At 42.5% G+C, this 122,724-nt stretch overlaps 1 protein-coding gene across 1 annotated transcript; it reads left to right on the top strand.

The window, feature by feature from the left end:
- The first annotated feature begins 32,901 nt into the window (after window positions 1-32,901).
- lgi2a (leucine-rich repeat LGI family, member 2a) lies at window positions 32,902-120,867 on the top strand. The gene is made up of 8 exons (XM_041182672.1): window positions 32,902-33,083; window positions 34,078-34,149; window positions 50,770-50,841; window positions 50,925-50,996; window positions 51,158-51,229; window positions 93,286-93,455; window positions 114,096-114,260; window positions 120,050-120,867. The coding sequence occupies exons 1-8, from the start codon at window positions 32,902-32,904 to the stop codon at window positions 120,865-120,867; spliced, it is 1,623 nt and encodes a 540-aa protein (XP_041038606.1).
- Window positions 120,868-122,724: the final 1,857 nt, after the last annotated feature.

The raw sequence follows: 122,724 nt of genomic DNA, 5'->3' as shown, positions 1-122,724 counted from the left end.
GGATGACGTTGGGAGGAACCCCCGACGTCATCCCGGTCCATTTAAATCTTCAGGAAGGCGGGCGGACAGCGAAATCAGCTGTCTGCCTGCCGACCTGTCAATGGCCAATTAAGGCCATTGACAGCCTAATTAACCTTGTTAAAGACCCTGCCCGTCCAAGCTTAAGGCTGGCGGGCAGGCCAGGAGCCCCAATGGGCTCCAGATTATTCATGAAGCTTCATCTACTGGCGGGATGAAATTTCATGTCCGTTTTTTAAAAATTTAATAATCTTTGTGTTTCTTAAAAACGTCCCATCTCGTGTGACATTGTCACATGAGGGGCTCATGTTAATAATTTTAATATTTCTTTATTTTTTGACTTTTCTTACCTGTCAGTAAACTCCCTGAGACAGCACTTTGCCTTGGTGCAGTGCGCTCTTTCGCACGCATGCACAAAAGAGCGCACTTTGACAGTTGGGGATTCCATCACCTCCCCGCACAGGAAGCGCGGAGCACTTCCTGTCAGGCAGACGCTGGGCGGGCCTTAATTGGCCCGCCCACTCAAAATGGCGGCAGGCCCCTTTTCGGCGGCGGGGATCGGCTGCCCGCCCGTCACCGAGCTGGTGGGGCCCACTCATCCACCAAGGGCAAAATTCTGCCCTTGGTGTTTTTTGTCAGTACATTGTACCTTATTTCAGCCATATCTTGGTGATGTTGGTCTGAGAGTTTTTTCTTAAGGTTTCAGGACAGGACGTGGTGTTTTGTAAGTTTTAACCGAGTCGTGGTGACTTTGTGTCGGGTACTGGAAATAGGTTGTTTTAAATTTCGGGTTTTGTACTGTGGGGTTGTAGGTGATTCAATAAAGCAATTGTGAATTATCAGAAGAAACTTGTCTTGCTGGTCACTCTGTTCAAGCCATACACTTGTGAATTTGGTGTCACAAACCTGAGTGTGGGGAGGGTCTCTGAGGGAAAAGGGGAACCCTTGCAGCAGGGAGCAAAGAATGCAGCGAAACAGCCCCATCACCATCTGACATTGGTTTCGTCATACACCCTGAAAAATTCATCCTTGACCCAGTACACAAAATTATCTTTCTAGGAGTTATACTGGAATCCTCTGCAAAGCAAGTCAATCTCATTGAAGCAAAATCAGAGAAATATGTTGTCTCTGCAAATGTTTGTTGGCCTCACATTCACTATCAATCCGATTTGTTTCTTCCATGATTGGCAAATTAGTGGTTGCTTTTCCATGTGTACAATATGAGCCATGGCATTAGAGAGAGCATGAAATGAAAAAAACCTGGGTTTTGAAAGAAAACCAAGGGCATTTTGACCGAAAAATTATTCCTTCTCCTGAAGCTGGCAACAAACTCATTGATGGGCTGACAATGTGTCAATCGCAGTTAATAACATTGATAAGGGGTCACCAATTCGTGTCAGCAAACAATGCCTCAGGATTAGGAATGCATCCAGTGGTACCACACACATAGGAAGAAGATGGACTGCTGAAGAAACGGTAAGAGTAAAAATAAATGAATTTAATTATGTCGAATTGAAGGCTTGCAGGCTTTTTGTACGCATAACCGCCATGTACATATTGCTATGCAACTGGACATCACAACTGCAGTGGTATACATAAACAATAAAAATCAGAGGCACGTAATGAACTTGCCAAGATTTTCTGGAAATGGTGCATATCTAGAGACAATTGGGTCATTACTAAACATTTGCTTGGTGTCTAATCAAATAGCTGATGAAAATCGAGCAAATTCAATGACCAGCTTGAATGGAAGCTAGATGGGACTGTTTTCCTACAGCTTTGTAAGTTGTATGGGAAACCAGATGTTGATCTTTTAGCATCACGTTTAAATGCACAGCTAGAGAATTATGTTTCTTAACCACCAGACTCAGGTGCTGTGATAACAGATGCCTTTTCATTCACCAGGCAAAGCTATTTTTTCTATGCTTTTCCCCCATTTCACCATATTTTATGTTTCGTTCAAATCAACTACTCAAGGCTGTCATCGGCTAGCAGAGAAATAACATCCTGTTGATTTGATAGATCTAAAATCATGTGATATCTGCCATCTTTTTACAGTTGAGCAAAAATATTTGAAACAAAGTCCCCATGCTCGGGCATAGTCTTTTCAATCAAGCTTTATTGCTGAAGTCTAAAAATGGCCTCATCAGCAGTTTTAATTTCTTCACTGTTCAGCTTGTATAGTTGAGGCATAAAAACTTGCTTGGCTTGAAAGTAAACTCAAGTTCCAATTCATATCCAGAAACAATGTTCATAATGGTTTGATCTGATGTTAGAGCTTCTCAAGTATCTTAATGTGGCTGCTCAATTGACCTCCAATGTACTCAATTTCAATTGAGACATGAAAATAAGCCTGTACACTTTCACTAACTTGAGATGCATTAGTAAATGCTGTTGAGGTTGAAAGCTTTTCTAATTCTGGCTCAGCTAGCGTCTATCTGACAGCTGATGGGTGGCGGGCAGTTTTCCATGCTTGTGCCTTGGGAGTTTTTTCCCTGTTCTGCAGATACTGTGGGTGGTTGAATTGGCTTAACACCTAAAAAAAAGACTGAGGTACTTTCCCTTTGGATGGCAACCATCAACGTCCTGGTATTTCTGACTAGGAAAAGGCCTACTTGCTCTGCCTTTCATAGGACTGCGATATGGGTTGTAGCGTGCTCTAAACTGAGTGCAGTTTCTCATCACACCTGCTGCTTTTTGATCCTCATCCATTTCTTCCACAGTCTTATGGAGATCATCTCCGAATAGCCACTGTGTTGTCTTTACACTCAGTTTGCACAGATGTGTGAATGTCAAGTTGAGATCAGGCTTTATTAGGTCTTTCTTGATCTTATTCAGCTCGAAGCTGGCATCAGCTAGCAGAGAAATAACATCCTGTTGAGTTTCACTAAGGGTATCATCATTTGTAGATTTTGAGAAAGCTGTGATTCCCTTCACAAAGGGTATTTGGCACTTCCACAGTTTCATGTCTAAACTGCGGACCGCAATTCAAGTTTTCCGAAACCAAGGGATTCACCTCTGGGACTATCAAATTGCACTTACCTGGCTTCTGGCATGTTTCTGACATGTACTTCTCCTAAGGGAACTTACACTCACCACACATTCATCACTCAGCAAGTCTCCCTCTTCAGAGGGGATGCAAATCTGGATGCAAAACCAATGGATTGTTTTTCATGCTTTTTTGTACTTTTGTCACAAGTAGCCCATTGGTTTCTCAAGGGTGGTCCATCTTTAACCAAAGGACCTCTATATCCAGAAAATCAGTACCAGGTAGTTCATCAGAACCTGGATCTGGAACTACTGCTCCAGCAACTGTTCCACTTGCGAGTATGATATAATCAAACTCCTAATCAATGCCCCCATGTACCTGTTCAGCATAGGAGATTGAAACAGAGTATTGCTCATAATCAGTCAAGTCTTCATGTAGACCTGCTTGAGGATGGTGACTTATTTTCATCTGATGTAACTGATTAGCACCACTTACACCCCCACTGGTACTGCCACAGTTGCCACTACTGGCACCGTTATTCACACACACAGCCTCAACCATGGTTTTCAGTTTCCTGCTTTTGTCTCTTGACTTCAGGAACATTGCTTTCAAACATTCTGAGAGTCAATAGTCCCTTTCTTGGGTCTGGTAGCTTTGACTTTAGTTTTCCCTTCTGACTCAGTGGAGCTGGCTGCTGCTGTCTTGTCCTTCGGGAGCTTGCGCTTTGCGCTACCCACTGAGTTATCACCTAGCCCCAAGCAGTCGACCTCAATCTAACTCTGAGTCGTACAAACATCGCTAGAACCCTTGGGCTCTGCTTTTCATGTTTCTTCCATTATACTACCCCAAAGAGGAACATCTCGATAAATTTAGCAAAATAGCAATGTTTCCCTTAAATATTTGGATAAAAATCCCTCACATCCTTGTGCTGAACATGATAAGGTTTTGTGACATGGAGGATGAGCTGGCTATGCATGCACAGACAGGATCTCATATTATTTTGAACACACGCCGTTACGAAATAAAATGTTGTTACTCAGCATTGCTGCTAATCAGTGTCACAATCCACGTTATAATACATCTGGTGTTTTTCTGCCCATGTCATTCGTGGCAGTGTTGGATTACCAAATTGCTATGGAAGAATCTGGGTATGCAGACTGCCAGTAAAAGAAAATGGAAACCATCAGTGATGTTTTTTGTTCTGCTTTATTGATCCCATTCCCTTGCATGTGGCATAAATAATTCACTAATTTTCCTTGCCTTTTACTTAATGATAGTGGCAAAAAAATCTACCCACGGTGGTTGCATTGAGATTGGGACTTTATTCAAGTTCAACTATTCCAATGCTGTTCTGGCCAGCATCCCATCTTCCAACTTCTGTACACTTGAGGTCATCCAAAACTCTGCTGCCCATATCCTAACTCTCACCATACACTATTCTCCCATCACCACTGTGCTTGGTGACCTACATTGCACCTGCTCGTTGTCATGTTCAAATACTTGCTCAGCTTCGCTTCCCAGCTCTATAACACCATCCAGTCCTATAACTCTTTGAGAACTTTGCATTCTTCTATCTCTGGCCTCTTGTGCATCCCCTACTTCCTTCACCCCATTGTTGGTGGCTGTGCTTTCAGTTGTCTAGGCCTTAAGTTCTCAATTACCTCTCCCAAATCTCTTAGCCTCTCCACTTCTCTCTCCCCCTTCTGCAAGGCACTTGTTAAAACCTGTCTCTTCAACCAAGCAATTGGTCATTTGTCATAATATGTCCTTCTTCGGCTTGGTGTCAATCCTTGTCTGACTATACTATGGTAAAGTACCTTAGAGCATTTTACTATTTGATATATGTATAAGTTGTCATCGCCAAAGCAATAGCAAGAGAATGATATTTCTGTTAACGTTGTTGCAGCCTGTTGGAAGAATAAGTCTGGAAAAGAATGACATGTAAAGAGTTGGTGACAGCAGGGATAATCCTGGGTTTTAGACTACAGAAGAAGGAACTATATCTTGGACATTAATTTTTCCCTCATCATTGCCTTGGAAATGTAAATAAAGATTAATGCTGCCAATGCAGTTATTTATTGGTGTGGCTCTGTACTGGCATTCAGTCAGATGAAAGAATTAAAATGTTCTGATCCCTGATAACTTTGTTACTTATTTTGCTTGTTCTATCCTCCCCCTTGCATCAAAGCACAGTAAAATGTGCATTTAAGTGAAGCCTTAGGTGTTGCACTTAGTTGATGATCCTCAACATTGCAATAATAATATGAGGACAATAATGTGAAGAGTATTTGTATAAAGCTATATTTTAATATCTACATGATTTTGGTATAAAAACATTCCACAGTTAACCCAATTTATTCCATTGAACAGAATTAACTTTGAAATTACACTATGGGTATAGCGTATGAATGTTTGATATATTCTTTTAAAACATCATTCTGCTACATTAAATATTGAGGGTATTTTACAGAAAATTTCTGCCTGGGGCTTGCTCGGATTACCTTTTCAGGGTATATTTCACAACATCAATAGCAACACTAAAACAAATGCTATGTTTGAAAGTCATTACTCCAACTTTCATTCTGGCCATGGACTGTCCCTGATGGCTGTGGAAAGTTTCTTGCAGGTCACAGAGCCACCATAGTGAAAAGATATATTACTGACCTGTTTAGTTAGGCTGAATATTCATCTTCGGCCTTATAAATGACCAGACCAAGCTGCTAGCTGCAGCGATTTAAGCATCTGTTCCAGCCCTGCACGTGAAGTGGTTGTCCATTAATCTGGATGGAGTAAAATCAGTTAATTTAGCCTAAAACTAATATGTCTCAAATTTGGAATTCCTACTAATGATAGTGCTCCAGCATAAATGCAACACCATTTTACTCAATATTAGACCAACAGGGAATGGAGGCCAGATTTTCACCACCAAGGCGGGTAGCTAGAGTCACAAACTTACCCAACTCAGCAGACCCATCTCAGTTTAAAGCACGGGTCACCCATAGTTTTTGCTTCAGGCTGGAGGAGGGTGGAGGAGGAGGGGATGCTGGATAGATTTGGACCCCCTTGAAGCAGATTCTAGGCGACCATGGGTGCGGGCGAGTGCCAAGGTGGGCTAGCTAGAAAATCCACCTTGGTTCTCTAGGATTTTGTCCCAGTTCTAATAAAAGCAGTTCCTCTAGCCCTCAGCCCTCATTGCCCACCGTGTCTCCCTGCCATCCACACCCCAGGCCCTCTCCAAAGCCTACATGCCAACTGAATGCCAATTTATATCCCCTACTCACCTGCACCCCACCTCCCCACCCCCAAGGCCCCTCAAACCCTTGATGCAAACTCAACCAGTATCCACCAAGGACAGACATCAGGAGCCATGTGGATATGAAATAAGATACAATTATAAAAAATCTAAGAAAGCTTATCCACACACTTGATAGTGAAAAAACTCCCATTTATTGGCCAGGATTTTCCAGCCCCGATGTGGTGGGATCCACCACGGGAGATTTGGTGGCCCAGCCAAAAGTCTGGACTTTCCCAGCAGTGGGCAGTGCCAGAAAGTCTAGCCTATGAAGCCTATTCAAACTTTTAAAATCTCAAGTAGTTAATTTCTTATAAAAACAAACAAACTTATATTCATATCCCACATCAAAAGCAGCTAACCATTTAATACTCTTTAAGCTGCAAATCAAAGTGTAAACTCAGAGGCCCCTGCTGAGATAATTGTAGGTTTTGAAACTCAGCCAAACTTGCATAATGACATAATAACAGTGTTTAGGGAAATGTCAGCAAATACGGCATAAAAAGATGCTCCGCCAGCTGAACTGTCAATCAAACCAATCCAGCAGGTTTTTTTTTAACAATCACTGACAGCTGCAGCCAGCTTTTTCTTTAGTTTAAAGCTGGGAAATTTAAAAAAAACTTAAGATCTTGGCAGTTAAATTGACCTTATTCACCCTTTAAGTCCATTTATGTCTACTCCATGAATTTGTGACTCCCACACTACAGCCAAGGTCCTTGCAACAGCCAAATGAAGTCTGTTTGAACTCAGCACTGCAAATGGGAACAGAACTTCAGCATGCTTCACTGTTTTTAATGGTCTGCAAAGTGTTCCCGACTCTGCGGAATTCTAACTTTGGGAGGTCATTTTATAAGCAAACACTTAGTAAAAGCTCCACAACTTATAAATTGATGTTCTGTTTTTGCATTGCAAATTGCTGTATATGTCAATAGGTGGTCAATGGGGCATCTGAGTAAACAACAGCACCAACAATCTATTTCCTTAACCAATAAGATGTAAGGATAGAGAAACAGAGGAATGATGGAGAAGGGATTAGAGTGGAATAGAGTCAAAAATAGAGAAAAAGAAAAAAAGACAGAAAGGAAAAGTAAGATTATTTTTTTAAAAAACTTCTTTTAAAGTTAGATTTTGTTATTTAAAGACCTCTAGGAAAAATTTACTACTGGAAAAATGAGACTCCATGGGTTCAGTTGTTCACTTTAGAGCTGGAACGGCTGAGCAATATTTCAGGAACCTAAATCTTGTGATCAAAAGGGTCCTTAATCTGATAAGTACCAGCACTAACTTTCTGCAGTGCATTCAATTGACAATTATCATGCAAATGCAGCAATTGGCAGCCAGATCCTGTTTCCACAAGGCTAATGGCAAATTGTTGAGCAATTTGTGGCGAATTGCAATTCATGGCATATCCTTCCCTACCACAAATTGCTGGGATGTTTATACATTAATAATGGCATGTGCCTTTAACTCATTTTATTATCCCAGAAAATCCTGGGCCTAAATTATTTCCTTAAAATACCATTAAAATTGTTTTGTTTTTAAAATGAAAAACAGTTCATTCAGTTACAGAGGCAAAGAATTAAAAATATAGGGGCAGTATAACTTTGATGATGCATAGGTGATTAGTGAAGCACCCAAGCAGGAGATGGAATATTTGACACTGTGTAAAATTTTCATTGATGGATGACCGGTATTTACGATTATGTTGTAAAGTGTTGGTTTAGGGGATTTCAATCTTCATGGTAACCATGGTGATGTGACTTAATTACCTTTGTCAGAAATTTCATCATATAAAAGGCTAAAAGAATTAAGGCAGTTTGAGTAGAAAGAACTGTAAGATGGAATGGATCATCAAATGGTTGGAATGGAGTTAGGAACCTGACTGGTATATCATGTTGTTATTCTGTCTTTTCATCTCTTGGAAATTGATTCAAATCCAGACCAAACTGATGGGAGGAGGGTCTCTTTCATTAGAAACCTACATGAAATCAGTTTAGAGTCTCAACCTGATTCTTCGTTGGCTTGGGGCAATGGCACAAAATTAATCCAATTGATTAGTATTGCATTGACAATTCCACTCTGAAAGGCTGTAACTAATAGTTTATATAAATGTTAAAATGATGCAAAGAGGTTTTTTTACTGAGTATTGTGTTACTTGGCAACTGCTTTACCTAATTTTAGGCTGCTTGATGGTGACACAGGTTCCTAAATTGGAGATGTGTTTGATTTTGCAATGATGCAACTTCTCCTGTTCAATGAGTGCACCACCCACATGGAAATCATATTTAAGAAAGCAAAAAGAAATTGCTCTGAAACTTTGGCACACAGAATGATTTGCATCTGCAATCATTTGATTATGTCACGTTTAAAGTTTGCTGTTTATCTGATTGAATTCGAGCTGGCCTCTTTTTTATCAAACAGATAATTAAAGTCAAATAGAGACAATGATGCATTCCTTTAACTGATATGGACCCAAACTATACTGTTTCACTCATCATATCTTAATGCAGGCGTGCAGCAGTATTATTATCTTTCTTAGCTTGCGGGCATAAACCACATTATATAGTGTGAGTTGGTTCAAACATGGACTAAAGAGCTGAACTCCAGAGGTGAGGTGACAGTGACTGCCCTTGACATCAAGGCAGTACTTGACTGCGTGTGGCATCAAGGTGCCTTAGCAAAACTGGAGTCAATCGGATAACTCTCCACTGTTTGGAGTCATAACTAGTACAAAGGGAGATTTTTTTATTCAATCATGCAATGTGGGCATTACTGGCTGGGCCAGCATTCATTGCCCATCCTTAATTGTCCTTGTTCAGAGGACATTTAAGAGTCAACCATATTGATGTGGGTCTGGAGTCACATGTAGGCCAGACCAGGTAAGGACCAGATGTGAACCAGACACATCATTGTCTCTATTTGATGTTAATTATCCATTTGATAAAAAAGAGACCAGCTCGATTTCAATCAGATAAGCAGCAAACATTAAACTTGACATAATCAAACTATTTCAGATGCAAATCATTCTGTGTGCCAAAGTTTCCCAGCAATTTCTTTTTGCTTTCTTAAATATGATTTACACGTGGGCAGTGCACTTAATGAACAGGAGAAGTCGCATCATTGCAAAATCAAACACATTTCCAATTTAGGAACCTGTATCACCATCGAGCAGCCTAAAATTGGGTATAGCAGTAAAATAGTAGTAAAATTGCTAAGTAACATAATACTCTGTAAAAATATCTTTGCGTCATTTTCATGACAATCAGCAATGGTATCATGATCATCATCAGACATCTAATAGAATCAAAAATCAATATCTGCCATGATGGGATTTGAACCGAGGTCCCCAGAGCATTGTCCTGGGTCTCTGGAATACTAGTCAGTGACAATACCACAATGTCACCACCTCCCCCTTAGATGGTTGTAGTTGTTGGAGGTCAGTCATCTCAGTTTCAGGATTTCACTGCGGGACTTACTCCGGGTAGTGTCCTAGGCCCAACCATCTTCAGCTGCTTCATTAATGACCTTCCTTCCATCATAAGGTCAGAAGTGGGGATATTCGCTGATGATTGCACAATGTTCAGCACCATTCACGACTCCTCAGATGCTGAAGCAGTCCATGTCTAAATGCAGCAAGACCTGGACAATAACCAGGCTTGGGCTGACAAATGGCAATTAACATTTGCACCACAATAAGTGCCAGGCAATGACCATTTCCAACAAGAGAGAATCCAACCATTGCTACTTGATATTCAATGATATTACAATCGCTGAATCTCTACTATCAACAACCTGGGGGTCACAATGACCAGAAACTGAACTGGACTAGCCATGTAAATACTGTGGCTACAAGAGCAGGTCAGAGGCTAGGATCCTGCGGTGAGTAACTCACCTCCTCACTCCCCAAAGCCTGTCCACCATCTACAAGGCACAAGTCAGGAGTGTGATGGAATTCTCCCCACTTGCCTGGATGAATGCAGCTTCAACAACACTCAAGAAGCTTGACACTATCCAGGAGAAAGTTTGATTTGCTCCACATCCACATCACTCCCTCCACCAACAACGCACAGTAGCAGCAGTGTGTACCATGTACAAGATGCACTGCAGGAATTCACCAAGGCTCCTTAGACAGCACCTTCCAAACTCATGACCGCTACCTCCTAGAAGGACAAGGGCACCAGGCACATGGGAACACCATCACCTGGAAGTTCCTCTCCAAGCCACTTGTATTCCTGACTTGGAAATATATTGCCGGTCCTTCACTATTCCAGGGCCAAAACCCTGGAACTTCCTCTCTAACAGCATTGTGGTCTACCAGCATCACATGGATTGCAGCAGTTTAAGAAGGCAGCTCACCACCACCTTCTCAAGGGTAATTAGGGATGGGCAATAAATGCTGGCCTAGTCAGTGACACCCACATCCTGTGTATGAATAAAAATATAGTTAAATCACTTAATGTGCAGGTACTGTGACAATTATTCACATGACAAGAAATCCTTAAATGATCAATGCTGGTGGATTTTTTGAGAGGCCTTGTTTTCTTCCTTGCTGTGCACGTTCTGTGGCCCATCATCATATGTGACCTTTTTGCAAGGCCAACGAAAGCGGTTTTGTGCCCTCCTCCATGGTGAGTTTGCTGGCTGGGGGGCATTTAACTGGGCTGTAGGGTGGTGGCTGTGGACCCAACATGTTCCTGCCTCTGTCCCAATTAAGTCTGTGGCGGAAAGCACTTTTTCTTTCCGATGAGCATTATGAAACCCAACTTAACTTAATGTTGATTGTGGAGGTCAGGTACTCCAAGTGCTGACAAACCACAGACTTCTCATGCATACGCAGACTGGGAGCAGGCTGCAAATGTGCAATTCAGCAGATCTTTAAGTTCTTCAGGCCCAGAGCGCCTGTGCATAAAGAGAGGGAAAACAAAAACGCGCTAACCGGGGTCAGGTGACTAGCTGCGGAGCACCATAGCCAGCAAGTGTCCCAGGCAGGGGACAGGGATAGGGGGCAGGGAGAGGTCCCAGAAAGGGAAGAAGGGACAAGGAGGTGTCCCAAAAGGAAATTCCAGGTAAGGGACAGAGACAGGGAACAGAGACAGGCCCCAGTTAAGTTAAGGAAAAAGAGGGGAGAAGAGGAACAGACTCCAAACAATAAAAGGGCTACAGAGAGCAGACTTTAAGTGAAGAAGGCAGTCAAAGGCTGATGACTGGGTGCTGCAGGCCACTGGGGCAAACACACCCCTTTGGAGAAGTAACATTCTGCTCAGTGAGGTCGAAGATCTGAAGTTTCACCTGTAATTTGGTGCTTGGGTGTATACTTGGGAACCCAGGGGAACGGAATCTCAGGTGACAACATTGAAACACTGTGACATGGGCCATTGTTGATGCCATCTGAGTCTAATAATTGAATTAAGCTTAAGGAAAAAGCATACAACTCCGCAAAGATGAGTGGCAGGGCAGATGACTGGACAGAATATAAAGAACAGCAGAGAATGACTAAGAGGTTAATCAGGAGAAAGGAATTAGAGATGAGAGGATGCTAGCTAGAAATGTAAAAACGGATAGCAAGAGTTTCTACAGGAATTTAAAAAGGAAAAGAGTAAGTAAAATGAATGTTGGTCCTCTAGAGAGTGACAAAGTATTACTTAAATGGAGAACGGCTGCATAATTCTGAGGTGCAGAGGGATCTAGATGTTCTAGTACATGAGTCACAAACGTATGCACATATAGCAAGTAATTAAGAAGGCTAATGGAATGCTTTCCTTTATTACTAGAGGGATTGAACATAAAAGAAAGGATGTTATGCTTCAGTTATACAGGACATTGGTGAGACCACACCTTGAATACTGTGTGCAGTTTTGGTCTCTTTATTTAAGGATGTAAATGTATTGGAGGCGGTTCAAAGGAGGCTTAATAAATTGATACATGGAATGAGTGGGTTGTCTTATGAGGAAAGATTGGACAGACTGTGCTTGTTTCCACTGGAGATTAGAAGATTGAGGGGTGATTTGATTGAAGTACACAAGATCCTGAATTACCTTGACAAGATGGACGTCAAAAGGATGTTTCCTCTTGTGGATGAGTCCATAACTAGGGGGCACTATTGTAAAATTAGAGGTCGCCATTTTAGGACAGAAATGAGGACAACTTTTTTCTCTCAGAGGGTTGTGCGACTTTGGAATTCTCAGCCTCAGAAGGTGGTGGAACCGGGGTCATTGGATATTATTAAGGCAGAGGTAGATAGATTCTTGTTAGGAAAGGGAATCAAAAGTTATCGGGGCTAGATGGGAATGTGGAAATTGAAACATAAAAAGATCAGCTGTGAGCTTATTGAATGGTAGAGCAGGCTCGAAAGGCCTGGTCTACTCCTGTTCCAATTTCTTATGTTCTTATGAAGAGGGCTGAAGAGATCCAAGATCCAAGAAGGCAGCTGAAGGTTGGTGACTCTGTGCTGTTGGTTGCTGGTGGAAAGGTACCTCTTTGGAACAGTAGTATTCCTCTTGGTGCAGCGGTAGAGCTGAAACTGTGCATGTGAGTTGGCATTTGAGTGTAGATCCGGGAAGGTGGTGGTGTAGTGGTATTGTCACTGGACTAGTATTCTAGAGACCCAGGGTAATGCTCTGGTGATCTGGGTTTGAATCCCACCAGGGCAGATGGTGAAATTTGAATTCAATAAAAATCTGGAATTAAAAAGTCTGATGATGACCATGAAACCGTTGCCGGTTGTCAGGAAAAACCCATCTGGTTCACGAATGTCCTTTAGGGAAGGAAAACTGCTGTCCTTACCTGGCCTGGCCTACATGTGACTCCAGACACACAGCAATGTGGTTGACTCTTAAGTGCCCTCTGAACAAGGGCATTTAGGGATGAGTAATAAATGCTGGCCTAGCCAGTGACACCCACATTCCATGAATGAATAAAAAAAACTCCAGGGGAACAGAATCTTGGGAGGCGAGATTGAAACCCTGCAGTGTGGGCCATTGTTGATGCCGACCGAATTGGAGTGACGTTTGGAGAGAATTCCAAGGGGAGATCTCCGAAGGTGAAGACTGGACAAAGTTTCAGTGCGATTGGTTGACTCACAGTGTTACTGATATCTGGGTGGGTTTTTGAGATTTTATTTTAATTTTATTACTGGTGCCAACTAATTTTTTCTGAGATTTGAAAATTTTGAACTCGTTTTTCCTTCAGAGAGATTTGAAAGTGGCTTGCTTGTTTTTTGTCGATGAGAAGCTAGACTATCTTTGTGGTTTGCAAATTGTGTCATTTATTTTCCGCAGGACAGGGGAAACAATTCTCTCCCTTCCTATACCTTGATTGTGCTAATACCAGTGGATGATCATAGCCTCCTTTGGCATAGTTCCATAGTTCTATCTTGTCTAGATTCTCATTCACCTCTTTCTGCTACAAGATCCTCCTGCAGCCCAAGACTGAACCAGGAATTATATTTTGAAGAAAGAAGGAAATGGAAGTTATCACATTCAATTGAATGTGAAACGATTTATTACAAAGTTACAGCTGGACACATTAGAGGTAAGATCATCTATGCCAGCTGATACAGCAGTGTTATTGTCTGACATATGGTGGTGTCAACTTTTAATGAATCAGCTGTAAAACTACTGTGTTAATAAATTGTTAAGCATGCAGTTTTACAATGCAGCAAATTATACAGTGATTATTAAAACTGGATTCTCAGCTTAACGATCAGTTTGACATTTGCAGAAGTATTTTTATTTTAGTATGCATCTTTATGAGCTCCATCCACACGTGACTGAAGTAGGAGATTTTTTTTTGTTTATTCCTTTGCGAATTGGCATAATTTCCAAACAGCATCAGGGTTAACACAAACATAAAGGTGTGACTGCTAATGGTGATATTTTGAGGACAATGGGGTTATTGACTTCCTGACTCTTCAAAATGGACATATTTCCATATCTAAAGTGGTGGCATAATATCATAGTTCTGGTGGACATAATTATAACATACAATTGCAGAATTTTACAGCAAAGCAGGAGGCCATTCAGGCAATTTCCATGATATTTAAGCTAATGGTTGCTGTTAGAATGAAAAGACTTAGAGAAATTAGTTTAATATACTCTAGCTATTTATTTGAGGACTCGTAAAGGGAGAAACTTACCACATTCCATTACTACTAAACACCTCTGTTCACTATGTGAAATTATGGCAACCCAACAGATTTGTTCAGCCTGGATTTCTATTCTCTTCAATGGAGCATCTCATTGCAATGCATATTTTAAAAAGAAAGTTGGTCTTCTACTACTCCACAAGCCAGACATGTACCTTTGTGACTTAAATAAGCAGTCTAACTTCCAATGAGAATCAAAGAAATGTGTAGTATTTGAAACACTGGAACATGAAACATCTATCAGATGGGTGAAGTGACAGGTGGGTGAGATGGTAATAGGATCTGGAGGGTAGTTGGGAAGTTGGCGGAGGAGTAGTTGGGTGGTTTGGGGTGTAGTTGGGGGTCAGTGGTGTATTTGGGGCCTCAATGTGAGTGATTGGGTGTGTCAGTTCTGCAATTACCCAGAAATTAGACTAGGTTTTATCCATCTAACATTTCCTGGGTAACTACTCAGGTATGGAAATTGGAACTGTCTGAAGTCTCTGGCTCGAGCCCAGAGTCGGAGACATTAGACAGTTCCTTAATGCATCAATATCTTACTGGAAGTGAGGTGCCTAAAAATGCACACATTGTTACACAGTGTAACGTTAGAGTAGATTGCTTCAGATTTAATCAAATGGCATTGAGATACAGTTTAGTAATTCATTAGTTTTGTCAATCGCAGCTTTACACTAACCGGAAATTGAAATTGTCAATTATGGCCCAAAACCTCCGGTCTCCAGAGACTGGACATATGACCGGAGATGCACGTCACGACCCTGCAGAAGTCCTAATGTACTGACCTATGTGAGAATTGCCTTGGAAGTTTCAACTTCCAGTGGACAACTCCCCTGCTCCCCAGGACTCTCCAATAATGTTGCATTTTGTCTATTATGTAATTCAAGCTATTGCTTGTCTACTGTCATGCCTTTTAGTGTAGTTTCCCAATTTACCATAGTTAACCCGCTCCTCATATCAATGTGGATTGCTTTGTTTAAATTTAAAACCCTAGTTTCAGACTTAAATAAATCACTTTCAAACTCATCTATAAAATTCCATCATACTATAGTCGGTCTTCCCTGGAGGTACCTCGACTATAAGGTTATCAATTAATGCTTTTTTATCATACTAGATTCAAAATAGGCTATCCCCTGATATGCTGATCTAGAAAATTACCTAATTTGTGGATAAGTTCATGATTAATGCATTACCCTTAAGGGTATTTATTTTAATTTATTCTTTCATGGGATGTGGGTGTCGCTGGCTGGACCAACATTTATTGCCCATTCCTAATTGCCTTAGAGAAAGCAAAATAACAAGTATAATTGTGGGGAATAGTCCTCTAAGTTTGTTATATCCAGAAAGCCAGTTGGTGAAGGCTAGAACTGGAGGCCATTGTTACATACTTTTGTGAGCATTTATTTACAGATATGTACATTACAAGCATGTACCTCCTAACAGGAGAAGAACAGTTTCAGTCTGTGTCTATCTATCCCTTCTTTTCAAGAACCCATAAACACTGTACCTGTTTATTAAGGCACAAGTGAATTCTCAGTTAATGCCCACCACCTGCATATAATTAAATGCAATTAGCATATAGTCAACAAGTTAGGAGAAAGAGCCTCAGAAGCTGAACTTGTTTTCAGCTGAGAAAAAGAAAGTGAAGGGAACTTGATTCAAGTCTGTCAAATGCTGAGAGGTGTTGATAATGTTGATCCAACAACAACTTGTTTTTTTTTCCATTTATTCTTTTAAGGGATGTGGACGTAGCTGGCAATGCCAGCATTTATTGCCCATCCCTAATTGCCCCTTGAACTAAGTGGCTTGCTAGGCCATTTTAGAGGGCAGTTAAGAGTCAACCACATTGCTGTGGGTCTGGAGTCACATGTAGGACAGGCCAGGTAAATTTGGCAGATTTCCTTCCCTGAAGGACATTAGTGAACCAGATGGGTTTTTATGATGATCATGATAGTTTCATGGTCACCATTCCAGAGACAAGCTTTATATTCCAGATTTTATTAATTGATTTTAAATTCCACCAACTGCTGTGGTGGGATTTGAACTTGTGCCCCCAGAGGATTGGCCTGGGCCTTTGGATTACTTGTCCAGTGACATTACCCCTCTCCCTTCTGTAAAGTTCAACCCAGTAAGAACAAACTTACATTTTGATGGTTGCTATCACATTCCCAGGATTTCCCAAAATGTTTCACAAGGAACTAATTACTTTTAAAGTTCTGAACCTTGTTATTTCATCAAAGGCTGCAGCCAATTTACGCATAACAAGGTCCTACAACCAACATACAAGACAAATGACCAGATAACCTGATTAGTCGCGGATTATATGTTGGCCAGCACACTGGGAAAGCATGCAGTTATTCTCAAATAGTACTGTGGGATTCTTTAGCTTCGCCTCAATAGACAGTAGGGGTCTCAGGTTAATGGATGGAATTTTATGGTTCCCTGCTGGCATGTTTGAAGACACAAATGACTTGGTGAAATGCAGATTCGCAATGCGTAGCCCACCCACCCCAACCTGTCTCCCATTTTAAGGGGATGGGGGTGGAGATGTCAAGAAATCTGCCTATCCTTGGGTCTATTGAGGCCCTTGTAGCCAACTAATGGCCTCATCTCGCCACCGTTTTATTGCGGGGTAGGCCCACGCCATGTGAGAAGACCAGCAGTTTTAGCTGCGTGGGCTGAAGTCAGACAAGTGGGAGAGGGAGATCGTTTGGGGCCTCCCTGTGCTAATCAGAGCCACACCCCCCAAGGTGATATGCTCTTTTAACCCTTACCCACACAGCCTCTCAAATCCGCTCCCAAACCTCCTCACTCTACTCGCTGGGCCTACCTTCCATTAGTTCCTTTTCTTCAGGGACGGACTGTAGTCCCAGCAGTGGCCAGTGCTTGATCCTGGTGCTACTGGACTAGGGAGCTGTCGGTCATCTGATTGGCCAACAGGTCTCTAATGTGGGATTTCCACCCCAGATGGGGGTGGAAATCTTCCCCTTAGCCAATTTACACCCTATTGAAGGTTAAATAGCTGCTGGGTGGCAGAGAGGGAAACCCCACCACCTGAAAATCTTGTCCAATATTTCAGAAAATGAACTGGCTGTACATCCCAGCATAAGTACCAGGATGCATTGCTGGTGTCATTTAGGAGATTATCTCAGAAAAACACCATTGGTCGATATCCATAATATTATGGGTGCATCTCAACTGCACAACAATTAAGTCACATCAGGAATCTAAGTGTAGCGTTCCCACTCAGATATACCACTCCCCAGGAAGGTGGTGTATATATTCCCGGGGACCAAGGCTTTGCTGAAGTTTGTAAAATCTTCACAGTCCAGATCATGATTCAAGGTTGGTTTGATTTCCACCAGCTGGCAGGCTTGCCTTCGCTTGGTGTAATAAATAGGATCAGGAGTAGGCCATTTGGCCCTTTGAGCCTGCTCCATGGCTGATCTTATAACTCTACTCCACCCTCCCCAAATTATTAATATGGGGATATCCCTTAATTCTCTTAGTATCCAAAAATCTGCCAGCCTTTGTCTTGAATATGCTTAATGACTGAGCATCCATAGATCTCAAGGATAGAGAATTCCATAGATTCACAATCCTTTGAGCGAAGAAATTTCTCTTCATCAGAATCCTAAATGGCCAACCCCTTATTCTGAGATTGGGATCCTGGTAGGATTTAATGCAGGCAGTGGAGGTCTTGCCTGCCAACAGGAGAGCTGATGAGAACCCCAGCTGCCTTGGGGGAAGACTCAACAATTTAAAGGCCAGACTGACACTTAAGTGGCCAGTGGTCGGCCTTCTCGGGTATTAAGGACACCAGGCTGTGGGGGGAGTGGGGGGTTGGCGAGGGTATCCTGGGCCTCTGAGAGCTGCTGGCCAATCAGCTGGGTAGTAGCTGATGGGAGTGCGCCCACCAGATGTCCAGAATTAGTGATGGACCCAGGCCACAGGCGAGTGAGTGCAGAATGGAGGGGTTTGGGGGCAAGGGCAAGGTGTTGGTTCTCAATGAGCCACTCCCTTCCCAATGCTGGGTCCTCAATCAGGCTGAGTTCCTTTTAATGAGGGAATCCCCTGGAAGCCCACAAGCAACTCGCTACAGGTTTACTTTTTGGCATTGCATGTCTCCCACCCACGTCTGGATGAATACCCATTTAAGGGCCTCAATTCATGGCGGGGCAGGAAGCTGCCCATGGGCCTTTCTGCCCTGGACTTAATCAGGCAGAGGCAGGAAGATGGCACAGTCCCCACCTGGCACCCTGCCACCCAATTAAATGTCCCCTGCCTCCAAGCTTACTTTGGGGGAGGGCATGATTTCACCTCCTGTGTTTCAGATTCCCCAGTGAGAGGAAACATTTTCTCAGCATTTTCTCTGTCAAGCCCCTTAAGAATTTTATGTTGCAATTTGATCACCTCTCATTCTTCTAAACTCCAGGGTATTTGGGCTCCATCAAATCAATCTCTTCTTCATGGGACAATCCCTTCATCCCAGGAACAAACCTACTAAACTTTAATTGCAGTGTCTCCCAGGCAAGTATGTCCTTCCTTAGGTAAGGAGACCAAAAATGAACACAATGCTCCAATTGTGGCCTCGCCAATTCCTTATATAATTACATGATGACTCCTTTACTCTTTTACTCCAAAACCTTTGTAATGAAAGCTGATGTACTGTTTGCTTTCCTAATTGTTTGCTATACCTGCATGTTGACGTTCTATGATGCCTGTACAAGACATCCAGGCCCCTCTGAAAGCAAACATTTCCCAGTCTCTCACCATTCAAAAAATATTCTGCTTTTTAAATTTTCCTGCTCCAGTGGATAACTTCATAATTTGCTGCATTGTATTCCAACCGCCATGTTCTTGCCCACTCATCCAACCTGTCTCTCTCTTCCTGCAGCCTCTTTGCATCCACCTTACCACTTAATTTTCCACCTAATTTTGTATCATCAGCAAATGTGGATACCTTACATTCAGTCCACTCATCTCAGTCATTAATTAAAGATTGTACATAGCTGATCCTTGCAGTATCCAGCCATGAGGCCACCTCCAAGGCCTGGCCAGACTCCTGCCACAGAATGGGGTCAGCATGCTTCCTGTAAGATTGCCTTGCTGTGCACAATTAAGGTCTAATTTTCATTTGCAAAAATATACTTGATTCATAAAATATTTAAAAGAATATTACAAAATATTTCAAATTGTCATAACAGGAAAGTGCAATGGTATGCACATTTTCTACATAGGTCATATTGCACTCTGAGGTGTCTCAACACAGTTGCATATACTATATTCAATCAAGAATATGCTTACACTCCAAGAGTTTCTACACAGTTACCAGCCCCTTGGTGTACTATGGCTGGAAGGCCTTACTTGCTGGCCTTTCCCCGTTGCACCTTTGTGGCCCCTATCCCAAGCTTTAGTGCATCCTTCAACACGTAGTACTGGACCTTGGAATGTGTCAGTCTGCAACACTTGATTGTGGACAACTCTTTGCACTGGAAGATCAACAAGTTTCGGGCAGACCAAATAGCATCTTTCACCAAGTTGATGACCATCCAGCAGCAGTGATGTTTGTCCCAGCGTGCATTCCTGGGAATAGCCTGTAGAGCACAGAATCCTGCGTTACAGAGCTGCTCGGGATGAATCCCAACAAAAATCACTCCATCTCTCTCCAGACCTTCTTTGCATAGGCACATTCAACAAGGAGGTGTGCAACTGTCTCTTCTCCCCCATACAGCTGCTTCAAGGGCAGTGTACGGTGGTGCATCGTACAGTACTAGATTTTGGGTGTGCATGAAGGATCTGACAGGCAGTGTCCTTCTCATCACTAGCCAAGCAAGGTCTTGGTGCTGGTTTGAAAGCTCTGACAATGAGACTTTCTGCCAAGTGACTTTGACAGTCTGCTTAGGGAACCATTTGACAGGATCCACCATCTTCTTTTCCCTCAGGGCTTCGAGGATGTTACATGCAGACCACTACGTGATGGACTTGTCATCAAAGGTGTTTTTCTGTACAAATTTGATCTTTTGCATACTTTAATTGGCTACCTGTCATGGACAGTTAGGCAGCTGCTGCTGCAGGAAGCCCACCTGCAGGGAAATTCCCGTTTCCGTGTAGCTCCCTGCCTCCAAAGTTGCCTCCACATGTTTGGGAATTTCCATCCAAAAGTATTTGTTTAATGTCTCTGCCATTTCCTTATTCCCCATTATAATTTCATGTGTTTCTGTCTCTATTTGGCTTGTATTTATTTTCACTAATCTCTCCCTATTTACATTCCTATAGAAACATTTACAATCAGTTTTATGTCTCTAGCCAGTTTACTCTCAGTTCCTCTTTCCTTATCAATTTCTTGGTCCTCCTTTGAATTCTAAAATCAACCAAATCTTCTGGTTAACTCCTCATTTTGGAAACACTATAAACCTCTTCCTTTCAACAAATATTATCTTTGACACCTATTATTAGCCACAGTTGGTCACTCTATTTCTATGGAGTTTATGTTCCTCAAGGAATGTATATTTGTTGCATATTGTCTATTATGTAATTCTTTAAATGCTTGTCTACTGTCACGTCTTTTAGTGTAGTTTCCCAATTTACCACAGTTAACACGTTCCTCATACCAATGTGGATTCAACATAAAATCAACATAAAATTCTATCATATCATAGTCAGTCATCCCTGGAGGTCCCTCGACTACAAGGTTACGAATTAATGCTTTCTCATCGTACAAAACTAGATTCAAAATAGGCTATTCCTTGATATGCTGACCTAGAAAATTACCTAATTTGTAGACAGGTTCATGATTACTGCATTACCCTTAAGGGGTATTTATTTTTAATTTATTCTTTCACGGGATGTGGGTGTCATTGGCTAGATCAACATTTATTGCCCATCCCTAATTGCCTTTGAGAAAAGGTGATAGCCGGCTTCTTGAACTATTGCAGTCCATGTGGTGTAGGTACACCCACGGTGTTCTTAGGGAGGCAGTTCCAGGATTTTGACCCAGCAACAAGAAAGGACAGTGATATAGTTCCAAGTCAGATTGGTGTGTGGCTTGGAGGACAGCTTGCAGGTGGTGGTCTTCCCATTGTCCTTCTAGGTGATAGGTATCATTGCTGCTGAAGTAACCTTGGTGAGTTCCTGCAGTGTATCACTACTGTACTGATGGTACACACTTCTGCCACTGTTCGTTGGTGGTGGATGGGGTGCCAAGCAAGTGGGTTGCCTAGTCCTGGATAATGTCGAGCATCTTGAGTGTTGTTGGAGCTGCACTCATCCAGGCATGTGGAGATTATTCCATCACACTCCTGACTAGTACCTTGCAGATGGTGGACAAGCATTGGGGAGTCAGGAGGTGAATTACTCTCTACAGAATTCCAGCCTCCAACCTGCTTTTGTAGCCACAGTATTGATATGGCTGATTCAGTTCAGTTTTTGAATAATGGCAATACCTAGGATGTTGACAGTAGGGGATTCAGCAATGGTAATGCCATTGAATGTCAAGGGAAGATGGTTAGATTCTATCCTGTTGCACCACTTATTTTCTGATTTAAAATCTGCCCTACATTATAATTACTGTTAAGGCATCTATAAGCAACCCAACAATGTTTTTGGCCTCTTTCTGCTTCTTAGCTCCAAACAAACTTCTTGATTTTCTGAGCTACAATTTACTTAGCTACTGTCTTCATCCCATCCTTTATTATCAGGGCTACCCCTCTCCTTTTCCACTTTATCTACCTCTTCTAAAAGTTAACCATCCTGGAGTATTTTGTTCCCAATCTTAATCATTTTGCAACTAGGTTTCCATAATGGCTATTAGGTCAAATTTATTAATTTCTATTTATGCTAGTAATTCATTTAATTTATTGTGAGTGCTTCACAAAGGCAGATATAGTCTTAATTTTTCTCTAATTTTCCCTGATGTCACCTTAGTTAAAGGCCCTGTTACCTTGGTTGCTCTCACTTTTTGTTACTGACCCACTCTGCTTATCTTCACGCAAAATGCTGCTCTGCTCTAGAGCTTGACATTTCCCTTACTGCTTTTGAATTTACCCTTTCCTGAATCCTCCCACCTCCCCATTTATCAGTTTGAAGATTTGTTTATTGAGTTATTCAGTTCACCAAGACACTGATTCCAAGTGGATCCTGTCTCAATAGAACAGCTCCCCATTTCCCTATTACTCGTGCCTTTGGCTCATGAAGCAAAGTCCCTGCCTCTCACACTTCTCTTTCAGCCATATATTTAACTTTCTAATCTGTTTTTCCATATGACAGTTGGCGTGTGGTAACAATCCAGAGCACATGAAATGGTATATCAATTTTAGTGCCAGTGTGATGCCACGTACCCAGCCAGCTCATATTTCCAAAATTCAAAACATAGTGGCTAACATTAGATGTGATCTGCAATTGGACAACACTTGCTAACAACCCCGATTGCGCTAACAAGTATACTGATAGCCAATTTAAGATTATCAGTCAGGCTCACAGGTGCTAGAAGCTACATGTATTCACAGGGCCCTGTCCTTTGCAGACAGATGGAACTCATCCACGCACTGCACCTTTTACAACTAAACAAAAGCTTGGGAAATACGATTCCCTGGTTCATTCCCACCCACACCACCACCCCCGCCCCCCTGCCCCCCCCACCCCCAACCCCCACCATGACAATGCCTTGACCAATCAGAGTCGACCTGCCTGGTATGAATTTAAACAAAAGCTTGACATTTAACTGCTCTCTGATGTATTCCCCATGGCAATACCTCTACCAATCAGAGTTCCATTGCCAACCAATCAGCAGTCCCTTCTCATGCAGTATAAATTGTTGTTCCCTTTATAACAAGCATTCTTGTGAATTCTGTCCTGATGAGTGCAAGACGAAAAGCTTTGACAGCACATCTCTTTTTCAGCGATACTCAAGTTCTGTGTTGTCAAACAACAATCCAATGATTATAACTTTTGAGGCTCTACTTTTTAATTTAGACCATAACTCCTCAAACCCCCTAAGCAGAACATCAGGGTTAGTTTTACCTATGTAGTTGACCTTTGGAACTCTTGGTTGTGGCTGTAGAGAACAGTATCTATTCCCCTCACTATACTGTCTCTTACCACTACCTCATTCCCTTTCACTCCCCCCAACTGAATGGCCTCCTAAGAACATAAGAACAAAGAAATAGGAACATGGATAGACCATACAGGCCATCAAGCCTGCTCCGCAATTCAATGCTACCAAAGCTGACCTTCAGCTTCAAAGCCACTTTCCTGCTCACAGCCTATATCCCTTGATTCCTTGAGAGATCAAAAACATGTCCATCTCAGCCTTAAAAATATTCAATGATGGAGCATCCACAACCTTCTGGGGCAAAGAATTCCAAAAACTCACAACCCTTTGAGTGAAGAAATTCCTCCTCATTTAAGTCTTAAATATTCAGCCCTTTATCCTGAGGCTGTGCCTCCACATTCTAGATGCCCTGCCAGGGGAAACCAACACTCAGGGTATACCGGATCAAGCACCTTTGGAATCTTGTATGTTTCAGTTAGATCATCTCTCATTCTTCTAAACTCCAGAAAATATATACACTAAACCATGGTGCTATAGACAGTTTCCCCATCCACCCTGCCATCCTTGTTCTTTTCTATACAGGTAGCAAGTATCTTGTACCTGTTGGTCAAAGTCAAGGGCTGAGTCTCCTCCATCACTACATCTTGGATCCCCCTACCTGTATGGCTCACAGTCACATTGACCTATCCCTGACCATTAACCGATGCTAAAGTTCTGCTTAACCTAAGAGGTGTAACTACCCTGGTACAAAGTGTCCAGGTAACTCTGCCCCTCCCTCATGCCCCGCAACATCTGCAGCTCGGAGTGCATCTCAATAACTCTGAGCTGAAGTATGGTTGTCTGGGATTGAAATGCTCTGCAAAAACTTCCACATACTGTAGTTATGGCACAGCTACCCAGCCATATCTATGTAACCATATTTATTTATTTAATTACTTAATCGGTTACTAATTTGAGAGCAAAGTAATAGCAAGTTAATTTCCTAGTTTAGAGACAAAAGAAAAACACTCACCAGCTACTGAAAATAAAACAATAAAGAAGGAGCCTCCTTCCCTCTCTGCACTGAAGTCTCAAATTTAATACCCTGTTAATGAAAGCATGAAGTTCTGCAACCATTCTGTGCTCCACAGTCCAGTCTAAGTTGCAGCACTCACTGCACTGGAGCATAATGAAAGGGACATTGATTTTCTTCATTATCATCTCCAGAAATGCAGCTCTCCCTTGGTACTGCATTGCAGTGCCAGCCCAGAATTTTGTGCTCAAATCCAGATTGAACCTGTGCCCTTTTATCTGAGAGGTAATAGTGCTATCACTGAACTGAGTTGAAAATTCTGGTTAATCGTACATGGGTTAGTCAACAGCACCAAAAAAGGCTATTTGGCCTATCATGTCTGTGCCGGCTCTTTGCTAGAACAACAGAAAATGAACCTACAGCTGTTCTTTCTCCCCCTGGCTCTCTATCTTCCATTGCTTCATTGTTTAACCAGTCTTCCCTTAAACCATGTAATGGTATCTGCTCCAGCCTCACCCTGTGACAAAGCATTCTGTGCTCCAAGAACCCCCTGTGAAGGAGATTCCTGCTAAGCCTTCTCTTCATTCAGCATAAAAAAGGAAGGAACAACTAAACAACCTTTTCTCATTTCATACTTCTGATTTAAAAACATCCATTAATTTGTATTATTTGTAGAGTACGTTTTAAAAATACTTGATTTTCTTAGTGCAGTCCTCAAAGGGTTCATGTATTTCACAGGGACAGGCTGCTGAATGGTGGATCTACATGATTTTATGTCATCCAAGGACTTGGCAGCCTCAGGGCCAATTGAAGGAAATTAAAAAATTATGAGGATATGAGTGTGGTTTAATGGAGGCCGGGCATGAAATTAGTAAATATGCTTTCTCTTGTTCCTTGACCACCAACTCCATTCCTCCCCCAGTCACAGTTTGAAGTGAAAGGAGACCATTGGCAACCTCAATGTCATATTTGACCCAGAAATGAGCTTCCAAGCACATATCTGCAACATCATTAAGACCACCTATTTCCATCTCTGTTAACATCGCCCAACACTGTTCCTGTCTCAGCTTCTCTGCTGCTGAAACCCTCATTCAGGCCTTTGTTACCTCTAGACTTCACTATTCCAATGAATGCTTGACTGAACTCCCACATTCCACCCTCTATAAGCTTGAAGCTGTCGAAAACTCTGCCGTATATGTCCTAACTTGCACCAAGCCCTGTTCACCATTACCCCTGTCCTCAATGCCTTACATCAGCTCCTGGGATAGCAAAAACACAATTTTAAAACTCTCAACCTTATTTTCAAATTCCTCCAGTCTCTCCATTGCCTCACCCCTCCATATCTCTTTAAACTCCCCCAACCCTACAAGATATCTGTGCTCCTCCAATTCTGGCCTCTTAAGCAATTTTAATCTCACAACTAATGCCAGCCATTCCTTCAGCCTTCAAGGCCCTAAATTCTGGAATTTCTTCTATAACCCTATCCACCTCACTTTTTCTCATCTCTTTTGAGATACTACTTAAAACCTCCTCTTTGAACAAGCCTTTGGTCATCTACCCTAATATCTCTTTATGTGGCTAGGTGTCTAGTTTTGTTTGATACTGTTCCTGTGAAGCACTTGGGCCATTTTACTATGTTAAACATGCTATATAAATGCAGGTTGTTGCTGTTGTGAGAAACTATTATCTTATAACACCTTAGTGTTAGTCCATTGATTACCTGCTCAAATTTGAATGCTAAAATGATTTTTAAACCCTCCATAGGCACTGCCATGAGAGCTCAATGCATAGACTCACTGTGTGCTTGTGATTTGAGTCATACAGATCAGTAAAGAGCCAGTTCTGAAGCCTTAAAATAAGCTGCCTGAACTCAAGATGGGTGACAGTAGAAATGCTCTTTAATATCTATGTATAGCAATGTTATCTCCAACCCCCATTGTCATATTTGTTAAACTATCCCCGTGAAGTAATGGAGAATATATTTCATTTGTCAGTATCTAGCTGGTATCCTATTGTGGGCAGTGTTCAGGCTTAGCATGTTTGAATATTAATACTAATGCCCACTCTGAAATCCAAGTCTCAGCTGCACTATTATGGGGAAACTATAAGCAGAGTCCATATGCTTCTGCACAGAGAAGTATGGACAATTGATGGAAGAGTTGTCCCTATGCAGAATTATTCATCTTGACCAGCAGAGTAACATACATGAAATAGATTTTTTATCCAATTCCTGAGTCTGGATGGCAAGATGAGGTCCAAAAAGGAGCAGGTGTGAACATACAAAATTGGCAGCCAGGAAAAGAGCAGCTGGTCCTTCAAGCCTGCCCCACACAATGAAGGCTAGAGCATCATGACTGAATATTTCCTATGTAACCAGCCACCACCTCCCCGCCTCCCACACCTCAGTAACTGTATAATCTCCTAATGTGTTCTATTATTGATGGTGCATGCAAGTGGCTTCTTAAATAAGTGAGCTTTTCTAGTATAGTGAAGGTTAAATGGATTACTGTTCCTATTCCCGGATAGGAATCATTATTATATTTTAAATACTGACTATCAGTTATTCATTTAGAACATAAAATATACTGCTAACAAACATAATGTTTTTTTTCATGAGTCTGATCTTATGAAATAAAATACCACAGTGCTAGCAAATCTCCTCTATTGCTTAATGGATAATTGGATTTAATTATCAATCATTGGGGCCATTAGTTTATAAATGAAATGCTATGGCATTTTGAAATGTCAAGATGTTATTATTCATCTGATTTAATCTACCAAGTAGCTTAAGTTCTTTGAGGAAATATTTCTTGTTTAAATAATTAAGATCTGTAGTATTAATTATATTAAGATTCCTTCAATAAGTCTACATCATGTTTATCCCTTATTGGTCCTTCACATTTCCCCAGCACAAAATGATTTCTACAACAGTTTCGTTCCAAATGTTAACCAATTTGACAAGAAATCTGCCACAAAGGTAATTTTAATTTAAAGTACTTCATATTGTGAAAATTTGGGTCACTGAATGGTGGAAAACTATTATTCACTGAATAGATAATAGATATAAATAATTTATATTTTCTTCGCCCCCTTACCATGTCTTCATGTACTTCACAGGCAATAAATTGTTGTTGCCATTTAGTCAAAAAGAGCAACAATTTGCACACAGCAAAATCCCATAGACACTAAAGGAGTTGCATTGCAGACAGTTTATTTTTCTTGGTGTTCGTTGAGGCAGAAATGTTGGCCTAAACACTGGGAGAACATCCTGGTCTGTTTGGAATAGTACCATTTGGCATCATTTGTTTAAGACTGGAGACAATACATTGATGTATGCTGTTGCTTTAGTAAATTTTCCTCCAATGTGAAGCATTGCACTAAAGAGCATGTGTCTTAACTTGAAACTTTACTGTTATATTGTGCTGTTTTGACCCTATAATACAAAACTTAGCCCATAATCATATTGATCACTTTTGAACATGTCATGATATAATTGATATAAGTAGTTAATTCCTTTGAACAGGAGGTGGATGAAAAAGCTTGAAGTTTGGAAGGATACATATAGATTAAGAAGATTCAATACTTTAGAGAACACAACATGTCCAATTTTGTTGGAGCCAAGGAAAACTCATTTCAAGAACAATCAGAACTGATTGATGTCTTGCATTTTCACTCAAGTGCCTTGAGCTTGTTCACCTCCCTTAAGTGGTTCACAAGTTAAATAAGTTGGACACAAACCACAATTCTGCAAATTGTTCATGGCCTGCTGAAAGCAACAGACCTAATGACTGAATGATGCAACTCACCCTCCAAATGAAATGGTGATTTCCTTGTGTTTTTTTTCAATTTAGTATACTGTATTTACTGGTCATGATACAGTCTCCTGTACACTGTAGAGAGCAAATTAAGATAGGGTGACCACTTTGCAGAATGCCTCTTTCAGCCTATAAGCTTGACATCGAGCTTGTCATTTTGACTTTCTGCTTCACTTCCACTTTGACCTCCCTGTCCTCGACTTCCTTAATTGTCCCAATGAATCTCAACATAAGATCGACAAACAATGCCTCATCTGTCGGTTAGGCAGTTTACAGACTTCCGGACTCAATATTGGGTTCAACAATTTCAGATCGTAGCCTCTGCCCTCATTTTTGGCGGGATGGTAGCTGTTGATGATGATTCTGCTTTTCACATTTATATCTCCTCCAGACATTTGTTCATTTTCTTTACTTGTCCCATTCCCATCTATTTTTGTCTTGCACCATCACCCCTTTTGTTATTTAGTCTGCCCTGCCTTTCACGCCATCAGAAACCATCCCGTTTTTTCTTTCCTTCCCTCCTTAAAAATTGTTACATCTTTAAGCACACCCAGGTTTGACAATGGGTTACCAACCTTAACTCTGTTTTTCTCTCTATTGATGCTGCCAGACATGCTGAGTATTTCCAGCTATTTCTGTTTTTATTTCAGATTTCCAAGTTTGTTGCTCTTTTATAGGTAATTTCAGTGATAGACATCCCAAGAATCAAAATGAGAACATTGGTGGGACCTGAATACTAAACTGTATGAGCTGTTGGGCTGCCTACAATTAGCTCATACTCAGCATTTTTGAGTTCACTTTATAATCTTGTTTAAGATGTGACAAAGTCTATTGCAGTCACAAACCATAAACTGAATAAACTGGAAGCATTTTACAATTAATGTGACCTTTTTAAGAACTGTTTATTTAGTTAATTAGTGTTCTTGTTCATTCTCAGCCATTACATTTGGAGTCAAAGCATTGATGCATGTTGCAATATCAGCACTGGCAATAAATACATCACAATACATTTTATTCAATCAATAATCAGAGTATAGTACACATATCCTATTATCAATTAGCTTTTTTCAGCAATGTTTCTTTCATTGTGAATCATTAAATTGAAGCTCAAGCCTCTTAAGCTGAACCTTATTATCTTTCTGTGATACCTTCCTATTCCAGAGGATGTCATAATATGATTATGGACAAAAATGGTTTGAAAAGACTACCAGTTGCAATATGAATTTCTACCTAACACAGAGATTTTGAAATAAAGTTATATTGCCCTCAATCACATCAATATACCAGAAGATGATATTGTATGTAAGGTATTTTGTCATTAAAATAACTCATGTGCATTTTCTTCCATTAGAAACATATGGACATTAGCAAAACTATCCATAGTGGTAAATTAATGTTCTGATTTGCTAAAGAAGAACAAACAAAAATCAAAATCAGATCTTGAAAGCAAAGTCATTTTGACAAATAAACTACAATCAATTAGTGTCTTGATGATCTAACCTGCATTGGTGCCTTTCCACCAAGAGAATCCAGTAACAGAAGCAGAAACAGTGTTATAGTAATTGTGAAAGCAAATCAATTGAAGTGGGTTGCTTTATCAATTATCCAGCACTCACAGGCATCAAGGTCCTAAAGACAACAGCCATTATTCCTTTTGAAAAGACAAGCTTATAGGCTTATAAAACTCAAGTAGCCTTTAATCAGGAGCCTTAAAATAAATTGGAATCACCAAAGGCAATGTTTCTGATCAAGCTAATCAAAATGGCAACTAGAAAAAAAAACAAAATTAGATTTGTATCTTCAATGATTACTTTTGTCAGTTAAACCCTGATAATCCCAATCATGGGTCCTATATAATTTCAGAAACCACGAATCATAAAATTGAAGGAATCAGGAGGAGACTGCAGATGTTGAATTAAGATCTGAATACCTGGGTCATTGATAAAGGACGTGGGCTTCCAGTCTATCACAGTATCTTTACAATGCAGAAGGAGGCCATTCAGCCCATCGAGTCTGCACTCGATCTCTGAAAGAGCATTCCACCTAGTCTCACTCCCCTGCCTTATCCCCGGAACCTTGCATATTCTCCCTTCTCAGATAGCAACCCAGTTCCCTTTTGAATACCGCGATCGAACCTGCTTTCACTATCCTTTCAGGTAGTTTGTTCAGACTCCAACCACTCTGAGTGAAAAAAAATTTCCTCACATCACATTTACTCCTTTTGCCAATAATTTTGAATCTGTGCCCTCTCTCTGCCTGGACTTGAACCCATGAAAGGAAAGTGACCCATAATATCAACCAGCTGTTCTTTCCTCCATCAAGCTTTGTCCTTCAGTTATTGTCTGTTACTGTTTTTTCGTGGAACAACTTATAATATGAAAGAAGAGGAGACTAATCCAATTACAGGAAACTGAATGTGACATCCTCAGCCTAATAGTGCAATTCATTATCGATGCCTCTAACATTTTGGCCATGCTGTTTGAAAGAAGTTTACGATACATCAAGTATAAATAGCAACATTGTAGGTTTGGGAACATAATTCTCAAGTGCATAATAGTCCACTTTGCCAGTGAAAAACATCATTTTGTCCCTTCATACATTGCTATTAAATTTTCCATTTCAGTTCATCAGTTAATTAAACAAGTGTATGATTTTTAAAAAGATTAAATTGATTATCCAGTCCTTGAGTGATTAGTTTCCCATGGCTTAATTTCACGCTAGCATTTAGGCCGTTAATACTTAAAATCGTCCTCCACCACTCTCTCCCAAAAATCAGAATAAACAGAAATAATGTAATTGTGACTATTAATTTCTACAGGTTGCTCAACACTGTTTTCTGCTGTGACACTCAAATCACAGGTAACAGAGATCTGCCTGTGAATCAGTCAACTGAAGATGCAGCTTCTATAGCCATGGCCATTCATTGTGTTATCTGATTAGTTACAGATAATGTCAATGCCAGAACCAAATGTAGGATTGATTTGTTCTTCCTCTAGCTGAAATAGTATTGGTCAATAAATGGAACCTGGAGCCTCATGCATAGAAAATAATTATCATCAATTTGTACGAATGTATAACCATCAGTTGGAGAGAATCCTATCAGTTTTGAATATAGCCACATTCCCACCCCCTCAGACCTGTTCATATTGCTCTGAGTCCATCACTATAGAGAAGTTCTTACATCCAAGAAAATGTTCACCAGCTAATGTAATAAATGGGCAGAAAACAAAAATCTCAGCTTTTTTCCCACTGTGCCCCATTTAATGACCCTCTTTGAATCTAAACAATTTGTTTATTAAGTTACATTAGTTTGCTTGTACTTCTAATTAAAATAATTATTCACTTTCTTCCAAATCATGGTTCATCTTGGTCACAATCATGTGTAAAACTCAGCTGCAACTTGATAGTGTTATCTCGATCATTGATTTTTTTTCATGTACTGCTATTGTATTAAATGATTAAGTCATGGTTGTAATGGGATTTTGCCATGATATTTCTTGCCAGTGTACTATTATTTTTCCATACCTCTCAGTGTCCATTTCAAAAGCCTGTGTAGGCTTGCAATGCTTGTCAAGCCCTCCAGGGCTACCGAGGTGACATGCAAGCTATTTTTAGAACAGATACAAATCCTGAAAGTGTCAGTAGCCGCCCAGGATGAACACTACTGATTATTATCTCATGATTCTCTGTCCCTGGACTGCTGTCGTTTTGCGTGTTTTTTGTGTGACTACAGGCCTCCTTCCAAAGGTGCTGACTGTTGTTGTGCCCTTGTCCAAGTTGCCGATTGCAGATCGGTGCTTTTTCACAATGTGACAGCCAGCACCTAATTCGGCCTAAGCAGTCCTTGCAGACAATACAACATCCACCTTTCGAGTTCAGCACGGGGATGAGAAGTTCATCAGTCCCTCTTTCAATGGAGCGAACATATAAATCAATGATTAAAGATTTGCAACCCACTTCGGTGCTACTAATAATTATTGTCATTTCTCAAAAGGAATACTAAAGAGCAGGAAGAGCGGGCGGGGGAAGTCGTGCTAACAGAAATATATATATATATATATACTACCATGCGAGGAAAAACAGAAATTCAAAATGATGATATAAGTAAGCACCTTTTTAGGAAGGAAATACTCTGCTCATCAGTTCGAAAATTGTGGGGATATTTGCAAGTCCCTCAGGTGAAGGGGACAAGAAGTATTTCACGTTATTTAAAAGCGATCTCATAGGGAGACCATTCATGTTCCCCTTTCTAAGTTACATGAATCAATTAAGTTTTATTTTAAATGCTTCTCTAATTTGATGGTTCAGCACTCGAGTTCCACACTGCTCGGCCTCTCACATGGGGAGAAAGGTAAAACAGCGGGCAAGGGCACGTCTGACCGTGTTGTGCTACAGCGGATATTTTTAAACTCCCTGGAGCCGGAACATTCAATAAATAATTCATTGGACCCAGGGTTGCGGTTACTCGCTGATGTCAGCTCTTTGTGTAAACGGCGGACGGTGCAGAAAGTGGTAGCCGCAGGACTGTGTAGGGGGTGTTTTTTTTTAAATGGCCCTGTGCAGGAGTATGTCAAAGACCAAAAATGTGTCGTTTGAATAAGATTTTTGCGTTTCTTTCTGTTGCAATTGGGATCAGCTTGTTATCCGGTGCTGAGATTAGAAAATCAGCGAAATGTCCCGGTCGGTGCAGTTGTGCAAGGGATGCTATCATGTGTGTTGGAACTTCATCTGTCCCAAGGATACCCCCCAATGATATAACTTCCCTGTAAGTAACCAGAACCGACTACAATATATGTTTTGTTTTTCATCTGCTTCTGACTGTGAACGAAGTGACATTTCTTATTACTTCAACTGACAGTCAGCACCGCTTTAAAATAAAACCAAATGCAAGCAGGGAAATGAAGTTTAAATTGAAAGACAAGTGAGAGAGATTGTTGGTGGTATTGTGTAACTCTATCTCACTGCACTGTGCAACATAAGAATAATACTAATGTATTCAAGAAATGAAAGCTAAGTAGTAGACCCATTCTGAATGTAGCAAGCTGTCAGCTCCACACAGGACTTTGCAGCGCGCGCGTTGGCAATGCAGAATATTTAACATTCTGCCAATTTGCGATTTAACAGTAGTTTTGTAATGCGGTGACAGGATACTATTTAGGAGAATCTTTTTTCCCTCCAACTTTACTTTTGCTTTATTTATTACTCATCCAGCAAAGTAATAGAACAGGGGGTCTTCCAGCAGATGCACTGGCTCCCGAGAGAGCTGCTGTCACACGGCGCTGTGCTCCGGCCTTCCTACTGTTTCATTTCAATCCAATCTTCAGCAGACACTTTATTTCCACACACACGTTTTTTTTAATAGGTTTGACTTTGTGTAAGAGAATAGAATATTGCATTCGCTTCGAACAGGTTTTTTTTTCATTCTATGTCGCCATGCTACACGTTTACAGAATAATTTATGTTGCAATTTATGTTGTTACGTTCAATGAGAAAGTGCAAAGGAAAAAATTTAGAAAGACAGACTGTTGAACAAAACTGGATAAAATACGCCATGGCAAATAAATCCAGCTTTCTTTGAGCAAGGAAGCCACATTAATAATTACAGAAATCAGAAGAAATTAAGAGTTCCGTAATGGAGTAAATGTATGAAGAAAAGTCACAGTGTTAGATCTTCCAACCACTCAGTCACATCAAAGTCAGTCTATCTTCCTTACAACCAATTACATCTTCTTAATGTTTTGCTTGCATTCTGTTCCCAGGAGTTTGGTAAACGGAAGTTACCGCGAAATAACAGAAGGGTCGTTTTTAAATTTGCCATTTTTGCAACTTCTGTGAGTATTGCACTGCTTTTATTGGGACGGATGGAGTGTAACCATCCTCTCTCTTCTCTCTCCCTCTCTCTGGATAGCTCAGTTAGATTCTGGTCCAAAACTGTAAGGTAACAAAAGTAAAAAGATTTGCCAAGTTATCAAACCTGCTGAGTTCATAGATGTTGTGAATGTGAAGTATCCATTTTTCAATATGTAAAGTTCAAATTTAGGATCTAACCATTGACTTTATCTATGAAATCATTTCTACATAGGGGTGAATAGGTGTGAAGTCAATTTCCATTGGCTGTGGATATTTTCACGACTACCCACCCTTTGAAGTGTGGCACAAGGTGGTTTGTGGCCAATGTAGCTTCATAAAGGATAAGGAGAACCTAAATATGTGTGTTTCAAATGAAAAACAACTGAGCATCCTCTTTTCCTCAAATGTGTCAATGGCTAGTGCTAGTTTACACCGAAAAATTCCAAGGTGTCCAAGTTAAATGAACCAATCTCAACTGAATGGGCAGTTTCCATAGCTAGTGCTGAGAGGGCCATTGCTATTGATGATTTGCAGTATCCCTGTTATGTTTGTCCACAGATACCTGCATCAAACGGCTGCCCATGCTCACAAATGGAGAATGAACAACTGAATAAAGTCCACTTCCCACAAAAGCCAAATCCCCGCATGAGTTACTATCATTCAGAAGATAAGTGAAGATATAATGGGAAATAGGTAATCACTACAGGAAGCTTATGAATTGTACAGTATTGTAAATAAATCTAAGAATCTTAAAATAAATAATTAACTAAACAAAAATAAATTCTTAGTATAAAACTTTGAAGAATAAAATAGCACTTCTGTGTCAAAAAAAAGACAATCTTTATTGAATCTGGGTGAGGCTCCCCTTATCTGTCATCAAAGACTATAAATAGGGTGATACTTATTTTAAATACAATCTGAATATACAGTAAGGTTGTAGTCACGGCCTTGTGATGGCGGTAGACAGGTGGAACCAACAACCTTCAGTGGACAAAGGGTGGCAACCAACTGTAGAGAAAAAAATTGACTGACAGAGTATGGTGTACAACAGGAAATCTTATAGACTACGAGTTTAACCGGTGAGTTTACTTAAGGTCAGAACCTTTTCAGAAAAGACAATAAAGTGAAAAGGATACCAAGAAAGCCAACCAGAACACACTGAATGTAACCATATTTTTTACCTAAGTAAATTGTAGAGAAAAACATAATATTTAAGAGGAAAAATCTAGAACCATAGGCTATTAATTGAAACAAGATGGAAAAGCTAGAAAACAGAGAGAAAAGACAGGTAAGGAAAATAACCTTCTAAGTGAAGAATATACTCAATTAACAGGTTAAAACCATATGCAAGACTTAAGTACTTTAGGAAATAATCCCATGCTTTTAAAATATTTAGTAGAAGTTCAGGCAATTTTGTTTAGTTGTTCTAGGCATGTGAACATCTCTGGCAAGGCCAGCATTTATTGCCCACCCCTAATTGTTCTTGAGCAGGTGGTGGTGAGCAGTCTCCTTGGCAATATTTACAAATAGGAAGATATCATTTGTCCACAATGGTATATCTTTGTAAGATGAACTATTTAAAAATTGAGAACGCAAAATTTTGAAACCTCCTCCAGAATTAATAAAGCAATTCTAAAAGAAAGGGCAAGTAGGGAATGCAAAGGCAACGCAGGATGAATAAAGGATCAACTTACCCAAAGTGTGAATTGTTTTCATGAGAGAGTGACAAACCGTGGAAACCACTGGGAAGGATAAAGACAACCTTGGAGTTCTAAACCATTGCAGGAAACAGTTTTGCAATTTAGAATGTAGCAAGATATGATTAGCCAATAATGGCTACCTTGCTGATAGCAAATACGTTGTGGTAAGTGGAAAGCAAGAACTTAGCTGAGTAGCCCCTTCAGATGGAAATGATCTAGCATCTCTCATCCACAAGAACAAGACAGAGACCAGTGAGAGGAAATATCAAAGGAGATGTAATAGGCAGTCCAATATTGCTTTTCTTAAGTGTTCCTACAACCCCATCCTTAGTCTACACCACAGACAATTTAGGTGAACCACTAATTAGGAACATAGGAACAGAAATAGGTCATGCCAACCCATTAAGCCTGCCCTGCCATTAAATAAGATAATGACTGATCCATGCCTCAACTCTATTTAACTGCTTTTACTCCATATCCCTTAATACCTAACAAAAGTCTTGAAAATTCAAATCAATATACAATGCATAACACTCTAGGGCAGAGAGTTCCATATTTTCTGCAACGCTGTGTGTGAGAAATTACTTCCTAATTTCACCCCTAAATAGCCGATTTCCAATTGTAAGATTGTGCCCTCTTGTTCTGGATATCCCCACCAAAAGAAATTGTTTCTCTGTATCTACTCTTTTGAATCCCTTTATGATTTTAAAGAACTCAATTAGATCATTCCTCTATTTTCTAAACTCAAAGGAATGTAAACAAAGTTGATACAATCTGTCCTCATAATTTGACTCTTTAATTCCTGGTAACCTTCTTGGGAATCTATACTGCATCCCTCCTCCCACCACCACAAGATTCCGCCTCACTCCTCAGGATCTTTTTGAGGTATAGTGCCCAAAACTGTATGCAGTGGTCCAGATAGGATCTGACTAAGATCCTGTACAGCAGAAGTATACTTCTTTCCTCTTTCAGTGGGTGGTATATTACAGTTCACCTAGACTGTTCAAGTCACTGTGGAAAGATGCACTTTTTACATACCTGTTCTAGTCTGGAGTTTTGGATAATGATGGTTGAAAGTCCAATGTTCTTTCCATCACATGGCTGACCAGGAATACCCTCCCACTCTTACTGCTTGCCATTGGTGTGTGTTAAAAGGATTTGCAGGTTGATAAACAACCTGTTTGGCACATTATGAATGTTCCTTCCTTGTTCATCAAGACCAGGGATGGGGCTCAATCCTGGAGCATCTGGCTCAGAGGCAGGGACGTTATCCACTGCGCCATAAGATCTCCACTCTTGTAGTACAATATTTTAAGATGAATGTCAAGACTGCATTAACTTTTTTGATTACTTTTTGTACTTGTGCACTAGCTTTTAGTGATTTGTATACATGGAAACCTAAATTCCACGGTTCCTCTGCAACTCCTAGCCCCTCACCATTAAGAAATTACTCTGATTTCTCTTTCTTGGGTCCAACATTGATGATGTCACACTTCCCCACATTGCATTCCATCAGTTATAGTTTTGCTCACTCACTTAGACTGTCAATGTACTTTGTAATTTCCAGCTCCTTCTACAGAATATACTATACCTCCTAACTTATTGTCTTCCGTTAACCTGACTTTACTTATCATTGTTACCCCATACAACCTATTCATACGGTTCCACTGCAGACCCTTGGGCAACATTACTGTCACAGCTCATCAATAAAAGAATGTTCCCTTTATCCCTACTCTTTGTCCCATACTTCCCAACCACATGGTTACATACAATTCTGTGTGCTTGCATTTTTGCTAACAATATCTTGTGCTCAGCCTTATTAGATGCCTACTGGAAGTGCAGATAGGTAACATCCATAGGCACTGTTAGTGATCTCAAAAAATTCAACTACATAACTGATGCATGATGTACCTTTCACAAACCCACGCTAACCGTGAGCTGAGAATTCAACAAGAATATTAAGTCCTTGGATGCAGCACTCAGTTTACGAGCAAATTTGTGGGGCATGGCAAGTAGGGCATTGAAAATTAAGCAATCTACATTCTTGCATTTAGATTAGCAATTGAATAAACAAAAAAGAAATGATAAATTAATTTCCCCTCCTCATGAATAAATTATCTATTTGGTTAATTCCATTCAATAGAATATTCTGTAATATTGAATGAGAATTTTACGTGAAAACATTGTTAGAGATGATATGTAACTAAAAATATGCTTATTTCAAAGTAATTTCACTATTCAAAGAATTCATTATGACTGCCACCTTTTTATTTAAAATAAGTGCCAACTAAAGTAACGAACATTAGTACTGAAACTCTCCCATCTCAAGAGCCTAGTGTATGAATCTATCACTCCCAGATCAGATGGCCTGCTGCAGAATAAAACTTCCTGTACTTTGTGATAGCAACTTCAGCCTCAGGAGAGGACACCCCAACCCCTACACCAGAATGACATTTTTGACATCTTCCACATAATTTATCCTGTGATATCTTTGAGTGAAATTGCTAACTTAGGGACAGTTTTGTGCCATAGGTCTATGCCCATTAGGGGCTGAAGTCAGATGGTCTGAACTTACTTCATGTAGAATCCTTGCAGCCAGAGTCAACTTTCATTCCATCCGTCAGGTTGGATTTAAAACTAGGTCCCAGTAATGAAATGATTGTGCCTCTGTTCCACCCAGAGTGTTACTTGATAAAGGTTGTAAGAGATTTTAATTTTTATGTTTTTTCTATTCATTCATGGGGTGTGGACATCGCTGGCTGGGACAGCATTTATTGCCCATTCTTAATTGCCTTTGAGAAGGTGGTGGTGAGCTGCCTTCTTGAACTGCTGCAGTCCATGTGGTTTAGGTACACCCACAGTGCTGTTAGGAAGGGAGTTCCAAGATTTTGACCCAGCGATAGTGAAGGAATGGTGATATATTTCCAAGTCAGGATGGGGTGTGGCTTGGAGGGGAACTTGCAGGTGGTGGTGTTTCCATGTGTCTGCTGCCCTTATTGTTCGAGGTGGTAGAAGTTGCTGATTTGGAAGGTGCTGTCAAAGGAGCCTTGATGAGTTGCTGCAGTGCGTCTTGTAGATGGTACACACTGTTGCCATTGCGTCGATGGTGGAGGGAGTGAATGTTTCAGGTGCCAGTCAAGTGGGCTGCTTTGTCCTGGATGGCGTTAAGCTTCTTGAGTGTTGTTGGAACTGTACTCATCCAGGCAAGTTTGGCTCATAGAAATTTTATAGCTTCATCTTTCAGAAGCATACGTAACAAGATAATCCAAGTGGACATCATTTGACAATGAGACATCCCTAGATCTCAAATTGTTCCTGTTCAATTCATTATTTTTTCAAGATTGCTTTATAGTTCTTCATTGTTAAATATTCCACATCAAAACCAACACTTCAATCATAAGATTCATTATTTTGTGACAAGATCCTATTTTCTGCTCAGTTCTTATTTTATTACTATGACTGATACTTTTTTGGGAAAAAAGTGATACTCATTATTTTAAATCGATTATATTTATCTGCAGGGAGCTAAATCTTAGATGTCTAAATGACGTTGTCCTTATACCAAGTACTAAACAGGAAGAACTGTTCTATGGGAAAACTAGTTTTTATCATCACTTATTGATGGGTATTGTAGGAACAATGATTTTACTGAACAATGGACAATGAATTATATACCCACTCAAATCGGGAACACAAGCTATAGTTTAAAAATGAACAAATTTTGTTCATAGATGTAATAAACTAAATGTTTATTGCCACCTCAACAAATGGTATATCATTGCTTTGCAGTTTATACAAGTAATTTTGGGCATCAAAACTCACACTGGAGCAAGTTTATGACTACAGCTCTTCAATGCAATCAATACTAGGAAAAGCTTAGAGACGGGTCGCCAGTAGAAGCTTTGATGTATACATACCAGTGACTCAATCTTTCTCGAGGATAATTGACTGAAAAGCTCTGCATTCTCTGACTAATTGTAATGCACTGCTGGCATAGTCTAAGAAGTTGATGATCTGCATTGAACACAGATTGAAGCATTTGGTGCTGTGCATTTTTAATTCAAACTTTTTTTCTCTTTTGAAAGCAGTATATCAAATTGGGCAAAATGAACATGTCACTTATTAATAATATACAAATCATTAAAATGAAGAAATAAACAAAATAAGCAACTCTTATAAAAACTGAATTTATAAATGCTTGCGAATTGTAAAATATTTGCCATGGGGACAATGCAAGAGTCCAGAAAATGTTTAAATTATTCCAAATCTGGCCACATTACCTACTCATGACAATTATTTTTAGGTTTGTTTTGTATACCAAAGTTCCAAATCCATATGACAAAATAAGAGGGATGCATAGAGAACCTTTGGTAAATTATTAATATTTAGTTAATGAATAAAGTAATGTTTATATAATAAATGCGCATACCCACTCCTGCAAAAGATCTGCAGTACTAGACACGAGAGCCTTAAAATAATATTGTACAATATTAACATAAGAGTACTTGAAACATTCATATGAATTTCCTGCTAATTTAATAGCTACATTAATCTTATTTAAGATTAATGGATTAAAACCTCTGATAAAATAGCAGATATAATAATTTCATATGAATATCTTAGACATTCATACACTAATAATGTACGGCATAATTTCATGGCCCAGAAAGATAGTTATCTCGCCTAGTATCTGATTTAACACTGAGCAATTCCATACAAAAGTTGTGTTTTCCCTTACCTCTTTGATATTAATTAATTAAACATTCATTGTAGTAAATGTGCTGTACTTATTATGGTTATGCCTATACATGCTCATACCCAAGGGAAAAAAACAAAACCTAAGAAAATGAAACATAATAAATCCTTTGGTAAAAACAAAAAACTGCGGATGCTGGAAATCCAAAACAAGAACAGAATTACCTGGAAAAACTCAGCAAGTATGGCAGCATCGGCGGAGAAGAAAAGAGTTGACCTTTCGAGTCCTCATGACCCTTCAACAGTTCTGTTGAAGGGTCATGAGGACTCGAAAGGTCAACTCTTTTCTTCTCCGCTGATGCTGCCAGACCTGCTGAGTTTTTCCAGATAAATCCTTTGGTATCTGTCTATTCAATTTTCTTTCATCTTCTTCTTCTTTACTGAAGATGTTAAGAAATCTACTTCAGTATCATGGCCAAACACATTTTTATGGCTCAGCCACTTGGTTGTTAGCTGCTTTAACTAATGGATAGTGCTTTGGCAAGCTGCCTTCATCAGTGGGTGCAATTCCCAGCATAACTGTATTTATAGATGACTCTGCAACTATATCCAGAGAACGCACAAACACTGCTATTTTTGTACAATGAAAGAAGCTTACACTGTGATGTCTAGTTTGGATATTCATCAATGGCCACCTGAGATGCCAAGTGGAGAAATAAGGTGCCTCCAACAACAGACCTTAGCGGGCAGGTTGATGTGATATGTTCCTTTGTCTGACACCCCCTGAGAAACATACGAACAAACATACAAACATACGAAATAAGAACAGGAGTAGACCATTCAACCCCTCGAGCTTGCTCCACCATTCAATAAGATCATGGCTGATCTGTTTATGTTTCGATTTCCACATTCTCATCTACCCCTGAAAGGCTTTGATTCCCTTGCCTACCAAGAATCTATCTACCTCTGCCTTAAAAATATTCAATGACCCCACCTCTACCGCTTTTGGACACACACAAAGCCACACACCCTCTGAGAGAAAAACTTTCTCTTCATCTCTGTCCTAAAAGGGCAACCCCTAATTTTAAAGTGTCCCTAGTTTGGGACACACTCAGCAGAGGAAACATCCTTTCCACATTCACCTTGTCAATACCGTTTAGGATCTTACATACTTCAATCAAATCACCCCTCACTCTTCTAAATTCCAGTGGAAACAAGCCCAGTCTGTCTAACCTTTCCTTATAAGACACCCCACGAATTCCAGGTATCAATCTAGTAAACCTCTCCTGAACTGCCTCCAGAATCATTTACATCCTTCCTTAAATAAGGAGACCAGAACTGCACACAATATTTGAGATGTGGTCTCACCAATGCACTGTATAACTGAAGCATAACATCCTTACTTTTAAGTTCAATCCCTCTCAGAATATAGGATAACATTTCATTAGCCTTCTTAATTACTTGCTATACCTGCAGACTAACTTTCTGTGACTGATGCACTGAAACACCTAGATCCCTCTGCACCTTGGAATTCTTGAAGTCGCCAAAAGATTTCAATGCTATCCCATGTGGGACCTTTCAACACTTTTCATGTTGCTACAGCGATCACAGTTTATGGTTTTCTTCTCTGTGTTAACATTATAAATTATTATACCTGAAGATTCACAGCATATTACAACCTCTGTATCGTCCAACAGCATATTCACACAACTACTTGCAGTTGAAATATTTTAGCTCCTCCTCAAAGAACGGAATTTAATGCCCTCACCTGTGGCGAGTTTGGTGGTGGGGAAGTATTTAATTGAGTGGGAGAGTGATGGCTGGGGACCCCGCTGCATTCCTGCCTCTGCTCCAATTAAGTCCAGGGTGGGAAGGCAACCATGGACAGTCAATTGAGGCCCTTAAGCATTAAGTTTAAGGAGATGCAATTAATGTCCACTTAACGATCTCACCTTGGGAGACTCATGATGTGGGAAGCCTGAAATCCTGTTGGGGTTGCTTGTGGGCTTCTTGAGTTCGGGGGGTGGGGGCCCTCATTTAAAGGCGCTCAGTGCCTGATTGAGGGAGCCGACATTGGAAAAGGTGGGGTGGGGTGCCCACTGAGAGCCACCCTTCTGCCCTTGTTGCTGACCCCCCTCTGATCGCCCAGCAACTCTTGGCAGATGGACTTGTGCCGCCGGGGTCCTTGATCATGCGGAAGGCCCACTGTTGTCTGGTTAAGTGCCTAATTAGCACTTAATTCTGCAGGCCCTCCTGAAAAGAGGTAACACAGGGCTCTGGCCAATTCTCTTGCCAGTGGCAAGAGCCCCCTCTCCTCCATTAAATACCTCCCTTGATTTATGTCCATTTTGAACTCTAACCATGCTGTCCTCAGCTATCATTTCCAACCATAATTCAAAATTTCACTTCTTTCTTTCCAATTCCTCTTTAATTTACAACTCCAGCATTCCATTCAAAGAAGATGAGCATGAATATGAATAGAAAAATCTATATAAATTATTGGAAAAAACAAAAGGAAGGGGGAAGAAACAGAAAGGGGGTGGGGATGGAGGAGGGAGGTCAAGATCTAAAGTTGTTGAATTCAACATTCAGTCCGGAAGGCTGTAAAGTGCCTAGTCGGAAGATGAGGTGCTGTTCCGCCAGTTTGCGTTGGGCTTCACTGGAACAATGCAGCAAGCCAAGGACAGACATGTGGGCAAGAGAGCAGGGTGGAGTGTTAAAATGGCAAGCGACAGGGAGGTTTGGGTCATTCTTGCGGACAGACCGCAGGTATTCTGCAAAGCGGTCGCCCAGTTTACTTTTGGTCTCTCCAATGTAGAGGAGACTGCATTGGGAGCAACGAATGCAGTAGACTAAGTTGGGGGAAATGCAAGTGAAATACTGCTTCACTTGAAAGGAGTGTTTGGGTCCTTGGACGGTGAGGAGAGAGGAAGTGAAGGGGCAGGTGTTGCATCTTTTCCGTGGGTGTGGGGAGGTGCCATAGGTGGGGGTTGAGGAGTAGGGGGTGATGGAGGAGTGGACCAGAGTGTCCCGGAGGGAACAATCCCTACGGAATGCCGCCGGGAGGGTGAAGGGAAGATGTGTTTGGTGGTGGCATCATGCTGGAGTTGGCGGAAATGGCGGAGGATGATGCTTTGAATGCGGAGGCTGGTGGGGTGATAAGTGAGGAGAAGGGGGACCCTATCATGTTTCTGGGAGGGAGGAGAAGGCGTGAGGGCAGATGCGCGGGAGATGGGCCGGACACGGTTGAGGGCCCTGTCAACGACCGTGGGTGGAAAACCTCGGTTAAGGAAGAAGGAGGACATGTCAGAGGAACTGTTTTTGAAGGTAGCATCATCAGAACAGATGCGACGGAGGCGAAGGAACTGAGAGAATGGGATGGAGTCCTTACAGGAAGCGGGATGTGAGGAGCTGTAGTCAAGGTAGTTGTGGGAATCTGTAGGCTTGTAATGGATATTGGTGGACAGTCTATCACCAGAGATTGAGACAGAGTGGTCAGGGAAGGGAAGGGAAGTGTCAGAGATGGACCACGTGAAAATGATGGAGGGATGGAGATTGGAAGCAAAATTACAGAGGAATCATGGATGTAGGTGGGAAGGGACTAGACAAGAGGAGAGAGAATGGAGTCAAGATAACGAGAAATGAGTTCCGTGGGGCAGGAGCAAGCTGACAAGATCGGTCTACCGGGACAGTTCTGTTTATGGATTTTGGGTAGGAGGTAGAAGCGGGCCGTCTGAGGTTGGGCGACTATCAGACTGGAAGCTGTGGGAGGAAGATCTCCAGAGGAGAAGAGGTCAGTGACAGTCCTGGAAACAATGGCTTGATGTTCAGTGGTGGGATCATGGTCCAGGGAGAGGTAGGAGGAAGTGTCTGCGAGTTGATGCTCAGCCTCCGCGAGGTAGAGGTCAGTGCGCCAGACAACAACAGCACCACCCTTGTCAGCAGGTTTAATGACAATGTTGGGGTTGGATCTGAGAGAACGGAGTGCAGTAAGTTCAGAGAGAGACAGATTAGAATGGATGAGAGGAGCAGGGAAATTGAGACGACTAATATTGCGCCAACAGTTCTCAATGAAAAGATCAAGAGAAGGTAAGAATCCAGAGGGAGGGGTCTAGGTGGAGGGAGAATATTGGAGGTGGGTAAAAGGATCTGTTGAAAGGGGCGAGGTCTCCTGCCCAAAGAAATGAGCCCGGAGATGAAGACGGCGGAAGAAGAGATCAGTATCGTGCCAAGCCCGAAATTCATTGAGATGAGGGCGTAAGGGTATGAAACTAAGTCCTTTGCTGAGCACTGAACGTTCAGCGTCGGAGAGGGGAAGGTCAGGGGGTATAGTGAATACACGGCTGGGGCTGGGATTGGAAGATGGGGTGGGGACAGAGGGACAGGCAGGGGTGGAGGGTCCTAGATGGGTGTTGGTGTCGATGAGTTGTTGGAGCTTGCGTTCCTTAGCACTTGAGAGAAAGAGAAAAAGTTTCTTGTTGAGGCGTCGGATGAGATGAAGAATAAAATGAAACTGGGGGCACGAGCAGCTTTGAAAAAGGGTATGGCGGTGCTGCTGGAGAGAGAGATCGAGTGTGTTCATATGGCGGTGCATGGCACTGAGTGTGGATCTCAGAATGTGACGGGAACAGCAGTCCGAGAAACGTTTTATGTCCCGGAGATACCTGTAATCCTGGGTGGGTTCGAAACAAGAGGGATGGAATTTCAATTGAAATCCACGTGGGGTAAGTCGGAGACGGAGACAGTCACTGAGAAAGGAGATTTGGCTGTGAAAGCGGGTTTTAGTAAACACCTTGTCAAACACTAGGAGAGAAATGGAAAGCAATGAAGGTGAACAAGACACTGTTCATTGGTGGTGGAGGGAGTGAATGTGCCCTGGATAGCGTCAAGCTTCTTGACCGTTGTTGGAGCTGCATTCATCCAAGCAAGTGGAGAATATTCCATCCTGATCTGTACCTTGTAGATGGTGGACAAGCTTTGGGGATTCAGGAGGTGAGTTACTCACTGCAGGGATTCCTAGCTTCTGACCTGCTCTTGTAGCACAGCATTTATATGGCTAGTCCAGTTCCGTTTCTGATCAATGGTAACCGGAAGGATGTTGATAGTGGGGAAATTCAGCAATGATAATGCCATTGAATGTCAAGGGGTGACAGTTAGATTCTCTTTTGTTGGAGATGGTCATTGCCTGACACTTGTGTGGCATGAATGTTACTTGCCACTTGTCAGCCCAAGCCTGGTATTCAACACCATTAAACACTACCATTACCACCGCCATTAACACTCCCCTTTCGCTGGCCTTCTATCAAGCTTCACCTGCTCAACCCCCCCCCCCCCCCCCTTAAACAATATAAATTTCATCCCATTTCTACTTTTCTGTAGCTCTGAAGGAGAGTCATAAGGATGTGAAACATCAACTCTGTTTCTCTCTCCACAGATGCTGTCAGACCTGTTGAGTTTTTACAGCATTTTTTGCTTTTGTCTTCAGTACTATTGCTGGATAAGCCAGGGAACTACAGGCCAGTGAGTCTCACATCAGTGGTAGGGAAACTATTGGAGAAAATTCTGAAGGAGAGAATCTACCTCCACTTGGAGAGGCAAGGTTTGATTAGGGATAGTCAGCATGGCTTTGTCAGAGGGAGGTCATGCCTAACAAATTTGATTGAATTTTTTGAGGAGGTGACCAGGTGTGTAGATGAGGGTAGTGTAGTTGATGTAGTTTTTATGGATTTCAGCAAAGCCTTTGAAAAGGTTCCACATGGGAGACTTATTAAGAAGGCAAATGTACATGGGATACAGGGTAGTATGAAAGGGTGGATTCAAATTTGGCTTAGTTGTAGGAGGCAGAGGGCGATGACAGAAGGATACTTTAGTGACTGGAAGCCAGTGTCCAGTGGTGTACCACAGGGATCTGTGCTCAGTCCCCTATGTGGGGGGGTTGGATTAGTAAGTTTGTGAATGACACAAAGATTGGCCGGGTGGTTAACAGTGAGGTTGAGTGTCTTGGGCTACAGGAAGATATAGATGGGTTGGTCAAAAGGGCAGATAAGTGGCAGATGGAATTTAACCCTGAAAAGTGTGAGGTGAAGGAGTAATTTGACAAGGAAGTATTCAATGAATGGCATGACACTAGAAAGTTCTGAGGTAAAAAGGGACCTTAGCATCTGTGTCCATAGATCTCTGAAGGCAGAGGGGCATGTTAGTGGGGTGATGAAAAAGCCTTATGGGACACTTGCCTTTATCAATTGAGGCTTAGATTACAAAAGTAGGGAGGTCATGTTGGAGTTGTATAGAACCTTGGTGAGGCCACAGCTGGAGTACTGTGTGCAGTTCTGGTCGCCACATTATAGGAAGGATGTGATTGTACTGGAGGGGGTGCAGAGGAGATTTACCAGGATGTTGCCTGGGATGAAACATTTAAATTATGAAGAGAGGTTGGATAGACTTGGGTTGTTTTTGTTGGAGCAAAGAAGACTGAGGGGTGACCTGATCGAGGTGTACAAGATTATGAGGGGCATGGACAGGGTGGATAGAGAGCAGCTGTTTCCCTTAGTTGAAGGGTCAGTCACAAGGGGGCATAATTTCAAGGTGAGGGGCAGGAGGTTTAGGGGGTATGTGAGGAGAAACTTTTTTACCCAGAGGGTGGTGATGGTCTGGAATGCACTGCCTGGGAGGGTGGTGGAGGCGGTTGCCTCACATCCTTTAAAAAAAGTACCTGGATGAGCACTTGGCACGTCATAACATTCAAGGCTATGGGCCAAGTGCTGGTAAATGGGACTAGGTAGGTAGGTCAGGTGTTTCTCACATATCGATGCAGACCCGATGGGCAGAAGGACCTCTTCTGCCCTGTGATTCTGTGAATCTGTGAATTCTGCTGCTGCTGATGGCCCATAATGCCTCATGGTTGCCCAGTTTTGAGTTGCTAGATCTGTTCGAAATCTATCCCATTGAGCAGGATGGTAGTGCCACACAACAAGATGGAGGGTATCCTCATTGTGAAGACAGGACTTTGTCTCCACAGTGACTGTGCAGTGGTCACTCCTACCGATACTGTCATGGACCGATGCATCTGCGGCAGGCAGGTTGGTGAGGATGAGGTCAAGTATGTTTTTCCTCTTGTTGTTTCCCTCACCGCCTGCCACAGACCCGGTGTAGCAGTTATGTCCTTTAGGACTCGGCCAGCTTGGTCAGTAGTGGTGCTGCTGAGCCACTCTTGGTGGTGGACATTGAAGTTCCCCACCCAGAGTACATTCTGCACCCTTACCGCCCTCAATGCTTCCACCAAGTTGTGTTCAACATGGAGGAGCACTGATTCATTAGCTGAGGGGAGGTGGTGGTGGGGAAGGGTGGCAGTGGCTGATGTATGTGGAAATCAGCAGGAGATTTCCTTGCACCTGTTGACCTGATACCATGAGACTTCATGGGGTCTGAAATCCCTAAAACTTTTCTATATCCCTAGAATTTTTCAAATGTTTACCAAGCAAAATCACATCTATCAATTCATCTTGTCTGCTGCCGACTTCGAGCATTCTGGAATGGTCAGAGGTAGAAGTTCTCCGTGGGCAGTTCTGAGCACTTACACTGGGATCAAAGGACAGTTTGGGGCAAGTCTCTTGATTAATGATGAATCTTCAGCCAACTTTATTTCTACTTGTGATTCTTATAAATCCATTCCTGAAAACAAATTATATTATTTCCTAAATTTCTACTGTTAACAGACTCAACTGGAGAAGAGTCACTGCTGCATTAAGCTATTTAAAATGACACCCATACTTAATTTCAGTGCTTTGTTTTCAGAAAACATGTTGTGGATAAGACTGCAGGATTATTCTTTTGTACTTGGCTAGACATCTAAGTTTTTAAGAAGTACATTCCTGTGAAATAACACACTCAGTAATGATTACGTGTTTTACACCAATGTCAAACAGTTAACATTATGAGCTGATTTTTTAATAAAGATTTTTTAAAAATCTAAACACACAACTTATTTAAGGGAAGTGCCAACTCTTGGCCTTCTTCAACTCTCACACTCATTTCTTGCTAAAGCAGTCTCTGGGCTGAATTTTCCCCCAGGTGGGGGGGCTAGTGCGGGGCAAGCGGGAGCGAGCGCGAACCCAGTTGGCGCCCCTGATCGAGTGCGCCTTGCCATTTTATGTGGGTGGGCCAATTAAGGCTCGTCCAGCATGATGCACACCTGGAAGTGCTGTGTGCTCCCTGTGCGGGCAGGAAGGATTCCTTGAGTCGGGGCTTGCACTCTTTCACGCATGCGCACGAAAGAGCGCAGAAATCTCCCTGAGGCACAGAGGTGCTTCGGGAGATTAGTTTAAGTTCTGGAAAATTTAATAAAGGTGAAAAAAAATTTTAAGGGCATGTCTCCTTATGTTAAACTGTCACATGGGCCTGAATTTTCCCTTTGGCAATTTGGGGGCAGGCCCTGCTTGCCGATGGGACAATGATGCGGGATGACGTCAGGAGGAACTCCCGAATTCATCCTGCCCCATTAAACTATTCAGGAAGGCGGGCAGACAGCGAAATTAGCTGTCCGCCCACCGACCTGTCAATGGCCAATTGAGGCCATTGACAGGATAATTGAGGTAATTAAAGGCCCTGCCCGTCCAAGCTTAAGGCTGGCGGGCAGGCCAGGAGCCCCAGCAGGCTTCTGATAAAACATGAAACCTCATCCACTGGCGGGATGAGGCTTCATGTCCGTTTTAAAAATCTTAAATAAACTTTGTGAGATTTATTAACACGTCCCATCTCGTGTGACATTGTCACATGAGGGGGACATGTTAATTTTTAAAAATTTTTCTATTTTGATACTTTGAAGCACTGTCAGTAATCTCTCTGAGACAGCACTTAGTCTCGGAGATGTACACTCTTTCGCGTGCATGCGTGAAAGAGCGCACTTTGACAGATGGGGAATCCCTCCCCAATTGGCCCGCTCACTCAAAATGATGGTGGGGCCCATTTCGGTGGTGGAGCTCGGCTACCCACCCGCTGCTGAGCCGGTGGGGCCTGCTGCCAACCTAGGGCAAAATTCTGCCCATGAGCTGGGACATGTCCATTAATTTTGTCAAAAATTTTTATTTAATTAATAAACCCTTCATGAAACCTCATCCCGCTTGTGGATGAGGTTTCATGAAAAATGCGAAGGCCGCCTGGGCTCTTCTCCTGCCCGCCAAGCTGACAATCTAAATGACGTGCAGTGATGTCGGGATGTCCGCCTGACCTCACTGCACATCATTTTACGCGTTGGCGAGTGGGACCCGCCCCCTTTCGCAGGCAGGAAAATTCTTCCCTCTGTATTTTTGTAAACCCTCCACTTCTCTCCCAAGTTAATTGTATAATTGCTAACATTCCCAACAGAAAGCTGACCTCTTTGGATCACTTTTTTCTTCCACTGTTAAAGTTAATAGTATGAGTAAAGAAACTCTCTCCATTGCTCCATTCTGTTCTTCTATGCTAACCAGCATCATGTTCCAGTAAATGTTACAGACCCTCTGCTCTGGACTTTATCTAGGTCCTGATGACATCCCTCCCACCATTTTCAAAATGTTTGTCTTTGCATTAACTACTGTCCAATGCTGTATTATCTCTCCAATGTCCAATCTATATTTCTCTTGTTTGGCTATTAGCTCATGTTCACTCTATTGTTAGGAAAGGTGATCAATCTGATCATTTTAATTCTGACCATTTTAAGAATACTTTCTAAAGTTATGGAAACTGCCTGTAACTCTGAAATTATCCATCAGGTTAAAGTTCTGACCTAACTCATGATTTTCTGTATGGGTTTTGGTACGAGTGATTGGTGATTTTCTTGCCTATTTGAAGATATCCTTTTCTTTACTAACAACCTTTTCCTTAAAGCCCTTGCCCTTGTCTGCTCCACCCTCACCTCTAACACCAGCTGTGTGGAACTCATGGATTTCTTCATCACCATGATGGAGACTATCTGTCCAGTGCCTCTGCTTCTGTTCCTGTTCCCCCTTTCCCCCAATCCCTCATATTCCCCCACACACCCTATCTTTCAGGCTGCTTTGCTCCCAAAACTACACAGCTTTGAAAGAAAACTTTGATGCATTTGTCAAGGTTTATTGCTTGTATCAAGTTTATGTTAAATCTATTGCCAATAATTCTAGTTTGCATGCTAATTTTTAATAACATAAATTTAAAGCTCCAAGATCCTCAAAAGAGTTGACTTTTTTTCAGACTCCTGAATTCAAATTCAGTTACGTCAATAAATGATGATGCCTTTGCTGGGCTTCCACATCTAGAGTATTTGTAAGTTCTTTTCTCTTTTCACTTATATTTCCTTCATCATATTTCTGATCAACCATTTGAACCAGTTGTCTTCACTTCTACAGATTCATTGAAAACAACAAAATTCAGTCTATATCAAAACATGCTTTTCGAGGCCTTAGAGGTTTGATCCATCTGTAAGTTTTTGTATTCTTGTCACCTGTTAAATTACTTTAATACAAACTTATTCCTTAAATTCATATTTCAATAGAATGGAGCTAACTATAAAATAAGTAATTTCTCAGAAGACATTCAAACTAATGAGGTGGTGCTTTAAGGTTAATTATTTTATTTTCAGTTCTTTGGCTAACAGCGGCATCGGATCCTTGCCAAGAGATGTCTTCAGTGATTTGGATTCCTTGATTGAACTGTAAGATTCTCACCTTTTTCAGTAATCATTTCATTTAACTTGCGATATTATTCATTAGCACTTGTTTTTGACACTTTGTCAACCTAAGAGGGAGATGGTGGCATAGTGGTAATATCATTGGACTAGTAATGCAAAGGGTGATGTGCTGGGGATGTGGGCTCAAATTCCACCATGTAGCTGGTGGAATTTAGATTGAATTAATAATATCTAGAATTGAAAGCTAGTTTTGGTAATGGTGACCATGAAGCAATCATTGAAAAACCTCTACCTGATTCAATAATCCCCATTAAAGAAGGAAATCTGTAATCCCTAACTGACGAGGCTTACCTGTGATTCCAGATCCATGGTAATGTTTTTAACTCTTAACTACCCTCTGAAATGGCCTAGCAAGCCACTCTATTCAAGGGTAAATAGGGATGAGCAACAAATGCTGGCCTTGCTAGTGATGCCAACATCCCATGAAAGAATAAACAAGGCCTTTATTCTTCCTTTCTTGTTTTTGGTTTCTCTCCTTCAGGTAGTACAGTGCTGTCGACAGTGCCACTCCATTATCTGCCATGTGGAGGCAGTCCCTGTTTATTTTTGTTTTGTCTTCCCCTCAAGTTGGTGTACTTTGCTACAGTAAATCACTATGCTCAGTAATCTGGCAAAGAACCAGGAAGATTTACTCAATATGTTGAGCTGGCAAAGCTCCAATAAGTTGTGCTACAAAAAATTCCAATGTAATAGTTGGTTAAATATGAACCATATATTTCAAAATGTTAGGCAAACACACCCAGAGACAGAACATTCCATTACTCTGCCCTGTGGAAATGTGCAATGGGATAAATGGGCTTGAGATCAATGTGCTGCTAATATGACTGTTTTTCTTGTGATCTCTGCTGTATATATTAAATGCATAAGGATATTTACAACAAATCAAACATACAGGTTGAACTTGTAAGTGAGCTAAATTAAAATCAAATATGATTTTGAGTGAGATCAGCAAATTTGTGAAAAGTATGGTGTTGGGGTACTTAGAGTGGGAACATGAAATCAGGGCTTGATGCTTTCATGATGAGTGATAAAAAAAGTCACCTGAACTTTACTAGAAAACATATCGAAATGTCACTATTATGCTAGTCCTGAAATAGAGTCAAGTCACAAACTGCAATCTTAGCTATGTCAGAAAAATTCAGTAATGTGTTAGATTAATCTGAGCTTCTGCATACAGATCTCTGCTGTAGATTAAAGGTTAATAGGAAAAATTGAACTGTGAATATCAGAAGACTATGATTTCTGGAATTGTCCAAACTTATTAAAGTTCACTCGTTTCTGTTTGTACCACTGTCAATCAAACTGGCAGTTACACTGTCGTTTCTTAAGGTTCTATTTGTGCCTCACAAATTCATTAATCTCAGAGTGCAAAATTGGTCACACAGCACATGTCTCCACCAAAGCTGAAATTTCACATTTCTGAAGTGGTTAAAGAGCTGATTACTTACCACCACTTTGGAAGAAGAGGGTGGCCCCATAATGCTGCAGCCTTTTTCATGCATCATATATATAGGGATTTCAGTCTGTTAGTATCACACATGGTGTACCAGATTCTTGGTTAATGTACTCTGCCAATAATGTCTGGTTGTGTCACTCTTGCTGAAAGAGATGGTGTGCAGAAGATCATCTACAGTGATACCAGTAGTGACAGCAATACAATGAAGCCTCTAACAAGTTTTGAACAAAGGATGCTGGCCTGCATTGGCGTGGACACAGTGGAAGGAGAAACAGCTTCTATGTTCCAATTTAATTCTTCCTGCTGATTTTTGGCTCTCACATGGTGAGAAAGATTTCCCACATTATTACTGTCAAAGACAAGGCTTTAAGCAAAGTGTATTAATAGACTCTGAAAGGTACCCTCTGTTTTCTTCACAGATGATAAGCTGGGATCAGTGGTGTGCAGTGGAATTCAGAACAGTACAGTAAACCCAGAATCACCACTTTCACTTCCAATAACATACCAGCATCTTGGGAATTATAAATGTAGAGCAGTCACAGGAAACAGCTGTTATTGTACATTTTGATGGTGTTGGATGAGTAAAGAGACAAGGAATGGCTAAGGGTAACAGTGTAGATTGGAAAGCCTTCACTCTGACTACATTTGCTGGTGTTCCTTGTACTGGAACCCTTCTCGTATCCCAAAGAATAAATGGACAGTGAGGAGAAGTGTTCTGAATCTACCCTTCATTAAATGGGAAGGATGGATGGACAGTTGTCTGATTAAGAATCTGCTGCTGGCAAGAGACCATAATTGTTCATGACAGCACTGTCAACTATAGCTGTAGCTGTACAAAGTCCATTAAAAAAGGGCTACTGAGCACCATCGAGGAGGGATTCAGTTTCTTTTAAGATACTTATCACTGTGTCTTTGACAAATCAGTGTGTCTCCAGAGCAGAACTACATTAAAGCAGCTTCGTACCAAAACTGGCAAAAAAGCAATTCAGTGACCATGATATTAGCTGAGCTCTTTGCCTAAAGAAACTTTGTATAAATGGCTCCCAGAGGAAGCTTCAAAAGCAGGTCCACCACAGTGACTCAAACACAGAGCCCCCCCAGGCAGTTAGTATCTAATAGGTTCTGTTGATGGATGTTAAATACCCAGCAGTTTAAGGTAATAAGGTGAACAAGCATTGGGTATTGATTAGTGAATTATACTCAGATGTGGATATAAAGAAGAGCCATCCAACACTGGGGAGGGTGTCAGAGTGGAGAAGTAAGCTCTATGAGCAGTAATAAACTGTCTCCACCAAAGCATCCTAGTTTCAGTCTCTTCTTCAAAACCAGGCTTGGGAATTCCACTTAAACAGACTCTGCAGAAGGGACATCAGGCAAGGCTCCCTTCCGGTTAGAGAAAAGCTAGAATCTCAGGAACGACAGTGGTCCTTAGTTGGGAAGCTTGCAGGTTAAGGTAAGTGACTATAATCCCACCAGTATCAAAAACACAGGTGTTGTCTAAACACAATTGGAGAACATTTTATTCAAAATACATATGTACTGGGGGCAATCTGTAGACTGATATGTCCAGAAAATGCACCTTAGATGTTACCAACAACTAATAAAAGCAAATCCTTTCAATAAAAACTGCATTTTGTGGATTTATTACAAAGAATCTCAAGAAATTGCTGCATTTACACAGGACAGAATAGTGTTTCAAATCCGGCTGTTCAAAAACTGGAGTTGTCTGAAAACTGGACATCTTTAGATACGCCATGCATCGATGTAAATTGTGTAAAATAAAAAAACCTTAGTGGGACAACTCGGCAAGATGATGCATTGGTGTGGTGCCTGGCTAGTTATCCCCTTTGCTGCTTGCATGCCAGTCTATTCCTGTGCACTGAGCGACCCTTGCCCCCACCTTACTTGTCTTGACCTAAACCATCTATTGCCTGAACTGGCTGACCCAGAATCTGGCAAGGTCTGAAATCTGGCATGGTTTCAGTCCCAAGGTTGCCAGTTTTGAGCCACTGTACCTCTAATTGCCAATTAAATTTGGCACACAAATTAGACCTGGAAATTTAACAGAGTAAGTTCCTTTTTAATGATATTTTTGTTCCTGAAATATCACTTAACCGCTTGCCCTATAAAGGAATAATTGAAACTGGTATCTCATTATTACAAGCAATAAATTGTTAAGAGATTCAATTTATTTTTAATTTAAAATTTTTACATTTAGTTTTTTTTTTGGTCTATTTTTCCCTCTTAATTTAATCTTTCCCACACTATTTCTGTTTGGTACCTGATTTGACTCTAATTCACCCTATTTCCTCCTTGGCTGATCCTCTGTTTCTTTCTCTATCCTGTTGATCCCAGGTCCCAACGCTCCGTTGCCTTTGCTGCATCATTATCAGCTCACAGCAACAACTTGCAGGACAATTTTTTTGGGCAGAAGGGTTAGGAGGAAAGTCAAACTAATAGGGCACACCGCGAGACCTTTACCATTGGCCCAGATTTTTCTGCACTGGTGAGATTGGTGATTTAAATTTTTGCTGCATTTCTAATGGGAATACCTCACAGCGAAAATGGCAGCAGATCAGATGTGCTGTAGCCAGTGTACTAATCCTAATGGTGCGATTTTTTTTTTTTGTTATAGTGGTTATTGAAATGCTGAGTTCAACAACAATGCCACATTCCTATTGCCCCGTTGTAATGGGCTCCGATGCACACTTCATTTCCACAGGAGAAGCTATGCATATTGTAAATAAATTTGCTTCTTTGACAATGAAACTTGTTTTGGTTAGTGACTCCATGAATAGACATTTCCCAGTTAGCGGCATGGTTGCTGGATCCTTCTCATTTCCAGGTTCCTTGGTGTCAAAATTAAAATTCTCAATAGTACCTGCTGCCATTTTCCCAATCTCAGACCTTTAATCAGATCTCTACATTCTATTAAGTTACCACTCAACCCAATTAACCCGACATCTTAAAGATTTTTTTTTTAAACCAGCTACTTGGGAACTAAAACCAGTCGAAGAATTAGATTAAGGTTGAATCTTAGTACTAGTTATCAACATTTGGAACAAGGTTTGGTTATGCTTTACCATTTTGTGAAATTATCTATTGATTAACTACTGTCAGGGATTAAGAAAGGATCAAAATCCTCCAATTATGTTTTAAAATTGAACATAAATAAGTAACTCCTCAGCAGCTAGTGCTTGTTACTTTCAACAACTTCATGACTAATTTGAATTGTTAATGATAGCGGAGGTTTAGGATTCCTTTTATTGGATGTACTACAGAGGAGACAAAGGCAATTTTTATGGCTTGACATGGTGATTTGGAGTATGTGCACTCTCTGTAGAAATTTGCCACATATGTCTTACGGTCCTGAGATGATGGACAGAATCTTGTTGAGGCATTGGAGGTCTCACCTGCCGGCTGGAGGGCTGTCAAGTGACCCACACTGCCTCTTTTTGGGAAGGTCTGCGGAACCACAAGCCAATTGGGCAATGGCAAGGCCAGCGACGGGCCATATCCTGGAATCATGACCATGAGTGGAAATATCAGCTGCCAAGATGCCAGCCAATCAGAGGTTATTGACTGCTGCAGGAAAAAATACTTACTGGAGTTCAAGGATCACAGAGCGACCCAGGCCGCAGGTAAGTAATGTGTGGGGAGGGGTTTTGCGGTGGAGATTGCTGGGAGAGGGGTGTAGGAGGGTCAACAACAAGGTGGGGGGGGGTGGGTGGCTCTCAGGCCCCTCCCTTCCCTATGTTGAATCCCTTGATTGCTCAGAGTGCCTTTGAGCGAGAACACCCCACCCCTGGAGGTGACAAACACAGTTTTGTCTGTCGTGCACACCACATGTCAACAGGCCTGCCTGCAATTGGGTGAAATCCAGCAGCAGTGGGATGATGCCCTTAAGTGGTCATTAATTGGCCACTTAAAGGTCTCAATAGGTGGTGGGGCGGGAAGATCGACCATGGGCCTTCCCACCCAAAATTTAAATTCTGGCAGAGGCGGGAAGACAGCAGGGTTCCAGTATCATGCCTAATTACTTGTCCTTCCTGCCTCCAACTATGCCACCAGCAAGAGCACAAGATTCCATCCCAAATGTTTGTCTTGCAAAAACAATTAGAAGCATCAGACTTTCTTTAGAGTTTCAGAAAGGTGAGGTTGAAATACAGAATCTATAATAACAAAGTATAGCCCCCCCTTCTGTCAGGGGTCACGTGATGTTCTGAGGCTCTGACCAATGAGCCCTAAGTGCAGGCAATCCAGGGGGCTGGGGCTCCCTGACGAGAGTCCTGATCGAGCATGTAGCACCTGAAAAGCTTTCTGTAATAAAGGTTATCTCTTTGTTGAAACCTGTCTGCTCCATCGAGTCATTACAATTGGTGACAAGGGGCAAATAGCTCTGACACTGCACCTCACCTTGTTACTGTGAATACATCGAATCTTAAGAAAAAGAAAAGACTACTCACCAGTCATGCCACTCTTCGGCAGAATCGATCCTTATGATGCGACTATGGAAGCCTGGAGTCAATACGTAGAGTGCCTCAGATTTTATTTTGTAGCAAGTGAGATTGCCATGGAGGAAAAGCAGAAAGCCATCTTTTTGAGTGTATGTTTTACTGCCACATACAATCTCATTCCCAACCTGTGGCCCCAAATGCACCCAATTCTAAGTCCTATAAGGAATTAGTGGATCTCGTGAAAAAGCACTTCCTGCCAAAGCCATCCGTAATAGTACAGCATTTTAAGTTTAATTCCAGAGTTAGGGCCCCTGGAGAGTCCATCGCAACCGGTGAAGTGAACCTTAAGCAGTTGACAGAACACTGACTTCAGGGACACACTAAATGAGATGCTGAGGGACTGATTAGTTTGTAGAGTTCAGGACGATGCCATACAGCACCTTTTACTCACCAAGGTCAACATAGACTTAAAGTGCATCTTAGAAACCTTCCTCGCCATGGAAAGTGCTGCGAAAGACTTGCAGGCCATTCTTCATGTGGGGTGGGAACCTACTGCCATGTGTGGCGCAAAAACCAGACTCACAGCATCAAAGTGAGAGGCAATGTCCACTGTGAGAAACATGAAAAGGCTGTGTAGAAACACTTCCGCAGCAACTTCAAGATTAGGTTGTTATAGATGTGGAGGTGACCATGGACCAGACATCTGTAAATACAAGGAGGCAGATTGCCTTTACTGCCACAGTAGTAAGGCCAGGTAGTAAGGCAATGCAGGGCAAAGTCGAAATAGCTCATAAAACAGCAAACCAACATGATTGAATTAAAGAATGTGGCAGGACGTGAAGCTGCTGACACTGATGTTTATTCCCTGTATAATGTAACCGCTATGAAAACCAAACCTATCACTGTCATAATCCAAGTTAATGAGAAGCCACCAATAATGGAGGTGGATACGGGTGCCTCAACTACAATGGTGAGAGAGCACACTTTCAAATACCTATTGAAGGTGGACAGCCAATAAACCTGGAGTGGACAACCGCTAAATGAAAGACGTACACTGGAGAATTTATAAAGGTAAAGGGAATCGCCTCAGTACCAGTGTCTTATAGACAACAGACAACCCAGCTGCCTGTGATAATAGTGATAGGAGAAAGGTCCAATCTTTTAGACCAAGACTGGTCTCAGAAGATCAAGTTTGACTGGCCTGAGATATTTCACCTGAAAACGGAAATTCCTGAACTGCAAAAGAAACACAAGTGTATTTCGAGATTAATTAGGAAAGTTAAAAGGTGTGAAGGCCAAGATGTATGTGGATCCCGAGGCAACAACACATTCTTTTAAGGCCAGACATGTGCCTCATGCATTGAAGGAGAAGAAGATGCAGAACTGTACTGGTTAGAAAAGCTGGGCATCATTCAACCGGTCCAATTCTCAGAATGGGCAGCACCCATAGTTCCAGTGGTTAAGGCGAAACAAACCATACACTGTCGTGGGAACTATAAATTGACCGTAAATAAGTCAGCAAAACTAGACAAGTACCGAATTCCAAGGATAGATGACTTATATGCAAAGCTGGTTGGAGGCAAGTCCTATACAAAATTGGATATGAGCCACACCTACCAACAATTAGAACTGAATAGCACGACGAGAGAATACGCGATTGTAAACACACAAGGGTCTTTTTCAGTACATTCGCCAACCCTTTGGAGTATCATCCGCATGTGCAATCTTCCAGAGAACAATGAAAAGTCTTCTGCAAAGACTTCACTGAGTGGTAGCATACCTGGAAGATGTTCCGATCACAGGGCCAACTGAGACCGAGCACTTGGCCAGCATGGAGGAGGTGCTAGGAAGGTTCAAGGAAGCCGGTGTACTGCTAAAGAAGGAAAAATGCACTTTTTCAAGGACCAGAAGTTACTTACCTGGGTCACAGGCTAGACATCATGGGTTTGCAACTGGTAGAAGAGAGAGTTTGGCAATAAGAGATGCACTCTCACCATCCGATGTAACCAAACTCAAATCCTTCCTGAGTATGAACAACTACTAAACCCGCTTCACAGAATCATAGTGCAGAAGAGGCCCTTCCACCCATCGAGTCTGCACTGACACGTAAGAAACACCTGACCTACCTACCTACCTAGTCCCTTTACCAGCACTTGGCCTATAGCCTTGAATGTTATGATGTGCCAAGTGCTCATCCAGGTACTTTTTTTAAAGGATGTGAGGCAACCCACCTCTTCCAGGCCGTGCATTCCAGATCATCCGGGTAAAAAAGTTTTTCCTCACAGCCCACCCCAAACCTCCTGCCCCTCACCTTGAAATTATGCCCCCTTGTGACTGACCCTCAACTAAAGGAAATAGCTGCTCTCTATCCACCCTGTCCATGCCCCTCATAATTTTGTACACCTCGATCAGGTCACCCCTCAGTCTTCTTTGCTCCAATGAAAACAATTCAAGTCTATCCAACCTCTCTTCATAACTTAAATGTTTCATCCCAGGCACCATCCTGGTGAATCTCCTCTGCACCCCCTCCAGTACAATCACATCCTTCCTATAATGTGGCAACCAGAACTGTACACAGTACTCCAGCTGTGGCCTCACCAAGGTTCTATACAACTCCAACATAACTTCCCTACTTTTGTAATATATACCTCGATTGATAAAGGCAAGTGTCCCATATGCCTTTTTCACCACCCCACTAACATGCCCCTCTGCCTTCAGAGATCTATGGACACAGATGCTAAGATCCCTTTGTTCCTCAGAACTTCCTAGTGCCATGCCATTCATTGAATACTTCCTTGTCAAATTACTCCTTCCAAAGTGTATTACCTCACACTTTTCAGAGTTAAATTCGATCTGCCCATTTGACCATCCCGTCTATATCTTCCTGTAGCCCAAGACACTCAACCTCACTGTTAACCACCCGGCCAATCTTTGTGTCATCCACAAACTTACTAATCCTACCCCCACATAGTCATCTATGTCATTTATATAAATGACAAATAATAGGGAACTGAGCACAGATCCCTGTGGTACACCACTGGACATTGGCTTCCAGTCACTAAAGCATCCTTCTGTCATCACTCTTCTGCCTCCTACAACTTAGCCAATTTTGAATCCACCGAATCAAATTATCCTGTATCCCATGTGCCTTTGCCTTCTTTATAAGTCTCCATGTGGGACCTTGTCAAAGGCTTTGCTGAAATCCATATAAACTACATCAACTGCACTACCCTCATCTACACACCTGGTCACCTCCTCAAAAAATTCAATGAAATTTGTTAGGCATGACCTCCCTCTGACAAAGCCATGCTGACTATCTCTAATCAAACCTTGCCTCTCCAAGATGAAATAGATACACTCCTTCAGAAATTTCTCCAATAGTTTCCCTACCACTGATGTGAGACTCACTGGCTTGTAGTTCCCTGGCTTATCTCTACATTCCTTCTTAAATAGCGGAACCACATTAGCTGTTCTCCAGTCCTTTGGCACCTCCCTTGTGGCCAGAGAGGAATTAAAAATTTGGGTCAGAGCCCCTGCAATCTCCTCCATTGCCTCCCTCAGCAGTTTGGGACACAAATCATCCTGACCTGGAGATTTGTCCACTTTTAAGCCTGCCAACACCTCCAATACCTTGTCACTCCCTATATCAATGTGCTTAAGTCTCTCTCCCCGAGTTCGGTACCTCCATCCTCATTCTCTTGGGTGAAGACGGATATGAGGTATTCATTCAACACTGGTGATGTGCTCTGGCTCCACCCATAGATTGCCCCTCATGGGCTCTACTCTTTCCCTGCTTATCTTCTTCCCATTGATATACTTCTAGAATATCTTGGGATTTTCCCTACTTTTACCAGCCAGAGCTTTCTCATATCCCCTCTTTGCTTTCTGCACTGTCTGTACTCCACTAATGCCTCTGCTGATTTGCTTCCCTTGTACCTGCTAAAAGCCTCTCTTTTCCTTCTCATCGTAACCTGAATATTTCTGGTAATCTGTGGTTCTCTGGGCTTGTTACTCCTTCCTATCACCTTAGAGGGAACATGTTGAGCCTGTATCCTCCCCATTTCCTTTTTGAATACCTCCTCTCCCCCCCCCCCCCCCCCCCCCCCCCCCCCCCCCCCCCCCACCACTGTTCCTCTGTAGATTTCTCCACAAGCAACTGTTTCCAGTCTACCTTGGCCAGATCCTGCCTTATTTTACTTTTGATAAGTTAGGCTTCTTGCCTAACTTATCAACTGTATTGGCACTGTTATACTCTTTGTTAAAAAGAATCGCCATCAGTCATGGAATTCGCAACAAGAAGAAACCTTCGTGAAAGTAAAGAAACTGTTGCATTTGTCATGTTTATTGGTACGCTACGACCCATCAAAAGAGTTGGTATTATCATGAAGAGATATGAATGCATATAATGTTATTGGAAATTATTTTTAAATTGGACTTGTAGGGTCCAATTGGATTAAAGCCAGCTAGTCTGGGTTCTTTGATGTATAGTAGTTTGAGATGTTAAGTAGATAAAAGTAAGGCTAGTAGGTAAAGAGTACATTTGCATTTGTTGAATAAACTGTTCAAAAGAACGGAGTAAAATCTTGCACCTGGCTAGGAGACACCAAGAAATGTGATTATATTACTAATAAAATTGGTTTAATGAAAGTGGTTTTATTGTTAGAGGCAGAGTTCAAAGACCTAGTGATACCATGAGAATATACATTTAAAGGGAAGGCTTGGTATAAACGGAAGTGAGTTTTGTTTGTACAGGTCAGAGGCATGTAAGATCTAAGCAGTCTGTAAGCCCTACAACTGGCTTCAAAGGAAGCAAATTGCAAGGGACCTCATTTTGAATTCGTAGGGTCAACTGTGCTTTGCCTGGTGTCTATTTCTTTAAAGTCTATGGGTTATTGTTACCTGGGAGTAATTAATTTGGGGATTGGTTTAAAAGTTGTTATGGTAGTAATTTGTAGACATGTGTATGTTTAAATTCTTGTTAAATTAATAAATGTTGAATTCAATTTATATTATAAAACCTCGAGGTTTGGTGGTTTCATTTCTGCATTCAGAGCTACATGTCAAACATACCAGTAGAAAATATAGGTTAGGACAGTTGTTCAAGTTTCCCTCTGGGATTTAAACAACTCAGCCTTTACCAACTGCTGTGTCGTAACAATTGGGAACTCTTGGCAGAATAATAGTTGTAATTCCTTGATTGGTTTGGAATTGGTGAATCTTAAGGTTACCAGTACGAGAAGCACTTTGAATTCAGGAGTTGGTGAGGCTTTTTATAAGTGGTGAGACTGCAAGATGGCTTTGGCAGTTGGCTAAGATTTGTCTGGGAGTAGAAGATATAACTCTGGTTGGGTTACAAAATGTATTCAAGAATAAGTTTAACAGAGTTGCTGGATAATTTACAATCAGGGTTACCCATGGGGGCTAAGAAAGCAGATATAATTAAAAGTATAGCACAGCATCTACAGTTGGAAGTGATACCTGACACGAGTGAGTCACGGCTGGAGGTAGTGAGATTTCAGTTTGAAATGAAGAAGCTTGAATTTGAAGAAGCAAAGGAACTGAAAAATCTTGAATTAGAAGCAAAGGAAAGAGAAATGGCATTTAAAAGGGAGCAAGCAGCAAGGCAGGAAAGGAAGCTGGAACTGGAATTTCAGGCAGGAGAGAAGGATAAAGAAAGAGGCAAGGGAAAGAGACAGGGACCACTTGCTTAAAAGACTGTAAGTTTAAAAAAGAGATCTCAGATTCTGAAGAGAGTTTTGATGATGGGAAAACCTTTAACCTAAAACCCAGCAGGGAGATGTTTAGATCTGTACAAGCTCTCCCAAAGTTTGAGGAAAAAAGATGTTGAAGTATTCTTTATTTCATTTGAGAAGCTAGCTAAACAGATGAAATGGCCACAAGAGTACAAGATGTTATTATTACAGTCTAAGTTGGTGAGTAGAGCACATGAGGCATATGCTTCAGTGAAGAAGTATCGGTGAACTATGATGTGATGAAAATGGCTATTTTGAGTGCATATGAGTTGGTTCCTGAAGCATACAGGCAGAAATTTAAGAATATGAGAAAACAGCCTGGGAAAACTAATATTGAGTTTGAAAGAGTAAAACAAAGTAATTTTGACTGGTGGATATGGCCATTAAAAATAGAGACAGCATATGCAGCTCTTAGGGAAGTAATTCTTTTGGAAGAATTTAAAGACTCAATCCCTTTAGTAGTGAGAACACATGTTGAGGAACAGAGGGTTCAAACTGTAAGACAGGCAGCAGAGATAGCTGATGATTGAGTTAGTTCATAGAGCTAAACCTCTTTTTGTCACCCTTTCAAATCAGAAAATGATAGAAAGTGGGAAGGTGAAAGGAAGGCAGGTAGTCAGGGAAGAGAAGGAATAGCTGGAAATTCCCAGGAAGTTTTTTCTCAGAATAAGAAGGAAGGTGCTGAGGGTAGGAGTGACATTTGAAAATTGAGGTGTTTTTATTATAATAAAGTGTGGTGCACAAAGTCAATGTATTGGAAATTACTGGGAAATCTGTTGGAATTATTGGGGTACAGAAACATTTTAGATGTAAAAGTACTGTGGGTTCTGAGGTTCAGGCACAGGAAAAACCAATGGTTTGTGTACAGGTAAAACAGGAAGAAGCAGTGATAGGTAAAGAAGTGGGAATGTGTTCAGTTTACCCAAAAGAATTCAGAGGAGCAGGTTGCAGAAATCATTAAAGACTTTGTGTGTGAAGGGAAAGTCTTTCCATGTGTACAGGGTGGAGTAGGTAAAGATCTTAAAATTTTAAGAGACACAGGAACTAGTCAATCCTTAATGCTGTGGGATAGTGATATTTGTTGTTTAGAGGGAGTATTGCAGGAGCAGGTGATAATAATTGGGGTTCATGGAGATGCTAAATCCATTCCAATATAGAAGATAAATTTAAATAGCAATTGGAAGCCAGTTGGAGTAGTGGAAAAATTACCCATTGCAGGGGTTCAACTTATTTTGGATAATGATCACAGCTTTGGGTGATACCTATGGTAGTTGAACACCCTGTAGAAGTGGTTTCAATAGAGGTGTTACGGAAGGAGCATCTTGTATTGTTTCCAGATCGCGTAATAATGAAATCACAGGCGCACAGATGAAAAACAAGATAAGCAGGCAGTTCAAAGGCAATCAGGTGTTGAAATCCAATTAGCTAGCACCGTTTGATAAAAATGTTCAGGAGAAAAGACTACAGGACAATTCAGCTTGGAATTGCTAACTCAAGGAGGTTAGTGGAGTTACAGAAAAATTATTTGCAATTAAAACAGTTATATCAGAAAGCTTATTCAGAAACAGAAGCAAGATGTACTCCAGTATGCTATTACCCTAAGGGTGATATTTTAATGAGAAAACGGAGGCTGAATCATGTCTCAGCAATTGAAAGCTGGAGGGAGGTGCATCAGATTATTATCCCATTAGGGTATAGAAATGAGATTGAGGATCGCTCAAGAAATTCCAATTGGGGGACATTTAGGAATTAGGTAAACACAGGAAAAATAGTTTTTTTTGGCCAGGATTGCATAGGGATGTAGTCAAATTCTGTAGAACATGTTACACATGTCAAATAACAGGGAAACCACTAGCAGTGATTCAGCTGGCGCCTTTAATCCCAATACCAGCATTTGAAGAACCTTTTACTGGTGTCTTGATTGTGTAGGACCCCTCCCTAAGATTAAATGTGAAAATCAGTACTTACTGGCAATAATGGATATATCTACCTGGCTTCCTGATGTGATACCTTTTCAGAAATATTACAACTAAGAGGATTGTGGAGGAGTTAATTAAATTTTTCATATGATGTGGCTTATCTAAAGAAATACAATCAAATCAGGGTTCAAATTTCATGTCACAGCTGTTTAAGGAAGTATTGAACAGTTTGGGGACAAAACAATTTAAATCAACAGTTTACCATCCAGAGTCACAAAGAGCTTTGAAAAGGTGGCATCACACTTTAAAAATCATGATGAGAGCATGCTGTCAGGATTATCCACAGGATTGGGATAGGGGAATTCCATTCTTGTTATTTGTTACGAGAGATGCTCCTAATGCATCTATTGGTTTTAGCCCTTTTGAACTAGATTATGGTCATGAGGTAAGGGGACCACTGAAATTGATTTATGAGAAATTGGGTCAAAATTCAAACTATTCTATCAAATTTCAGGGAAAGATTGAACAGAGCTTGTGAGTTGGCTAGGGAACATTTAAAGATATCACAGCAAGTGATGAAAGCGAAGGCAGATAAGAAACCTAAAGCTCAGACAGTACTGGATGACTCATTAAATGCAAGATTTAGTGGGCCTTACAGGATTGAAAAGAAATTGAGTGAAGTAAATTATTTAATCAGTAATCCATATAGAAGAAAGAAGCAGAGTGTGTGTCATGTAAATATGCTTAAAGTACTTTAACAGGGAAGAGGAACAAAAAGCTGTTAGTGATGGTGGATGATGAGAAAGAGGGAGAAATGCAGGACTCTGAAATTGATTTTCCTCTAATCAAATTGGATAATGAGGGAATACTTAAATTTAAATGAAATATTAAGTTACCTTCCAAACAAGTGTCAAAATGATTTGGAAATGCTATTACAGTGGGAATAAATTGGGAAAGACAGATTTAGCTATACATGATATATCTGTACAGGTTTCAGCTTCAATAAGGCAACATCTTTATAAATGAAATCCTGCAAAATTATCACAAGTACAAAAATAAATTGACTTCATGCTTCAAAATGATCTTATTGAGTCTAGTTGTAGTAACTGGAGTTCACCTATTGAGCTGGTACTGAAATCGGATGGAACACAAATACTGTGTGCATTATCAAAGTGAATGCAGTGACAAAAGCAGATTTAAATCCTATACCACGGTTGGAAATTTGCATTGAGAAAGTGGGATGATCAAAATTTATCACAAAAATTGACTTGCTAAAAGCAAATTGGCAAGTACCGTGGTTGGAGGCAGCAAAGGAGATATCGACTTTTGTCTTGCCAAGTGGACTATATCAGTTTAAAGTCATGCCATTTGGTATGAAGAATGCAACTGCGACATTTCAAAGACTGAAACAAAGTAATTGCAGGTCTAAGCAATTATATGGTTTATATTGATGATCTAATCATTTTCAGTCAGACGTGGGAGGAGCAGTTACAGCATCTGGAAGAATTATTTACTTGATTGCAAGAAGCTAATTTGATGATGAACTTGACTAAAAGTGAGTTTGCACAAGCGCAGGTTACCTATCTAGGCCACACCATTGGATATGGTTAGATGGCTCAGAGATGTGAAAGTCAAGGCTATCATGGATTTCCCAGTGCCTAAAACAAAATGAGAAGTTTTGATATTTCTGGGCGTGAGCGTTACCGGAAATTTGCATCACAGTTTGGCAGTGTGGTTGCTCCACTGACTGAACTACTTTTAAAAAAAAAACTTTGGTAGTGTGGTTGCTCCACTGACTGCACTACTTTTAAAAAAAAAAGAACAAGAAGTTTCAATGGGCACTGGAGTGTCACAAGTCATTTAATAGTTTGAAAACCATTAACTACGACACCAGTTTTGGCAGCACCCAATTATGCCAAGCAATTCAAGTTGGATGTCGATGCAAGCGATATAAGCATTAGGGCCGTACTGTTACAAAAAGCTGATACTGGAATTGAAAAACCGATAGGGTATTTTTCACAGAAGCTAAACATACAACGGGGAAGATATTCAATGATTGGAAAAGACACCTTGGGTTTGGTGTTAGCATTGCAGAATTTTGAAAATTATGTTGCAAACAATTGTTTATACAGATCATAATCATTTGAAGCTTTTGGACAAATTTCGAGACATAAGTGCAAGACTTTTCAGTGGAGTCTATTATTACAGCCATTTCACACATGTGTTATCAAGAGTTTGAAGCTTAAAGGAAAATTGGACATTTAAAAAAAATCTGGACACTGAACTGGAGTGATTTCTATTGATACCAAGGACTTGTGTGTATATACATTACCAATGCATCCATTAACATTACAATATAACAGTGTAATAAGCATAGATAGTGAGATGGATTATTAAAAATGAAGCCATCTTTTATGATGGTTCATTTTTCAATATGGAGGGGGATGTCATGAAGAGATATTACTGTGTATAAAAATTGGACTTGTGGGGTCAATGGCTTAATTAGATTAAAGCTAGCTTGCCTGAGTGCTTAGATGTACAATAGTTTGAGATGTTAATTAGATAAACAAACATAAGGCTAGTAGGTAAAGAGTACATTTGCATTTTTTGAATAAACCATTCAAAAGAAGGGAGTAAAATCTTGCATCAAGCTTGGAGTCACCAAGAAATGTTTCTATTCCTAATAAAATTGGTGTTAGAAGAAGCAGAGTTCAAAGACCTAGGGCAGGATTTACCCCCCACCCCCCCACCACCCCTGCTTGCCGACATGTAAAATCCTGCCCCTAGTGATACAATGAGAATTTACATTCAAAGGGATGCTGAGGTATAAACAGAAATGAGTTTTGTATGTGCAGATCAAGGACATGTAAGATCTAAGCAGCCTGTAAGCCCTACAGCTGTCTGAAAAGGAACCAAATTGCAAGGGACCTCATTCTGAATTTGTAGGGTCAATTGTGCTTTGCCTGGTGCCTGTTTAAAGTCTATTGGTTATTGTTGCCTTGGTGAAGATTTACTTGGGAGTAATTAATTTAGGGATTGGTTTAAAAGTTGTTATAGTAATTTGTAGACATGTGTATATGTTTAATTTATTAAATTAATGTTTAATTTAGCTTATATTAAAAAAAAACCTCTCGACGCTTGGTGGTTTCATTTCATTTCTGAATTCAGAGCTGCATCTCAGACATAACAATAGAAAATATAGGTTATGACGATTGTTCAAGTTTCTCTAAGATTTAAATAACTCAGCCTTTACCAACTGCTGTGACATAACAGTATTACATGTGATGCCTCTCCTTATGGTGTAGGAACTGTTATTACATACAACAGAAAGTGGATCAGAAAGGCCCATTGACTATGTCTTGAGAGCTCTTTCCACAGCCGAGAAAGGTCATTCCCAGCTAAAAAAGGAAGGTTTATCGGTGGTATTTGGAGCGAAGAAATTCCACCAGTATCTACATGGATGCTATTTCACCATTGTGTTGGACCATAAACCATTAATGGGTTTATTCAGTGACTATAAGGACATTCTGCCAATAGCATCAGCAAGAATACAACATTGGACTCATTATTATCTGCATATGAGCATACTTTTACTCCCTGGCTTATTGCAAATGCGGACACACTCCATCATCTCCCGTTACCAGATAGCATTGTACATGCTCCTTTAGTGCTATTACTGAATTTCTTGGATTCTTTGTCTGTGTATGCGAAACAAATTGGACAAACAGAGATCCGATATTGTTGAAAGTCAGTCACTTTGTTTTGCAAGGATGGTCAAATTCGCCTTTATCTGAAGATATGAGACCATTCCTTGCCAGAAACAGAGTTAAGCTGTCAAGATGGAATTTTGTTGTGGGGATCAAGAGTTATCATCCCATCACAAGGTAGAGAATCAATTCTAACATAGCTTCACAGTGCGCATCCAGGCATTTTGAAGATGAAGATGCTTGCACAAAGCTATGTCTGGTGACCAGGCATAGACAGTGACATTGAAAGCATAACCAAGCCTGTCTCCATTGTCAGCAACAATAGAAATTGCCTGTTTCAGCAAACCCTGCATTTGTGGGAGTGGCTAGGTCAACCCTGGGTTAGACTACATATCAATTTATGTAGGATCATTCTTGGCTACCACATTTTTGATTGCAGATGCACATTCTAAATTGATGGATGTATACAAAGTCAAATCACCAACACGGAGCACGACTCTCGGGAAGCTACGTCACTGTTTTAGCATACATGGCCTAGCTGAAATCATCGTTTCTGATAATGATACAGCCTTTACCAGCACAGAGTTTCAGAAATTCATGAATCTGAATGGAATCAGACATATTAAAACAGCCCCTTACCATCCCTCATCGAATGGTTTAGCCAAGAAAGCTGTACAAACTTTCAAGACTGGTATGAAAAGGTTATCAGAAGGTACTCCAGAATCTCGACTTTCCAGCTCTCTCAGTTATCGTGCAACGCCACATTCGACTACGGGGCTCCAACACCATCTGAATTATTGATGAAATGTCACCTATGTACACAGTTAAGCCTGTTTGGTGCTTCCAAATTTAGAGAGGAAGGTAGAGCGGAATCAGAGTAATCAAAAATTGAACCACCATATACACAACAAAACTCTCTCATTCAGTGTAGCTGACAAGGTATTCATGCAAAATTTTGGAAGTGGACCTTGTTGGGCTCCTGCAGCCATTGTCTCAGAGACTGGCCCATTATCTTTCCAAGTACTAGTGGAAGATAGAATCATTCATAAGCATGCAGATCGTAATCTTGCTAAACAGACATTCCAACAACCAACTACTCTGCCAGTGATTATCATCGAACTGATAATTCCTGAGGTGACAGATCAACCTAGAATAGACAATCCTGATGTCTCTGAAGAGTTGCCATACCCAGAACTGCCACTTTCTAATGATGTCTTGTGCTGAAGTTCCTGATCCTGTTGAGGAACCTCAAGCGTTAGAGCTACGCCGCTCTAGCTGTATAAGGAGAGCACCTCAAAGACTTAATCTTCAATCACCTGAAGTTGAATATATGTATATGTTGGATATTCAAATGTTTCCCTGTAAATAGAAATTGTAAAAAAAAAACAAAGAGAGAGGAAATGTAGTAACAAGGTATAGTCTCCCCTGCTATCTATCGGGATCACATGATGTTCTGGGAGGCTCCAATGAATGAGCCCTAAGCACAGGCTTAGGGGGATGGAGCTTCATGGTGAGAGTCCTGATCGAGCATGTAGCACCTGAAAAGCTCCCTGCAATAGTTTATCTGTTTCTTGTTGAAACTGTCTGCTCCATAGAGTCATTATAGAATCCAAGGGCTGGATTTTCCAATTGGCTTTTTCACACCAATGTTGTGGGTGTCCCAAGTTTTCACATGTCATCAGTGCGCCCTCCAGCTCAACGTCTCTGAGGCTGCCTCCTATTTGGCCATCCCCCTGGGATGGCTGTTACAAAGCTTTTGTTTAGAATTTTTTTATTCATTCATGGGATGTGGGCACCACTGGCTAGGCTAGCATTTATTGCCCTTGAGAGGGGCCGCTTTCTTGAACCACTGAGTTCCTGTGGTGTAGGTACACCCACAGTGCTGTTAGGAAGGGAGTTCTAGGATTTTGACCCAGCGACAGTGAAGGAACAGCAATATATTTCCATGTCAGGATGGTGAGTGGCTTGGAGGGAAACTTTCAGGTGGTGGTGTTTCCATCCACCTGCTGCCTTTGTCCTTCTAGATGGTAGTGGTTGTGGGTTTGGAAGGTGCTGTCTAAGGAGCCTTGGTAAGTTTCAGCAGTGCATCTTGTAGTTGGTACACACTGCTGCCACTGTGCATCGATGGTGGAAGGAGTAAATGTTTGTGGATGTGGTGCCAATCAAGCAGGCTGCTTTGTCCTGGATGGTGCCAAACCTCTTGAGTGTTGTGGGAGCTGCACTCATCCAGGCAAATGGGCAATATTCCATCCCACTCCTGACTTGTGCCTCATAGATTGAGGACAGGTTTTGGGAAGTCAGGAGATGAGTTACTCACTGCAGGATTCACAGCCTCTGTGTTCTTGTAGCCGCAGTATTTTCATGGTTGGTCCAATTCAGTTTCTGGTCAATGGTAACCCCCAGGATGTTGATACTGGGGGATTTAGTGATTGTAATGCCATTGAATGTTAATGGGCAATAGTTAGATTCTCCCTTGTTGGAGATGGCCATTGTCTGACACTTGAGTGGCAAGTAATATCCACGCCTCACATCAGCCCAAGCCTGGATATTGTCCAGGACTTGCTGCATTTGCATATGGACTGCTTCAGTATCTGCAGAGCTGCGAATGGTGCTGAACATTGTGCAATCATCAGTGAACATCCCCACTTCTGACCTCATGATGGAAAGAAGGTCACTGATGAAGCTGCTGAAGATGGTTGGGCCGAGGGCACTACCCTGCAGTGATATCTTGGAGCTGAGATGACTGACCTCCAACAACCATAATCATCTTCCTTTGTGCTGGGTTTGACTCCACCCAGCAGAGAGCCTGATTCCCATTGACTCCAGTTTTGCTAGGGCTCCTTGATGCCACATTCTGTTAAATGCAGCCTTGATGTCAAGGGCAGTCACTCTCAACTCACCTCTGAAGTTCAGCACTTCTGTCCACATTTGAGCCAAGGCTGTAATGAGGTCAGGAGCTGAGTGCCCCTGGTGGAACCCAAACTGAGCATCATTGAGCAGTTTATTGCTAAGCAAGTGCACTGATAGCACTGTTGATGGCCCCTTTCATCACTTTGCTGATGATGGTGAGTAGACTGAAGGGGCAGTAATTGGCCAGGTTGGATTTGTCCTGCTTTTTGTGTACAAGACATACCTGGACAATTTTGCACATTGCTGTGTAGCTGCCAGTGTTGTAGCTGTACTGGAACAGCTTGGCTACCGGCACAGCAAGTTCTGGAGCACAAGTCTTCAGTATCATTGCTGGAATATTGTCAGGGCCCATAGACTTTGCAGTATCCAGTGCCTTCAGCTGTTTCTTGATAACAGGTGGAGTGAATCAAATTGGCTGAAGACTGGCATCTGTAATGCTGCGGACCTCCAGATGGCCATTGGTTTCATGGTCATCATTAGACTTTTAATTCCATATTTTTATTGGATTCATATTTCACCATCTGCCCTGGTGAGATTCAAACCGGGTCCCCAGAGCACTACGTAGGTCTCTGGATTTAATAGTCTAGCAATAATACCACTATGTCACCCACTCCCTGGGAAAGGCACAATGTGTAGACATGTTCTTTCTGTTTGCAAAGGACAGGGCCTTGTTTGTGATTATATGTAGCTGATAGCACATGTAAGTAAGTTACACTGCGAGCCTAACTGATGATCTTAAATTGGTGGCCTTAGGCCCGTTCATGAGTTTGCACGATATACAGTAAGCAATGATCTGATCAGGGTAGCCTTTATCCTGCAGATTGATGTGCCCTAGTTTGCATCGTGAGCAAATAGCTGGCACCCTATTTACAAGGTTGCTGATAAAGCCAATCTTATAGTGCGTGGAACTGTGGGAATCCCAACACGTATATTGACCAGTGAAAGTCAGCTTGCAGTAGACAGTAGTAGAAAACCTACTAGCAGTCTTCTCAACTAGCATGTCGAGGAAAGGGAGCTCACTTGACTGCACCATTTCAAAGGTATATTTGAGTGCAAGATAGAGCCCATTAAGATGCTTAAGAAAATTCTTACATGTGGCTGCAGATTCAAATATAGCAAACTTATTATTTACGAATCGGAAATATGCAAGGAGTAGGAGGTTAGGGGTCATTTCATTCAAGACGTGTTCTTGTGGAAACTGACGAAGATGTGAGAGCTGGGCCTAGAGGGGATCCCATGACACCACCATCTATTTGGGCATATATAGTGTCCTTAGAACAGAACTCAACTGCGTGAGTTGCTGAGTTCACAAGTTCAATGAATACAGATTCACATACGGTGGCGCATCTAGATTGCCATGATATGGTAACCTGGTTTATTTTATTCCTTTTATGGGATGTGGGTGTCACTGGTGAGGCTATAATTTATTGCTTATCCCTTTATTGCCCTTGAGAAGGTGGTGGTGAGCTGCTTTCTCGAACTGCTGCAGTCCCTCTGGTGCAAATGTCTGTGGCTTTCTTGAGCAGTACGTCAGCGAATAGGCTAGCAATGTCAAATGAGTACATGGACATGGCATTGCTATCAATATGCAGGTCCTGTTGGTCTTCTCAAAAGTGAGGGAATCTTTCACTGTGTGTGCAATTACCAGCTGTTATTTAATGAGCAGTTCAGCTGCTCATTTATAATGCTTAGTAAATGTTTTTTTTTAACTTTTAATTTAAAAAAAATGCTTCATCTCCTGTTGATTAACTTGAGGTCTGACTAGATGACAGCATGTTCAATGATTCGTTTGTAAGTTGTTTCTATGCAAAATATTCAACAAAGCAAATGTGCAAATTTAATAGTTGACAAGCTTATATTTACATACAATAATTTTATGAAAATCTGGTACATAAATACAGGCATGTTCCTGTTGAGCAAATGGTCTGTTTCTTGGCTATGTAAAGAGGAGATAATCGTGAATTAATTTAGTAAATTTATAAGTTTTAAAGTTTTAGTAAATTTTTTAAGTGAATTTACAAAAACAGTTTTCTCACCTGTTCATCTGGTTTTCACAATCGTTTGCACTAACTGTCAAATTAATTTTAAAGAAGGTGCCAGTGGTGGTCTTTTAATGGAATCCCAGAACATTCTTTTCCTTCATTTGAAATAATATGTGATCAAATGAAATGTAAGAGTGGGTACATTTTACAGGGTCCTGTGCTGGGGAGAGATCAGCTGACCCACAGTATGGAGAATTGAATATGGAGGTATGTATGCCCGAATTGTGGTGACTCAATCTACCAGTGATTGAAATTAATCACCAGAAATCTGGAGCACTGTAAATTTCAGGGTAGTGTCTGAGGCCCAACCATCTTCAGCTGCTTCATCAAAAACCTTCCTTTCATCATCAGGTTAGAAGTGGGGATGTTCATTGTGCAATCTTCAATGTTAAGCACCATTCGCGAATCCTCAGATACTGAAGTAGATATTAAAGCAGTCCATGTCCAAATGCAGCAAGACCTGGACAATATCCAGGTTTGGGCTGATGAGTGGCAAGTAACATTCATACGAACATACTATCTAAGAAGAGGAGTAGGCCACTCGGCCCCTCGAGCCTGCTCCACTATTCAATAAGTTCATTGCTGATCTGACTGTAACCTCCCGCCTACCCCTGGTAACCCTTCACCCCCTTGTTTATCAAGAATCTGTCTACCTCTTCCTTGAAAACATTCAAAGACTGTGGTTCTATTGCCTTTTGAGGAATGGAGTTCCAAAGACTCATGCCCTCTGAGAGAAAATTTCTTTTCATCCCTGTTTTAAATGGGTGACCCCTTATTTTTAAACAGTGAACCCTAATTCTAGATTCTTCCACAAGAGGAAACATCCTCTCCACATCCATCCTGTCAAGGACCCCTCAGGATCTTGTATTTTTCAATCAAGTTACCTCCTAATCTTCTAACCCTCAGCGGATACAAGCCTAGCCTGTCAAATCTTTCCTCATAAGATAACCTGCCCATTCCAGGTATTAGTTTAGTAAAATGTCTCTGAACTGCTTCTTATGCATTTACATCATTCCTTAAATAAGGAAACCAATACTGTATACAGTATTCTAGATGTGGTCTCACCAGTGCCCTGTACAACTAAAGCATAACCACCCTACTTTGTCGTCTTCCTGCCAAAATGGACAATTACACATTTGCCCACATTATACTCCATTTGCCAGATCTTTGCCCACTCATTTAACCTACCTATCCCCCTTTGTGCCACACAACTGCCAGACAATGACCGTCTCCAACAAAAGAGAATCTAACCATTGCATCTTGACAGTCAGTGGCATTACCATAGCTGAATCCCCCACTATCAACATCCTGGGTGTTACATTGACCAGAAACTGAACTGGACTAACCACATAAATACTGTGCCTACAACAGCAGGTCAGAGGCTAGAAATCCTGTGACGAGTAATTCACCTCCTGACTCCCCAAAGCCTTTCTACCATCTAGAAGGCATAGATCAGGAGTATGATGGAATATTCTCCACTTGCTTGAATGAGTGCAGCTCCAACAACACTCAAGAAGCTTGTCACCATCCAGGACAAAGCAGCCTGCTTGATTTGGCACCCCATCCACAAACATTCACCCCTTCCACCAGCGATGCACAGTGGCAGCAGTGTGTACCATCTACAAGATGTACTGCAAGAACTCACCGAGACTCCTTAGACAGCACCTTCCAAACCTACGACCACTACCATCTAGAAGGACAAGGGCAGCTGATAGATGGGAAATTCTCCTCCAAGCCACTCACCATCCTGAATGGGAAATATATCGCTGTTCCTTCACTGTCATTGGGTCAATATCCTGGAACTCCCTCCCTAACAGCACTGCGGGTGTACCTACACCACATGGACTGCAGCAGTTCAAGAAGGCAGCTCACCACCACCTTTTGAAGGGCTTTTAGGGATGGACAGTAAATGGTGGCCTTCCATGAATGAATAAGAAAAATCTGGGTACACTCATCTCTGTGCCAGGTTTCTCCAATCCACACTTATTGATCTAGATTTAAAACTGGAAGCCTCGTCTCAGAAAGATACCCCTTTTAAAAAAAAAAATCTTGGCTGTGTTCTGCATTTAAAATCTTTCAATAAGAAATGCTTAAAGTCTGGCTTTTTGGTTGCTTAGTGACATATTAATAAGTAAAAAATCTTTAAAGTCAATTTTTATTTCCAGTTTAAACTCTTATTTTTAATTCAGATGTTTTCCAGGTTTAATTTTTTGGAATCAAATACTTTAAGAAAATCAAGGGGGAGAAAGAAAAGTGTGAAGTCAGAAGTATTACCAAATCTCCAGCAAATAAGCAAGACTAAAATGAAACAGTTAAGCTAAATGAGAGGCACAAACACTTTACACAGGTGGTAGACACCAATTGCACCTCATTGGCCATTCTAAAAGTGATAAAAAGATCAATAAAGATGAGAGGAATGATCATCGCAGTGAGTGGCAAATGATACTGGATGTACTGCTATGCAATATTGGTCAGAATGTACTGCAGTATTTGATTGGATGCCTGCATTAATTGACTTGAATGCGCATTTCCCCTTGTTAAGTATTTGGCACTCAGGTTACAGGTTCTGTGCAATTTCAAGCTGCAGCCAATTCCATTATGAAAAGTAACAGCTGCCATCTATTGGATTTTCCATCCATCCTCGTGAGTCAGCATTTCATTCAGCTCATCAAGGTCCAAGCATAACTGCCAGGCCCCAGTTTGATTCAGAAAATGTTACCCATTCCAAAAATTGTACTGATGTTAAAAGTCTCTCACAACTACATTTGCAAAAAAAAAGTTCTCTTTTTTGAGTGCTTGTGGGAAAATAATTGCAAGTACAGATATTCCATCAAAAAATATAGACTTTAATGCAAAATGAGCAGTAAGGAATTGACTGTGAGCAGGAAGGAGGGGTAGGTTTTCCCTCTGCTGTTTTTGCCCAGTCAGCTGGCTACTAATGCTAGATGGATGAGATGTGCTTGAACATCCGTGCATGAGGAACAGTTCCTGGCAAGGTCATTGCCTGGGAATGAGTTGCACAGGCAAAGGAGGTATGTGTGAAGTTTTGTCACTTTTATTGTGTGTGGGTTTTTCAAATGATATGGAATGCTAATGTGCAGCTGGCTCATTAACATGAAAGTTGGACTTTTTTAATTCATTCATTTATGGGAATTTGCTGGCAAGGCTGGCATTTATTGCCATTGAGAAGGTGGTGTGAACTACCTTTTTTAAACTATTGCAGTTTGAGTGGTGAAGCTGCACCCGCAGTGCTGGTAGGTATTTGGAGCAGTAACGATGAAGGAATAGTGATTAATGTCCAAGGCAGGATGGTGTATTACTTGGAGGGAAGTTTGCAGGTTGTGGTGTTCCCATGCAGCTGTTGCCCTGGTCCTTCTAGGTGAAGTGGTCGTGGATTTGAATGGCACTGTTGAAGAAACCTTGGTGAGTTTCTGCTCTGCATCATTTATATGGTACACACTGCTGCCACTGTGCACTGGTGATGGAAGGAGTGAATTGTTAAGGTGATGGATGGGGTGCCAAATAAGCAGGCTGCTTATTGTCAAGCTTCTTGAATGCTGTTGGAGCTTAACTCATCCAGGCAAGTGGAGAGTTTTCGTGATTTTGTGCCCTGTAGATGCTGGGGAGTCAGGAGATGAGTTACTCGCTGCAGAATTCCCAGTCTCTGACCTCCCTTTGTAGCCACATTATTTCCATGGCTGTTCCAGTTAAGAATCGGGTTAATGGTGACCCACCTAGGACGTTGGTGGGGGATTTGATGATGGTAATGCCATTCAATGTCAAAGGGAGACGGTTGGATTCTCTCTTGTTTGAGATGGTCATTGCCTTGCACTTGTGTGGTGTGTACAAGTGCATGTTACTTGCAACTAATCAGCTGAAGCCTGAATGATATCCAGGTCTTGCTGCTCACATACATGCACTGCTTTATTATGAGTGTAGTGGGGGAACTGAGCAGCCCCTCAGTGTCTTGAATTTTGGCTTCTAATGTCAGAGCAGAGCATTCCCTTTGGGCACTAGGTCCCCACCAACAGAGGTTGCCAGCCTGGTAGGACACCAGGCAGGGGATTTGGTCAGTCCTGGGGGCTCCCCTTGGGTCAAGAACCAAAGTCCTCTGCAAACTAGTGATGGAGCCTAAGCCTGGAGGTGGGCTGAAGAGACCTGGAAGTGAAGCCTGAGCCGGGAGTGCAGTCTGTTGGGCGGGGGAACTAGCAGCCTTGTGGGGAGGGAGAGCATGACTGCAGTCACGAGCTGGGTCAGCAATTCAAGGCTGGTGAGTCACTGTGTTGAGGAGCCGAGGCCATGAATAGGGCGGACTGAGGCTTCTGACAGTGGCTAGAGAGCCGGGAAGTGGCAGCGGAGTAAACGATCAGCTGCTTAAGACCTAGGTGGATAATCTGGACAGCATCCCAGAGTTTGAAAGGCCACGAGGAATGGAAGACCCTCTTTTGTGTCTAGGGGACTATCTAATCAGGTTCACGTGATCACAAAGTTAGCAATAGGAGCTCTGCAAATTGAACTCTGCTATCTTGCTGAATAGAAATCAGAGGTTAAGCTTGGGATAGTCTCCTGGTGGATCTGGAGCATTGGCTGTGAATATTCACTGTAAATAGTTTGTTCCTTTTTTAAGTTAAGCTTTCCCTTAAGTTTATGCAGATTTCATGCCAGTGGAGTAAAGGAACCCTGTTCTACAACCTTGATGCAATTTGTCTACTTGAATCGCACATTGCATGAGGAATTGTGAGTGGTACAGAGCACTCTGCAATCGCCGGTGAACATCTGCACTTCTGACCTTATGATGGAGGGAAGGTCATTGATGAAGCAGCTGAGGATGGTTGGGCCTAGGACACTATCCTGAGGAATTCCTGCAGTGATGTCCTGGAGCTGAGACGATTGTCGAGGGCAGTCACTCTCACTTCTTGAGTTCAGTTCTTTATTGTCCATGTTTGGATCAAGGCTGTAATGAGGTCAGGAGTTGAGTGATCCTGGCAAAACCCAAACTGAGCGTCAGTGAGTAAGTGCTGTTTGATAACACCATCTACGACACCTTCCATCACTTTACTGATGATGGAGAGTAGACTGATGGGGCAGTAATTGGCTGGATCAGATTTGTCCTGCTTTTTGTGTACAGGACATACCTGGGCAATTTTCCAGGTCAACACCAGTACTGTAGTTGTACTGGAACAGCTTGGCTAGGGGCGCGGCAAGTTCTGGAATCCTCATACTATTGTTGTAATGTTATTAGGGCCCATAGCCTTTGCAGTATCCAGTGTCTTTAGCCAATTCTTGATATCACATGGTGAATTTAATTGGCTGAAGACTGGCATCTGTGATGCTGGGGACCTCTGGAGGAGGCCAAATTGGATGACCAACTTGGCACTTCTGGCTAATGATTGTTGCGAATGCTTCAGCCTTATCTGTTGCACTAATGTGCTGAGCACCCCCATCTTTGAGGTTGGGGATATTTTCTGGAGTCTCATCCTACAGTGAGTTGTTTAATTGTCCACCACCATTCACGATTGGATGTGGCAGGACTGCAGAGCTTAGATCTAATCCTTTGGATGTCGGATCGCTAAGCCCTGTCTATTGCATGCTGCTTATGCTGTCTGGCACGCAAGTAGTCCTGTGTTGAACTTCACCAGATTGACACCTCACTTATAGGTGTGCCTGGTGCTGCTCCTGGAACGCCCTCCTGCACTCTTCATTGAACGTGGTCAGCAGTTTACTAGGAATAGTGTTGAGGGAACAGGAGGTGAGTCTCATGCCTAGGATGAGCACAGAGGGAGCATGAAGGGAGATAAGAGAGAAAGTAGAGAATGATGCAAGTTCAGAGCTAAGGCCAGGGGAGCTGTAGAGGATGTTCAGCCCAGTGGGCATGTGGAAGGGAGGGAAGCAGCCAAGGTGACTGACCAAATGGTCTCAGTCTTAGCAACAGTGGTCATGAGCTCCCTGTAATTGTTGGTGGAGGGGAGAGTGATGGAGGCAGGGATGGGAGGTATTTAAGGAGATGGTTTGGCATTGAGAAAGAAGCCAAGGGATATCTTTGCATTCCATGATGTCCCTACACTAGTAAGCAGCTCTGACAGACTAGAACCGGACATGATAGTGCTTTATGTGGTCCAGCCAGATCTGGCAATGAATAACTAAGCCAGTTCTCTGCCATATCTATTCAGATCTGCATCCCTTGGAGTTAAGTGGTGGAGTTTAATTCATGACTCCTGCCAGCAGGACAGGGAGTGGGCCTCCAGCAGAGAGGTGGCCTGGGAGGGGGTCAGCCAATCACGTATAGGGGACAAGCAGGAAATGCCTGACCCCACTGTCAAAGCACAAACTTCTCCTCTGACGTTGATAGCCAACATGACCCAGAGGTTGCGCCATCTCCTGCACCTTCTACCAGCACAGTGACACCACCACCACCACCACGCCCCCCCATCCTTTAATATGTGATTGTGTTTAGAATCACAAGGCACACTCTGGTCAGCATGTCCCAGTTATGTAGTAGCAGATGAGGCAAGCTGTAAGGGCTGAGATCCCTGACAGTTGGATGCCAGGCTTATGCTGAGCTGCAGGCAGATGACAGGCTATGAGAAACCTGACAGTGGTGTAGAGACAGGTTGAGGAACACTTGACAGAGCTGCCAGAGGCTACGTGCAGCATGGCACATACAGTGGAGGAACCCATGAGTTCTGCCGTATCTCAGTCATGAAAGTACATAGCTCAGTACATGAAAGAACTCAGCTCTGAAGAAGGGTCTTATGGACTCAAAACATTAACTTTGTTTTTCTCTCTCCACAGATGCTGTCAGACCAGCTGAATTTTTCCAGCATTTTCTGTTTTTGTTGTGAAAGCACATGGCTTCCTCCATGAAGAGGCTAGCAACTGCCATGGAAAGCCAGGTTCAGCAGACCACTAAGTGGCTGCTCTGAGACCTGCGTTCCATCGCACTGGCCATGGGCTCTATACAGCGATGGCTAGACAAGAGGGGGAAAGGCAACTGGATCTCCCTCCAGGTGCTGCTTCTCCTCCAGAGAGATCCTCCGGACAGATCCTCTATCAAGAATGCTACTATGCTCTGACTGAGTGGAACCTCATTTTAACCAAGCCACTGGTCTGCTTGATGATTTCTCTTATTGACCCATGAGAAACATTGTTCCACTCCTCTACTGGGGCGTGGGAATGATGCACAGGTGTCATGAGCCATGTTCTCAGTGGATATTCTTTGTTATGCAGCATCCAGCCCTGAACATGCACAGGGTCTCCAAAGAACTCTGGCACCTGTGAGTGCGCAGAATGTAGGAATCATGAGAGCTCCCTGGGAATCGAGCACACACCTGCATTTTACCTTTACAGTGGTCGCAGACGACTTGAACGTTAATGGACTGAAACGCCTTCCGATTGACAAAAGCCGCTGGCTGTTTGCAGGGAGCTCTGATGGCCACTTGAGTACAGTATTACGCTTTGGACCTATGGGAAACCCTGTGATGACCCCAAACACTTTGGCGGTCTGGCTGCCAGCATCAGTAGTGAATGTGATGAATTTGTTGACCCTAAACAGGGTATTTGTCACCTCCTTGATGCTCATGGGTTCCTCCACTGTATGTACATAGTTGCCTGCGCGATGCCACCTGTTCTTTCGTAGAGCCCTAGAATGAGCTGGTGGTGTAGAAATTCAGTACCACCGTTACCTTTACGGCAACAGACATCAGGTTGCCTGCAGACCCTCACTGAGGAATGCACACAGGTCAATGTCTGCCTCCTGGGGGACCTCATCCATCTATGGCAATGACTTCCTGATATTTGCAGGTAGTTGGTTCACATTCTAAACATGTGATACGTGATGTTGGTCTTTGTCGATGTTCAGGCACCTGATTGCCTGCTTCCTGACCAACCTCCCCCTCTGGTACTGTCCCATGCTGTCTTTTGGCTCAGATGTTCAGTGACTATGGCTATCTGCTGCTGAATACTTCCCTCCTCCATCTGAGGGTGCAAAAACTCTGGGTGAATTAGAGCCATCCTGAATCCAGACAGTGAACTGTGGATAGAAGGCAGGCAAAGATATGTGCACCTCTGTGCGCATGGCCCTCATCCCTAAAGCATCAGCAGTTGACCAATAGGTATCCATGTGCCTCTCATTGACTACATACTGGACTCCTTCCACCCCTCCGTTTTCTCCCACTAGAACCTGGTCTCCTGCCAGCTAAACCTGTTTATTCTGCGATGTCCGTGGACACCCCCAGTGTCACTTTGGAGCTGTCAACCATCAACGTCCACCCTCTCTTGGTCACCCTCGGCTTTCTGCCCATTGCCCTCACTGTCCATCTTCCCTCAATCACCCTCAACCCTCTGCCCCCATCCTCAACCTGCCTGCCATCATCATGGAACCTCCCTCCATTATCCTTGAACTTGAACTCCCTCCATTCATCCTCAGTCACCTTTGACCTGCCCTCCATCAACCTTGACCACTCTGCCATTAACTTTGATATCCCTTCCATGAATGTGGACCTTTCCAGTGTCATCCAGCTCCCTCCCTCAGACAGACTGGACCCCACCAGGCACAGGTTGGACCCCATCCTCATAGAAGTTGCACCTTTGCCCAACGTGACCTGACCTGTCCCCAGTAAGCCATGTTGGACATGACCAATCTCCATCAAACCCCCACCTCCCCTGACCCCACCAAACATATCCCAAAGTTGTGCTGACATGATGGGACCCCCTCTTGATACTACCAGACTGTCCATCAAGAGTGAGGCTTCTCCTGTGCCAGCAAGTTCTAACCACAGACTGAAAAAGCAGCTCCTACTCACCTCAAAGCCACTGCACTGACTACCTCATCTGGTGCACACCAGCCCCTTTAAAAGTGGAGGCACTTCAGATTCAATCGGCATCAGAGTGTGGATGTAGTTGATCAGATTGGCAGCTGCAGAAACGTCGTGGTGAATGGAGGACCAAAGACTGCAGAGCTGGGATTTTGAATGTGTAGTTATAATTGGGAGAGTGTTTCTCCAGGGGTGAACCCAGTAGGGAGTTGGGTTAGGAGGGGGAAGGGGAATGTGGATGGAGAGGTAATCAGGGAGGGCTTTATTTGTGATTTATGTAATGGGAGTAGCAATACATGTGAGAGGGCAAGGTTAAGGGGCTATTCATGAACATGGGTTGAGGAGTTCTTATGGAGGGAGAAATTTAGGGAGCTTAAGAGGGCAGTGAACTTGGAAGAGAGCGAGCATAATGAATTGAGATGGAGGTTGAAATCACTGAAGATTTTGCTGAGTGCAGAGGCTGAGGAGGAAAGAAATGAAGATATCTCAGTGAGAAAATATTTATCGTACAAAGGTGAGTGGTAGAAAATGAGGATTTTAAATAAATGGAAAGAGTGGTGGAACACAGTGAGATGTTCAAAGGAAGTGAAAGTGACAGAGGAGTAGGGAGACAGACCAAGGTGTGATTTAGTGATCAGAGTCACGCCACCAACGTGATGGTCTGGACAGGGCAAACACTGGAAGGTATAGCCAGGTGGGAAGGCTTTATTAACAGGGAAGGTGTCATCATCCCTCAAGCCATTTTTCTGTTAAAGCCAAGATGCCAATGCAATCATCCCTAGTATGTTCATGGAAGGCAAGGACCTTGTTGACAAGTAAATGGGTGTTCTGGAGAAAGGTGGGGAGAGGGATGGTGATAGCTGATCCACTGGCGGAATCCACAGAATCAGCATTGGGAGAGGTGAGTTGGATAGGAAGAAATTGGCAAGATTAGACCTTAGTGGTAGTGCTGGGCTTGAAGGTCGGCAAGAGCATAGAATAGGGCAGTTATAGTTGTGGTTCGTAAGGAGTCAGTGCCATGATAGGCTCTTTGAAGGGTGGCAGGAAAGACACAGAAGGAATCAGTAGGTGTACATGAGATGGAATCAAGGCTGGAATGGTGGCAGGACAGTAGCAAGGCCCAAGAGTGCTGAAATGTTGGAGTAGGGATTTAGAAGGGTCAAGTACCTGAAAGGGGAGAAATGCAAGGTTTGGTGTCAAGAGACAGAGGTCTCGGAGGGGTAAAGAAGAAAAGAAGCCAAGAAAAGGCTTAAAAAAAATTATCGTAATAGAAGTGATGGGCTTGAGTCCAGAGCGGATGTCAAAACTCAAATTGACAGAGGGAAAATTCAAGTTACATGGGCCTGATTTCTTTACAAATTACTGATAACGTTACTAAGTATTTTTAAATTACAGATTTTTTAATTTAATTACTTGAATATTACCACTATTGCAACACATAATATATGATTTTTCTTTTTGCTGCACCCTTTCAATGGTCATATTTCAAGTTCAAAGAATAGGAGGAGAAGGAAGACACCCATTGCTTAAGTCTCCAATCCACAAACACACCTGGGATATCCAAGACTGGGATATTCTGACCTGATACTGGACAGATGCATCTGCCTCACCAACCTGCCTGCCGCAGATACATCTGACCATGATAGTATTGGTAAGAGTGACCACCGCACAGTTATTGTGGAGAAGAAGTCCCGCCTTCACCTTGAGGGTACCCTCCATTGTTTTGTGTGGCACTACCACCATGCTAAATGGAATAGATTTTGAACAAATCTAGCAACACGAGTGGGCATCCACGAGGTGCTCTGGGCCATCAGCAGCTGCAGAATTGTATTCGAACACAATCTGTAACCTCATGGCCTGGCATATTCCCTACTCTACCATTACCATCAAGCCAGGGGATCAACCCTGGTGCAATGAAGAGTGCAGGAGGGCATGCCAGGAACAACACCAGGCATACCTAAAAATGGGGTGTCAACTTGGTGAAGCTACAACACAGGACCATTTGTGTACTAAACAACATAAGCAAGTGATAGACAGAGCTAAGGAATCCCACAACCAATGGATCAGATCTAAGCTCTGCAGTCCTGCCACAGCCAGTCGTGAATGGTGGTGGACAATTAAACAACTCACTGGAGAAGGCGGCTCCATAAATATCCCCATCCTCAATGATGGAGGAACCCAGCACATCAGTGCAAAAGATAAGGCTGAAATATTCGCAAGATCTTCAGCCAGAAGTGCCGAGTGGATGATCCATTTCCGGAGGTCCCCAGCATCATAGATGCCAGTCTTCAGCCAATTCAATTCACTCCACATGATATTAAGAAACGGCTGAAGTCACTGGATACTGCAAAGGCTATGGGCCCTGACAATATTCCGGCAATAGTACTGAAGACTTGTGCTCCAGAACTTGCCGCACCACTAGCCAAGCTGTTCCAGTACAGCTATAACACTAGTATCTACCTGGCCAAGTGGAAAATTGCCCAGGGATGTCCTGTACACACAAAGCAGGACAAATCCAACCCTCCAATTACTGACCCATCAGTCTACTCCAATCATTAGTAAAGCAATGGAAGGAGTCATTAACAGTGCTATCAAGTGGCACTTGCTTAGCAATACCTGCTCACTGACACCCAGTTTGTGTTCCACCAGGGCCACTCAGCTCCTGACCTCATTACAGCCTTGGTTCAAATATGGACCAAAGATCTGAACTCCTGACGTGAGCAGAGAATGACTGGCCTTGACATCAAGGTCGTATCTGACTGAGTGTGGCATCAAGGAGCCCTAGCAAAACTGGAGTCAAAAGGAATCGGGGGGAAAACTCTCCATTGGTTGGAGTCACACTTAACACAAAGGCAAATGGTTGTGGCTGTTGGAAGTCAGTCCTCTCAGCTCCAGGACATCACTGCAGGAGTTCCTCAGGGTAGTGTCCTTGGTCAAACCATCTTCAGCTGCTTCATTAATGACCTTCCTTCCATCATAAGGTCAGAAGTGGGGATGTTTGCTGATGATTGCACAATGTCCAGCACCATTCGTGGCTCTTCAGATACTGAAGAAGTCCATGTCCAAATGCAGCAAGACCTGGACAATATCCAGGCTTGGGCTGACAAGTGGCAAGTAACATTCATGCCACACAAGTGCCAGGCAATGATCATCTCCAACAAGAGAGAATCCAACTATCGCCCCTTGATGTTCAATGGCATTGCTATCACTAAATCCTCCATTATCAACATCCTGGGGGTTACCATTGACCAGAAACTGAACTGGACTAGCCATATAAATACTGTGGCTACAAGAGCAGGTCAGAGGCTAGGAATTGTGCGATGAGTAACTCACCACCTGACTCCTCAAAGCCTGTCCACCATCTACAAGGCACAAGTCTGGAGTGTGATGGAATACTCCCCACTTGCTTGGATGAGTGCAGTTCCCATGACACTCAAAAAGCTTGACACCGTCCAGGACAAAACAGCCCACTTGATTGGCCTCCCATCCACATTCATACACTCTGCCACTGACGCACAGTAGCAGTAGTGTAAGTGTGTACCATCTACAAGATGCACTGCAGGAATTCACCAAGGCTCCTTCAACAGCACCTTCCAAACCCACGACCACTACCATCTAGAAGGATAAGGGCAGCAGATAGTTGGGAACACCACCACCTGGAAGTTCCCCTCCAAGTCACTCACCATCCTGACTTGGAAATATATTGCCGTTCCTTCACTGTCACTGGGTCAAAACCCTGGAACTCCCTTCCTAACAGCACTGTGGGTGTACCTACACCACGTGGACAGCAGCAGTTCAAGAAGGAAATTCACAACCACCTTCTCAAGGGCAACTTGGGATGGGCAATAAATGCTGGCCCAGCCAGTGAAGCCCACATCCCGCGAATAAATAAATAAAAGACCTCCCCAAAATAATCTAACTGGCTCTATCTCGGGCATCTGGCTGCTGCCTACAATGCAGAAGTGACTATGCCTTGATAGGGGTGTGGCTAACCCTCACCCCCACCACCCCTCCCCCCCACCTCCACCCTCCACCAGCATGAAAGTAGGAGGCCAGGAAATTCGGGGTAGACGAGTACAGAAGGTGTTAGAGCTGGAGATGTGGGAGGGTGTGTGTCAGCTAAAAGTGGTTGCTGCAGAAAAGTGAGAATCTATTTGGACCAGGACCTACCCTGACCCCAAAGCAGCCTTAGTAAACAATTTGAGGCTAAGCTGCTTCTAAGTGAGTACAGAAACATTTCTGACCACAACTATTTGAATCTATCCCTTCCCTTTAGTTGCCTCAGAGTCCCAGGAAATTTTGGAAGAGGAGAAGGAGGAGGGAAAGCAGCCCATATTCATCCACTGCATCACTATCACCACTACAACTTCCCTTCACTTCTAAACAACAGCCAGGGTAAAGCATTCTTGGTTGTTAATTCAGGAACAGCTTGAGTTGATACACAGAGTAGGGTGGAGGAAGTGATAAGTGTAATTGTCTTTGGAAGGTCAGACAATGTGGCCTCAAACTCGCCTAATTGGAAACTCTGCATTCAGTTTCAACAATGTCCAGCATCTGTCAGTCCAGCTGGTCTTCAAGACCATAAGATGTAGGAGTAGAAGTATGCCATTCGGCACATTGAGTCTGCTCCGTCATTCAATGAGTTTATGGCTGATCTGATAATCCTCAAGTCCACTTTCCTGCCTTTCCCCATAACCCTTGATTCGCTTACTGATTAAAAATCTGTCTATCTCAGCCCTGAATACACTTAACGACCCAGCCTCTACAGCCCTCTGCGGTAAAGAATTCCACAGATTCACTACCCTCCAGAGAGGTGAAATTCCTCCTCATTTCTGTCTTAAATGGGTGACCCCTTACTCTGAGATTATGCCCTCTGGTCCTAGACTCTCCCACTAGGGGAAACAACTTCTCAGCATCTATCCTGTCAGGCCCCCTAAGAATCTTATGTTTCAGTAAGGTCGCCTCTCATTCTTCGAAACTCCCATGAGTACAGGTCCAACCTACTCAACCTCTCATAAGAAAATCCCTCCATACCCAGGATCAACATAATGAATCTCCTCTGGACTGTCTCCAATGCCAGTATATCTCCCCTTAGATAAGGGGACCAAAATTGTTCACCGTATTCAAGTCTAACTAGTGCCTTGTATAATTTTAGCAAGACTTCCCTATTTTTATACTCCATTCCCTTTGAAATAAAGGCCAACATTCCATTTGCCTTCCCTATTACCTGCTGAACATGTATGCTAGCGTTTTGGGACGAGGACCCCCAAATCCCTCTGTGCTGTAGCTTTCTGCAGTCTTTCTCCGTATAAATAAAGAATATTCTTCTTGCCAAAATACATAACTTCACATTTTCCCACATTATATTCCATCTGCCAAGTTTGTGCCCACTCACTTAACCTGTATATATCCCTCTGTAGACTCTGTGTCATCCTCACCATTTGCCTTCCTAGCTATTTTTGTGTCATCTGCAAACTTGCCGATAGTACATTTACTTCCCTCATCTAAGTCATGAATATATAATTGTGGCCCCAGCACTGATCCCTGTGGCACTCCACTAGTTACAGGTTGCCATCCTGAAAATGCGCCCCCCCCTTATCCCAACTATCTATTAGTTACCCAATCCTCTATCTATGCAAATATGCTACCCCCAATACCATGGGCTCTTATCTTATTAAGTAGCCTTATGTGCGGTACCTCATCGAAAGCCTTTTGGAAATCCAAATATATTATGTTTACTGGCTCCCCTTTATCTATCCTGCTTGTTGCCTCCTCAAAGAATTCTAATAAATTTGTCATGCATGATTTCCCCTTCATGAAGCCATGCTGACTCTGCTTGATTATATCTTGCATTTCTACATGCTCTGCCTGATTATATCTTGCATTTCTACATGCTCTGCTATTACATCCTTTATAATAGACTCTAAAATTTTCCCAATGGCAGATGTTACACTAACTGGCCGATAGTTATCTTTTTTGTCTCCCTTTTTGAATAAAGGCATTACATTGGCAATTTTCCAATCTTCTGGGACTTTTTCCAGAATCCAAGGATTCTTGGAAGATTACTACCAGTGCATCCACTATTTGTGTAGCTACTTCCTTTAATATTCTAGGATGCAACCCATCAAGTTCAGGAGACTTATTGGCTTTTAGTGCCATTAGTTTCCCTAGTACCTTTTCTCTAGTGATAGTTATTGTATTTGTTTTCTCCCCCACTTTTGCTCCTTGATTACTTAGTATTTTTGGAATGTTATTAGTGTCCTCTATTGTGAAGACTGATGCAAAATATTTGTTCAACTCCTCTGCCATTTCCTGGTTCCCCATTATTATTTCCCCAGCCTCGTTCTCTAAGGGGCCTATGTTCACTTTGGCCTCTCTCTCTTCCTTTTTATATATTGAAAGAAGCTCTTAGTGTTTATTTTTATATTACTTGCTAGTTTACCCTCAAAGTTTATTTTCTCCCACTTTACTAATTTTTTGGTCATCTTTTGTTGGTTTTTAAAGCTTTCCCAATCCTCTGGCTTACCACTAATCTTTGCCACCTTGTATGTTTTTTCTTTCAATTTGATACTATCCTTAACTTCCTTGGTTAACCATGGATTGTTTATCCCATCCCATCCCAATCTCCATCCTCACTTGGATATACCTTCGTTATGAGTCTAGAACTATTTTCTTAAACATGTCATTGTTAACAACTGTCTTTTCTGTTAAACTCCTTTCCCAGTCCACCCCAGCCAACTCTGCCCTCATTCCTTTGTAATTACCCTTATTTAAGTTTAGCACAATTGTTTCTGACCCAAGTTTCCCACTCTCAAACTGCTAAATTCTACCTTGCTATGGTCACTGTTTTCTAAGGGATCTTTACCCTGAGATCATTTATTAAACCTGTCTAATTACACATGACGAGATCCAAAATAGCCTGATCCCTGGTTGGATTCACAATATATTGTTGCACAAACTGTCCCAAATACACTCTATGAATTCTTGCTGGTGGCTACCTCTGCCAATTTAATTTTCCCAATCTACCTGATTAAAGTCATTCATGATTAATGTACTGCCTTTTTTTACATGCCCTCATTATCTCCTGATTTATTCTCTGTCCTACAGTATAACTACTGCTAGGGGGCCTATAGACTACTCCCACCAGTGTCTTATTTGCCTTATTATTTCTTACCTCCACCCATATGGATTTTATATCTTCTGATCAAAGCTACCCCACCACCCTTTCCTTCCTGCCTGTCCTTTCGAAAAGTCACATACCCCTGAATATTTAGTTCCCAGCTTTGATCTGCACAATGGCTGTAAAATCATACCCATTAACCTCTTTGTGTATCAATAATTAATTTATTTTATTCTAAGAGTGCATTTAAGTGAAGAGCCACTAATTTTGTCTTTTGACTTTTTTTTAACCCCCTTTGACTCTACTTGCTGCTTTTTTAAATCTTTGAACATTCTGTCCCATCCTGTCACACTCTGGGGATCAATGCCTAAAAAACTACCCTGCAATGCTTGTTCTTTATTAGCCTATGCATCCCCTCTCCAGAACCCTCCCCACACCCTAGTTAGTTTAAAGCCCTCCCTACAGCCCTAGTTATTCGATTTGTCAGGACACTGATCCCAGCACGATTCAAGTGAAGCCCGTCCCACCGGAACAACTCCCTTCTACCCCAGTATTGGTGCCAGGGACCCATGAACTGAAACCCATTCCTCCCACAACAATCTCTGAGCCACGCATTCCAATCCTTGACTTTATTTACCCTATGCCAGTTTGCCCGCGGCTCAGTTAATAATCCCGAGATTATTGTCCTGGAGATTCTGCTTTTTAATTTAGCTCCTAACTGTTCAAATTCTTTCAGCAGACCCTCCTTTCTAGTCCTATTAATGTCTTTGGTACCAACGTGGACAACAACAACTGGATCCCTCCCCTCCCACTCCAAGTTCCTCTCCAGCCCTGAGGAGATGTCCTTAACCCTGGCACCGGGCAGGCAACACAGCCTTTGGGACTCACGTTCACAGCTGCAGAGAACAGTATCTATTCCCCCTAATTATACTGTCCCCTACCAATACCACGTTCCTATTTCTTCCCCACAATTGAATGGCCACTGCACCATGGTGCCGTGGTCAGTTCGTTCATCCTCCCTTCAGTCCTCGCTTTTGTCCACACAGCTTGCAAGAACCTCATAACTGTTGGACAGTTGCAGGGGCCGAGGGTCCTTGAATGCTACTCCCTTGGCCCCCATACCTGCTTCACCTGCAGTCACACCTCCTGTCCCTGATCACAGACCAAATTTGAATTATCTAATCTGAGGGGTGTGACCACCTCGTAGAGCAAAGTGTTCAGGTAACTTTCCTCCTCCCTGATACAGCACAGTGTCTGCAGCTCAGACTCTAGCTCCTCAACTCGAATCCAGAGTTCTTCAAGCTGCGAACACTTACTACAGATGTGTTCGCTCTGGATCACCTTGGTGTCCAGCAGTTCCCACATGCTGCAGCAGCAACACATCACTCGTCCTGCCATCGCTATCTTATTTTATTTAATTACTTAATTAATTACTCTAGCATCCCTGCTCTTCACACTTGAAGAATCCCCTGCTCTTAATACTTTATAGTAATCTTTTTACATGCTGTATCAATCTTATACTGAAGTTATTTTTAAGAAAAAAAAGACTTTCCCCATATCCCATCTGCCTCCTTCCCCACTTCCACCTAGGTTCAATGATTGCCAATTCTGTAGTCCTGCTTGACATAAATAGTACAATTTGCTCTGACTCCTTAGGCAATGCCTTACAGCTAGTCTATACACTAGGTCAACTGGTGCATAAAATCTTGTATGCAGCAGATATTTTGTGTGGGTGCTATCGCTTACCACCTTGTTATTACTTCAGATATTACAGTTTGGAACATGATCTGACTCACCACTAGCAGTTTAAACATGCAATTGGTTTCATAAGTGATCTTGTGTACAAACTGGACCTACATCATTTTCAACTGCGAGAGTAAAGCAGAAGGATAATAGGAGAGGAGAGATTCAAATGGTTATGGTCATAATTTGTGGTAGTAGGGTCTAGTACGTACAGGGTTAATGTGGGACTGAGTACAATAACGCACACACAATGATGTAAGAAGGCACTTGAGCCAGAGTCAGTTTAGGGGTGGATAGATATGTGTAATGACCCAGGGTGGGGTCAGCTCCATACTTGTACCCTCTACTGTAAATATGTATATAGTTATGAGTTGTTAATAAAGACTTGCTGTTAATATACTCATGATTATGAAGCCTACTTCACGGTGTCCAAAGCAGGATACTTCAGAAATGTTTTTGTACTCATTTAGAAGCGGTCTAATCTCAAGTCGTTCAATGAGGCTGCCGTTTCTGGACCAAACTTGAAATATTATTATCAAGCAAGTGCTGTGGGTGGATTTAGTGCCCCAACCCCTCCAGCACCACCGCCCCCACCCACCTTGCAGGCAAGTTCTGAAGTGGAGAGTGGCCATTTGATTGGGTGTGGTGGGGACCCTTTTGCCTCCCCAGTTCTCTCTCTCCACCCACCCACCCCCCTCCCACCCCACCACAGCCCCCCACCCCCAATTAAGTTTGCGGCGGGAAGCTTTCGGTTGGCCTTCTTGCCCAGATGCCAATCGAGGGCCTTAAGTGAGAAATTAATGCCCACTTATGGGCATCAGGCTGCTGCTGCTGGTATTAAACCACTAGTGGGCAGGGGCTCGCCTATTGTGTTTGCTTGTGGCCTAGTTGGGTGTGGGGAGGGTGGGAGGAAGAGGGGTTGGGTCTCTTGTTCAAAGACCTCAGTGCTTGACCGAGGGACCAGGTATCAGGAAGGGGAGTGCTCACTGACAGCCACCCCCTGCCTTTGCCTCTGTCATCCTCCCCATGACCCCACCCCTTTCTCCAGGGATCCACGATGAAACCTGGTGAAAACCCAAGTGTGGTGACACTGTCAGTAAGGGGAGCTACCAGCCCCTGATTGGCTGGCAGCTCACGAGGGGCCAGATTTCCACCCTATTGGGGGAGGTTCTGCAATTAGATGTTCCCTGAGAAGTTGAGAACCCAGGCGGCAGGTTCCTGCTGCCATTAGGGAGTTACTTCCCTCTGGGTTCCTGAGGATAGTGTCAGCAGGGGTGCCGTCAGTTCTGGTGGCAGTTGTCAGACTTGCCGCTGCCGCCCTCACTAAATTCTGCCCTGTGCATTCTTCATTGAATTGTAACAAGTGTTGGGCAGAGGTTGCTCCAAAAGCTTTTAATTTTTCTTTGGTTGGCCTACAAAATAATGCAGCCAGTTGCTTGCCTGCTCCTGCTTCCTCCCACCCATCACCAGGCCTGCTTTGCTAGCTATTGCATCTGCTAGCTGATTTCTCACAACCAATGAGTTGCAGTTGGACACCTGCAGGTTGCCAGCATTATGCTACTGAGGCCCGGGCTTATTCTCATGCTGACACAAACTGACTCTGCACCTGTATGGGGCATTAATTGAAAATTGCCTCTTTGTTTCCTTAATTTATTGATTATTATAAACTATTTTATGATTCCATACATTTAACTCCTTTTGCATTTTAATGTTATAACACTTCACAAAAAATGATCTAATGATGTCTCGTGACAGAAAATTTGGTTATTTTGAAAACCAACCTGCCAGACATCCTTGGCTTTTCCAGCCCACACCCACTGTAATTAGGCGGGAATGTGGCGAATGGACTGGAGTGCAGGCTGGAACCCAGGTATACTATTATATTGGAAATTCACATGACCACCTCCTCACAGAGGCCTGGCAGAGCGCTGGAGGCCAGTATGCCCAATGAGAGGAGGTGTAGCAGCACAACCCGGACAAAAATCTCCAACATTGACAGATAAGGAGCAAAACCTGAATGGTGTGGCCACCCTTATGAGCAATCAAATGTGGTGGCTTCCCAGAGCAAATATTCATTCATTATTTTCTTTAACTGCTTAGAGATTTACGTGGAAATGAGCTCCAATGTGACTGTAAAACAAAATGGATGACCACTTGGTTGAAGACCATAAATGCCACTGTGACTGATGTTTTCTGCGCTGGTCCACCAGAACAAGAGGGAAAGAAATTAACAGATTTGACAGCTTCTGACTTTGACTGCATGTCTACAGGTACGTTGTCTTCCACATTATTTACAAGCAAATTGAAATTAGAAATGTATTATTATTAGTTATTTTCATCACAATGGCCAACGGACTTAGCAAATATTCATAAAAACTGTGATAATAAAAATAATAAGCAGAAAACTTGGCCTCCAAATTCACAGTTTTATCCATTGTTTTCCATTGATCCAATCCTTCACTCTCCAACCAATAAAACCTAAATATGTAAATAAAGCAAACAACATAGAGAATACGAATGTAGATTATTTTCTGGATGCGTTTTGTTGCATGTGCCTTGATTCTGAACCTTAACTCTAGTTAAACATAACTTTTGGACCACCAATAAATTGTTCAATGGGTAAAACACCCCATTTAGCTTTGAGCTCTGAGATAGCTGATCCAAGCTGGTCTGCAGTAGAAGTTCTATAATTGGCCTCAGTGCTCCTGAACTGGTGAAGGATGGTTGGAGGCAGTTGAGGGTAAAGGTAATCAAAGTTCCTACTCCTGGTTACTATCCAGTGATTCCTGCCAGGAAGTGCATGTGAATAGATGTTGGAAAAGAGCTATGTATGGCTTAATGCTTCCCCTTAAAGTCATTTAGCCTTACATGGTCGTACATGAGTAAATATCACTAAGGCGAGGAACTGTTTCACTGCATGATTCGATGGCTACAAGGGAAAAACAGGAAGTATTAGAAATGGAGGTGAGTTAGTATCAAAAAGAGAGAGACTAGTTGCATAAGAATACGGACAATGTGAGGGTTGTAAGAGTCAATTAGGGACCAAGACAGAGATCTATTATTTGATGCAGAAGACATGGCTGAGGTACTAAATGACTACTCTGCATTGGTGTTTACCAAGAAAGAGGAATTTGCCAAAGCCATGATAAACAAGGAGGTTGCTGGGATACTGGATGCAATAAAAATAGATAAAGAAGATGTATGAGGAAAGCTGGCAGTATTTAAAGTAGATGATTTACAAGGCCATGATGGGATGAGGAAAGGAAGGACAGAAATAGTGGAAGCACTGGGCAATAATTTTCCAAGCCTCCTTAGGTAGTCGGATGGTGTCAAAGGTCTGGAGGATAGCAAATGTAAAACCTTTGTTCAAAAAGGGGAGATGGATAATTCTGTAATGACAAGCCAGATAGTTTGATGTCAGTAGTGGCGAAGCTTTTAGAAACAATAATCTGGGGGAAAATTAACAGCCACTTGGACAAGTATAGATGAATTAAGGAGAGTAGCATGAGATTTGTTCAGGCCATATGTTCAACTAACTTGTTTTATTCTTTTGTGAGGTAACAGAGATGGTGGACTTGGCCAGTGTAGCTCATGTTATGTATGTGGACTTTCAAAAGGTGTTTGATAAATGACCACATATATGACTTGTTAGCAAGATTGAAGTTCTTGGTATAAAAGGGACCGTAGCAGCATGGGATACAAAATTAGCTTGGGGATAGAAAACAGTGAGCTATGCTGAATGACTGTTTTTCAAACTGGAGTAAGGTATACAGTGAGATCCCCAAGGCTCAGTACTAGGACTACTGCTGTTTTTGATAATACACTAATGACTTCCATTTGGGCACAATTTCAAAATTTGCAGATGACAGGACACTTGGAAGTATAGTAAATGCCGAGGAAGAAAGACTTCAAGAAGACATAGACATGTTGATGGGATGGGGGACACCTGGCAATTTCATCTGAAAAGTCTGATGTATTATGCTTTGGTAGGAAAAATGAAATCAGACAATATGTGCTAAATGTCAAAAACCAAAATATTGCAGAAGCTAAGATGCTGAAATAAAAGCAGAAAATGCTGAAATACTCAGTGGATGTTTTGCAAAAAGATCATTGACCTGAAACATTGGGGCTGATTTTATCATAGGCTTTGGAACCCTAAGGACCAAAACAAAATTGGACCAATTAGGGGTTAATATCACTGGACTAGTAGCCAAGATGTCCAGATTAATACATGGGTTCAAATCCCACCAAGGCACTTGGTGGAATTTAAATTCAATTAATTACTTTAATTCATTAAAGGAAAGAAATCGGGAATGTAAAGCTAGTCTCAGTAATGGCGCCATGAAACTATTGTCGATTGTGGGGGGAGGGAGGGGGGTGAGTTTGGGAGGGGGGAATGAAGGTGTCAGGGGGGAGTTTGTGAGGGGGTGAGGGGGTAACGGGGGAGAAGATGGCAACAGGGGAGGTAGGTGTCAGGGAAGGAGCGCAGAGAGAGGAGGGAGTCCAGGGAGAGGAAGAAGCAAGGGGGGTAAAGTAAGGGAGTAAGGTCGGAAGAAGAAGAGAGGGTGTCCGAGAGAGCCAGGAAAGGGGAAGGAATAAGGCTGGAGGAAGAAGTGAGGCTGAAGGAAGGATTTCTTTTTATTCATTCATGGGATGTGGGTGTTGCTGGTCAGGCCAGTATTTATTACCCATCCCTAAGAGCATTTAAGAGTCAATTGCTGTGGTGTGGAGTCACATGTTGGCCAGACCAGGTAAGGATAGCAGATTTCCTTCCCTAAAGGATATTAATGAATCAGTTGGGTTTTTACAACAATAGTTTCACGGTCATCATGATTTTTTTTAATATTGAAATCAAATTCCACCATCTGCCTTGGCAGGATTCAAACCTGTGTCCGCAGAGCAATACCCTGGGTCTCTGGGTTACTAGTCCAGCGACAGTATCACTCTGCCATCACCTTCCTGCTAAGGGTGGTGGAAGAAGTAAGGGTGTCTGAAGGAGTCAGGAAGGGGGAGGGACTAAGCAGGGGGAGGGAGTCTGTCAGGGGGGTTGGGGGGAGGTTCTGTGGAAGGAAGGGGTCTGGAGGTGGGGAGGGGTTCCGGGGGGGAAGGGTCCAGAGGGGAGAAGGAATCCAGAGGGAGGAAGGAGTTCCGGGGGGGAGGGGGCAGAAGGGGTCTGGAAGGAGGGGGGATGTCCAGGCGAATGTGCAAGGGAGGGGCCTATGTCTGGCTCCTGGGGAGACAACTGAGTGTGGACATGGTATGGAGAAAGGGTGAGTTGACTGAGGACAGAGTGAGGCACTAGGGTGGGAGGGTGAGAGTTCGACGGTAGCAATAGCAGGAATGGCGAGGGTGGTTGGTGGGGGACTCAGCGGTAGACACGGACCCTGGAGGGTGGGAAGGAGGTGGTCGGGGAGGTGGAATTTTTGGGAAGGAAGGGAACGCACATGTTGACTTAGACATCCCTGAAGGAAAAGGGTTGTGGCTGGTAGGTAATAGTGAGCGAGATCAGATGCTGCATGGGAGTGTGATCATTGGGTGGGTGGAGATGCAGGTCAGCTCAGATGGAGAACTGAAAGCACACCCTAGCAGGCAGCATTCAAAATGCTCAGGGCATTGAGGTGAGTATGATACGTGAAGGATCCGCATGTCTGGGACAATGCTTGCACGAGGCTCTGACAGGCTCTGCCACACACACAAACACAAACACACACACTCCTCCCTCCAGAATCACTCGTTGGCCAGCTGTGGTGACAGAGGATGAGGTTGAGGGACTCACAGGCAAAGGGGACTCGGAAGGAGAGGACAGCCTCTGAGATTACTGAGTGGATGACCAAGGGGTGCCCAGCTGCCACTCCTCCTCCCTTCAGGTGCCCAGCCTGACTCCTTGAGGGGAAGGAGCGCATGGAGGGATGTTGAAGTGCCCCATTTCCCCTTCGCGTTGACACTGCAGGGACTCACCCACAGTTCCTTCAATGGAGTGCAGGTCTGCACACATCTCCGCTTTCTTCTGGACCAGGGTCTCCATGGCATCTGTAGGCCAGGTGTGCAGTACAGTTCTGCTTCACCATGACACCCAAAAGGACAAGACCCTTTGCGCCACGGTTCAGCGAGGCCTCTCTGGGGATTCTTCTCCAGGCCATCCAGGTAAGGTCCTATTCCTTGGGATGGAAGGTGGAGGTCAGTGCCTGTGGCCAACATAAAAGGACCGCACTGCAGTACAGGAAAAGAATGAATGATCTGATGAGCTCCGACAGGGTAAGTGAAACTTGTTACTCCAAACTCTCACTCTAATAAGAGCTTCAGGCAGTCTAAGGGTTAGAGTCCACAGGGATGTCACAGTCGACTAGCAGATGGAATGTCAGCACTCATTTGTCTGCTGGCCACATTATGCTCACCATCTCATGTAAGATCCTGCATAAATGGCATCTTAATCCCTTACTGGGGAGGGCTCAGCATACACAGCAGGAATGCATACTTCTGAAATGCCCTTTCACCCATAGTGCACGGGCAATCCATCTGTCTTTATCCAAGACAAGATTTCCCACAACAGAAGGGAGAGAGTGAAGACCAGAGTTGGGACTCTGGGGCTGGTGACATTCTCTGCCCACAAGGAGCAGGCGGCAGAGCTGGCTGGAGGGGACAGAGATCATTCCTGCGTGGAAGGCGAGATTCACCTCCTGCAACAAGCCAGTGAGGGTCTGAGCAGTGAACATGTGGATTATGACTGTGAGGGACCTATAAATGTTAGAGCTTGCCTTGTCAATCATTAATTCCCTCTTCTCCCTATTCCACATCTCTCCCAATTTCCAAGGCAATGCCATATGTAGAGTTGGCAGGCTTCCGACAAATGCATGGTCATGAGTGTTTGTAAATAAGGGTCCTGCTGAGCCACCCTCTATGAAGACAATGCTGTCATAACTTGCAAGTTTGGATGCATGTTGTTGAGTGACTGTAACTGCGTTCTGATGTCTGAAGGCATCTTGAGGTTCAGTAGCAAGATGAGGCCTCTGCATTATTCATGCATGAGAACTGGCATTTGGAGAGATGCTGCTATCTGGATACTGCTCCCTCTTGAGATGGTCAAACACTAACCATTGGCACCACAGCACTTAAACCTAATGGATTCTTGCCTGAAAATGCAACATTAATAAAGGAGCCAAGCTCATTCACTGTGCATGAGACCCTCGAGTCCAGCTCTCAGCTGAATCATGATCTCCATGGTTTGAGCAGGAAACTAAGAGGGTGTCCCTTCAATTGGCAGAAAGTTGTTGTGCTGAAGTCCCCCCACATGCCCAGACCCCTCCCTGAGTGATTATTTCTAGCTTGTTTTTTGAACTGCATCATTCCCAAATATCGGAAATGGTGCTGTTGACTTTCATCCGTGAGACCAGCTTCCAAACTCTCACTATCACCTACCAAGTTCCTCCCATCCTTCTCTATACTCAACGCCTTCTAATCCCCATTCCTTCTCTCACTATCTGGCTTCCCCCATTACCCTTGACCCCATCATTTTCCATGTGGGTATTCCTGTTCTCCCCTGAACCCTTTAATGATGTTGTCCCATGCCCTTTGTTGACCTGACCCCTCCCCTTTTTGAGGCCACCCTGTACACTTACATTCAGACACCCCCCTCATGAGACCATCTAATACCCCACCGCCCGCCCCTTGACTTTTCGGCTACCAACTTGCAGGCTACAGATGCCTGGCCTGAACATTACGTGTTGTCTGCCTCACGACACCATGACTTGAACCCCTAGTACGAATTCCTCTGGTGACTGACCACACCCTGCACACCACACTATACACGATCACGTAGAAGGAGTTCAGCACAGCAATTTTTTTGCCAATTGAAGGGGCATTTTCTAAATTTTCTACTCAAACCATGGCTCAACTGAGGGCTGGACTCAGGGATCTCATGCACAATGAGCAAGCTTGGCTGCTTTACTAATGGTGTACATTCAGGTGAGAATCCATTAAGTTTAGGTGCTGTTGTGCATATGGCCTTAATGGCATTTGATCCTTAGAGTCATGTCAGAATGGATGTAGGATTAAACAATCAAGGGCTATGTCTGCTGCGCAGAGGCAGCATGAATCCTACAAGTCTCCATGTTCCCAATGTACTGGTCATGGCATTCAAAGACCAGAGAGGCCTTCCCCGCCCAAGACCGGGACCAAGACATGCGTGCCATCCAAAGTGCTCTAAAATGGCGCCCACAATGCCAGGACAGTCTCTTGAAATGTGCTGACAGTGTGGCCTCAGCCCCAGGACAGTCTGTTCAATATGCCCCCAACGGCATGATCTTAGCCCCAGGACAGTCTCTGACTCTTCCTTAGACAGCCTTATAACTCTTGCCCCAGGACATTCTTTCATGACTGTACTTTGATCCTTGACCACCCCCTAGTCCTGCCTCTGTCTCACCCCTCCACTCTCATTTTCCCTCCAGCTAGTCCTGCTTCTGTCTCCCCATCTCCTCTCGCGTCCAACACTGTCCTCGAGTCCTGATTCCAACTCCCCCTTCCCCTCTCATGTTCCAAACTGCCCCCACCAGTCCTGCCTCTGTCTCACACCATACCCTGACACCCGCGCCCCCCCCCCCCCCCCCACCACTCCCCCAGCCCCAACCATTGGTCTTACCTACCGTGCCCAGCCTTGGTGCAGCTTGTGATACTGGCACCTGATATCTTGCAGCAAAGCTCTTAAAGGACGGTGAAAGCAGCATCTACTGACCTCCAAGTGCTTGATGAACTGAAGCTCGCCAGGTACGTGCCACTTATATACGGCTGTGAAGCAGGCCATTCTAATTATTCACTGGTGGGACACTTAAATTGGAGGGGGAAGGCAATTCCAGTGAGCTGGTCTTTTAATGAGCATTCAAGAGGTACAAATAAATGCAAATATGGTTTCCGACACACATCAGCGGGAACTCAATCTGCCTTTCACCTGCCATCAAAGTCAGGAGAACAAAATTCCAAACTAATTTCCTGCCAATGAGAAACTGACATTATCCAACATGCCAAATTTAGTGCCCCTGCTGGTGGGAACAGAAGATTCCACCCAGAGCTGCTAGACTGCACCTGCAACAATTGCTGAGGGAACCAACAAGGTGAAAAGCCTACTTTACCTTGTCCTCACCAATCTACCTGCTGTAGATGCATCTGTCTGTGACAAGATTAGTAGGAGTGACCACTGCACAGTCCTTAAAGAGACAAAGTCCTGTCTTCACATTGAGGATACCCTCCATCATGTTGTGTGGCACCACCACTGTGCTAAATGGTATAGATTTCGAATAGATCCATCAACTCAAAACTGGGCATCCAAGAAGCACTGTGAGCCATCAGCAGCTGCAGTATTGTTTTCAACAACAATCTATCACTCCATGGCCTGGCATATCCTCCACTCTACCATTACCATCAAGCTGGGGGATCAACCCTGCTTCAGTGAAAAGTGCAGGAGCAACACCAGGCATACCTAAAAGTGAGGTGTCAACCTGATGAAGCTATAACACAGGATTACTTGCATGCCAAACAGCATAAGCAGCAATGGATAGACAGGGCTAAGCAATCCCACAACCAACGGATCGGACCTAAGCTCTACAGTCCTGCCACAACCAGCCATGAATGGTGGCAGACAATTGGACAACTCACTGGATATCCACAAATATCCCAAATATAATCATGAGGGTGCCCAGCACATCAGTGCAGAAGACAAGGCTGAAGCATTTGCAGCCATCTTCAGCCAGAAATGCCGAGTGGGGGATGATCCACCTCGGTCTCTCCTGAAGTTCCCAGCATCACAGATGCCAATTCAGTTCACTCCACATGATATCAAGAAACAGCTGAAGGCACTGGATATGGCAAAGGCTATGGACATGACAACATCCCAGCAATAGTACTGAAGACGTGCTCCAGAACTAGCCACACCCCTAGCCAAGCTGTTCCAGTACAGCTACAAAACTTACATCTACTGGGCAATGTGGGAAACTGCCCAGGAAAGTCCTGTCCAAAAACTGTAGGACAAATCCAATCCAGCCAATCATTGCCTCATCAGTCTCCCCTCAATCACGAGCAAAGTGATGGATGGTGCCATCGACAGTGCTATTAAGCAACATTTATTCAGCAATAACCTGCTCTCTGATGCTCATTTTGGGTTCTGCCAGGGCCACTCAGCTCTTGATCTCACTACAGTCTTGGTTCAAACATGGGCAAAAGAGCTAAGATCAAGTAGGAGATAAGAATGATTGACTTTGACATCAAGGCAGCAATTGACTGAGTGTGGCAAAAACTGAAGTCAATGGGAATCGGGGGAAATCTCTCCAGTGGCTGTAGTCATACCTACTTAGAGGAAGATGATTGTGGTTGCGGGAGGCCAATCATCTCCGTTCAGTCCCAGGACATTTCTGTAGGAGTTCCCTAGGGTAGTACTCTAGGCCCAACCATCTTCAGCTGCTTCAGCAGTGACCTTCCCTCCATTATGAAGTTAGAAGTGGAAATGTTTGCTGATGATGGTGACATCATACTCCTTTCTTTTGTCTTCCAGGTTTGGCCTACATGTGACAAGAGAAGACAAATAAGAGAATAAGATTTAACCGTGACACAATCATCATAGTCAGTCTTTTCATAGTTCAGTCATTGATGAAGTCAGCAGATGTGTGTCAGAGATATTTGTTATTTTGTCACCAGCAATCTGTGAGTTCCTTGGCTCTCCATCTACAACTGAGAGGAAAATAGATTCACCATTCACCTCCAGGGCTTCCCCCTCAGAAACTGTGTTGGACTATTTGCATACAATAAGGGTTGTTAAACAACCATGAGGATGATTCCTCAGAGGACCTCATTCCTTCTGAGGGTGCATTGTCATAAAACATAGAGCCTTGCATTTCAGTGGATCCACTTAGACAGTTAGTTGAGTTTTCATCTAGTGATTCTCACCCCACAAGTGAACAAGAGCAGACACTGATGGCAGGGACAGCTGTGGCTGGTCTCCATCAGGGCTGCTTTTCTCTCCAAGTTTTACTTAAATGGACACAGAGGCAGAACCTTGGGCACTGCCATTGAGGAGAATGCTAGAGGCGCATCAGCAACTTAGCTAGGTACTGGCAGACATGCCACACACTCTCCACAATAGCAGAGAAAATGGAGGAGTTCCCCACTTGATAGCTAGTGGATTAGTGGCACAAGGAATTGTGAGAATGCCATGGAGACACTGGCTTGCTCCATGCCAAGCCACAAGTCTCAAATGAGCACTTCTTCACCTACTGTCCTCTCTGCTGTGCAACGTCGCAAAGGATGCAACACACCACTATTATTTTGGAAACCTTTGCTGCCGAGTACTGAAGGGTAATTCCTTACCTATCTAGCCACCTGAAAAGCATCTTCAACATTTCAATGGCTGGACATAGTGGTGATGTGGTCCTTATTGTTGTGCTGTTGCACCTCATTGGTGGGGTTTCTCACTGATGTGCTGAGTCAAGGAGTCTGCTTCCTTGTGGTGATCCAATTGCAAGTATGTGTATTAAATGGTATCCTGTTACTGAGGGAATCCAGCCAGTGAGGTAAATGCGAGTGCCCACTCATTCTGGCTAATGTCTTCACAGGGAAAGTTTTCATAATTGGCAGCCCAGGCAAATGTTACCTATCTTATGCATTTATGTGCAGAGGGTTGTGAGATCCTTGAGATGTCTCTGATACCATCCTGGAAGAAACCAAAAGCAAAAATATTGATGGTGGTAATGACCTTCACAGCCACTGGTAACGTGTGTCCATCAGGTCAGGGAAGCTATAGACATAGAAACAGGAGTAGGTCATTTGGTTCTTCAAGCCTGCTCTGCAATTCAATATGATCATGGCTGATCCTCTGACTCAACGCCATACTCCTGCTGTCTCCCCATATCCCTTGATGTCTTTAGAGTCCAGAAGTCTATCTATTTCCTTCTTAAGTATATTCAGTGACTTGGCCTCCACAGCCTTCTGTGGTAGAGAATTCCACAGGTTCAACACCTGCTGAGTGAAGAAGTTTCTCCTCATCTCAGTCCTAAATGGCTTACCCCGTTATCCTGAGATTGTGACCCCTTGTTCTAGATCTCCCAGCCAGAGGAAACATCATCCCTGCATCCAGCGTAATTTGGGCCCCAACTGTTTCCCTACACAATTGTAACTGATCCTGCACTGTGTAATTGGCCTGCCAGTGTGAAATGGTGGTCTTGGTCTGATCGCAAGTGGCAATCCGATTCGCTACCGCTCCTGCTTGCCTCTGCTGAGCCAGCCTGACAACCAGAAAATCCTGGCCATAATTTCCCTTTCATATATCCATGTTGACTTTGTCCAATTGACATTTTCTAAGTGCCCTGTTATCACATCCTTTATAATAGACTCTTAACATTTTCTCTACTAATGATTTTAGTCTAACCGGTCTGTAATTCCCTGTTTTTTCCCTCCCTTTTTAAAATAGTGGGTTATATTTCCTACCCTCCAATCTGCAGGGACTGATCTAGAACCTACAGAATTTTGGAAGATGGCAACCACGCATCCGCTATTTCCATGGCCACTTCCTTTAGTACCCTGGGATGTAGATTATCAGGCTCTGGGGATTAGTCAGTTTTCAGTCACAATTTCTCCAATGCTTTTTTCAGTAACACTAATTTCCTTCAATTTCTCCTTCTTACTAGACCCTTGATTCCTTGGCATTTCTGGGAAGTTACTTTTGTCTTCTTCTGTGAAGACAACTAAAGTAGTTGTTTAATTAATCTGCCATTTCCTGGTTCTCTATTATAAATTCTCCTGTTTCGGACTGTAAGGGACCTACATTTGTCTTCACCAATTTTTTTCTTCTTACATTCTTATGGAAGCTTTTACAGTCTGCTTTTATGTTCTTTGCAAGTTTACTCTCATACTCTATTTTCCCCCTCTTAATCAATCTCTTGGTCCTTCTTTGCTGAATTTTATACTGCTCCCAATCCTCAGGCTTGCTATTTTTTTTAAGCAACTTTATATGACTCCTCTTTGGATCTAATACTACCCTTAATTTCTTTTGTTAACACTTTTCCTGTTGTGTTTTTGTGCCAGAAAGGAATATATTACTGTTGCAACGCATACATTTGTTCCTTAAATATTAGCCATTGCCAATCCACTCTTTTAACGCAGTTGCCCAATCTGTCTTAGCCAACTCATGCCTCATAACCTTGTAGTTTCCTTTGTTTAGATTTAGGACTCCAGTTTAGGATTGGACCACTTCACTTTCCACGGTAAGAAAGAATTCTATCATGTTATGGTCACTGTTCCCTAAAAAATCCCACACAACAAGATTATTATTAACCCCTTCTCATTGCACAAAACCATATCTAGGATAGCCTGTTCCCTAGTTTGTTCCTTGATGTACTGGTCTAAAAAGCCATCTCATGCACTCTCCAGGAATTCATCTGCCACAGTATTATTGCTAATTTGGTTTGCAGTCCAAATATTGATTAAAGTCATCTATGATTACTGCATCACCCATGTTACATGTATCACTAATTTCCTGTTTAATACCATCCCATACCTTACCACTACTGTTTGGAGGCCTATAGACAACTCCTACTAATGTTTTCCACCCCTTGTTGCATCTTAGCTCCACCCAGACTGATTCTACATCTAAATTTTCTAAACTAATATCCTCTCTCACTATTGCACTGATTTCATCCTTAACTAACAACACCACCCCACTTCCTATTCCTTTTTGTCTGTCCTTCCTAAATATCGAGCACCCTTAGATATTTAGTTGCCAGCCTTGGTCACCCTGTAGTCATGTCTCTCTGATCACAATCATATTGTACCCATTTACATCTATTTGCACTGTTAATTCATCCACCTTATTGCGATTGCTCTGTGCATTCAGATATGGTGCCTTTAGACTTGTCTTTTTACACTTTTTTTGTACTCTGGCCCTATTTGCTGCTAGTCCCGTTCCACTTCCACCCACTTTTGCTTTTTACTTATCTGTTTTTCATTTCTATCTTTGTGTCACTCTCTTGTGTCTCTCCATTCAGGTTCCCATCCCCCTGCCACTCTAGTTTAAACCCTACCCCACAGTACTGGCGAATATCCCTGTGAGGATATTGGTCACAGTTCTGCTGGGGTGCATTCTGTCCAGCTTGTACAGGTCCTATCTTCTCCAGAATCAGTCCTAATGTCTCAGGAATCTAAATCCCTCCCTCCTACACCATCTCTTCAGCCACATTTTCACCTGGTTTATTCTCTTATCCCTGATCTCACTAGCACGTGGCACTGGGTGTAATCCTGTGATTACTACCTTTTGAGATCCTGCTTTTTAATTTATTTCCTAGCTCCTTATATTCTGCTCGGTGGACCTCATCCCTCTTTTTACCAAGCCGTTGGTACTGATATGGACCACGACCTCTGACTGTTCACCCTCCCCCTTCAGAGTGTCTTGCATCTGTTTAGTAACATCCTTGATCCTGGCACCAGGGAGGCAACATACCATCCTGGTGTCAGGTCTGTGGCCATAGTTCCCCTTATGATAGTATCCCCTATCACTATTGCTCTCCCACACTTTTCTCTCACCTCCCCACCCCCCCCCCCCCACCCCCCACCCCACCGTGCAGATCCAAAACGGAAAATCTGTTGGAGAAGGAGATGGACCCAAGGGATTCCTGCACTGCCTGCCTAGTGCCTTTACTCTGTCTGGAGGTCACCCATAACCTTTCTGCTTGTGCACTGTTTACCTATGGTGTGACCACCTCACTGTGTATGCTCCCCATGAAGATCTCAGCCCTGCGGATGCTCCACAGTGACTACAGCTGCTGCTTCAGATCCAAAACACAGATTTCAAGTAGCTGCAGCTGGAGACACTTCCTGCACATATGGTCACCATGGATACTGGAAGTGTCCCTCACTTCGCACATTGCACAGGAGGAACACTCCCTGTGATTGAGCTGTCCTTTCATGACTTACACTTAAATTACTCCCTTTACTTTTACTTCCTCTAGTTTAGAGAATATTAAGGATAGCAGAAGCCCTATTTACCAATGTCGCTGTTCTTCTTTCTGAGGAAAGATAGAAAATGAAAGGATCACCTCCTTCCTCCTTCAGTGAACTCTCTCACTAACCAAACTCCACTGAAGCACTCAAATGCAACCCAAGGCAGCACTATAGTTGGCCTGCTTTTATGTTCCCTGAACCTATCTTCTGAAAACCTGTTTAAGCTAATTATCCAATTAACTAGCTACAAACAGAGCCTAAGTGAGCCCTGTCTTAAAGCTGGACTAAAACTTACTTTCTCCCAGCCCAAAGAACAACTTTTAACTAATTGTCTAATTAAAGAAAGACTAAACTGTAGATAGAAATTGACCCTTAAATTAAATTAACCCTTAAAACTCCCTCACTCACCAAACTCCAACTGAAGCACTCAAATGCAGCCCAAGACAGCACTCAGTGCCACCATCTGCCTTGCCAACTTCAGTATGCAGAAGCACTACGTTTCTGAGAGGTCACGAAAGCTGAGCCTGTGTCTGCAAACCTTGTGATGTGGTCAGTCCCTTCTTCTATCTTGGTCCCTTTCCTATGCACTTCCCTTTTGTGCTCTTGCTGATCTCACCACAGCACATTGTCACTGCCACAGGTAGGTGATAGTCTTCCTTTTCTGATGCGCTATCAAACATATCATGTGCTCCAGATTCACTCAGTTCTGTTGAAGGGTCATGAGGACTCGAAACGTCAACTCTTTTCTTCTCCGCCGATGCTGCCAGACCTGCTGAGTTTTTCCAGGTAGTTCTGTTTTTGTTTTGGATTTCCAGCATCCGCAGTTTTTTGTTTTTATATCATATGCTCCTTCTATTGCGATCTTGCCAATTTGAAAGCCTCCAAAGTTGAGAAAAATCTATATCCTCATAAGAACTCTTTGTCAAATGTTTGCAAGAGGGAACTGAGTCACCACCTTTAATAAATGAGCTTTTGTTCAGATGGCGCAAGGACAAGCTTAAATACCCATCTGAATCATGTTTAAATCTCGCCCCCATTTCACTGATCAGTTTCTTGAGCCCAGGGAAGCCAGGGCTGGAGGCAATGAATTTAAACCTAAATAAAATTTAAAGTTTAAAAGCACCTCATTAATATCTCCTAAGAATGTTAGTTCAACCAATAAACTATATGCTCACTTCCTCTACTTAAAGCTTTGACTTCAACATGAAGGTTACTTGCAGAGATCCAAACATGTCGCTCTTAAACCTGGAAATGGGCATGTTGTCACCAGACTGTGGTTGCAATCGAAAAACAATTATTTTAACTCCCAACCATTTCCAATTCACCTGCCCTTGGGGATTAAAATTCTCCCAGAATTAGTCAGATAGTAATTGTTATCTTGAGAAATATATATCCAATCCATTAGTTTGTTTCTGTTCAAATATAATGCCACTTTATATCAAAACTGGCAATTAGCATATCAATTACCACAGTAGATTTTAGATTATTTATTTTGGTTTGTACCAAATAGACCAAGTTTAACATTGTACATCTATTGAAAACTAAAGGCAATAAAGTAATTTTAACCTAACCAGGACATTTCAATGCATTGTTTAAAACTGAGCAGAATATAAAACATGCAGCCAATCTGATCATACCAGATTTCCACTAGGCTGTTTAGGTTAAAATTAACCCCTTGGATTTGAGAGATGACAAATTTATATTACTGTATGTAAAACTCAAATGGATCTATTACATGTATTGATAATTTGTTCTAATTCTGGAAAAGTAACTCTTGAGAGAGATTTTTCTTTAGTTCACTAGTGTTAAAAACATTTTGGTGAGTGTACAGGTGCCTTCATGTTCACATCAGCATTTTCACTTATAGTAACAAATAAAATAAAATATAACAATATACATCTATATAGGATTGTTCACAGAGAATAAATGGACACTGAGTGGGAGGAGAAGAAAAGGCAAAGAAGCAGAACATAAAGGGTGAGGAGAAAACCTTTTTGAGGTTTTTATAAAACGGAGGGAGAAGGTAAAGGGGAGCGATTTGGACAGAGTCACTGAGGGAATGGGCATGATGGTGAATGAGTGCTGGCCACTGGTAAACCAAGGTGGGTGAGGAACAAGTGGCAGACCAGTTGGGCTGAGACTAGAAGACCTACAGGTCAGCATAACGGTCTTGAAGTTTATTCCTAAGGGCATAGTGAGCCAGTGGAGCCTTGCAAGGACTGAGGCGAAGAACAAATGTGTCTTTGTATGGACAGTGCCATTCTGAATGAGCTAGAATTTGTGGAATGTGGAAACAAGTGAGCTGTAAGGTAATATTGACTTGGTTTAGAATTTAGGCTGCAATTGGGAGAGTTAGGAGAAGAGCCAACTATATTGTAATGGATAGAAGTAGCTAATTTGTGAATATAGGATATACATAAGAAACCTGAACCTATGCTTTCACTATTTTGTAACCAAAGGGAATAGCAATGAAGAGAATGAGTGTAGGAAAAAGTCTCATTATTATAACCCTTACGTTAATTCTTTTCTCAGTATTAATCTTATCTGAGTTATCTTATTATTACTATCAGACTTGTGTGACTCTAAAATTATAGCATTTTTGAAAATCTTACAAAGAAAATGTATGCAAATATAATGTTTACTGCCAGACAACTGCATCCTAATTTTTCAATGATCCAGTCAGTTCTCTAATAAACGGTAAACTTAAGTAAATTACAACAATGACATAAAAATGCCCAGACTGTAGATAAAATATCTTCAGGTGCCTGTAAAAATAATCATCACCCCAAAAATATTTTCATTGTGCTTTGTGGTTGTTAACATTGATCTGTGTATTGTAATCATTCCCTTTCATGTCATTCTCAACCATCAATGCTTTGAAGTTATGTTACCGAAACACATTTAAAAAACATATTGTCAGAAGAAAAGCTTGACCTTAATTCTAAAGGGCATCTTTGACATTCTTTTATCTCATGCAAAATTAAAATTCTGCATATTATTATTGCCTGCTTTTCTTTTTGTCTGACTGAGCAAAGCTCGTAATGTCAGAAACTGTTAGTGTCCTGATCGGATCTTTAAGATAAAAGTGATTTTATTTTACAATTCTTCCTCTGAACTAAATGATAAAATCCTCTTGTTTTATCCATTCTTTTGTGAACAGTTTACGAAAGGCTGTAAAATTAATTGTATTTTAAAAATTATTTTTATTCTTATGTGTGAATGTATAAATGATCTTTGTTACTCACGATACTGGATGGGAAAATACAATTGGAAGTCTTGTTCTTTATGTAACAAAGAGAATGATGGTAATAACGTTCCTGGGCCATAACCGAGATGACAGGCAAAATGGTAGCAGCCTGATATCAGAAAACCAGCATAAGATTACTGCAGTTTCTAAACCATGCAGAACTTCCAGTAAGCAAAACTTAATCAGAATTACCTGGAAAAACTCAGCAGGTCTGGCAACATCGGCGGAGAAGAAAAGAGTTGACGTTTCGAGTCCTCATGACCCTTTGACAGAACTTGAGTTCGAGTCCAAGAAAGAGTTGAAATATAAGCTGGTTTAAGGTGTGTGTGTGGGGGGCGAAGAGAGAGAGAGGTGGAGTGGGGGTGTGGTTGTAGGGACAAACAAGCAGTGATAGAAGCAGATCATCAAAAGATGTCAACAACAATAATACAAAAGAACACAGGTGTTAAAGTTGGTGATATTATCTAAACGAATGTGCTAATTAAGAATGGATGGTAGGGCACTCAAGGTATAGATCTAGTGGGGGTGGGGAGAGCATAAAAGATGTAAAAAAAAAAAAATAATTTTTTTTTTTTATAATGGAAATAGGTGGGAAAAGGAAAATATATATAATTTATTGGAAAAAAAAGAAAAGGAAGGGGGAAACAGAAAGCGGGTGGGGATGGGGGAGGGAGCTCACGACCTAAAGTTGTTGAATTCAATATTCAGTCCGGATGGCTGTAAAGTGCCTAGTCGGGAGATGAGGTGTTGTTCCTCCAGTTTGCGTTGGGCTTCACTGGAACAATGCAGCAAGCCAAGGACAGACATGTGGGCAAGAGAGCAGGGTGGAGTGTTAAAATGGCAAGTGACAGGGAGGTTTGGGTCATTCTTGCGGACAGACCGCAGGTGTTCTGCAAAGCGGTCGCCCAGTTTACGTTTGGTCTCTCCAATGTAGAGGAGACCACATTGGGAGCAACGAATGCAGTAGACTAAGTTGGGGGAAATGCAAGTGAAATGCTGCTTCACTTGAAAGGAGTGTTTGGGTCCTTGGACGGTGAGGAGAGGGGAAGTGAAGGGGCAGGTATTGCATCTTTTGCGTGGGCGTGGGGTGGTGCCATAGGAGGGGGTTGAGGAGTAGGGGGTGATGGAGGAGTGGACCAGGGTGTCCCGGAGGGAGCGATCCCCACAGAATGCCGATTGGGGGGGGGGGGTGAAGGGAAGATGTGTTTGGTGGTGGCATCATGCTGGAGTTGGTGGAAATGGCGGAGGATGATCCTTTGAATGCGGAGGCTGGTGGGGTGATAAGTGAGGACAAGGGGGACCCTATCATGTTTCTGGGAGGGAGGAGAAGGCATGAGGGCGGATGTGCGGGAGATGGGCCGGACACGGTTGAGGGCCCTGTCAACGACCGTGGGTGGAAAACCTCGGTTAAGGAAGAAGGAGGACATGTCAGAGGAACTGTTTTTGAAGGTAGCATCATCGGAACAGATGTGACGGAGGCGAAGGAACTGAGAGAATGGGATGGAGTCCTTACAGGAAGCGGGGTGTGAGGAGCTGTAGTCGAGATAGCTGTGGGAGTCGGTGGGTTTGTAATGGATATTGGTGGACAGTCTATCACCAGAGATTGAGACAGAGAGGTCAAGGAAGGGAAGGGAAGTGTCAGAGATGGACCACGTGAAAATGATGGAGGAGTGGAGATTGGAAGCAAAATTAATAAATTTTTCCCAAGTCCTGACGAGAGCATGAAGCGGCACCGAAGTAATCATCGATGTACCGGAGAAAGAGTTGTGGAAGGGGGCCGGAGTAGGACTGGAACAAGGAATGTTCCACATACCCCATAAAGAGACAGGCATAGCTGGGGCCCATGCGGGTACCCATAGCCACACCTTTTATTTGGAGGAAGTGAGAGGAGTTGAAGGAGAAATTGTTCAGCGTGAGAACAAGTTCAGCCAGACGGAGGAGAGTAGTGGTGGATGGGGATTGTTCGGGCCTCTGTTCGAGGAAGAAGCTAAGGGCCCTCAGACCATCCTTGTGGGGGATGGAGGTGTAGAGGGATTGGACGTCCATGGTGAAGAGGAGGCGGTTGGGGCCAGGGAACTGGAAATTGTTGATGTGACGTAAGGTGTCAGAGGAATCACGGATGTAGGTGGGAAGGGACTGGACAAGGGGAGAGAGAAGGGAGTCAAGATAACGAGAAATGAGTTCTGTGGGGCAGGAGCAAGCTGAGACGATCGGTCTACCGGGGCAGTTCTGTTTGTGGATTTTGGGTAGGAGATAGAAGTGGGCCGTCCGAGGTTGGGCGACTATCAGGTTCCCACAGCTTCCAACCTGATAGTCGCCCAACCTCGGACGGCCCACTTCTATCTCCTACCCAAAATCCACAAACAGAACTGCCCCGGTAGACCGATCGTCTCAGTTTGCTCCTGCCCCACAGAACTCATTTCTCGTTATCTTGACTCCCTTCTCTCTCCCCTTGTCCAGTCCCTTCCCACCTACATCCGTGATTCCTCTGACACCTTACGTCACATCAACAATTTCCAGTTCCCTGGCCCCAACCGCTTCCTCTTCACCATGGACGTCCAATCCCTCTACACCTCCATCCCCCACAAGGATGGTCTGAGGGCCCTTAGCTTCTTCCTCGAACAGAGGCCCGAACAATCCCCATCCACCACTACTCTCCTCCGTCTGGCTGAACTTGTTCTCACGCTGAACAATTTCTCCTTCAACTCCTCTCACTTGCTCCAAATAAAAGGTGTGGCTATGGGTACCCGCATGGGCCCCAGCTATGCCTGTCTCTTTATGGGGTATGTGGAACATTCTTTGTTCCAGTCCTACTCCGGCCCCCTTCCACAACTCTTTCTCCGGTACATCGATGATTACTTCGGTGCCGCTTCATGCTCTCGTCGGGACTTGGAAAAATTTATTAATTTTGCTTCCAATCTCCACTCCTCCATCATTTTCACGTGGTCCATCTCTGACACTTCCCTTCCCTTCCTTGACCTCTCTGTCTCAATCTCTGGTGATAGACTGTCCACCAATATCCATTACAAACCCACCGACTCCCACAGCTATCTCGACTACAGCTCCTCACACCCCGCTTCCTGTAAGGACTCCATCCCATTCTCTCAGTTCCTTCGCCTCCGTCGCATCTGTTCCGATGATGCTACCTTCAAAAACAGTTCCTCTGACATGTCCTCCTTCTTCCTTAACCGAGGTTTTCCACCCACGGTCGTTGACAGGGCCCTCAACCGTGTCCGGCCCATCTCCCGCACATCCGCCCTCATGCCTTCTCCTCCCTCCCAGAAACATGATAGGGTCCCCCTTGTCCTCACTTATCACCCCACCAGCCTCCGCATTCAAAGGATCATCCTCCGCCATTTCCACCAACTCCAGCATGATGCCACCACCAAACACATCTTCCCTTCACCCCCCCCCCCATCGGCATTCCGTGGGGATCGCTCCCTCCGGGACACCCTGGTCCACTCCTCCATCACCCCCTACTCCTCAACCCCCTCCTATGGCACCACCCCATGCCCACACAAAAGATGCAATACCTGCCCCTTCACATCCTCTCTCCTCACCGTCCAAGGACCCAAACACTCCTTTCAAGTGAAGCAGCATTTCACTTGCATTTCCCCCAACTTAGTCTACTGCATTCGTTGCTCCCAATGTGGTCTCCTCTACATTGGAGAGACCAAACGTAAACTGGGCAACCGCTTTGCAGAACACGTGCGGTCTGTCCGCAAGAATAACCCAAACCTCCCTGTCGCTTGCCATTTTAACACTCCACCCTGCTCTCTTGCCCACATGTCTGTCCTTGGCTTGCTGCATTGTTCCAGTGAAGCCCAACGCAAACTGGAGGAACAACACCTCATCTTCCGACTAGGGACTTTACAGCCATCCGGACTGAATATTGAATTCAACAACTTTAGGTCATGAGCTCCCTCCCCCATCCCCACCCCCTTTCTGTTTCCCCCTTCCTTTTCTTTTTTTTCCAATAAATTATATAGATTTTCCTTTTCCCACCTATTTCCATTATAAAAAGAGAAAAAGAAAACAAAATATTTATTTATTTATTTTATTATTTTTTTTTTACATCTTTTATGCTCTCCCCACCCCCACTAGAGCTATACCTTGAGTGCCCTACCATCCATTCTTAATTAGCACATTCGTTTAGATAATATCACCAACTTTAACTTTAACACCTATGTGTTCTTTTGTATTACTGTTGTTGACATCTTTTGATGATCTGCTTCTATCACTGCTTGTTTGTCCCTACAACCACACCCCCACTCCACCTCTCTCTCTCTCTCCACCCCCACACACACACCTTAAACCAGCTTATATTTCAACTCTTTCTTGGACTCGAACTCAAGTTCTGTCGAAGGGTCATTAGGACTCGAAACATCAACTCTTTTATTCTCCGCCGATGCTGCCAGACCTGCTGAGTTTTTCCAGGTAATTCTGTTTTTGTTTTTGTTTTGGATTTCCAGCATCCGCAGTTTTTTTTGTTTTTAGCAAAACTTAATGATCTTTTATTACCTTGCCACAGGAATTGTAAGGAGGGTGGAGATAACATTAAAATGGTGAAGACAATTATGTTCTCACTATAGGGAGCTCTTAATGATTCGGAACATATAAGCTAAGTTCATTAGGGTGATATGCATGCATTAATGATCAGTTTAAAAAAAAATACTGTTTTTATTTGCAGAATTTGTGCTGCACCAGATTTTGCCATATGAGTCTATATCTGTGAACACGTTCTCTTTTAAAAATGATGTATATGTAGCAATTGCCCAGCCGAATGTGGGAAATTGCAGAGTGCTCGAATGGAACTATATTGAGAAGAATTTTAGAAGTTACGACAATATAACTGGTATGTATGAATATAACTAAATATATTTGTGTATTATTTTCATTATTTTTTAAAGATGAATCCCTGGTAATATTGTCACATCCTACATGCATGACACAATGTTGTCTGGTACTCAGCCATACAAACAGGGAACAAAGGAAGGAAGGAAGAAGCATTTATATGTTCCCTTGTGACACCTCTTGGAAATATACCAAAACATGCTATGAATACTTTTTCTAGTTTTGATAGGTGGGCTCAGAGTTGATCCCTGCTGTTGGCTGAGTTATTGACCTTAGCTGAGACACCAATGAGCACCACACACCTGGGGCAACTAGCACCAGTTAGGGAAAAAAACAGCCAGTGTCTCAGGTCCTGAATTCTACCCATCCTAGTTGGAAAATGTATTACATGAAAATCAGATGACAACAGGATTGGGTTTGGCCTTCTGACATTTGGGGCTGAATTTCCTGGGGGACCTATTGCTCACCCCTCCGTTGCAAGAGTTTTCTGGCAGCTGATGCAACTAAAAGAAGCCCTCCTCACAGCCATAATACACGCCCAGCAGGGTAAACGAGCAGAGAATGGGACTCCTGCCTCTCAGTGGGAGGAAGTCCTTCCCCCTGAGAGCTGTCAGCCAATCAGATTGGCCAGCAGTTCTAGCAGTCCCTACAGCAGCAGAACTCAACCACCGGCACTGCTGGGAGAACAAATAGCCGCATGAGGAAGATTGATGGCATCAGGAGATCAGGAATGAGGTAAGTCCTGGGCTTTTAGGGTGGGAAGAAATCTGGCAACTTAGGGGTGCGAGGGAAGTGGGGTGGGGGGCGGGTGATTTGGAGGCCAGGTAGGGAGGAACAAAGGGGGCTAACAACTTAGAGGGAGTTGCCCCCGATGCACACAGGGCACCCCCCCCCCAAAAAAAAACACATCCTCTTTCTTTCCTGCTTTTTATGGCATGAGCAGCATATTATTTGGATCAATTGGCTTGGTAACAATTCAATTGACCCTTAATTATTTGTTTAAAACTGGCAGGCGAGCTGCCCATTTTGGCGCCTGCTCACTTACCGTATTATGGGGGACAGCTTGGGAGTGATGGGCTTGCCGCCCCTTGAATATTATGTGCCTTCCCTGCCAATGATACACCCAACAAGGGGCTGTAAAATCCAGCTGTTGGTGTCTGGAGCCGCACATGAAGAATGGCCATGCTGGTGAGGTAAAAAGGGGATTCTAATGTCCATTGCACTTAGCTTCAAAATGGATTGCCACCTTCAGGAGGGGAGGGGCTAGAGTAATATTGATGATGTCTTACTTCAGTTCAGTTTATTTAAGTGTTTGAATACAAGGTGCTGATTCAGTTTGCTGGGATGGCATAGCTGATGCTTTTGTGCAGACTTCTATAAATTATAAACCAGTGATGTGACTTTCTGCACCAGTATAATCAATCTTTTCCTTGCTGGCTACCTATTATAAAAGTCAGCGATGTGCTTCTTATAGCAGCACATCCAATGCATAGGATTTATTATGTCATCTTTGCATTATTTATCTGTGACTCAGCCAGCAAAACTGTGGCTGTGGAGTAGGAATGGCTTTAGGACTATTTCAATATGCTTAAGTTTTTAAGAATAAATAATTAAACACAAAGATTATGAACCAAGAATTTATATCAGTAGCAATCCAAACATGGGAAGGAATTCTAACCCCGAAAACAGGTGGATTTGGGTTGGATAGGAAGTTAAAATTTAAAAATTTCAAACCCTAAACCCAACCTGCCTCAAACTTCTGAGGTGGGACGAGAGATCAGGAAACCAGCCTGCTTTTATCAGATGGGTCTTTCGTTTAAGTAATTTGATGATGCTGCACATCTAAGTTGTAATCTGTATTACAGCTTTAATATTGGCTGGCTGGCAGCAAGGAAATGAGGACTGAAGGATGAAACAGCAATTTTCAGCAATGCTTGTGGGCCTGGAGGAGCAGGAGTGTTTCATCCCAGCCCACCAGGCTACCTTGTTAAGCTGCCCAAAGATCGGCACCCCCTCCTCCCACAACCACGATCCAATGAAACCTGTGCTCTCAACCTCTGATCTCTCCTGCCACCCCGGAATCTTCTTCCTCCCTTAATCTCTCTGGCTATTGATCTCCCCCTGCATCCTCTCCCCACTCTGCCTACAGAATGGTGCCACGGGCCTCGCTATCTGGCGGGCTACAGCAGGGAAACAGATTCCAAAAGTAATGGTAAAGCAAAATACTTCAAATGCGGGAAATCTGAAAGAAAAGCAGAAAATGCTGGAAACACTGTTGAAGCACCACAGACCTGATTGACTCAAATTCTTTCTCTGCGGACACTGCCAGACCTGCTGAATATTTCCAGCATTTTTTGTTTTTATTCCAAAGTGGTAATCAGGCCCTGTTAAGGACTGGAGGGGGTTTAATTTAGAACATCCCTGATTTCTCACTCACTAGCCATCCATAAAGAGAAAGGTGTTTATGATTTTTGATTTCCCCTTTATAAGTGGTGGCATATTTTTCCCTACCCTTCAGTTTTGGAGTGATCCAATCCTTTACTAATAAATCCACAGCAAACTCGAGATAGGGTAAAATAAGAGGGGTAGTTTATGGTGCACACACACAAAATGCAGGAAGGGGTTTCGCAGCATCACCCTTTTTTCATTCATACAAAAAAGAGGGTTAAGGAAAGAAAGGTATTCAGGATAAAGGCCACAATTAAAAATAAGAATTAATCTTTCATGTGAGTCCAGAATCAAAGTCCAATGAGGAATTCTTTCACAGAGGTCAGCTGGCTGAAGACGGGTGGTGTAGGATTCAGCTTTCTGGTGGTATTGATGCCCCAAGATGAAGTAGGCTTGCAGAGTTCGAATCAGTTCTGTAGGCGATAGTGCAAAATCTTCAACAGAATCAGGTTAGATGGGGGCCAGTTGTCCAGCCTGGCAAGAGCTTGCTTCTGTGTGGCCTGCCAGTTGGATGTTAAATAGCAGACTGAAGATAAAACCCAAAAGCTGAATAATTAAAGAAATTCAAACAGCTCAAGTGACAGGGTGGTCTTGGGTTAAGCTATTCATCTAACAAGGCCCCTTACTAAAATCCATTGCATTTTGAGCAGGAAACCACAGAACCATTAGCACAATGTTGGAGATGAGGAGCTACAAATAGCTCTGGCTTTGTCCATAGCTGGCTGAAGCAGATGTTTCATCTGCTAACTTTTTGTGTTGTCTTGGCTGGAATGTTTATACAATGCAAGGAGTGTTACATTCCAAAGGTGTGAGGTATTAGCCTTTGTCCATTTATAAACTGCTCAGAAACTTCCAGAATTATCATCATGTGTTCATTTTATCAGTCCAGCCATTTGTCCATTTAAAAAAAAAACAGAATTTAAGTTGGAGAATATGGAAGAGAAACAAATTTATTTTAGATTTTTTTGTGCCATCTTGGTAGGACAGGCCCTGTCGCTAAGTTAAACAAAGCCTGAGGAAAACTTGTTCTCCTGGGTTTCCTGACCGCTAAGCCTGACTGAGTTAATATCAGAGCCATCCTTCCATATAAATGGAAGCCTAAATAAGTCTCATCAAACAAACAAGAAATTAATGATTTTATTAGTTATTAAAGAAAGGATTTCCAAATTTCTAAATGTACAAGAAAATATACTAGTGGAAAATCAATTATTTTCCTGACCTGATCAGAGAGATTTCAGTGTTTCTAATAGAGGAACTTCTCTAGGTGAATTAAACTAGTATCAACAGGGAAGAATGCTAAAGGAATGTGATTAGTAGAACTACTTAATTTATTGCCGTTACCAGTAGTTCTAAGTAACAGGAAAATACAGGATGACATTTCAGATTCCAGGTTTTATCCTCTAATGCAGAGCTGCTAACAAGAGTGCAATGACTCCTGAAGATTGTGATGACTTCCAATATTAGCAATCCAAGTCATTTTAGCCTTTCTGGTTCCACATTCCCTATAGTATATGTTTGCGGAAAATAATTATAAACTAATGGAGGCATGTTGATTACTACAAATATTTTTTTTTCTCTACTGTATTATTTATATTTTGCACCCATTCTTAGTACATTCCACCTCTTTTGGAGATTCTTGCATTACATTGCTATTCGGTACCTCTGAGAGTGAAGATGTGACTGAGTCTCATGCCTCAATCAGTGGCATTTTTAATTGGTTGCTGGAGGTGCAAAAGTGGTGGATGCAATATACTCACAAGGATTATTAATATGGATTCCTCATATTATTTGATGCAGAGGCCTACCTTGATGTTCCTAGTACAACAAAAATATGAACCTCAAGTGCTCTGAGTACAGAAGTGTGCACGAAGTTTGTTATAGCCTACAATTTTATGTTAATGAAGGCTCCTTCCCATGATGTAAACAGGATCCAAGAGCATACAGGTCAACTTAGGAAATGTGCAAAAGTTGACCAACAGCTTCAACAATTTGACAAAACTCTCCAAATAATGCATGAACAGACTGAACATGTGAAAAAGAAATGTTTCACACACTTTGTAACCTAAACAGTAGAGTGTCCCGGGGTTCAATTAATTAGTTCCTTGTAAGTGCGAATACAGGTCAATAAAGCCATTAAAAAATGCAACATTATTTTAGGATTAATAATTGAGATTTCCTGCAGTCCACTCAGGTTACCTTTACTTCCTAGAAAGGCACCAGGAAGATCAGAAATGATGGTAATGGCCTTTGTCCCCCAGTGGAGGAACAAGACCTCTCTCCTTCCAATGTAGCACCTATTTGCCTTCTTTTGTAAGTCTCATTCTCTGCTAATTTGCTGATCTTTGGGGCTCTTCTGCCAACCACCTCTTCTGGTGAAACAGTAATGCTCTGATGGTAGCATTGTTGGAATTTTGCAGCCAGACACTAGCAGGATCCATCTTAGTAGCATGAACCTTACCTGGAGATCACTGTGCATCACGAATGACAGCTGACCCAGGGAAATGGGTTGGGGTTACAATTGGGCCAGCTTTAAAGGAGAAGGGGAAGGCTCATGCTTCCAGAATTTCACCTGAAGAGGAAACCTCCCCTGTGTGTGTATAATGTGTGTCCTTATTTCCATTTGTGTCTCACTATGCCTGATAGGTGTTAGTAATCAGATAGTCAATAAAATAGATTATCTAATTAGATAATTAGAGGTTATTTACTTCAAACTTCAGCGAACATTTTTTGAAAATGACCTAAAATACGATGAGGAAAGCATCGCTTCTCTCTGATCTATAACCATGTTCTCTCCCCTCCCTAACTCCATCACCACCTCCTCCTCCAGCTCAGCAACCCTTGAATGATCTCCATGTTCCTCCAATGCAGATTCCTTGTGCATTCCCAATTTTCATTGTTCCCACACTGGTGGTTTTTCCTTCAGATTGTCGTGGTTATTAATCTCTGGAATTCTCTCCCTAAACCCCTCTGTCTCTCTATGTCTCCTTCCTCCTTTAGCTTACCTATAAAATATACCCCTTTGAGTTTTTAGTCACATGTTCTAATATCACTTTATATTACTTGGTGTCAAATTTGTTACTGTGAAGGGCCTTGGGATGTTTTGCTGCATTAAAAGCATACATAACTGCAATTCGTTGTTGTACTGAGTACTCTTTTCTACCCCTCTCTCTCTCTCTCCCTGCCTTATATGATCATACAGCCTCTTTATTTAAAAATGCCTTTTTTGTGACAGGTGTTCATCTACACATGACCTTCAGAGTTATTGAGGTGTTTGGATTTGTGGGTGTAAGGCTTTATCAAATGAATAAAATGTGAAATAACAACATTGTGCTACTTTTACAGGTGAGTCGATAATTGGATGTAAAGCAGTAACAATTGAAGAGCAAATCTTTGTTATAGTTGCACAACTCTTTGGTGATTCTGCCATTTACAAATATGATGAGAGCTGGACCAAATTTGTGAAATTTCAAGAGATCAAAGTTTCAAAAATTTCAAAGCCAAATGATATTGAGGCATTCCAAATTGATAACGAATGGTTCTTTATTATAGTAGACAGTTCAAAAGCTGGGTTATCAACAATATATAAATGGAGTGGCAAAGGATTCTATTCCTATCAGACTCTGCATGAATGGTTCAGGGACACAGACTCAGAGTATGTCAATATTGATGGGAAATCATGTTTAATATTAACAAGTCGGTCACAAGATCCAGCCATCTTTGAATGGAACAAAAAAACAAAGCAGTTTGTTCAAAAAAGTGCAATGAAACATATGGAGGATGTTATTGCTGTGAAAAGTTTCAGAATTAAAAATGACCTGTTCATCTGCCTGACAAGATTTATTGGAGATTCTAAAATAATGAAATGGAATACAACACAGTTTATTGAAGTGCAAGATATTCCTTCACGAGGATCAATGATACTGCAACCATTTTCATTCAAGGATCGCCACTATTTGGTTGTAGGAAGTGACTACACTTTCTCTCAGATTTATATTTGGGATAGTCAAAAGAAATCCTTCACAAAATTTGAGGAAATGTATGTACAAGCCCCTCGATCTTTCACTCCTGTATCTACAGATCGAATGGATTTTTTATTTGCTGCAAGTTTTAAAGGCAGCACTCAAATTTTTGAGCATGCAATTGTTGATTTGAGTCTGTAACTTGATAAAAAGCTACTGAGTCAGAATAGAAGGTGAGTTAGATTGCTATTGAATATTTAGAACTGTAAGAAGAGGAAGCTAGAATAAATATAAAGTATTAAATTACAGATGTACAATCAGAAGAAAAACAGAACGACAAAAACTGAACAATGAGGCAGTATTTTTCTTTCTGTGCCTGATGACTTCCTTTCTAGGAGAAGCTAAAGCACGAGATGGGTCATTACTTTCCATGATATTTGGCAAGGATGCAGTTACATTGACTGTCTTCCTCTAAATTGCCAAACTCAGAGATATTTATTGATTAGGTAAAAAAGGTATTTATTGATTGTAACAAAATAATTTTAAAAATGTGCAATCCTTTTACTGTCAGTACATTACCTGCAGTACCAACAGCATTTATGAAATGAGCTCTTGTTCATTATTAACAGATATCTTATGTTTAGGATATGCATATTACAATTCTAACATGTAATGTTAGTTAAGCAGTAAATGTCAAAGTTTTATGTAATCCTATACTGTACAGCAAAATAAAATATTCTTCCTGAATTAACACTCTGCTAACTGTGCTCACATATTGGCAGCACACATAAATACCACTCACACAACCCATTTAGATAGGCATGTTTTGCTGGTTGCATTGGCTATATTTTTTGAGTAATTACCACTGCTGAAATATGTTCATCATAAAGTATGTGTGATACATTTTACCTTCTAATTTAGCTTGGCAAAATAAACTGGCCAGGTAAGGTGGAAATTTACTGAGCAGCAGAATGGCAGTGGTGCGAGATTCCTAAGGGGTGCTAGCTTTCATCATCAGAATAAAGCTGTGTTTATTTGTGCTGCAACACTAGGGGGAGCACTTGCTACAAATGTGCAGATGGAATGTAAGGACCAGCATTTCATAGATATGGGAAGACACCGTGGACCTCTTAAAAATGGCGAGTGGGACCTGGATGTGGAAGTTCTGCCCCCGTTTCTGACAGATTCAAATTTTGTCAGAAGGGGGTGGGGTGTGATTCACACAAGCAGGAAACTCAAACTCAGCAGGACATTTAAAATTGGTGCTATATCAAACAAATCCTTTTTCTGGTTGCATTGGCTATATTTTTAAAATTTGGGTAATTTCCACTGCTGAACTATGTTCATCATAAAGCATATGTGATACATTTCACCTACTAATTTAGCTTGGCAAAATAAACCCTGTTTTGGCTGTTCTAGGGGCCATAACCTGCAGTGTGGGAATTATAAATAACGCCCTTGAAGGTTGATAAGGTCAGTTTAAGTGTCATGATCTGAAGCTTTTTTTTCAATCCCCCATTCTTTAAAATTGAAAAAAATGCTCTGCTGGATGCTTTAAGAAAACACTCTGCTGGACTGCAATGAATGACCGGCCATCTAGTGTAAGCTAGAAAATGTTATCAACTGTTAATATAATTTCATTTGAGCTGTTTGTTAACATTTCCCAAGGGCTATTATGCTTCGCTGAGTTTCAAAAGCTACAGTTATCTCTGAGTTCAGAGTTTGATTGATAGTTTAAAAAGACTATTAAAGGATTAGCTGTCTTTAATGCTGAATCTGAATAAAAGTTTGTTTTTATAAGAGATTAACCACTTGAGAAATTTTAAAACTTCGTTCATGGGTTGTGGGTTTCATTGGCTGGGCCAGCATTCATTGCCCGTCCCTAATTGCCCTTGAGAAGGTGGTGGTGAGCAGCCTTCTTCAACCTGTGATCTAGGTATACCCACGGTGCTGTTAGGAAGGAAGTTCCAGGATTTTGACACAACGACAGTGAAGTCAGGACAGTGAGTGATTTGGAGGGGAACTTCCAGATAATGGTGTTCCCATCTATCTGCTGCA

Source organism: Carcharodon carcharias, chromosome 1 (genome assembly GCF_017639515.1).
Source record: "Carcharodon carcharias isolate sCarCar2 chromosome 1, sCarCar2.pri, whole genome shotgun sequence".
In the NCBI taxonomy this organism is placed as follows: Eukaryota; Metazoa; Chordata; class Chondrichthyes; order Lamniformes; family Lamnidae; genus Carcharodon; species Carcharodon carcharias.
This window is presented reverse-complemented; position numbering and strand designations above follow the sequence as displayed.

Excerpts from the sequence above, each read along its gene's own strand:
- lgi2a (XM_041182672.1), top strand. The coding sequence starts at position 32,902 with ATGTGTCGTTTGAATAAGATTTTTGCGTTTCTTTCTGTTGCAATTGGG. Across the intron at positions 50,997-51,157 it reads CTTAGAGGTTTGATCCATCT|TTCTTTGGCTAACAGCGGCA; the intron begins GTAAGTTTTTGT and ends TTTTATTTTCAG. Across the intron at positions 93,456-114,095 it reads CTTTGACTGCATGTCTACAG|AATTTGTGCTGCACCAGATT; the intron begins GTACGTTGTCTT and ends TTTTATTTGCAG.